The sequence below is a fragment of the Podarcis liolepis genome (genome assembly GCF_965112155.1).
Source record: "Podarcis liolepis genome assembly, chromosome: 4".
Classification (NCBI taxonomy): Eukaryota; Metazoa; Chordata; class Lepidosauria; order Squamata; family Lacertidae; genus Podarcis; species Podarcis liolepis.
The window spans coordinates 88,919,591-89,041,486 of NC_139558.1; the positions used below are offsets into that span (position 1 = coordinate 88,919,591).

A 121,896-nucleotide genomic window follows, 5' to 3' on the forward strand; every position below is an offset into this window, starting at 1 on the left:
TTTAAAAATATATATATATATCTAGAAATGCCAGCAATCAAACCTGAGACATTTTAAATGCAAAACATGTGGTGTGGGTTGGCTCTCCTTTTTGACTAAGGGATACAACCACCACAGCTGATCCTGTGAGCACTCAGTGACTTGTCTAGGACAGGAAGAGGTGCTTGTGGTGTGATTTTTCTGCCTCAGGTGCCAAAATAACTTGATCGGGCTTGGGTACTATCTACTTGGGTGTTTGACTTGGGTGGTGGTGGGGTGGTGCTGGCACCGCTTGCTACCCAGCCTCAGGCAGCAAAATGCCTCAGGCCATCCCTGCACAGTAAACAAACAAACAAACAAACAAACAAACAAACAAACAAACAGGCCAGACAAGTTTCTCTGTCCTTCGCCCTCCTCTTTTTCCTTCTGTGCATGTAATTAATTAACCACAAGTCTCCACCACATTTACTGTGAGGTTCACTAGTATAAACCTCTTTACATTCCTCAATTTTGATCTGCTAATCCCCAATAAATCACCCTTGATTTTCTCAACCAACTCAAGCTAGAGTGAAGATTTATGCCTAAAGGATTTATCATTTCCCACAAGCCTTAATCCTGAATATCTCTCTCTCTCTCTCTCTCTCTCTCTCTCTCTCTCTCTCTCTCTCTGTGTGTGTGTGTGTGTGTGTGTTTTGAAGGAACAGAGAGGGGAGAGAGAGGCCCTGTTCTCTACACATCTTTAAAGGCAATCTGAACTCCCAAATGGAAACAACAACTCTGAACCACAACTTAAGTGTTCTCTGTGACTTCAGCGTTGTCACTTGCTTATGAGTTATTGAGAAGCATTGTTTATAAAAATATTTGTATCCCAGCCTTTCAGCTTCACAAAGGCCCCCCAAGACAGCTAACAAATATCAATTATAATAAAAGGCACAATTGTATTATAGACCCCTGCAGTGATGCTGGTGCCCATTATGACTGGTAGGGCAGAATCCAAGAAGATCACTGGTAGGTGGAGCCACAGCCAATCACAGGCAGACCTTCCCACTGATTGGTGATAAGTAAGAAGGCAGACTGAGATTGGTGGCGTTGTGCCCCTTTGCTTTAATGAACCTGCCTCCACTGGAATCCTGGGAACTGTAGTCAGACCCTCCAAGTGTCTCTGTTTTCCAGGGACGTCCCTGATTTAGAGAAGCCATACCGGTTTTTTATTTGACCCTGGAATGTCCCGATTTTCCTTAGGATGTCCCTATTTTCATTGGAAAAACGTTGGAGGGTATGGAGTTATCCAACCCCCGAGCCGTCTGAAGGCAATCCTGTATAGGGAAGTTTTTTAATGTTTAATGTATTATGTTTTTGTATATGTTGGAAATTACCCAGAGTGGCTAGGGCAACCCAGTAATATGTGTGGGGTATAAATAGTAAAATTTCAGTTATGGAATGGGACGTCCCTATTTTCATCGGAGAAATGTTGGAGGGGATGCTGTAGCATGACACAACAAAGACCTGTCTTATGTTGTTATAACTGAGAAAAGAAGATAGGCAGGTTGCAGAAGGAAGGCGAAGGAACCCACCAAATGAGCTGAAAGGAGGATTGGGGGCCTGTCCACTGATGTGCTGAGCTGCCTGCTGAGAGAGAGAGAACATAGTTTTTAAAAGGGAGCTCTACCCAACTGAGAACAACATAGACACGCTAAATGATTCCAACTCAATGCAACTCAGTCCAGTGCCATCTAGTGACTAAACTACATAATGACACTATCCACGCAAAACCCATCGGGGCCATGAGTGGCGCTACACAAGTGTGCGTGGATGCTCAATGCAAGAGAGCATGGATTTTGATTGGGCCCACAGGGAGAGAGGGAGAAGCAAAGAATGAGCAACAATTTCACTGGTGCAGTCAAACTGAAAATGGCCTCCGATTTCAGCATCAGCATCAGCTATGACTGAGAGCCAGGTCTAAATGCTCTATGTTTCATAATCCTAATGACTCATAGCCCAAGGGGGAAGAACGAGCCTAGACAGTCAAACCTATTGTTCTACACGCAACAAAATAAACAAGGTCATTTTTCAACATGACCATAAAAATGTCAACAAATCGGAATCTGTTTTGCATGTTAAGAAAAGGCAGAGATGTGCAAGTCGTTGGGAACTGGGAGTCCTTTGGATAGAAGGAAAATATTGAGTCATGTTTTACCACCTAAGCTCAGGGAAAAAATGCAGACTTGTTTCTTTGGTGTTTCCCCCCAGTACTATTACCCCACCACACGTATCATGCATTTTAACATGCAAATGGTTGGACAGTCTTAATTTTCATCTTCACAATGACTTCACAATGAACTCTGCTGGTTCCAGGATTTTTGTATGATGGTTCTCAGTTTTTTCCTTTTTTTCTTTTTAAATATTTTTTTATTAGGAATTTAAACAAAACATATTATCTTAAAACTCATCCTCAACCCCCCCATTCCCCCCCCATTTCCCCCCTCCCTCCATAAAACAACCCCCTCCCCCCTGACTTCCCTCAGTTCCAATCTTTGGTTTCTCTATAAATGCTATTCTCTGCATGTTACAAAATTGTATAAATCCTTAATTTATCCGACTGCTTATTATCAATAAAAAGTTTGTGAATGTTTATTCAAAGCCTGCCAAGGAGTCCAGTTCACTTTGTTGCTTATTTAAATACTTTGTAAAAGGTTCCCATTCATCTTTGAAGTCAAAGTTATCCTTGTCCCGTAGTTTATCTGTCAATTTTGCCAGTTCTGCATAGTCCATCAGTTTCTCTTGCCATAGTTCTTTAGTCGGGGTTTCCTCATTCTTCCATCCTTGTGCTATTAAGACTCTCGCCGCCATTGTCACATACATGAAGATATTTTTCAACTTCCAGTTCTCAGTTTTTTCAGCACCTCCTAGCCATCGTTGCTACAACCCACTCACCAAGTTCCTCTAGGCCCAATCTCCAACACCTACCAGAGGGTAGTGGCAAGGTGGCAGAAGTTACTGCTCTTGCTCCTCTCCCTAGTTGCTCACTTGGAGACAGCGGATGAACAGGCAACAACAGCGAGGAGCAACGCTAAGCAGTGGGCCCTTTCCAGGGGGTTGGGCCTTGGCAAGTGCCTAATTCTGGAGCCAGGTCTGATTTGAGGTCAGTCAACAATATGACGTCAGAGATAGGCATCAACATGGTGCCCTTCAGATGGTATTGAACTCCAGCTCCCATCAGTCCAACAGTCCAGAAAAACTCTATGAGGAAAGCTTGCAGAACTTTTTGTGCCCTCCAACATTCCTCAGATGAAAAAAGGGGTGCTGGTCTGGGCTTAAGGTGCAGGTTCTTCTCCCGATGCAGATGCCCAGATCCACCTCCAGCAAAACCACTTTCTCCTGCAAGGTCACCACCTCAGCGCCAGGGAATTCGGGACTCTGTGTTACAAAGTGAGAAGCCATGATGGCTTAAGGGTTTCCGTGGCAGTACCATCATTTTCAGGGCAGTTGGAGACTATGGTGTTTTTCTTCAGAGTTTGCCCGGCAAAACGAATCGAAAATGCTGGGGTTTTTAGAGGACAGCAACAATTAAACCTCTTTTGTCACTCTTAAAACACTTCACCGGTTTTACCCAATGTGATATACCCCACCCCCTAGGAAACCCTGTTTGTATCCGAGGTATGCCGCAGAAATACTAGGGAATCAAAGGGGAAAGAGGTAGATCCAATCCGCCCCGTCCCACTCCTTGTATTTTGTGTTGTTCTTGCCACCAGCCTGCTTGGCTAGTTTATTCCTTCTCGTGCACTTTTTAATTAAAGCCAATTGCTGAACATTCACAAAATACACAATCACTGTTCTGATGAATGCAGAGAGATGTACGGCCCTGTTGGGTTTTTTTTCCTGCACGATGAAAGAAGTTCCACCAAATACTGCAGCGTCTGGTCTCGTTTTTGTTCTTTGCATTTTGATACAGGCCTTTGTAAGGTCAATGACTCTTTTAAAAGTAAGGAAAACATGGATACATGCCCAGCTTATATCCTGCTGACAGCGCAGTTCTCTGAAGCATGTACAGGACATTGCTGAAAAAAAGAAACCAAGTCCTGCAATCTATTATGCTGTATTTAATGGTACATTTGAACCTATAAGCCTGATCCAAACTATATTTAAAAAAATGCTGGATGCAGCAATCATCTTCTTCTACAACATCATAAACTTCATAAGCATAGGTCTGGTGCCTATGCTAATGAAGGCGCTCCCATTTCCTCAAGCTGGCCACAATCTTCAAACCACTTTCTCCTGTGTAACCCCATTCATGTTATTCGGACAGAAGATCAACAAATCTACCATCCCATTGCACAGCTCCAAGTTTATCAAAGTGGTTCCCAACTAGCTGAGTAATGTGGACTCCCTGTTTTTGAAAAGCCAAGCCATGGGCTCCCTACTTTTGAAAATTGTGAAATATCTATGGTAGTTTTTTGAATTATGGTGCTGGAGGAGACTCTTGAGAGTCCCATGGACTGCAAGAAGATCAAACGTATCCATTCTTAAGGAAATCAGCCCTGAGTGCTCACTGGAAGGACAGATCCTGAAGCTGAGGCTCCAGTACTTTGGCCACCTCATGAGAAGAGAAGACTCCCTGGAAAAGACCCTGATGTTGGGAAAGATGGAGGGCACAAGAAGAAGGGGACGACAGAGGACGAGATGGTTGGACAGTGTTCTTGAAGCTACCAGCATGAGTTTGACCAAACTGCGGGAGGCAGTGGAAGACAGGAGTGCCTGGCGTGCTCTGGTCCAGGGGGTCACGAAGAGTCAGACACGACTAAACGACTAAACAACAAGTTTTTTGTTATGTGAATGGTGCCATGGACCCCCTGGGTGGTTTAACGTGGACCCCCTGGGGGTCCGCAGACCACCAGTTGGGAACTACTGTTCTAAGGCAAAGCATGGGGCCCATGTCAAACCTTTGCAATGTTCTTATTCTAAAACAGAACGTGTTTCTAGTCCTTGTGGAAATTAAGGTTTGTTGTTGTTGTTGTTTAGTCGTGTCCGACTCTTTATGACCCCGTGGACCAGAGCACGCCAGGCCCTCCTGTCTTCCACTGCCTCCCGCAGTTTGGTCAAACTCATGCTGGTAGCTTCGAGAACGCTAGTTATCAAAATGCACCGCATTTTTCAGATTGTGCTAATGGTTAGTCAGTGTGATGCTCATGAATTATTATTATTTCTCACTATTCTAATTTGTTCCATTGACGTGGGTGGTGCTGTGGGTTAAACCACAGAGCCTAGGGCTTGCCGATCAGAACGTCGGCGGTTCGAATCCCCGGGACGGGGTGAGCTCCCGTTGCTCAGTCCCTGCTCCTGCCAACCTAGCAGTTCGAAAGCACATCAAAGTGCAAGTAGCTAAATAGGTACTGCTCTGGCGGGAACGTAAAAAGCATTTATGTGAGCTGCTCTGGTTCTCTAGAAGCGGCTTAGTCATGCTGGCCACATGTCCTGGAAGCTGTACGCCGGCTCCCTCGGCCAATAAAGCGAGATGAGCGCCGCAACCCCAGAGTCGTCCACGACTGGACCTAACGGTCAGGGGTCCCTTTACCTTTAAGTTCCAGCCTCCTCTTCACTATTCATAACAATAAATCTGCCCCCAGAGCCACGTGGATGTGACTACCCAGTCCAGAAGCTAAATTAGTACGCAATGTGTGTGTGTGTGTGTGCGCGCGCACACACATCAGTACATCTCATAGCTGCACATCAGTTACACCACATACCCCCAAAAAATCACACCTTTGTTTTTGGTTTAATTCATCCATTGGGCTTAATTAATCCATACATCCACTTCCACTTGGTTCCCTACCTTCCATAATAATACGTTGCAACAGTAAACCTGTAAACAGTAAACAGCAAACCTGCTTCCTTGGATGTTTTTAAGCAAAGGTTGGGTGGCCATCTGTCATGGCTGCTTGAGCTGAGATTCTTGCATTGCAGAGGGTTGGACTAGATGACCCTTGGGTCTCTTCCAACTCTAAGATCGAATGATTAGGACTCACTGTTTCAAGTACTCTTTAACCAGTAAGCACAGCAAGGGGTAAATTTATCAGCTTGAAGGTTACAATCTTATACAGTCATACCTCGGTTTGCAGACGCTTCAGGTTGCACTTTTCGGGTTGTGCACCACGCTGAACCCAGAAGTACCGGAAGTACAGGTTACTTCCGGGTTTCAGCTCTTAACGCATGCGCCGCAACACTAAATCGTGCTTTGTGCATGCGCAGAAGCGCCAAATCACAACCCGCACGTGCGCAGACGCGGCGCTGCAGGTTGCAAACGTGCCTCCCGCACGGACCACGTTTGCAACCCGAGCGTCCACTATACTCACCTAGGAACAAGCCTCATTGAACTCAATGAGACATCTGAGTGAACATATAAGAAACTGGCAACAGCAAATTTCAGGCACTCATGTCCTTTTTATGGCCTTGTTGCCCATTGTGTGTGAGAAAAGGGTGCAGGATTGAAGGGCATTTGGTCTGATCCAGCAGGACTCTTCTTCTGCTCTTATATAAGGTTTGTTGTGGTAATTTATGCAGAAGTGACATTTAATATCGAAGGCATTTTTGTACACAATGCATAGGGTTTCATCCATATAATACCCCGCCCCCTCCCCACCAAAACTCAAGCAAAAAATAAGTGTTATGGCAAAGTGCTTTCATGGATGCGAAGTGCATACTGACAAATAACAGACGATCTCTGAAAACAAGGAATCGGAGTGATGAAATCTTGCATATGGTCTCAACTATTAGATGCCTGTGTTGGGGGGAATGAGAGCCAGGTTTGAGACAGCTGAGAGGCGGAGATCTTGCACAGGCATATGTCCAAAATGGCTTGGATGACAATAATATGTATTTTTTAAAGACACAAATCCCAGCGAAGGGAGTGCTAGGGAAGGACCTGTAAGCACCAAAGGGTTGTCTGCCCCATGTCTAGTTTTTGCCTCTGAACCGTGCAGAATGGAGAAACTTCTCATGTTGTGGAATGTTCCTGCCCCACAACAAACCCACCAGGAAAAGTTTCCCACATGGGGGGGGGGGCAACATATCCAAGAGAAAGATAGGCTAAATGGCTAAATCAGGGTTGAAAACCACCAAATACAACAGGAAATGGGAACAGAAGATATGGTACTGGGTGCGAATCACCAAATACATAGGTAATAAGAAAAGAACTGTGGGATATTATTTTGATATATGTTGACAGCGGAAAGACTCTTGTGTGGACAAAGATGGAAAAACTTATTATGGTTTTAAGGTGCAGGAATGTTGTTGAAGTTATTGGAGACAAAGCTGATGCATGAAAGCTGACTCGCACAGGGATTCTTGTTCCATTTACAGATGTGCATAATGTCAGCTTCTCATACTGGACTCCAGTAAGACACGTCATCATACCGAGGCCAATATTATATCTTGTTACTGGTGCCAAAATCTCTCAACCTGTGTATGGCCATATGTTTTTATATCTATGCAGTTTGTTCCAACTCAGACTCTCTTGGCAATATGCAAATGTATCCCCATGTAATCAGGTAATCAATTAGTTGTTTGAATGCCAGATAATGAATCCAGTGGCAGACCTACATTTTGGGGGCCCTGGAGCCTGAATTGTTATGGGGGGGCCCTTCACAACCAGCAGCAAGGACTGGGTAATCTTCTTCAGTTACGTTGTTCCATGACAGATCACCACATTTTTTAAAAAAAATTAATTAACTACCACAACTCGGGTTTTGATTAGTTGGTTGGCAGCCATGCTTGTAACTCGTTTAAGAGGTATGCCACACAGAAAAAGAGTCAACAATATCTCTTTTGGAAGCCTTATTGATATTCTCCTAGGTCAGCCTGCAAGATCTATCCTGAAAGTGATTTGCAGTCTGTTAAAAGTCAAGGGCAGTTTTACTGCTGACGTTCCCCATCTGCCTAAATTCAAGGAGGATTGCTCAAGTTAATGAGGTCTGATTTATTTATTCACTGTTGCACTGGCAGATTTGCCACGGAGATCTCTCTCTCCCCCCCCCCCCATTTATATTTTTAGCTCTTTGTGCCACTCACTGCTGCCTGGTTATCAGAAGCCTGATCTGTAAAACAAGCCCCTGTTTTGCTAACTGTGAAAAACGAATTTCCAGTAACCCGGCAAAAGGGTTACATTTCCAGCATTGGTGCCGTCAATATAAGCATCCAATCTCAGGCAGTTCTCTCAATGGCTAATCATGCTTTTCTGCAGCCAATATGGTTTTTATAAAACCACAGTTCTTCCTTCAGCTTTGTGTAGAGGAGGCCTAATTGGGAGTTGGGGGGGGGGAGGAATCGTTGCAGGACAGTATGTACATAAATGCAGATAGCCTAATACAGTCATACCTTGGGTTACAGACGCTTCAGGTTGCATTTTTTCGGGTTACGGACCCGCCGAAACCCAGAAGTACTGGATTGAGTTACTTCTGGGTTTCGGGTGTTGCGCATGTGCAGAAGCACTAAATCGCACTTTGCGCATGCGCAGACCCGCTGCTGCAGGCTGCAAACGTGCATCCCACACAGATCACGTTCTCAACCCGAGTGTCCACTGTACCTTTAAAGTTTGTTAAAGTCCCAAACCTACTTTGTAAGACAGGGGTTTTCAACCTTTTTGGGTCAACGGCTCCCTTGACCAACTACATTCTTTCTGTGGTACCCCTGTGGGGTTCAGGAGACCAGTTATGTCACTCCTTGCCTGCAGAGCTGGCAGCCCCTCACCATTTTTCGAACACCCTCCCCTGTGGAGTGTTCCCTCAGCCTCCGCACCCCTCTCCCTTGGGAGTCCTCTGCTGCTCTGGTCTCTGAGCTGCCCCCCTTCCTTAAAGAGAGGTCCCTCCTCACACTGCCCCACAGGGGCCTGGGAAGCACCCCCTCGGCCAGCCATTCACCAGAGGCACCATTCACCTGCGGAGCTTGTAGCCAGGGCTGCTGCAACAAACAGCTGTGCAAGCCTTTGGGAGGCAGAGGAGGGAGGGAAGGAAAGAGGGACCGTGATAAGTATTTTAAAGTCTTAGATATATAATAAATGTTCATAAATGTACCAACCAAGCACGTACATAGATCAGCACAGGAAGACCGACCTGAAACCATTTCTGACTCCCAAACTGACCAAATGTTTTCTCTGTAAGGTCAACGGAAAATGGAAAAGCCTCCCCATTGTCTTTTCCTTCACAAATCCTGTCTTAAGGGTATGTCTGTTTTTGAATAGGGTGAGCCTGTGACCTGGCTCAGGAACTAAGTATTTATCATTACAAAAGACTGGCCAGGCTCCCCAGGGTATCCAATCAGGTGAGCATTAACAGGTAACCTGTCAGGCGAGATGAACAGCGCACTCAGATTTCTGCTGTAGACCACATTTTCTGTGATGTATGTATGATGTATGGAGGGGTGGTCGTGAGCTCCAGGGCAGGGAATTTAAAATGTCTATATAAGGCTTGCGTGCCATTGTTTGAGGTCCTCCTCCTTTTCTGCGTGTGAGGGGAGCATCCTGTTGCAACAGATCAATAAAGATCAGGCTTACTAGCTGCTTTGCTTCTTAGTATTCTCTGTTTGGCCTCTGTTATTTTCTCCTACCAATAGGGAACCTACATAAGGACTCTATATGGGCTCTTGGATACCCCATAAGGGGGAAAGGGCAGATTTTGTTTAGAACAGGACAGAGGCCAGTGTTGCCCACGGCACCCCTGACCATCATTCAAGGCACCTGAGGGTGCCACTGCAAACTGGTTGAAAACCACTGTTGTAAAGCATTAGCCCCACTGAGCTCAAAGGAAAGATGCATAGGATTGCACTGTTTTTTGGTTTGCTTCTTGATGACTAATTGGACAGCAGTTCTGGCCCCAACCTTCCAAAACAAGTTCCCAGTCTTGGCATGTAGCAGAGAAAAACCCCTCTTCTGTTTTCTGCCCTGGCATCAGATTACCATGTGACCGAGAGATTTGCACAGCTCCCTGGAGCTTGCTGGTTGTCTCTTTAGCTTTGATTCTTCCCAGCGATGCCCTGCCTCCACCTTGCACAACAGAGAAAACCGTTGGAACCTCTTTGTGTAGCAGGAAAACCCCAAGGTCATTTCAGTATCTTTGCTCTTAGACCAGACAGCAAACACAAGGCCCCAGAGCGTCAGTGTTGCAATCTGTTGCAAATGGACTAAATTACGCCTCGTTTGCATACCGTTGCCATTGGTGTTATTTCTTTTTCTTTTTCCCCTAGTAGAGAATTCACATTGAGTGTGCACAGAGCATAACAGGCCCGGCTGCAGCTACGGAGAGCCGACTCTCTTCCTAGGGAATTAATTAATGTTTGACTTGAGCTTCAAACAAAGTGAAGCACTCCTTCCTAACGCTTTTGATAACCTGTTGAGATTGCTGAATACTGTTATTAAATTCCTGCTAAACTGGAGTATAATTCATACCAATGCTTGAGGAGTATAGCCAAACAGGCTGGACTCAGTGTAAGGTTTTTGCTTTTGCTTTGCTTTAAAAAAAAGCAGATATCTGATGTCTCAGCTCTGCTTTGAGCATCATATCCTTTGGGACTTTTGAAAAGAAAATGAAACAGAAAAAGGCAGGAGAAATGGACACAGCAATAAATTCTTCTTCTTCTCTTAAAATCCCCTGATTTTAAGGCAGAAAATGTTATTTCCGACACTAGTACACTAGAGATATTATTGTACAACAAGCAGTATTCGCCAAGTTATTTTCTGCTTTGTTTATGTTTCCCCTCCATAAAAGATGCATTGAAATGAATTAGATAGTTCATTATGTCACTTTTGGCAATAGCGGATAGTGAGACAAATCACATAGGTTTTAGCAGAAGCAAAACTGTAGCAGAACGGAAACAAGGCTGCTTGCAATGGGCACGAGATGGAAATTGCTACCTCCTTGATCCTTACCCACTGGTGTTTGTGGAGGACCAGACTACCAAAGCAAACCTAGAGCACCTTCGAGCTAATCCTGGAAAGGGGTGGGTGGGGCTGGGGAAGAAGGTCACCACCCTGTTGGCATCTGTGTCTGACAAAGGGGAAAGCACAGGCAAGTGAATGATAGTTGGATGGAATCATAGGAGCCATTCATGCACACCAAAGGGTTTTTCAATTACACAGGAGGAAGAGTTAGGTGTCGTGGTGGACAGTTTTACAGAGCAGTATCGCTATTGCTCTGTGACAATTGAACGACGCAAGAAATGAACAGCTAGGGTGATGGGTGGCAGACGGTTATATAGATCAATTGTTTGACCTCACCTTGGAATCTGTATTCACAGGCCTTTGGGAAGGACGTAGGAAAGAGGTCTCATCATTTGATGGCTTTCGCCCAAAGGTGTGAACTGGTCTGCACTGAAATACAGTGGTACCTCGGGTTAAGTACTTAATTCGTTCCAGAGGTCCGTTCTTAACCTGAAACTGTTCTTAACCTGAAGCACCAATTTAGCTAATGGGGCCTTCTGCTGCCGCCGTGCTGGAGCACGAATTCTGTTCTTATCCCGAAGCAAAGTTCTTAACCCAAGGTACTCTTTCTGGGTTAACGGAGTCTGTAACCTGAAGCGTATGTAACCTGAAGCGTATGTAACCCAAGGTACCACTGTATATAGTTTACATGTGAAATACGAAGTACATGTGAAAAGGATCTAGGGGTCTTAGTACACCATAAGCTGAACATGAGTCAACAGTGTGGTGCAGCAGCAACAGCAGCAGCAGCAGCAAAACAACAACAACAACTTAATTCAATTCTAGGCTACATCAACAGAAGTCTAGCATCCAGATCAAGGGAATAAATAGGGCTGCCCTATTCTGCCTTGGCCAGACCACACCTGGAATACTGTGTCCAGTTCTGGGTACCACAATTTAATAAGGATATTGACAAGCTGAAACATGTGCAGAGGAGGGAGACCAAGGTGATGAAGGGAACTATTGAAGGAGCTGGGTATGTTCAGCCTGGAAAAGAATAGAAGATATGAGAGCCATCTTCAAATATCTAAAGGGTTGTCGCTGTTGGAAAATTCATGGAACTGTTGCGTGTCACATGTCTGTTTACATTCCAGCACAGTCTGCTGGGAACTTCCATTTGTGAATAGCTTTTATTTTTCTCTGTCTCTCCGAGAAGACAAAGATAGAGAGAGAGAGACGACATGTTTCTTTGTCCTGATTTATGATTAATAAATCCATAGCTGTAGTATGCTTCCACAAGCCTCACACCTATTCTGTATGTGCAGTTCGCTCTGCTGATATAGTGTGTCCTGGCTTTGAAGTCTGGGTCACTGATTTACATTGGAGCAGAGGCCGATGGGTCTTTGCTGCGGGACGGCTGGAAGGAGACGACCCAGCCGGGGCTAGCTAGCTGGCCTTGCAATCCTCTGCATGCCGGCAGTCACATGGAAGATGGTGCAAGTTTGTTTTCTCCTCCAAAGGGTAGGACCTGAACCAATGCCCTGTCTTCGACTATTTATGCTTGGACTGCTGCTTCAAGTCTGGATAGCCTTGCCCTTCCTGTCACCTAGCCTCAGCATAGTGACTCATTACCTGTTGTTGAGCCTGTACCTATTCTCTCCTCGATAAAGATATCTTCCTTGGTCTTAGGTAAATGCCTCTGTTGTCGTGGTCTGAGTGGGAGCCAGGACAAATAAACAGGTTGTCTGGAAGTGACCCATGTCTGCTTTGGCCCCGAGTGGAAGAAACTGTCAGCATTATTGCAGGAAAAGCAGATGATAAACAGCAGCGTTGAAAAATGTTTTTAACGGTCCTCCACCTACTAGGGATGTCAGAGAATACTGGCAGAAATGGAAATTGCCAGTGTTTGCTTATTCATCCCCTCTCAGGAACAAAAATAATTCCAGCACATTCACTCTTGTCGCTGCTGCAAACGACAGAGAACTGATTACGTTTCCTCCCCAATTGCACCGTATTTCCTTTTTGCTGAAATGGACAGGGTGGAACAACGTGATCGCAATGTAACTTACACAATTCATTGCATACGTTACATAATTTCACCCCGGTGTACAGCGAGATGAATAATGTAACTTTTGGTGGAAGACGAACTGCAGCAGAATGGAAACATTGCTGCATGCAACAGGTACAGGGCAGAATGGAAAATGATAGCTTCTTAGACTCCTACCTGAACTGCTTATAGTCATTATCAACGTCTTCATTTGTATTCTGGCTATTTTCCAGACACACCACCATCTTGGTTCGCAAGATACTTACTCTTGGTGATAAAGCTGTAACAGCCACCCTTGTAACTTTATGAGATTTGTCCTTCCTCTCCAGAGCCTCCAAAGCATGTTTGTATTGATTTCCTTTATTCCCTTTCCTTTTTGCATATATTTTGGAAGATAGGAAGCTGCCTTATACCAAGTTGGACCATTTATCATAAGAACATAAGAACTTGCTATTCTCACAGTGGCCAACCAGATGCAGAACTTCTGCACCAGAGCACTCTCCCCTCCCCTGGTTTCTATTCAGAAGCATACTGCCTTCAACCCTGGAGAAACAGCATGGCTGTCATCAGTGGCAGATTAATGGGCATGCACAGGATGCACAGAATTAGGCCTCCACCCTTGCTGCAGCTGAGAAGCCCTCAAACGATTAGTATACATTGCTAAGAGGATGCCTTTGAAACATGGCAACAAAGAATTGCCATTGACGAATTCTAGCACAGTGGTACCTCAGGTTACGAACCTAATTCGTTCCAGAGGTCCGTTCTTAACCTGAAACCGTTCTTAACCTGAGGTACCACTTTAGCTAACCGCCGCCGCACAATTTCTGTTCTCATCCTGAGGTAAAGTTCTTCACCCGAGGTACTACTTCCGTGTTAGCGGAGTCTGTAACCCGAAGTGTATGTAACCGGAGGTACCGCTGTATTCTAGTTGTGTTGTTTCCACTCCTCAGTTCTTCTACACCTCAGTTAAAGTCAGTGGAGCCTGTTAGGGTGGTGGCCACCAGCCAAGTGCACATAAAGGCCTTTATGATAGCTCAGACTCTGAGCTATCATTTTAAAAAAAACAAAAAAAAACCCCACAAGAAAGAAAGTTATAAAGCATTATGTGCAGGCAATCTTCTAAGCCAGCAGTCACCAACATGACACAGGAGAGGCAGGAGTGTAATGCTTCTTCTGACTTTGCAGCCCAGACCACTTTCCAGAGTTGGAAGGGCCTGTTGTCTTCCAGCTCCAATTGGCTATGATGTTCACTTCTCCCCTCCTTTCTGGGGGTAAGGATTTCGCCTGGGCAGTTGTTGTGGGGCAAAACTGGAGAGCTCTGCAAGGAGAGGTTGCTTGCAAACGTGGGTGGATTGGACAAAATTGCATACAAAAATGTATATGGCAGGAAAGATGTGCACTGAGATGCTGACAACTTTTCACGAGGACTCCCCCCCCCCCAATTAAATCACTAACTGATGTGGAAATGTGGCAAACTGAACTTAAGCCTGGAAAAAATGCGAAACTGAGGCTAACCCCAAAATTGCCAGATTTGTCTATCTGAGGGCCTTGCTTCCAAGTAGAACTTCCAAGCAGAACTTATTTTCCAAGTAGGCCTTGCGCATGAGCATGCTGTAAAGCTGTGGAGTGACAATACCACACCGCTAGGCCCCAGAGCTTGCTCATACAGCATTTCATTGCTGCTTCCTATACATTGTGAGCCTAGTCACTGGATTATTTTTCCACGTCTTCTGAAGCCATTCAGTATTGGAAAGATTCCAGATCTGATTAGCCAGAGAAACCTTGGGTCCATCAACTGCAGTTTGTCTTTCTACATCTGTTTTTGGTAGTGCTGTCCGCTTGTTGTGGTGAATAGCATTTTGCTATTCCCCAGCCAGTCAGTTTGCCAGTCCCTAGCAGCTTGCAAAAAGTTTGCTTTGTTTTGTTTTTTGAAAAAGACAACCCCAGTTGGAAGGGTGGATTCCCCCTCCCCAATAATAAAAAAACAATTTTTAACACCCCCCCACACCCATTGTTCATCATCTCCCTTTCTATGATCGCGTTGTTGTTGGTCGTTGCATGTTGCTGCTGATCCTTCAGGTTCTGGCAGATTGGGGCTGGGGGTTTATTTTATGAAAACACCATGCTTTCAAAACACACACACACACACACACACACACACACACACACAGTGTGGCTGAAGGAGAGGAGGGAGGAAGTGAGATGTTAAGGTTGCAGGGATCAAAGGGACAACCAAAGTTGTTAACCTTTTTTTTGTAGGATTGAAGTTGTTGAGCTTTTTTTAGGGTTGAAATTTGAAATTGTTGGGGATTTTACCTCAGGAAATAAACTGCCACAGGCAGTGGTGTAGCGTGGGTTGTCAGCACCCGGGGCAAGGCAAGTAATTTGCGCCCCCTAACCCGTGGATTTGCGCCCCCTAACCCCCAGATGTTGCGCCCGGTGCGGCCGGCCCCCCCTGCACCCCCCACGCTACGCCACTGGCCACAGGGGCTGGATTAAACCGACCAGGGGAAACGGACTTTTGACATGCCTGCCATAGGCACTTCAGGCTTTCCGACTTCCTTGAAAAGAAATGAAGAAGGGGCTGCAGTTCTGCTTCAAGCAGCTGCTTCCTTCTCGTGTGTTTATTTCTCTGCAGGGTCCTGCAGTTTTGCAGCCTTTGGAGGTAATCAGAAAGAGAGATGCATGCACACACATACATGGAGCCTGGAGACACTGGCTAACCAGGTCCAAGGAAAGGTCCTGCTGGGAACATTAAGGGGACTAAGCTAGTTCCACTACTCCATGGACCGCATGCCACTGATCTTGTTGTTTGGTCATTTAGTCGTGTCCGACTCTCCGTGACCCCATGGACCAGAGCACGCCAGGCACTCCTGCCTTCCACTGCCTCCCGCATTTTGGTCAAACTCATGCTGGTAGCTTCGAGAACACTGTCCAACCATCTCGTCCTCTGTCGTCCCCTTCTCCTTGTGCCTTCCATCTTTCCCAACATCAGGGTCTTTTCCAGGGAGTCTTCTCTTCTCATGAGGTGGGTATTGGAGCCTCAGCTTCATGCTCTGTCCTTCCAATGAGCACTCAGGGCTGATTTCCTTCAGAATGGCTAGGTTTGTTCTTCTTGCAGTCCATGGGACTCTCAAGAGTCTCCTCCAGCACCATAATTCAAAAGCATCAATTCTACAGATGTTCAATTAACTTCTCCTGACTCCTTCCTCTCATTTCTTTCTGCTTCTATCTGCAGCATCTTCCACACACAGCCCATCTCCTGCCAGGTCCTTAGGTATATAGCTGTGTTTTGACAGCGGTCATAAAGCTCTTGACGCACCACCACTCGTTTTCTTTATATGGCCAAGCCAGTTCGCAGCACTGAACCAGTTGCAGAAGCAATAAGTACCATGGTCTCTGTAGGATTGCCAACTCGTTGGTTTTAACCCAGCTCAAGTCCTCCTGACCTAGATGGGTTGCCTCCCAAGGGGTTTTATTTTTAGTTCAGGATCTGTGCAAGGCGATGAGGGATTTAAAATAGTGAGTGCCCCTGTGCGTACGTATGCATGCGAGCGCCACAGAGTAACATTCAAAAAACTTCCGATTAATTAACGGCGCAATCCTAGGTGGGTTTATTCAGAAGTAGGGGGAATTTGATGCCGTTCTCACTGAAAGGCAAACCTACCTAAACTGTGGTTTCTGAACCACAATGTGACCCAAAATCTAGCTGCCCTTGGCAATTTGCACTTTGCTGAATTTCGAATTTTGCAGTGCAGCTCTTCTAATGTACAATTATATATATATATGGCCTGTTATTACAAAGGTTGGGTGCCAAGCAGTGACAAAAGCCCATGGGGTCCCAGGGAGACACACAGGGTCTGTGTCCCTTGAGAGAACAGAAGACACGGCAGAGATTGTCGTTCTTTAAGAAATATTCACTTATTTACACCTTCAGTCTGCATTGAGGAAGTCCAGACCGTACGGCATGGTCAGTTCAGGAGGCAGTAGCTTCCCTCACCAAGTTGGATCTCTCCCCCTCTTCCTCCTCCTTCCTCCCAGAAAACCCCTTGCCCTCCCCCAGAGCAGTTACCCTGGCAACCTCCCAAATCCCCAGTCTCTGTTCATACCTGGGGGCAAAAGGGAAGTTCCCTTGTATTGTTAATGGTCTCTATTGTTCTCTTGATAGCCATAGCTTGTAGCTTGGCCAGGTTGGTTTGCAGAAGCCAGCCCAGGAATTCCCTGTCTGGCACAGTTCTGCAGTTTATGTTTCTAATCCCTACTCCAATTAATAAAAATCCTAGCATTTATTCATTGCTAGGGTTTGGGGGGAATTCCCCCCCCCTCAGTCTATAACAATATACTGTGTAAAGTGTGCCTAAAAATGCATATTTCTAGTTACAGGTAGGTAGCTGTGTTGGACTGCTGTAGTCAAAACAAAATGAATAAAATGAAATAAAATGAAATGAAAAAAATTCCTTCCAGTAGCACCTCAGAGACCAACTAAGTTAGTTATTGGTATGAACAGTTATCGAAAGAAGTGTGCATGCACAAGAAAGCTCATACCAATAACTAACTTGTTGTTCTTTAGTCGTTTAGTTGTGTCCGACTCTTCATGACCCCATGGACCAGAGCACGCCAGGCACTCCTGTCTTCCACTGCCTCCCGCAGTTTGGTCAAACTCATGCTGGTAGCTTCTCGTCCTCTGTCATCCCCTTCTCCTTCTGCCCTCCATCTTTCCCAACATCAGGGTCTTTTCCAAGGAGCCTTCTCTTCTCATGAGATGGCCAGTGTCTTGGAGCCTCAGCTTCAGGATCTGTCCTTCCAGTGAGCACTCAGGCCTGATTTCCTTCAGAATGGAGAGGTTTGATCTTCTTGCAGTCCATGGGACTCTCAAGAGTCTCCTTCAGCACCAGAATTCAAAAGCATCAATTCTTTGGCGATCAGCCTTCTTTATGGTCCGGCTCTCACTTCCATACATCATTACTGGATAACTAACTTAGTTGGTCTCTAAGGTGCTACTGGAAGGATTTTTTAAATTTTTTTATTTAATTTTATTTATTTTGTTTTGTTTTAAAAATGCATATGTTAGTGGAAATAACATACCAAATTGCACTGCATATGGGGAAATTGCTTTTCAAAAATGTGTACGCTAGTATATTGGGATGGGTTTTCTGGAGGGCTTTTAACAAGGAAATAAATTGCAAAGTGATTGTGGAAATGTGAAGAACTTAACTCAAGACTGGGGGTGGGGGCAGTGGTGTAGCGTGGGTTGTCAGCACCCGGGGCAAGGCAAGTAATTTGCGCCCCCTAACCCGTGGATTTGCGCCCCCTAACCCTAACCCCCAGATGTTGCACCCGGTATGGCTGCCCCCCCTCTGCACCCCCCACGCTACGCCACTGGGTAGGGGGAAGAAAGCGAAAGAAGTAAAAATTGACAGATTTACTCAGAAGTAAGACTCTCTGTGTTCAGTTATACCTACTCACAGGAAAGTGAGCATAGGGTTGCAGCCTTCAAACATACATATCCCTGGTCCTATTTTCTTATCATTAGTAGCATTTGATAATGATAATGACACCAGTGGCAATTGATGATGACAAAGGTCTCAATGCTACCAGTCAGATATCTTTGACCTGTGAGTCAACCAAATATTTAAAGTGAACTTTGAATCAGATGAGGTGCTGGGTATATTTGCATGACGGATTTTCAGTGATATGTCTGTCACTTCACATTTTTTTTAAATGCATCTGAAAGTGATCACGAGTTTGTCATTTGCTATTTAGCATGTATTTATTCAGGGTTATGCAACTTGTTTTTGTGCCTTGCGGTTGGTTCGCAGAATGGTTCCATGCGACCGTCAGTCATGGTGGAACCAAATGGATCTGCTGCAGGTAGATGTGGAACTTTAACTGATCTGAAAGGCTGGTGTGTTGAGTTCAGTGGAGCTTATCACCATTTAGGATGGCAGCCATAATAGAGTTAGCTCCAGAAGGTCTCAGATTCAACACCCAGCACCCCTAATTAAAAGGAGCATGTTGCAGGAGATGGAAAGTCCTCTGCTGGAGACTCTGGGCAGCTGCTGTCACTCAGAGTATTCAGTACTGGGCTAGCTGGACATATATTTCAAGACAGGGGTAAGGAACTGGCTCTAGCCAGCAGGCCAGATCCTTATGTCTCCACCCTCTGTGGCCAGACTTTGACAGGTGGGCAGGACCACTTACCTGTCCATCAGTGGATATCTAAGTTACAGTTTTATAGGGGCAAGGAGGACCAATCAGGATAAGGACAGTCATCTTCCACCTTCAGAGTGGGGCTTCATGCCCACCCCTCCCTTGCCATCTGTTCTGGGGGTTTCCCTGTCCTCCAGAGCAGAGTTAAGGGGGCACATGGGGCGAGGAGAAGCCTTGCTGCTTAGGTGGAAGGTCCTTGGGCTAATGGACCAACTTCATTAGACACAGCCCTGTGTGTGTTAAGAGATGTGTGGATCTGTCCATTTCCGATTTTTTCAGTTCCTTATTTTTCATCAGAACAGAAGAAGAAGAGGAGGGGGAGGACGAGTTTGGATTTGATATCCTGCTTTATCACTACCCGAAGGAGTCTCAAAGCAGCTAACAATCTCCTTTCCCTTCCTCCCCCACAACAAATAATCTGTGAGGCTGAGAGACTTTAAAGAAGTATGACTAGCCCAAGGTCACCCAGCAGCTGCATGTGGAGGAGCGGGGAAGCAAACCTGGTTCACCAGATTACAAGTCCACCACTCTTAACCACTACACCACACTGGCAGAAGAGCCTGCTAGATCTGGCCAATGGCTCATCTAGACCAGCTTCCTGTTCTCACAGGGGCCAACCAGTTTCCTGTGGGAAGCCCAAAAGCAAGACCTGAGCACAAGACCACTCTCCCCTCCTGCATACCCTCCAACATTCTTCTGATGAAAATTGGGACATCCCATTCCATAATGACAATTTTGCTATTTATACCCGACACATCTTACTGGGTTGCCCCAGCCACTCTGGGCAGCTTCCAACATGTATTAAAACATCAGGGACGTCCCTGGGAAATAGAGATATTTGGAGGGTCTGCTCTGGTGGTTTGCAGGAATTGGTATTCTGAAGCATTACTGCCTCCAACTTTGCAAGTGGAGCAGAGCCATCAGGGATAGTTGCCACTTTTAAGTTCAGTTCACCACATTTCCACACCGGTTTGTCATTTGTTTCTCTGTTAGTTTGTTAATGAATATGAATATTCACCAGCTAATTTATGCTAATATACGCATTTTAAAATAAAATGTTCCCCAATATATGTGTTTTTGTAAAGCACATTTCTCCCTAATATGTACATTTTCCCTAATATAATGCATTTTGTATGTTATTTTCACTAATACCTGCATTTTAGTGTGTGCAAATTTTTGCACACATTACTTGACTGCAGAGCAAAATGCAGAGAAGTGTTAATTTCTTCTTCTTCTTTTTATAAATTATAAAACTTTATTTGCACATTAAGAATTACATATAAGAACACACACAAAAAGGGAAAAAAAAATAAAACAAAACAAAATAATAATTTCGTGGGGGGTGGACTTGTCAAAATCATACATTAATTTGAGAAGTGTTAATTTCTAGAGGTGGTTGTGCTACAATTCACATATTGTTTCGCGAACTGCAAATTAGGCAAGCCTGCCTTTCGAGGCGAATGAGATCCAATTCCTCCCCTGTCGCTGGTGTGCGAGTGCTTGCATTTCAGAGAGGGTGAGTTTTTCATGCGCCTCCTAATGTGAAAGGATTTGTATCCTGAAAGACAGGCTATAAATAACTGCAATCAACAAACAAAGGAACCCGGGAGAGAAATAAGGTGTGTTTGGACTGAACATAACAGGAACAGCTGTTCTAAAAATGTTATGTGCGCCTCGACTAGCTTAGTGACACTTACTCCACGGCGGCTGTGACACAAGCCACGGGACAGTGTTACTGATGGGCAAAGGTGGACTTAAGAGGATATGCAGGCTACCTGGGCCTACAGGACGGGTGTCGATCCCTGGCTGTTAACAGGAGAGATTGGTAACAACAACAACTTTTTATTTATACCCTGCCCATCTGGCTGGGTTTCCCCAGCCACTCTGTACGGCTCCCAATTGAGTGTTAAAAACAATACAGCATTAAATATTTAAAACTTCCCTAAACAGGACTGCCTTCAGATGTCTTTTAAAGATAGGATAGCTGCTTATTTCCTTCACATCTGAAGGGAGGGCGTTCCACAGGGCGGGCGCCACTACCGAGAAGGCCCTCTGTCTGGTTCCCTGTAACCTCACTTTTCACAATGAGGGAACCGCCAGAAAGCCCTCGGCGCTGGTAGAAAGACCCTTCGCTTGCAAGCCCTTTGTGATAAACAAACTATGAGCATTGGCCACAGCTCTGTGGTAGAACATTTGCTTTGCATGCAAAGGTCCAAATTCAGCCCCCAGCATGTCCAGGTGTCAGGGACTGGACTGAGGAGGGTCCCGCTTCCTGCACCTTCCCAAGAAGGGATTTAGAACAGTGGTTTGCAGAAGGTCAGAGTTCAGAGGCTGCAGAGGGGAGAAGCTGGGAAATAGCGGGAGAGCAGCAGGAAGAAGAAGGACCAGGGGAGAGACAGCTAACAGACTCAGTGTCTCTAGAAAGCATTCCTGACCCGCCCCCTGCCCCCTCCCAGGACCAGGCATGCCTTGAATGTGATAGAACAGAAAACTCAAAGGCAGAAAGCACAGGTTAGTCGGCGCAGGGCTGATGTAGAAGAGGAGGGACTGAGCAGTGGACTTTACTCGGAGCCAGTGCCAGATTTACGTATAAGCTAAACAAGCTATAGCTTTGGGGCCCCCTCTCTTGGAGGGCCCCCAAAAAATTAAAGGGGAAAAAACTGGATGTACATTTCCAAAATATAAGATAAAAAACAAATAAAACCTACATACAACAACAGTGTTTTGTGTAATAAAATACATATTTTGTTATAGGCAAATGGCTTTAGATACCCATTAGGTCCATAAATTACCATATATCATATACAGGGGTCAGCAACCTTTTTCAGCCGTTGGCCAGTCCACCATCCCTCAGACCATGCGGTGGGCCGGACTATAATTTGAAGAAAAAAATGAACAAATTCCTATGCCCCACAAATAACCCAGAGATGCATTTTAAATAAAAGGACACATTTTACTCATGTAAAAACACGCTGATTCCCGGACCATCCGCGGGCTGGATTGAGAAGGCAATTGAGCCGCATCCAGCTCGCGGGCCTTAGGTTGCCTACCCCGATTCAACACAAAAAAATAGTGACAATTTGTTGTTGACAATCGACAGCTGGACACATAAAGCGTCCCATTACCTTCAGTAGCTTAGGGAAGGGATCAGCAAACTTTTTCAGGAGGGGGCCAGTGCACTGTCCCTCAGACCTCATCAAACATAAATCCAGCGCTACTCGGAGCAACACCATTATCTAAGAGAGACCACATTCCTTCATCTCTCTCTGTGAATATTGAATAAACTACGTGGTAAGAACTCTTCTTGTTTATCTGCTTCTTCGCATCGCACTGGGGGAGGGATAGGATTCCCTGAAGCCACCAAGGTGTATAATAACCTTGGACATTAGCAGTAGATTTGTTGGGTATCCAATGAAGCTAAATGCTGTAGGATTCAGACACATAAAAGGAGTAAAGGTAAAGGCATCCCTGACCATTAGGTCTAGCTGCGGATGACTCTGGGGTTAGTCATGTGGCCAGCATGACTAAGCCGCTTCTGGCGAACCAGAGCAGTGCACGGAAAAGCCGTTTACCTTCCCGCCGGAGCGGTACCTATTTATCTACTTGCACTTGACGTGCTTTCCAACTGTTAGGTGGGCAGCAGCTGGGACCGAACAACAGGAGGTCACCCTGTCGTGGGGATTCGAACCGCCAACCTTCCGATCGGCAAGCCCTAGGCTCTGTGGTTTAGACCACAGCGCCACCCGCGTCCCTATAAAAGAGAGTACTTATTTACAAATATGTGCTCTCTGAAGCCCACATTCCTAACATGTTCACGCTCCCGTCTCAGTGACGTCTATGCTGGCTTGGTCCTGTCCACAAAATGGAAAATGGCAGGTTCCCCAAATATGTGCTCCACGGGGAGCTGGCTTCAGGCACCAGGCCAACTCTGTGTTACAAATATGTCTGCAGACGAGACACGAAGGCTGGCAACGTCAACCCCGCCGTGTGGAAATCCCTTGCAGAAGATCGCAGTGCCTGGAGACGGACAGTCAAGTTGTGTATCTGTAGCAGCGACCGGAGGAGAAATGGCCGTTGGGAGGAGCACAGAGAGAAGAAATGCCATGGTGCATCTGCAACAGCTCAAACCGGACGCCTTCATCTGCCCCAGCTGCAACAAAACATGTCTCTCCTGTATCGGTCTCTACAGCCACAGCAGGCACTGTAACTCTCCAATGGTTTGACTTCACCCCCAAAGCCATGCTCCTCCGTTGTCTCCTGAGAGAAATATGTTGCCAGCAATGTAGTTAAACTGTGCAACGTGTTCCCACGGGGGCAGTGATGGTCACCCAGCTTTAAAAAAAGATGGGTTATTGGTTTGATCCGGCAGAGGTTTTTTAATGCTCTTAACAGCAAAAATAACCATGACTGAAGGGCAGCAGCTTCGTCAATATTTTTCAAGGGCCTGGGAATAAGATTAATTTGCCAGGAGTTACATCATATGGTTGCTGAGGGTTTGTTTACAGAACAAAAGCATTTAGAAGCAGCAACTGTTCAAAGCTGATGTTCGTAAGTTTCTATATCACTGTGGTCTTGGGAAGGTTGGTATTGCCAGGAAAGCTATCAATATTTATCTTACGAGCACAAACTCATGTGCACATATGCGTGCGCACACACACACACACACACACACACACACACACACACACACACACACAGAGAGACTTGTTCCTTTGACTTCATGCAAATGCTATCAAACAGTGGCTGGAGACATCCTGTCTGTGCAGCAAGTGCAAAGGAAGTGCAGAGATCTCCCCCCCTTCCCCCCTGCTTTGCACTTTGCAAGCAGCTCCGACTTTGCTAGGAAACAGCCTGGGTGAAATCTCAGCAGTTATCTGATTCATTCTCCCTGCTGATTGGTCACTTTCCTTTACCACTGACATCATCTTGTTACCAGGCTAAAAACATCTGAAGCACAACCCTTGATGTTGTCTTCGGTGAGCGGGTTCGGAAAATGACTCTGTCGAGCTGATTGTTTTTGCAGTGGGGGAAAGAAATAGAAAAATTAGACGGTCGCCTAGCAAACAGCTTAGGAAGTTAATTGGCAACCTGCACTTTCTAAAACAGTGGGATGTGTTGTTGTTGTTTTTTAAATGAATATATTAGCTACATTCTTGTTTCAATTGTTAGCAACACCTTAGACCACCATCTGTGGTTATAGCATTGCAACACTTAAACTTAACTCAGGCTGTGTACATTTTAAAGCGCCAAAAAAATATATCAAAAAAATCATGGGAACTGTAGTTGTTAAGGGTACTGGGAATTGTAGCTTTGTGAGAGGTAAACTGCAGCTCCAAGGATTCTTGGGGTGGGGTGCTTTATATATATGGTGTGCTTGCAGAATGAGATAGCTTAGTCGGAAAAGCATGAGACTCTTCATCTTGGGGTTGTGGGTTTGAGCCCCATGTCGGGCAAAACATTCTTGCACTGCAAGGAGTTGGACTGGATGATCCTCATGGTCCCTTCCAACTTTGCAATTTTCTAATGCTACGATTCAAACCTCAGACTTATTTCCATGGTGAAGGGAGCGCGTGAATTATTGCTTCTGAAAAGTACAACCAGTGCTATAGCTGCATGATAGAGATTCGCTTTGAGCTAATTTGCATGATCCAAAAACAGCCCATGCTTGGATTACAGAGATCTTGCCCAACCTCTTAATATTTTCCCTGATACCCCCCTTAGGTACTGTTTTACAGGAGGGATTTTTTTTTAAATCTCCCCTACCTCTTTTCAGTGACCCCCAGTATCCCCACCTCCACCCCAGCCCAAGCCTGAACCTCTTCACCATTTCTTTCTGTGGCTGGATAAGTCTGATCTCTGCAGCTCTGCATTGCTTTGTTTACTTGGGCTGCTGATCCAGAACCACCCATGGTCTGTTTCCAGGCCAGGATCTCTCTTTTGTTAGCTGGCTGCCTGCCTGCTCTCTTTCCCTGTGTACTTGGCTTGGTTGGATAGAACCTCCTGTCAATCAGAGGCTACATTCATGCCGTACATTTGAAGCACCATGATACCAGTCTAAACAATCGTAGCTCCCTCTCCCCTGCAAATAATTCTGGGAGTTGTAGCTCACTAAAAGTACAGAGAGCTGTTGGGAGGTCCCTATTCCTCCTCCCAGAACTACAACTCCCAGAGTGGTTCCTTCTTCACAAGGGAATTCTGGGAATTGTACCTGTGTGGAAGGGACTGGTGTCTCCTAACAACTCACAGCTCAGTTCCATGAGGGAAGCTGTGGCGGTTCGAAGTGGTATTGTAGTGCTTTAACTGGATGGTGTGAATGTGGTTTGCAGTGGCGTAGCGTGGGTTGTCGGCACCCGGGGCAAGGCAAGTAATTTGCGCCCCCTAACCCGTGGATTTGCGCCCCCTAACCCGTGGATTTGCGCCCCCTAACCCTAACCCCCAGATGTTGCGCCCGGTGCGGCCGGCCCCCCCTGCACCCCCCACGCTACGCCACTGGTGGTTTGTTTCCTGCAGCAGTCCAGGAGCCCAGCCATCACAGAGCCTAGGTCAGAGAAGGAGGAACTTCTTTTTCCATCTTGAAAGGTCACATCCATTCTGGACAGGCAGTGATGGGCAGAGACAGGAACAAAAGCAGGCGAAGCAAAGAATGCAAACGTTACCTTTATACAGTGTGCTAGCTCCTTCATGCATTCGTACACCTCTCTCTCTGTTCTCCCTCCCCGGCAACCACTGCCAGAGTCCAAGGACACATTCCAGGAAGGCGTATTTTTTTTATTTAAAAAAATCCACTCAAGGGCATGAAATAGGATTGGCAAGGGGTGTACCCTGAGGATTGGGTGTGTGGCTGATGAGAATATGTTGGCTGGGGAGAGTCCTAGGAACCAGACAGAGAGGCCAGGAAGATTGCGTTTGCCATCTCCCTGGGCCCGAGTTTCCTCTATAGCTGAATGAACTTTCAACCCTAGTGGAATTAACTTTAAAAATGTACCTTACTCGTCTAAGATTCAAAGACTCCGGGCTCCAAGCAAGAGAGGGAGCAGCCGGGGACTGTGGGGAGTCAGTCCCAAATGGCAACAAGGAACTGCACAGAGGAGGGCTGGATTTTGTGTCTTGCAGGTGGGGTTATCCATACGAAGTGTCCCTATTTCCCAAGGATAATCCCAGAATGATGAAAGCCAATCCAGCTTCTGATCTGATCCTGGAATGCCCCTATTCCCCCTTTCAGTTCCACTGCTGCCGAGTTTTCAAAGGGATTTGGGTTTAATGGTTTGGTTTATAAAGAGTGTTTTTCTTATACTCCAAAGGAGGGCAAAGGTGCATTATGTGATAGCAGCAGGATTTGTGCTTCCCTCCAGTGGTGCTTAGTACAAGATTCACATGTGGGATGTTGCAAAGTGGGGTAGATCGTTGTTGTTGTTTAGTCGTTTAGTCGTGTCTGACTCTTCGTGACCCCATGGACCAGAGCACGCCAGGCACTCCTATCTTCCACTGCCTCCTGCAGTTTGATCAAACTCATGCTGGTAGCTTCGAGAACACTGTCCAACCATCTCATCCTCTGCCATCCCCTTCTCTTTGTGCCCTCCATCTTTCCCAACATCAGGGTCTTTTCCAGGGAGTCTTCTCTTCTCATGAGGTGGCCAAAGTATTGGAGCCTCAGCTTCATGATCTGTCCTTTCAGTGAGCACTCAGGGCTGACTTCCTTAAGAATGGATTGGTTTGATCTTCTTGCAGTCCATGGGACTCTCAAGAGTCTCCTCCAGCACCATAATTCAAAAGCATCAATTCTTCGGCGTTCAGCCTTCTTTATGGTCCAGCTCTCACTTCCATACATCACTACTGGGAAAACCATAGCTTTAACTATACGGACCTTTGTTGGCAAGGCGATGTCTTTGCTTTTTTGTTCCCAATTAGGCAAGTACTGCTAGTTTTTGTTATGTGAATGGTGCCGCCATACCTTCCCAACATGTCCCAGCACAAAACTGAGATGCACGGTTTTGGCTGCTGCGATCTCATATGTTTTGGGGTGCTGTGCTCTCGTGCAAAAGCATGGCCCCTCAAAACAGGATGTCCCAGACAGGTGACGGTTATTTGGATCACTTGGGGTCTGTGGCCCCCCCAGCTTGGAACCACTGGTATAGATCTCTAGTCTTAATGGGTCCTGGTAAGGTCTCAGTCCTCTTGCACTCAGGCCTTCTTGTGAGCTTCCTGGAGGTGTCTGGTGAGACCAGGATGGGTGCTTGGCCCGATCCAACAGGCCCTTCTTGTGTTCTCATAATGCATGGATGGTATTGTTCCAACAGGTGACTTCGCAGGGCTTCCTGTATGGTACACGATTCCTCTATGTCCAGGATGAGGAACTTGTAGTCCTTCAAACGTTCTTGGGACTATACCTCTCATCGTCCCTGACCACTGACCATGCTAACTGGTGCTGATGGGAATGGGAGTCCCATAACTCTTGCTTGGAGGGCTCTAAAAAAGCCAATTAAAACTGTGACCTGGGTGAGGCTTTGATTAGACAGGAACCAGGTAGTGAGCAGGATGTGTACACATTCCAGAGGCCCCATGTCTGGTGGAAAAGGGTGGGGACCATTCTGCTGTAGTTTTCAGCGAGGAGCCTTGCTCTGCATTTGGATTTTGTCCTGTGCAGCTAAATCCTTCCTAGCCTTCCTTTACAAGCAAAATAAAATGCAAACAGAAGGTGCTGGGGGAACACTCAAAATAGCGGAGGAATCTGCTAACTTGGCGACATTCCTTTCCGTAATCCTTAACCGACGTTCCCTGCACTCGGACTCCATGCATACCATGTTTTTCAAGCTCATTTGAAGCATATGACATTCCCCACAAAGAATCGTGGGAACTGAAGTCCACCCCCTAACAGAGCTATAATTCCCAGCACCCTTAACAAATTACAGTCTCCATGATTCTTTGGGGGAAGTCATGTGGGGTCTCAGATTCGAGGGCTATTTGCACTGGGCCCTTTGAACAACCTCAGTCTGGACCTGTTCATCTGGGTGTTGGTGGCGCCACAGTCCCAGTAGATGAAAAAGCTGGGAGACAGGAGACCTGGATTTGGTTGTTTGCGGTGCCACTGCTCAACCTTCTGGCCTTTGGCAAATCGCTTTCCCCTCTAATTACCCTACCTGCAAAATGGGGGTGATGTCCTGCATGCTCACTAGTGTCAACAGTGCATGTGACACTGTGCCTTGGCGTGAGAACTGGTGCTTGTCATGACAGGTGTTGAAATACAAATGCACAGACAGCCCGCCCCTCCTTTAAATTGCTTCAAACCACACAATTATCATCCACATCAGGAGTGCAAAAAATCCATGTGACCTAGTCAGGTCCCTTTTTAAAAAAGCTTTTAATAATCTTCTTTTATAATCTTCTTTTCATTTCATTTTGTGTTTTTCCCCATCTCTCTCTACTTCCCTATACTTTTCTCTGCCTTTCTGCCCTTCCTGTTGTGTCATACATTTTTAGACTCAGACAAATGCTCTCCTTTCTTTGCTTTTCTGCAGGTTCACTGGTTTAGGTTTCGTTTTATTTTAGCAGTTTTGAACATTACGATTTTGTGCAGCCTGGAAATTCCAGTTGCTTCACTAAAAACGATTTTTTGAAAGAAAATATTTGACTGTTGTTGTTAGCCATGGCCTACCAATGATAGAAAACCATTTATTAACTAATTAATTAATCATATACAATCCATGTGCTAATCATTCCATGTGAGCTTCCCTCAGTCTGCATATTTTCCTGGCTGAAATGTATCCTTGAATTCCGATAGTGCTTGTTTCCTTCCTGGATGGAGAAGCGTGTCCTTGCTTGTGAGTCTAGAAACCGGGATTCTGTACAAAGGCAAAAATTGCATTCATGGCTCCACCCACTTTTGCCTATGTCTCCGCCTGCCACTGCCATATTGTCCTCAAGAGGTTGCCCAGAAAGGAACTCAACCCTTATTTTTTATTTCTGGCATTGTATCTTTGTAGACGGCTCAGAGACTACTGTAGTTAAGTAGTATATAAATTGTTTAAATAAAATAAATTAGGTTCCCCACCCCTGAGAATCTGGGAGACAGCTGTGCTGCTGAAATAATTCTGCACTTACTAGCAGTGGCGTAGCGTGGGGGGTGCAGGGGGGGCCGGCCGCACCGGGCACAACATCTGGGGGTTAGAGTTAGGGGGCGCAAATCCACGGGTTAGGGGGCGCAAATTACTTGCCTTGCCCCAGGTGCTGACAACCCACGCTACGCCACTGCTTACTAGCACCCCAGCTTCTGGCCTCAGATCTATGGAATTCATATTTAGGTCCCTGTGAGCAGTTTTAGTAGAGCCAATTAGTCTCTAGGCCCAATTCAAAGTGCTGCATTTTGACCTATATAATCTTACGCAGTTTAGGAAGCCAATACTGCCTCTCCCCATATGAAATGACCCAGCCCCTGTGATCAAAATATTGATGGGGTGATGAATATATAGCCAAATGTCTACTTCATCTACTGTCCACACTGGATTTGGTATGCCCTGTTTATGCAAACGAGGCTCTGAACTCCCAGGTACAGCAAGATAACTGCTTTGACTGGGTCTAAGCCACTAAGGGAATGTAGTGCCGTAGTAAAATTGATTGCCCTAAAGCAGGCATGGCCAAACTTGGCCCTCCAGCTGTTTTGGGACTACAACTCCCAGCTTCCATAGCTAACAGAACCAGTGGTCAGGGATGATGGGAACTGTAGTCCGAAAACAGCTGGAAGGCCAGGTTTGGCCATGCCTGTGGCCCATTACAACCCTCAAACAGGCCAGCATGGAATTGTAAGGTCTAATGCCTTCAATGAATGGCACATGGTAAAATACAAGGCCCTCAGTCCCTAGCACTCCTGAGCACAGCAGCTGTTAAAGACCAAGGGGACAGCCACCCATTATATGGGTGGGACGAAGTTGATGTTGAAGAATCATTGCTTCAACACTGGTGATCTTTGCTTCTTCCAGTATAAGCACTGACAACTGGAAAACCCTGGCCTGCGAGTGCTCCAGTTGGAGAACAGCCTTTACCAAAGGTGTCATGGGCTTTGAAGACACTCAAACTCAGGACGCAAGGGAGAAACGTATGAAGAGGAAGGCACACTTGGCAAATCCACACTGTGATCAACTCCCGTCTGGAAACCAATGTCTCCACTGTGGAAGGACGTGTGGATCCAGAATTGGCCTCCACAGTCACTTACGGACTCATTGTTAAAACCGTGTGTATGGAAGACAATCTTACTCGGCTACGAGTGATCACCAAAGAATTTCAATTTATTAGTTGCTTGACACATATGTAGTCTCCAAACAACTTACAAAATTTAAAAGTATAAAGGATGGCATAACATCAGAAAAAGAACAATGCATTAAAACCATACAATTGTGAAACAAAAACAAAACAGCAGCTTAAACACACAATCAACAGACAGTAAAACAATCACCGCCATCTGTGAAATGCCTGGGAGAAGAGATCATTTTCTACTTGGATGTTAATGGTGGTGCCAAGAGGGCCTCACTGGGGAGAGCATTCCACAAGCAAGGAGCCACAACTGAAAAGGCCCTTTCCCAGATAATGGGCAGCTGGCAACTCTAATGCAGGGATCATTCAAAATGCTACCTCCCTCCTGCAGTTTGAATTTGTACAGTCCAGGGAGGACACAGCCACACATGAATCACTTCTCAACAGAGTTCTTGGGCTAGAAAGCCTTACAAGTCCTACTGTTCATAAGAGAGAGAGAGAAAGGGAGAAAGAGGGAGGGAGAGGGAGGGGAGGCAGCCTGGAAGGGCAAAGGTGAGCTGTGGGCAAAATAGAATCATTTATTTTGCAGGAGACTATTTACTGTATATGTCGCAGGCTATGTGCAACATTTAAAAGGAGAAAGGTGGAAATGGGCTTCAGTAATAGGAATCCTTAAAATGGTAAGAAGTAGCTTCTCATTTTCTTCTGAGTTGGAATATCTAACAATGCTCCCCAGATTAGTCTGTATAGTGTGCGTGTTTTTTAATCTTTCCTGTACAACTGTAAAGGAACTGCTCAGCTTCGCAAAAGAGAATGAAACAGAAGTATGGGGCTAGCTGGCTTTGCACATCCGTGCAGAAAAGCCAGCTAAACACATTCCACTTCTGACTAACTCAGCCAATTCTGCATTGGCCTGCTGGAATCCCTCAGTTTCGAGGACTCCTCTGTTTGAAGGGCTATCCACTCCCATGTCCAGTTTAAAGATTTATATTAACCCTAAGAAAGGAGAGCAGAGCTTCCAACATCCAGTGGACCCTCGGGTTACGTTACCTTTGAGTAACGTAACTTTCGGGTTGCGAACGTGGCAAACCCGGAAGTATATACTTCTGGGTTTTGCCGCTCACACATGCGCAGAAGTGCTCAATCATGCCATGCGCGTGCACAGAAGGGTCAGTTACGAAGATTTTGGGATATGGCCGGGCCTCCAGAACGGATCCTGTTCGTAACCGGAGGTACCACTGTATATTAAAACATAATAAAACACCAAACATTAAAAACAACAACCTTTCCCTATACAGGGCTGCTTTCACATGTCCTCTAAAGGTTGGATAGTTACTTATCACCTTGGCTCAAGGGTCACATAACTCCATACCCTCCAACATTTTTTCTTATGAAAATAGGAACATCTTAAGGAAAAGCGGGACATTCTGGGATCAAATCAGAAACTGGGATGGCTTCTGTAAATCAGAGACTGTCCCTTGAAAAGAGGGATACTCACTTGGAGGTTCTGACATGATAGCTTCTATATAGTCTAGTCCAGGGGTCAGCAACCTTTTACAGCAGGGGGCCGGTCCACCGTCCCTCAGACCATGTGGTGGGCCGGACTATATTTTTTGGGGGAAAACAATGAACAAATTCCTATGCCCCACAAATAACCCAGAGATGCATTTGAAATAAAAGCACACATTCTACTCATGTAAAAACAAACTGATTCCCGGACAGTCCATGGGCCGGATTGAGGTGATTGGGCCACATCCGGCCCCCGGGCCTTAGGTTAGGTATGCCTGGTCTAGTCCACTGATGAGGGGCACTGAATTGGCTCTGTGGATAGCCAACATACTTGCAAGCAAATGCCGATGAATTACACTTCCCATTGTTCCTCCCATTGCTAGTTGGAGCTGGTGGGAGCTGAAGCCCAACAATATTGGGAGGGCACCTTGTTGGCCATCCTTGTACTGCAGAACATAAAAATTTGCCTCCGCCTGGCTCTGTGGACTTGAGCTCTGCCTTCGTCCTAATTATATGCTCTGTCTAGCTGTGCATTAGCACAGAGACAAGTAGCCCTGACTCATCGTTTTTTCACCATCCTCGCGACCCGAGGCAAACAGACTTCGCTGCGCACTCTCCAAACAGTCCCAACTTCCCCTTGAGCAAATATCTAATCTTGTCCTGCCTTGCAGCACAGCTGTCTTGTTTCTACATGTGCAAGCAAACTATCCCATCGCTGGGGCTATTAATTAATTGTTATTATTTTTTTGCTGGGGGCAACGGCTGTCTTCCTGGAGGAACACCCCAGCGACAGTCAGCACGTGTTTTGCAGATGTGTGTACAACTTATTTTCCTTCCACCTTGCAAGGTAATTGGCCTTTTGCAGCTGGATGTGGGGTTGATGACAGAGCCTTGAATAGGAAGATGAAACATAAGATTGCCTGATTCTATGAGCCACTATAGAGCCTGCTAGGTAGACTACTTAAGCCCTAGAAGGGTTGTGCTACAGCTGATAGCAGACGACAAAATTTCTCAACCAATGGAAGCAAGGCATGACCCCCTCACCTCGCAAATACCAGAAATTTGGTTTGTTACTAGTAATAAGTGACTAATTATTAATAAATATTATTCATTATTACATTATTAATAAATCTCAAGGAGACTTGGGGTGTCGTGGAGAGGTGAAGGGGGGAATCCTCACCACACACACACACACAGCCAAATTGCCTCCAGTTCTGGTCCCCCGCGAATAATAATACCAGTGACTGCATTACTAATTATCCATTGCACATGATAATGGTGATGCTGTCATGTGCTATGGGGAGGTGAGAGGAACCAACAGCATCCTGGCAGCCTGGGTTGTGTCCAGTTTTAGTTATACTCAGAGTAAACCCATTGAAAGTCAGGGAGGTTATTGGTTTGGTTTTTGTTTTATTGTGTGGGGTCTTTGGATGAAGGGCGGTATACAGATTTAATAAAGAACAGTAATGTCAATCAATTTATAAAAATATTTCTGTACTTCCATATCATAACGTATCATGGCGCTGTACAAAAACAAAACACCGTTCAAACAAGCGATCGTCAAAGTGTCTGGCTGACCAGTTTAAAGAGCTGCAAAGGCCTGTCGCCATAAAAAAAAGAAAAGTTTTTAGGAGCCGTCTAGTGGAGGCCAGTCTCATCCCATCTGCTTCCAATGCCAAAGGTGGGTCCTTGTGTTGAGCTTTTACTCATTGCTTGCTAACCTGCATTGCAGACGGCAGATATGGTGGCAGCACTGGCTCTCCAGTCCCACATTGTTCCTGACATTTTTACGTGTGACATGAAAAAAAGTACTTCAGAGCTATCTGCAGGCCATGTGTGCAAAGGTGTGAACGCAGTTTTAAATTAAGATAGAATGAAGAAGATGAGCATTTCAAAACCATACATGTATCAAATTCTTCCTAGACTTGATGCTTTCCTTACAGCTGGACCTGATCCAGCACGCTGTTTTTATGTTCATTGCTGTTCTAGGGGTAATGAAAAGCAGATAATTAAAAACAACAGGCCAACTGATTTAAATCCACAATAAAGCAGTAACAATGGAATCCTATGTGTGTACTCACTCGTAGGTTTCCGTGTTTCAGTGGGGCTGCAGTCCTACATTCACTTACCCACCGCACTCAGTCAAACACATCCAAACAGTATTATTATTATTATTATTATTATTATTATGTGTTAATTGCTTTCTCTTGAGGAGGGCAACCCAAAATAAACGAACGAAAAACCCCACATAGCTACCTTAAAACCAAGGGGAGAAATAATGCATTTAAAAAATCCCACCCACTTCTAAAAGGTCACATATAGCTAAAGGCAGACCTGGTTATAGAGAAAAGTATTTGCGCCAGGCAAGCCTCCCCAAGGGGAGCATACCACAAACAGGAGCCGCCGCAGAAAAGGCCCATTCTTGCGTTGCCACCCTCTGGACCTCTTGTGGCGTGGGCACACAGAGAAGGGCCACAGACGATGATCGCAGGGTCAGGTTCAGTAGGCATATATAAGGTTGTGCACTGTTGACATAGCATATAGCAAAGCAAGAGGAAGTTATGTGTTTTTAAATACTGGCTTTCCCTTTTCTGCTGGTTTGTGGAGGGTGTTTGCAGAAGAAGAAATGTAAATGTAAAAGCAAATATTAATATTTTGGGGGTCCTGGGTCCAGGCCTCCCATTGGGCAAAAATATTCCAGCACTGCACGGGGTTGGACTAGATGACCCTCGGTGTCCCTTCCAACTCTACCATTCTATCATTCTGCCTCCCTTTCCTGCGCCTTCCAAAGCAGCAGCAGTAAGCACTGAGAGACGGGGGCGTGACCACCTCGTGGGTGCGTTTTCCCCACCTCCAGCCCATGGACATGGCCCGCGTCCCATTGGCCGAGGGAAGCTCCGCCTCGTGCCACCTGGCCCCACCTCCTCCGCCCCCTTATAGGTTGCCGAGAAGCTCCCCTCTTCTCTCCGCCCCGTTTGCGCGACGGCCCCTCCTCCAACTCGGAGACTGCCCGGAGATGGGGAGCGGGAGAACGCTCGGCCGATTGGCTGGCTGTGGCCGGCGCCTGCGATTGGCCAGCCGGGGGTTGCGGGTAGGCGTGGCCGAGGCGCAACGATTGGCCGCGGCCGAGGGGTGTGCGCGCGAGGGAGAGTCGCGGTTGGTGGGCGGGGCGGGGATGGCAGCGGCTGTTCCTGAGCGGCTGAAGCCGAAGCGCTTCCAGGGGGGCGGGAGGGGGAAAGAGGAGGAGGAGGAGGAGGGGAGCGGCGGATGGGGGCGGCGGCCGGAGGCGCTGAGCGCTGAGCGCAGGCAGCCGCTGCAGCCAGTCGCCTCCCTCTGCCCCCGCTGGCTCCGGCAACCATGAACAGGGGCGCCGCTTCTTGCCCTTCGTCCGTCCCCGGCGGCAGCGGCCACGGAGAGTGCCGGAGGGTCTGTAGCAACTGCCGGAAAGTGCTGAGGCAGGTGGGTGTACGTCGACCCCCGTCACGTTCCTCACACAAACACACACATACACCCCTCCGCGCGGGGCTGTGGAACGTTGGGGAGCAGCGCGCGCGGGGAGCGGGCGGTTGGTGCGGGGGGGGGGAGCCCATCGGAGGAGGCGACTTCGCTCGGAGCGCTGCCCGAAGGCGCTCGGAGATGCTGCTCGCCGCTCCCGGATTGCGGACCGTTGGGCTGCTGCGCTCGGGCCACGCCCCCTCGGCCAACTCTTATAAATGGGGGGGGGAGGGAGGCGCGCGCCCCGCTGAGTGGGGGGGGGGCTCTTTCACCTTCGCGTAGGGCTGCTTGTGTATGTATGTGTCAGGGTTATCCCAAAGCATATATAATGAGGCGTTATATGCGTGCAAACACGGTGCGCCTGTGAGGTACATTGGTAGCTCGTGTTCTCCTCAAGAGTAGACCCACTGAAGTCCCATGGGCATGGCTGACTTGGGTCTCCTGGTTTCAGTGGCTCTACTTGTGAGTAGAACTTGGACAGCGAGGGGTTGCCTGCAACTAACTTCTAGGGCCCTCAGAAATGAATGTATCCAGGTTAGCCATATCCATTAATTTCAGTGGGTGTGCTCTGAGGAGGACCTAGCTGGCATACAACCCAATAGCCCTCCTCAGAGTAGACCCACTGAAGTCCCATGGGCATGGCCGACTTGGGTCCCTTGGTTTCAGTGGCTCTACTTGTGAGTAGATAGAACTTGGACAACTGACTGTTCCTGCAACTTCTAGGACCCTCAGAAAGGAATGTATCCAGGTTAGCCATGCCCATTAATTTTGGTGGGTCTGCTCTGAGCAGGACTTAATTTGGATACAACCCTAGCTCTAAGTACATATGTATATATCAAGAGAGCAGTTTGTGTGTTTTCCTATCCAGTAGTAAAGTTGTATAAATAGGTATGATTTGCATGGTACAGCTGGGTAAAAATAATAACCATATCCAGCTGGATGTAGACTTAACTGCAGTCCTAACCGTTTTTTGCTCACAAGTAAGTTGTGCTGGTCCCAGTGGGGCTTGCTCACAGGTAAGTGGGGTTGGGACTGCAGCCTTAAGTTAGCCATGCAGTAGCCCCATTGTAGTGCATGGGACAACTGACAGTCCTGTCACCACATTTACTTGGGACTAAGCCCTGTTGAGCTCAATAGGACTTACTTCTAAGTAGATGTGATGTGGTTAGGCTTGTGCTGTTAATTACGACTAAGAAAAGTCCAATCATTTTTAATGAGGGTAAAGCGTGGCTAAATTAGTCTGGAGCCAGCCCATTATTTTTATATTACAAAGTGTATTGGGCTGGCTGCTTTTAAGTGCTAGCTATATTAAGGTTATTTGGTTGTTTTAAAAAGTTTTAAAACTGTGTTCTTTTGTTTATAATGTAAGGTTGTTTATAATTGCATAGTAAAGTAGGATAATACTGTACATATTATATGTATATATTGTATATTAAAATTGCATAAAATATGCATATTATCATTTTAATACAATGTATGCATAATTTATTATTTGTTCATGTGCTTTTAGTGTGACTTGTTCTTGAAAGGTGCTCAGTGTGGTTACAGTTGGTACTGAACCACTTAAACAAAAGCATAATAATAATAGCAATTGATAAAATTGTATACAGCCTGGCAACATCAAAAAATAGCCGATCATGTTGTCAGTAAAAGAAAAAGGGGTGGTTTGGTGGTGGATTGGTTTCACATACCATCTAAATGAATATAGTGCAATAGGGTGTGTGTCTTTGTGTTTGTGTATAGAATATGGGTGACATCTGATTTATACAATTGCCCATTGAGTTTTTAATGGGTCTCCTCTAAGTATAACAAATACAAATTTGCATGTTTACTTGAAAATAAAGCTTCACTGAGATCAGTAGGCCTTACTTCCAGATAAGAAAGTATAGAATTCCAGCCCTGGGGAATGTTGTCTTCTGTTTGTAATCATTGTACTGAAGAAAAAAAAGGTTCAGTGGGATATGTCAGAAAATATTTACCAGTAAATCTCAGAGCTAACCTAATTGCCTTAATTAGGTTATATATAATATGCCTATATATTTCCATTGCTTAGAAGTAAATGATGTGCTAATGCTAAAAACGCAGGTTAATGACTTGCACATTTCTGACATTTACTGTGGGCAGTCCTCCAAAAATCTTAAGAATTGCTAGTAAATGCTAACATTCACTAAGTCTGACACTTACTGTAATAAGTGTATACTTTTCTTTCTCTGTGTGATCCTGTTAAAACAAGTACCTTTAAACAGTATGGTAAAGATAATCACCTTTAAACAGTGTGATCCTGGGTGGGCAGGGCTGAAAGGAAGGGAACTGAAGGCAGTTCATCTACCTCCTGGGTTCTCCAGTGCCCTGAGAACAGAGGACGGCTCTTGCTCACCTTTGTCCTTTTCTGTTTTTTCTACATCCCCCAAAACCATTCACCTCCCATGGGAAATAAAGAGAATGAAATTCACTGTTGTATGTGTGCTCTGGTTTGGAGGTGTGCCAGGGGAATGGGAAGGCGTTGGATCTTTTGGATCCAAGCACACCCTTGGCATGCCCACCCCCTTTTTTTGCTCTGCTGAGATCAGTTCTGACAACAATAGAGGAAGGGCTGTGGAAGGTTCCATAGCAATGGCGAGGCGGGATCCGACACTGGCTCTCCCTCTCCAAGGTTGAGGAGTTTTCTTTCTGTCCTTATAAAGGGTGCTGCAATGATTCCTATGGCCCCTGGGATATCCTTCCCAGGGTTTCAGTGTCTAGTGAAATCAATTAAGGGGGCTTGACTTTGGCAGGGTTGTGCTCTCTGTACTTGATGTGGTATGTGTCTGTATGAAATTCTTATTTTGCTGTACCTTTGCCTTCTGTATCACTACTTCACTTATCCATTGGAATTTTAAAAATATGTCTTGTCCCTGAAGTCTCAAGACCTTCAAAAGAATAAGAACAAACACTGTCTAAATTCTATATGTGGTTTGTGCACCTTCTTTCCAAAGGTGAGAGGAAGCTAGAATGTGGCTGAAGCTCAGTGGTAGAGCATCTACTTGTCCCAGGTTCAATCCCAGGTGTCTCCAGGTACAGTTAGGAGAGACTCCTGTCTGGAATTCTAGGGAGCCGCTACTGGTCAGTGTTGTCAAAACTGAGCTAGATGGATCTGACGGTCTGACTCAGCAAAAGGCAGCTTCCTACGCCCCCTCCCTTTTCACAGCTCCATGCTGAGCTTCCTCCTGCCACCCAGAAGATGCTCAAAAAAATTCCACTTTAATATCAAGTGCAAGCATGCATGTACTTTAAAGACAAATATTTATATGTAGGTGTTTTCATGTGTTTCTTGTTTCTCTCCTGCTTTTTGCTTAATTTTAATTGAGAGGTCTTCATTTACTTCTAGAAGAAATTCAGGTTTTGGCTGTGGTGTAACTTTGTGGGAGGCTGCAAAACTGATGCGTGACTATTGAGATGATTTCTCCTTGCATTACTGCCCATCAAAATATTTAATGACTAAGCTTATGATGTTGACTGAGGACTGGAGTACATTGAAGGAGTGGGTAATGGTGGTATAGTTGATGGTAAGTTCAGACTGACTGAGTGGTTTATCCTACTGGATATTGTTATCAGCGCCTATGGGATAGTTTGCAGAATAAATATAAATTTTATTTGTGCCGTAGACTTGACAGTCTAACTCAAATTGCTCCCCTCTTTATTTATGACAGCTCTGTCCCTTCTAGTTAAAAAAAAGTGAGGGGGGGGGATCTTGCAATTAAATGACCTAACTTAGTCATACTCGTTTTTTCAGTGGGTCTGCTGGGTGTAAAACTTAGCTATCATAGTCTCCCCCCCCCTTACCATGGAAATAGGATCTTTGCCCCAAGTAATCATTGAGCCAGACTAGAACCCTTTTGGGGGGTTGGGAGATAGATTGTAACTAGACACATATATCAGACAGACACTGAATATGCTTCATCCTGTAAGATTGCAGCCAATACCAATGATGTCACTAAGCAAACCAGGGTTTTCATTGGTTTCAGTGTTGTCAGACTAGAATGCAGAGAATACCCTCCAGCCTTAATGTATGATTGAAGCAGAAGCCTCCTACCTTCTAACTATTTCTCCCTTTTGTATTGATATTGATTCCTGTTGGTTTTGCCTCTGCAACACTAAGCCTCAGTTCTGCATATACGTAATATCTTATTGAAGACATGCTGCAGGAGAGAGAGAAAGAGAGAGAGATGGACTACATCTCATCTTCCTTATCTCCACCCACACCTGACACACATTTTTGCAAGGAGCACTGCCCTCTTCATAACCTTGACTTCAGTGTGTGGGTCTGCTATGAGGGTGAAGAAAGAGAAGGGGAAGGAAACTTTTATCTTTTGAACTGTATCCTCTCTGTATATGTAGAGTATGTCAAAATAAATGCCTCCCAACTCTATATAATCTCCCTGCTCTTTTTTATGCTTACACTTTCTGTAGCAGCTATATCTGTATTGTGTGTCTGATTTTAGATTTTGTCTCCATGACAAATCTCTTATTATTAGATCCCCCTCCCCTTTCTGTATATGAACATCATGTCTGTGTGTGTACTCAGAAAATCTGGCTTTCTTGGAAGCTTATTTGGGGTTCCTCAGTAAAATTACTACAGTAATGCCAAGCAAAATTCTCTAGAAGATATCTTGCCCACATCTCCTGTTGAGTGCTGGGTATGCTTCACTGGCAGGGTTTTTCAAACATGGGATTCCCCTTCTAACTGCTCTATTCCTCCTGCCTTCTACCAGTAGGCATCTCTTTGGTAAGTGAATGAATGGGGGCTCCTTGCACACAGCTACATGCATGCAGTAGACCAACACTGGCATTAGAAGAGGGCATTTCAAGCTTCCTTGTGAATCCAGCCAGCCAGGGTACAAAACAGGAGTGGGAAGAATACCTTTGACTAGAAGCTCCTATGTGCTGCCTGCTTCTCTGCCATATTTAGCAATTTGAGGGCTGCAAGCTAATCCTCTGTTGCTGGGTGTGAAGCATCTTTGGCCCTACTTGCTGCAAGATTACCGGTAGCTCCCTGCCTAGAACTTTGCAGTCCCTTCACCTCAGTGTCTATTTCTCTTCCCTTTTGGGGAGGGAGGACTGTACTATGGCACAGTATGCTTCATACTGGCCAAGTGGGACCCAGCAAGGGGTAGGGGAGAAATTCTGTTTGCATTTTAATGCAAAACTACCTTATTTGTACTTCTCGCACCCCCCAAAATGTGAATCCAAATGAAGCTATCCTTCAAAATGTGCACTTTTCTGAATTTTGCAATTCAGTTCTCCAACCAGATAATGTGCACAAAAGCATGTGCATAAAAATGTATATATTGGTGAAAATAACATAAAATATGTTGAGGTGTATTAGGGAACAAAATTACAAGCAGAAATGTGTATATTAGGAGAAACGTACAATAAAATGCTGACAAATTATTGTGATGACTTTTTTATTAAGGCGGCTTGGTCAGGATTTCATGTAAGGTCCCAGAATACCAAGTGATGTGTGAAGATTTTGAGATGGATATTATTCAGCAGATTAATTGATGCAGTAAGGGCTACTGGATGACAGAAAAAAGTGGTATGTGAAAGATACCATACCCCAATTCTTTGCAGTTTTAAAATTATGTAATAATGTGCTCAAAAGAGAACCAAATCCTGCTGGTCACATAATCTGTTGCTAGAATCATGAATCATTGTCTGTATGTAGGAAGGCTCCCTTGTTAGTGAGAATCTTGATTCCTAGTATGAATTCCTTAAAATGCAGTTTTTTAAAAAATGGTGTATGGATGCTGTTCAGATGTAATAAGTAATATAAACATGGCTGGTTTTGCCTGTATACTTTGCAGAAAGTAATATTTCTAGAGTGAACTCCTACTTTACCTGGGAAGTTGTGTGTTTGGGGTGATGAATGAGTATATTTTCACCCTTGGATCCCTTTTTTAAGGAATAGTTTAACTATTTTGTACTGTTGAGGAGATTTCTGATTTATTGAGATGTGGGTAAGTACCGTATTTTTTGCACCATAACACTCACTTTTTTCCTCCTAGAAAGTAAGGGGAAATGTCTGTGCGTGTTATGGAGGAAATGCCTATGGATGGCATGCCTATGGATTTTCCTCCTCTAAAAACTACGTGCGTGTTATGATCGGGTGCGTGTTATAGAGCGAAAAATACGGTAAATTCCTATGACAACACCTCTCTGATGTTTGATCTCTGTGTCATTTACATTCTGTTTAAAAAGATCAATATTTATAGGCTGCCTTTCAGGTGTTAAACCGCCCCCCCCCCCAGCTACCCACAACATATTAAAAGCATAAAATTCATAATGTGATTATAAACTGTGAAAGCACACAATCCGTAAAACACTAAAACAACTAAAAATATTATAGCAACAGCAATAAACAGTATCAGTATAAAAAAAACAAGTGGCACAGCATAAAGAGTTTTAAAAGAACAACAGCTGTGAAATACAAAACAGCTAAAATAGCAAGTGAAAGCATTTTGCAACAAAAAAGTCTTCAGGCTGTTTTACAAGCCATCAACACAGGGGCCATATGAATATGCCTAGGGAAGGGGTTCTATAAACATGGGACCAGCCTCTGAATCAGTGGTGCAGTTAGCATCCTGAGAATATCGTTCTTTCTTGAGGTGTGGTTCCTAGCCCTCATGGCTGTGAATAAGAGGTTGAAAATAAGCTGACTGTGTTTGGAAAATAAGCCAAGAATTGAATAGAGGCCAATTGGCTACCTGTTACTCCCCCTCCCGCTTTTCTGTGTGTATCCAAACTGAATGATGCCTCCTCCCTTTTCCCTTGCTTCTGCAGTCTTCGTTACCACTGTATGTAGTCAACAACATGTTCCTTTGCCTAAAAGGGGGGGGGGGGAAGTATTTGAAAACCTTCAAAGCCAATGCAATCGGGCAAATTAAGTTAGTTTCCTTTTTTTGATTTGGGGGGGGGGGGAGAGAAATGGAGGCTGACGAATGATTTGGGCGCAGGTCACGCAGAGCTACTTTGCCTTACCCTCTTGTGGCAAAGTTATCCATGCATTTCTTGTCACAGTTTATTTTATTACACAGTTTATTTTATTACATTTTTATCATGCTTTCTACCCCCGAGGGAGATTTGAATTGGCCCTAAATGCATATAAAATTCATAAAAAGGTGAAAAAAGAGTTTAATTTAAATGCCAGAATCTTAGCAGGAGCGTTAATAATGCTAGTCTTTTTGGCATTAAATAATAAAATAATTTAAATGGTTTTCAGAAGGCAGATGAAGACCTTTCTTCATAGAAAAGCTCTTTGAGAAGAAACGTGCCATACCTTAGAAGGCCCTGCTCCCAGTGGATACTGGCCTTACTTCAGATGGAAGTGTTTCCTGGAACAAGACCAAAGTGACTGAAGAATGGGAAGGGGTCAATATGGGGGAAAGCGTTCCCTGAACTAGTTTTAGGCTTAGGCCATTTAGTTTTAAGTGAAAGAGCCAGCAATAGCTAGAAAACATGGTTTTTAAATTTTTTTTCTTAAGACTGTACCTCAGTGAAGATGAGGCTGCCGCTGAAGACAGCAGTTGCATGTTGAATTTCCCACCACCTTCCATAATAACAGCTAATTCAATTCTCCATGTGTGCTGACATCCTTATGAAGAAGTGTGCATTGTCCTTGCCAGTAATGGCAAGTGATTTGGAGGGGGGTGGGTTAAAACACTTTGTAATAATTGGGACACATCACTAGTGGGTTGAAGGGATCTGGTCCTGGCTTGTTAAATGACATTAAACCAGATTTCCCTGGTTCAGTCAGAATGCGGAATAATGCAAACCATAAACTAAACTCCAAAGTGATGTACAAGGAGAGGGGAGGCCTTTTAGATAAGCATTTGACTGCAATGCTTGTTCACCACATCAAAACCTTGGTTTATGGAGCCCCAAGCCGAACCAGACACATCTGCCACTATTTCTAACAATACTAGCTATCCAGCAAGCCACCCTTCAGGAATATTCTGATTGGTTTGCCTCCACTCTGTACATCTGATTAACTGAGTTGCCTCTTGTTTGTCCAGCGCAAATGAATTAAAACTGCTGAGCTGGGCAGATCTTGGCGCAACTAAGGCAAATGTGCTGTGTATGTGTATGTTTGGCAGCCTCTTTCTAATTATATCTTTGTACCAGGATTTTTTCTTGTAAATATGAAGAAAGCATGTAAGTCATTGCGCTCAAATATTTGCACTCTTTGTCCCAAAGCTGTTTTTCTTTTTCTTTTTTTCTTGCTCTGTGGGTCAGGCCAAGTGCCAATCAAAGTTGTTTTTCAAGCCATGAAGTGAAATTGTAGAACAGCTCCGCCCCCCCCTCCCCGCCCTGCTGTCTTCCAAAGAAGGGTTTGGCTTTTGGAGAACTGGTGTGGGGGAGGGCTGGGTAGGATAATACACACTTAAAAAAAAAAAGTTGACTGTCTGTAGGCTTATAAAAATGTGTTTTGTGCTAACAAATGTGTATGTTTGGTACGTGCATTTATTTATCCCTCTCCTCCCCCTCTTCTAAGCTCTTGGATCATATTATACATCATACTTGATGTTTCTTCCTGCTTTCTAATCTGTGAGAAGTTTCATGGATTTGAGAAGCACAGAGCAATACCATTCGATTTAACTGTTGCATTTCTGGGCCAGGTGTTCCTGTTGGGTGAGTTCTCCCCATCACTCTAGAGAAGCCTTGCTCAACCTTGTGTCCCCAGGTGTGGTTGGACTACAACTCCCAGCATCCCTAGCTAGCATGGCCACTGGTCAAGGATGATGGCAGTTGAGAAAGGCTGCTCCAGAGTATTGTGGTTCATATTAGTTCTGCCCCATCCCCAAACATGGGTTTTGCAAGATGGTGGAAATAAGCTGTGAGCCAGGGAAAGTCTTGCATACTAGCTAGATGGTCTTATGAAGGCCCACCCTTATTATAGCCCTGTCCCAAGCTGTAGTTTGGGAAATACAGTGCTGCGTTAATTGGCAGGGTTGTTCTACAGATCACAGAGTTAATGGGAACAAAGTGATCTCAAAACTCCCAAGGCAATATATGTTTTCTAAATAGTGGTGTTACTTTATGTGATCAAACCCGTTCTGGTATATTGTCATTTATTTTTCTGGGCATTTCTAAGTCACGTCCACACCATGTATTAAAGCACATAGCGTTCCCCAAATAATCATGGGAACTGTGGTTTGTTAAGGGTGCTGGGAATTGTAGGCCTGTGGGGATAAACTGCAGTTTCCAGGATTCTTTGGGGAAAGCTGTGACTGTTAAAGGGGTATGAATGCACTTTCATACTGGTTTATAAATGCCACGGTTCCAGATTGAAGACTCCTTGGATGTGGAGTGCTGTGGAGTGTTGAGGCTATTCTTAGCACAGAATTCCCAGAAGCTTCACAAAAGCCATAATTCCTCAGGGATCTTTCTGGGAAGTCTTTTTTTGTGAAATTGGTTCTAAACTGCTTTAAGATGTGAAGTATAGATCTGGTGGTCCTGTTTGTCAGACTTGGCTGGAAGCCCTGAGTATGTTTGCTTAAGAGTAAACCTCATTAAACTCAGTAGGATTGGCTTCTGTGTAAACATGCATAAGGTAGGTTTGCACGTATTGGCCAACTTTAGAGTTGCATAGTGAGAGCTTGCCTTTCATGTTTCATTTCTCAGCTTCCCACTTAAGTAACCTGCAGGCCACATTGGGCTTTCTGAAGTCTTTGCATCTTTGTCACTCCCTAAGCCATCAGTCCAGTCTGGGCTGTCAAGTTTTCTTGAGATGCACTGAAGATCTAGAAAAATCATACATGTATGAATGGGGCAGTAACAGCTAGTGTGAGCATCAGTTGCAGGGAGCGACCGTTTTAGGCACGTCCGATATGTGTGTGACCGTGCTGAACCTGAAAGTGACCCCAAAATGTTACAGAAAGGGGCGGAACGTGGTGTTTGCTGGCATTTTCAATTGTGTTTCAGATATACATGGTACTTTGGAATGTTAAAGGTAAAGGGACCCCCAACCATTAGGTCCAGTCGTGGCCAACTCTGGGGTTGCGGCGCTCATCTCGCTTTATTGGCTGAGGGAGCAGGCATACAGCTTCTGGGTCATGTGGCCAGCATGACTAAGCCGCTTCTGGCGAACCAGAGCAGTGCACGGAAACACTGTTTACCTTCCCACCAGAGTGGTACCTATTTATCTACTTGCACTTTTACGTTCTTTTGAACTGCTAGGTTGGTAGGAGCAGGGACCGAGGAACGGGCGCTCACCCCGTTGCGGGGACTCGAACCGCTGTTTGGAATGTAACCCCGTGTAAATTGGGAGTTGTCTCTACATACAAGTTCCATGCCCTATCCCTGCACATAGAAGGGTTAAAGTCATCTCCCATTGGGTGATGCATTGTGAGTTCAGGTTCCCATGGGGAACTTGATCCCACAGCTGATCCCTGCAGAAAGCAGCTATGTCAGCCGTATGCTTGGGAGCTGAGAAGTGCTGACCACAGGGCTTGCAAAGCACTTTGCACAGTGCTTCCCAAATTCCTGACAACCAGCTGGTTGCCAGGCGTTTGGGAGTTGCTGAGCAAGGCCAGTGCTCAGAGCTTCTGAAGTGCTGGGCGTAGGACTGGCGAACCCCCTTTCTTTGTGGTTCACAATGTTGTCGGGAGTTTGGGAAGCAGTGCTCAAGGGGACTTTGACAGGTAGGTGAGGCATCATGTGATTGATGCGTGGGTTCTCCCACCCACCTGTCAGAGTTGACCCTCAGGAGTGGCCAGAAAGGTTCCTCTTCCCTGATCTGAGGAAATCACACATGCATGAACGGGGTGCTAGCAACTAGTGTGAATATGGCTTGATTCACAACTCACATGCCATTGTAAGCCAAATTATGGTTTATTGGGATCGTGTTGGCAAGTGGCTTCCAGAGAGGTTGCTTTGCTCCTCTGTTTTTACTCAGCATGTCATGGTAGTAAAGAGGACTGGGGAGGAGGTGGCTAAGGGCTTCTCAGCAGGAGTCGGCGTGTTCACACGGTTCCAGGAAGCCAGAATTAGGCCTGGTTCACATGCCACTGTAAGCTAATCAGTTGCAGGGGAGAGTGGCAATCTCCAGAACAGCGAGTCAGGAGTCAAGCTGAAGTTAATCTATGGGGGTTGAGCACTAAGGGCAATTCCCAGCATTGCTGTTGGGAGGGGTGGTAGTGCAAAAGAGGAAGTACCTCAGAGAAGAGGTACTTCATAATACTTGGGTATAGAGTCACTGTTGTGGTCTTTAACAAGTACAGTCGTACCTCCGCTTACGTATCCCCCCGGTTACGTAAACTTCGGGATATGTAAGCAGCAAACCCGAAAGTATATTTCCAGGTTTTTGCTGCATGTGTGCGCGCAGAAGCGGTCTCTCCAATTTTGAAAAGCTCAGGATCTGGCCGTACCTCTGGAACAGATCCTGTTCATAACTGGAGGTACCACTGTAGAAGCTTTACCACTCACCTAGCTTAGCCACATGGGCTAGGATGGGGATTAGGGTTGAATATACAGTGGTACCTCGGGTTACAGACGTTTCAGGTTACAGACACTTCAGGTTACAGAGTCCGCTAACCCAGAAATAGTACCTTGGGTTAAAAACGTTGCTTCAGGATGAGAACAGAAATTGCGCGGCGGCAGCGGGAGGCCCCATTAGCTAAAGTGGTACCTCAGGTTAAGAACAGTTTCAGGTTAAGAACGGACCTCCGGAACAAATTAAGTTCTTAACCCGAGGTACTACTGTATAGATTGTATGTGACTAGGGTTCCTAACTCAAGAGTGCAATACCAAACCAGAGAACGCCTGCAGATAACTTTTTGTGACATTAAAGACCAACCCAAAAAATTATTGCTCGGAAGCAAATCTCACTGAAATATTTAGAAATTCTGAGTAAATATGCTTCAGATTGCTCGGTGCTGTATGTCCTGGTGGTGTTATTGTTCTGAGCTGGGATTTGATGCCAGGTTTCAACAATTGTCTTTTTTGGTGACCCTGAGCAAGTTGCTGTTGCATTTGTTTTCCAACTGCAAAGTATCAGTAATTGTGACCTGCCTCACAGGGTTATTGTGAGCATAAAGGAGGTGATGACATATTTGTACCCACCCAGTGCCTTGGGGATAAGGCATGCTATAAATCTAATTAGTGAAATATGTTTATTTGCTCCAGAAAAGTAGGTTATAGAGAGTGGAACAAAGATGGGGTGACATGCAAGTTCTAATAAACTGGTGTTTTACTCCTGTCCAAAATTACATTAATTTTATTTAGATACTTTATTGCCTTAATATAATTTGTACAGCACCTAGCACACCATCTGTACTGTACTTTAGTAATAGCAACAATAGGAGTGTCTCCACATATAATTTTAGCAGTAGTTTGCTTCTAATTCAGACGATGCTTTGACTTTCCCAGGGACTATTTATGGATTGCTACGCAAATTACTGCTGTTCATGCAAACCATTGGAGGGTTATGATTGCAGGTTGGATTGCAGTGTGCAATGTCTTTTTAGTTACCACATTCCAGGTGACACAATTTGTATAATATGGAAATCCTGTACTAATTATGCAAAGATGTGCTGAATTGGCATCCTGATTTCCATGGTTTCAATATGCAATTCTTCTATAGTTCTGCCAACTTCCAGAAGTAGGGATGGCTGTTTTATACATTACCTGGCTTTGCCTCTGACCATACTCTCTACCAGAAGCCATAGCCCATCCTGGCTGTCTCTAATCATGTGTGTTGGATGCATGTTTTCAGCTGCTGGTTTGTCACATTCACACTTTATGGTTGCATCTGCTGGCATGAGACTTAAGTTTACCCAAGTGTGTACCTTAAGCATGTGTGAACAGGATGAGAGAGAGATGAGATTGTGGAAGGATTTCTTTTTTAATCTTTGTTGCTGCTGGGAAGAGGGGATTCTTGAGGCCTTGCCTGCTCTCCTTTAATGGCACAGCAATGTTTGCTGAAGGTGTTGGTTGGTTCAGTTTTTGCCCCTATTTTTTCTTTACTTTCCAACAGTCCAGAGTCCCCCACCATCCACCCCAGTCTCTTCTTGGGCATTGAGTCTAGCTGAGTATCTCCTCAACAAGCTTTGTTGAAGCAGTAGGGTGGGCTAACAGACTGTTCAGTGTCTGGTGAAAACTGATAGGCTTTTGCAATATTCATAGTGGTGGGAGATCGACACTTGATCTCAATCCCATATAATCTTCTTAGGCACACACCCAAACCTGCCTTGAGCGCAATCTAGGAAAGCTTATTTTCAGTTACCAAGGACCTGGCAATTACAAATACAGTGGTACCTCGGGTTAAGTACTTAATTCGTTCCAGAGATCTGTTCTTAACCTGAAACTGTTCTTAGCCTGAAGCACCACTTTAGCTAATGGGGCCTCCTGCTGCCGCTGCACCGCCGGAGCACAATTTCTGTTCTCATCCTGAAGCAAAGTTCTTAACCCGAGGTAATATTTCTGGGTTAGCAGAGTCTGTAACCTGAATCGTATGTAACCTGAAGCGTATGTAACCCAAGGTACCACTGTACTGCTTAAGTAACATGGTGGGCAGAAACACTGGCATCTCTGTTTTTTCATCACGAGGCCTTTTGAATGGTTGATCAAGAAAGATAAGACATTCCATAAGGATTAACTGATTGAATTTGCCTGTTCAGAGTAGACTGTGTTTAGGATGGGGAATTAAGAATGCTGCCAAATATTTTACTGTTTGGCCACCACCTCTGTCATCAAGGGATTACATGATATACTTTGTTTTAAATGTGCCAGGAATTCAAAGTGCTGCTGAAATCTAATGAAAGCTTAAATAATTAAGTGTTCACCACTAACTTTATTGGTCGTCTTCATGCCGCACACCTGCTAAAACACCGTCTTCATGCCGCACACCTGATAAAACACCTATGGCTTCTTTGACTGGAAAGTTAGTTGTGAAAGCTTCTAAGGTGCTTTTAAAAAAGATATTAAAATAGACCCATGTGCATAGATATATCCTTGAATTGATATGTACATAACATTAACTGATAGGGTTTCAGCGAAACTGAGGAATTTCTGGTTCGAGCAAAATAATGTGTTCTTACTGATAACCCATGGAGTGCTCTGCCAGAAAATATAGTTGTGACCAATGGTGCAAATGCAAGATTTCAGGTCTTCTCAATGTATTTATTGGAAAATTGGCAGCATTTGCATCCTAGCCCTATTAATGCACCTGGGACTGCCCACTTTTTGAGACACGGTCCTAGCAAGATGAACAGCTGATTGGACTCAGTTGGACATTGCTGAAAGCATCAATCTGGTAGAACAACAGCATAGAGAATTACATAGTTGATAGAGTACTGTCTCCAAATAGTGTATTATCCTCATGCCCATAGTGAGCCACTTTGAGACTCAGATATGATGAAAAGTGTGATACAGTCTACCTTTTTAAAATAAAAATTAATGACACTAGGCAGCTGCTATTATAAACTGCTTAGAGGTTTTATTTACAAGTAACCAGTACACAGAAGCCCTTGTATCATTGCTCTCAAGAGGACCATGGGATGCAGTAAAAAAAGAAAAAAGTAATCTGCCGCTTATACAAAGGCATTCTTGACTTCATGGAATATTTGACGGCAGTCAAGTAATAGGCGGTCAATTGACCAGCATCTCAACTCTATGTTATAAATAGATTTGCAGTTTATTTCAGGCCTTCGGTCAGAATCTATATCTAGCATGGCAGAATAAAAAACTGTTTTCAGGTTTCTTGTTTGAAAAGTTTTGAGAAAGTGTACAAGACTTTCTTACCGCTAGGGCCTTAGCTCAGTAGTAGAGTATCCGTTTTGGGTGCAGAAGGTCTCAGGGTCCATTCCAAGCATTTCCAGGTGGGGCTAGGAAAGACCCATTTCTGGAATCTTGAAGAACAGCTGCCAGCTAGCATAAACAGTGTCGAGCGAGATAGATCAATGGTCTGACTTATAAATTATTTATTCTGAGCATGTCTGTTTGGCACAATATGGCCAAGCTGCCATTGTCCCATAAAACCCCTTAACATACCTATAAAGCACTTCTTTTATTTTCTCACTTTCTACTTGATTAAATAAATGAAAACATAATTTAAATATAGTTGATTTAAATCATCCCAACCTTGTTGATTCTCTGCTGAAAATAGTGGCTGGAACAGGATGAGAGAGTAGAATGATCCACCTCATTATATAGATGGGCCATTTCCTGGTTCTCAGGAGTGAAAGAGAGAACTTTGCATAGTTCTCAATGGGGAATTTAGAAACAATTTTAGTTTCTTACTACATTTGTGTCCCACATTTCCTCCAGGAAGTCCAAGGCTGTGTTCATGGCTTTCTTTCCCCCCTTCCTTTTTATCCTCACAACAACCCTGTAAAGTAGGTTAGATTGAGATAGTGAGTGCTCCAAGGTCTCCCAGTGAGTTGATGGCTGTAGTGGGATTTGGACCTGGGTCTCTCCAGTCCAAGTGCAATAGTCTATAACCACTACACCAGGAGATTTGCCCTCTGAGTAAAGAATTCATGCAGCTGGGATTGGGCACAAGTCTGTCCAAAGCCCACCCCCTTAAGTAAAGAAGAAGAAGCAAACTCCAAAACAGCCGTGAGGATAGAGAATGAACATTGAGCACAGAATGACTGGAGAGGAAGGGAAATGAGGGGGTGGATGAAATGAAGTGGCTAGAAACCTGAGCCAGAAGCACTGCGTGCTGCAACATTTTGTTGTCGAGTGATGCTGGTGTCTCTGCATGCTGGATACTGGGGACAGATAACAGAGGAAGGCTTACTGACTTTTAAGCTTCCCAGCAGCATATGGCTGGTCGCTGTTCCAAACAGCATGCTGGATTTGAAGAGCCCGTAGTCGGATCCATCTGGGCTCTTGTTCTTTCTTAAACCTCCCAACAGCCCTGAAAGACAGAAACAGCTGGAAAGGGATCGGATTGGGTTGGGCAGTGTATCTCCACTCCACCCGCCACCAGCTACTAATGGTCTCACCCAGGGCTCATGCTGCCATAATTCATCTTTCTCTCTCTGACCACAGACTGAGGTTCCGGAGCCAAGCAACTTGAGCTGAGCACTGGGAGAGCCAAGTTGAAGGCAGAAGAGGGGGAGACACTGCCGTAATCAATCGGCTCCTCCTTTCCCAGCAAAATCTCTCAAGGTTCCTGAGCAAAACAAGCCCAAGCCCTGTTGTGGTCTGGAGAAGGTGGGTGTGGGTGTCTGCACCATTCACCAGCCGTTCCCAGATTTTGAGTGTCTGGGACATAAGAGATCAGACCATAGAGATCTTCCATGCCTATACCGCCTGGCTGAAGCTAGACAGGTGGGAACACTTTATGGCACCAAGCCTCCTATCTTCTCAGGCTACAATAGCAGAATAACCTCCCAGTTAGCTGTAGCATTACTGCTTCGCTGTGCTTAAACAACAAAAATTATGATTAGCACACCCAGTTAGCGTTAAATGAATATTAAAAGATTAACTATATCATTCTGTCCCTGCCTTTTGCCGCTCCTTTGTCACACCCTGCCCTCTCCATATAGGTGTTACCCATCGGCATCCATGCTAAGTTAAACCCTAATTTCCCAAGGCAGGCCGAGGTATGGGCAGCAGGCCAGGCCTCTGTGCATCCTCCATTTGCTGCTTTGCTGCTGCCTCCTGTGCCAATTCAGCTACTTTGTTAGACTGAAAAGGAGGAGGAATAATCACACTGTCATTGCTAGGCAACTCAGTGTGTGAGCCCACAACCAGGTTTGGTTTAGATGAGGGATGTTGCAGGGTTCTGGAATCGATGCCAAGAATCTGGCAGAAGCATCAACCCACCCAGAGCAGAAACTCAGTGTGCTAGAATCTGGCAAGGCTCTTCAGCACCTTCAGTGTCTTCTCAACCAAAGTAAATCTCTGATGCCTTTGGTTCACTGTAGGGCAGATTATTTAATTGACCCAATGCCGCAATGAAAGCTGCTTACAGGGACACCAAGGCCTAGCAGGTTTTTGGGTGCACTAGAATTGCTATATTTTGGGATCCAACCACATTTACAAAAATGGGACTCCGAATTGCTACCTGGCCATAGAGGTGGCTGTTGTGTTCCATGTTGTGGTTTCTTTTACTGCCATTTTAGGATTATTTGGTCCATGAGGTCCTCTTGTGCTTTACCAATCTTAAATCCACTTTACAGAATGTTTGTACAGCCCCTGAGATACTTGGTTGGTTGTAGTCAACCAATGTTTACTCAGAGTAGACCCATTGACCTAAGTTAGTCATGGCCATTAATTTCAGCGGCTGTGCTCTGAGTAGAAGTTAGTTGAATGCAACCCATTGTCGTATCTGAATGAAGAAAGGTGATCATTATGTGAGAACAAGAACAATATTGCTTTGTACCCAACATGTTGCTTGGATGAAGGAAGAAGGGATAATTTCCTATGTTACACCGAAGCAACACTGAGTTTCTCACAGTGTGTGCACTAAGTAAGGAGCTGGATTCAGTCGTGCTTCTGGGCAGGTGTATATATGCATGGTATGTACTTGAGAAATTACATAGGTCATTTACATAAGAGGGCCTTTTCAGTAGTGGCTCCCTGTCTGTGGAATGCCCTGTCCAATTAGGCCTGCCTGGCATTGGCATTACCGCCTTTTCAGCATCAGACTGAAAATTTCCACCCAGGCACCTGCCTGTTGTTATTATTTTTTTCCTCCTATTTAACAGTCTGCATTTTGTTTCAGTCTGCTGTTCATGGTGATTGTACAGAAAGCTAGGATTGGGATGTTTAGATTGGTGCATGATCTCTCTTTTTTAGTGTTGTATGTAGTATTTTGTGGTTTGGGTTGCCTTGAGACACTTACAGTATAAAGTGATGCATAAGTAAAGTGGCAAAAATGGTAATATTTCTTGCACTCATCCATTGGTTCAGGGCTAGGGAACTTTAGGCCTGGGGCCAAGTGTGGCTCTGCAAGCCGATCTGGCTGTTGGGATTATCCCTGCCCCTCACTGGCCCTGCTTTGTACCCTCCTTGAATGCTTTTGCCTGGCTGGAATCATAGTCCCTTCCAACTCTACAATTCTATGGGTCATCCAGTCCAGCCCCTGCACTGCAGGAAACTTTTGCCCAACGTGGGGCTCGAACCCACAACCCTAAGCTTAAGATTCTCATGCTCTACCAACTGTGTCCTTAATTTCTGACAATGTCACTTGCTTGACAGGAGGAAGAGTGTATGACTGTATTAGAAACTAACCTACAGAACAAAGGTGAAATTTATATTCCTTGTTCCGCCTGCTTTTGCCTCTAAACCCTCCCACCACAAGGGATGTGCTCCTTGTATTGAAAAAAGGTTCCCTACACCTGTTTGATCTGTACACCTGAACCATGTTTGATGTACAGCAAAAAGGTAATGTTTGAGTGGCGCCACTTTCTTCCTTTATTAAAAAACATGGCGGCCTGGTGATTGGATGCACCGTGGTTCAAGGCACCCTGTTTCATTTTGATGCATACCATATCTTTTTCGGTTGCAAACCAGTAAGGAAAGGGTGCATACACAGTCTTTGGGTTTTCTTTATCCAAACAAGCTTTGGAGGGGGGTTGGGCTCTGACTTCTGCTTCTAATTTCCACAGAGGATAGGAGTAAACAACTGCAAAGGGATGCTGTCGTCTGACTTGCTGGGCTGAAAATCTGGCTTTGAGTGGGTGGGTCAACATGTCTTGCCTGGAAGCCTGCCAAGCTGAGCACAGCAGCTCACAACCACCAAGTTCCCTTTTCTTCCATTGCGTGCCTGTAGAATTGAGAAGTCAAAGGAAAGCGGCTATAATGCTTCTAAACTTCCCCATTCTGAAATACCCATGTGTGTATTTTTCTCTCCCCCCTTCTTCTCAGTGCAGCAGAACCTTGTAGCACACCCCCTGCCCTGGGTTGTGTAATGCTTAAATTTTAAGTTACTTACGTTTAAATTTATGACTTACCATTGGATCTGTGCTCAACCCTTGAGGCAGTTTAAAAGTCCAGCAATGATGACATGAAAGTGAATAGAAATGCAATCTGAAGGGCCCCACAGAAATAATAGTACAGAGTTACAGGAAGGAAAAGTCAGCATTCTGTTATTCAACCTAAATTTTTCCTTGAGAAATGAAAATTTGTTAAATTCAACTTCTCTGGGGGGAGAGAGTTGTATTAGGAGCCTGCCACAGAAGACAGAGCTTCATTGGAGACCTGAGCAAGCAAAGGTGGTTCATATGAGAATCGTATTGCACTCAGTAGGACTTAAAACCTGAGTAATAGTCTACAATTTAAGTTCATGTGTCAGGATTTATACATCAAAGTTCTGAAAACTGATGGTTGCAGATGTTCCAGTTAGGGGTTGGGGAGAAATTTGATTTGGTTTGCATTTAAAGGCAAATCTACCTGATTCAAGCTTTCTGAAACAACATGCAAACCAAATCATATCCATCCTTCGAATTTTGCACTTCTCCAGATTTTGCAATGCAATTCTCCAGCCACCTAATGCGTACATAAATGCATAGGGTTCAGTGTGCATAAAAATGCATATATTGGTGGAAATGACATGCAAACATACACTTTATTAGAGAAAAGTGCTTTGCAAAAATGTGTATATTAGGCAAAACTCAAAAAATTGTATGGAGAGAAATTCATACTAAAATGCTGGCAAATAAGGGCTTTTTTACCAAGTTGCAAATTCAGGTGGAAATGTGGAGAGCTGAACTTGCCCAGGGAGAATAATAGCAATCTTAGATAGAGAGATCTTTCTGCAATTTAGGTACACCTGGTAGAACAACCTGGTAATGTTGCCTCTTTGCCTTCTAATTACACTCTGGATGGATGGATGTCTTGAGATCACAAAGGAATCTAATTTTATATCTTAAGCAAACACCAGACAAGTAACTCTGCCAAAAGAAACAAATATGCTTATTGAAAAGTGGCTGTCTTAATTATGTGGATTGTGTAATTGTTAGTTTCTGTTTCTATGGTGATGGTACGGCTTTTTAATGTCTTACCTACCTCAGATTTTCTAAAGCAGATGTTTCTCGCAGGTTTTCAGTGTCCCAGAATGCTGTTGGGGTGTGACACTGGGTGAGTGATCTTTCTGGGGATATAAACTACCATTAGATTCATCAATTGTATTATTTGACTATGCAAAAGACCTAGTCCTATCTGAAGAAATGATAATAACCTCTTGAGAGCAGCAGGTATCACAATTCTTGCAAACTGGGAAGCAGGGGAATTAACATTAGAAGAGTGGATTTTAAGGATCTGGGACATAGTTTATATGGTGAAGTTAACTAATACGTTAGGAGAAAGGGCAGGCAACTAAACAACCTTTTAATTGAAAATTGGAGCATGTTTGTCACATATTGATGCAACAGAATTCAAGAAATTATAGTACCATAAGCATTTTGCAGTCCACTGTAATTGGAGAAAAATGTTATCTCATACTATTATGTTATATTGTATACATCTGATGCGTACAGTAAAAATAATTTTAAAAGCAGTTAACCTCTGTGTAAGCAAATCAGGGTGATCACTCAATAAATAGGTTGTCAGGAGGCCCCTATAGAGAGGTGGTGTTAAATGAGAATGAATTGGCACCTTGTAGAGAAAAAGACTGGCTGCATTCTGTAGCCTACCTCTTTGAATTAGGGTATAGTTTATGGATTAAGGGTTCAGTTCCCAAGCACTGCAACAACATGCTGTTTTATGCTGAGCATGTTGGCAAACCTCTTTTTTTCCACGGTGGTCCAACATTCCCAACCAACAGGACCAAAGAACCACAACAAAGGGCATTGACTAGAAGTTGTGGGTGCCTGGGCATGGGGCATCTTCTGGGAGTCGTAAAGAGGGCACAGAGACTTGGGGCAATGCTGCCAAATGTACTAACCATTTCAAAAACACTTGGTTTCAAACCTTGTGTGGTTAGCATTGCCGATGACACTGCTTAACCACAGGCAAGACCAGCTGCAGGAAGGAGAGAGGTGGGAGGGTGCAATTCTGCAACCTTAACCTAGGCCTAGCTACTTGTGATGTTTGCTTGCATGAATGCTTCCACAAGTGTGGCCTTGGTTATGTTTTTCTCTTAAGCTGGAAGCTGCAGTAAGGAATGCTCGCTGGGTGGATAGAATCACCTATGTCGCTGCCTGTGGGTCATTTTTCTTAGCTGCTTTTTGCCATCTTGGGAAAATGCAATTTTTGAAGAGTTTTTTTTTTTTTTTAAAGTGAAGAGCAGTGTGGTTGGAGAGTTGTAGCCTGTCACCTGTCTGCTTGACCATTGCCCATCTTGGCTGGTGAAATCAAGCTACATGAGAATTGCTAGTTGGGTCCAGAGGGAGATGTTCTGGCCGCCTTGAAGGAGGGAGTAGTGAGGCCTTCTCTGGACCTGTTGATTCAGCCAGCTATAAACCAGTAGTTAATCTTTCTTGGCTTTTTGGTGATACAACATTTCAGCAGCTTGTGGCTGTTCCGCTGAAGGCATTGCTGGGTGGTACAGATTTGTTTAGACCCATTTCATTGCAGCTCCCGGCCTGATTTGGGGGCATCAATGGCTTGGGTCAGCCTAGTGAATGACCTTTGCTGGGAGAGCAACAGGAAAGTGCATCCTTCCTGGTTCTCTTGGACCTTTCGGTACTGTTCAGTAGCATCAGCCAATGTCTGATAGGTCTGTTCCAGAAAGTGGGACTGGTTCAACACAATGACTCTTAATCCTGAGAAGTACCACAAAGTTCTGTGTTTCTATGAAACCACTGGGAGAGGTCATTGGGAGATTTGGACATGGGCGTTGCCAGTATACTGATGAAATAAAGTCTTCTTCTCAACATTAGATCTTGGTGTGTTCACATGGACCGGGTGAGGGCTAATCATAATAAGCAGATGTGCTCTTGGTGAACAGTCCATCAATACAAGGGACTGGATTGTTGCCTCTGAGGGAATATGGCCCTCAGGCTTAAAAAAAAAAAAAAGCTCCCCATCTCTCGTATAAAGCCATCACTGTTTTATCCCTATTATTGGGGATAGAGTACAGTTCTTGAGTTTCAGTTTGCTCATACTTAAGTTTCATGTTTTTTCTGTATTTGTTACTCTTGAAAGAATTAGGATGGTGATCCTGCTACTGGTGGACTTGTGCCATCAGACATCAAGGAAGCAAAGAGAAGAGGGAGCTATTTTCACTGCAAGCACTCAAGACTTGTCTCGTACTCTTTAATACTGTTTTAATTAAAATGCTTGAAAATGGCAAGTAGAGAAACATTGCATGTTATGAACTTGGCCCTTGAGGTAAGGCTGAAGATAGGTTCATGTCCTAGAGTCACTCAACCAGTCCATACACCTTGTGTTAATATAGCTAATGAAGAAAATTAGTGCAAAAAAATAATAATTCTTGAGGGGCTCTCCCTTTTTTAAAGCAAAGCAGGAAGAAAAGTTTAAACACTTCATTGGTGCAAAGAGAACAGCACTGCCATTCTCTCTATGTGACTATTTTTACAGCAAAGATGTTCTGTTAAATACCGGTACATTTGTTTTTAAAATGCTTTCAATTCATTATTTTTCGCTGTTTCTATTGATAACTCTAATTGGAGGTTCTTAAGCAGAGGTTGGATGGCCATCAGCCTCGGATTCTTTAGTTGAGATTCCTGCATTGCAGGGGCTTGGACGAGATGACCCTTGGGGTCCCTTCAGACTCTATGATTCTATGAAGCTTGGAGGCTTTGCTACAAAGAAAGAGAGCCAGTGTGGTGTAGTGGTTAAGAGCAGTGGACTCGTAATCTGGTGAACCGGGTTTGATTCCCCGCTCTTCCACACGCAACTGCTGGGTGACCTTGGGCAAGTCACACTTCTCTGAAGTCTCTCAGCCTCACTCACCTCACAGAGTGTTTGTTGTGGGGGAAGAAGGCAAAGGAGATTGTTGGCCGCTTTGAAAGGCGGGATATCAAGTCCAAACTCTTCTTCTTCTTCTACTACTACTACTACTACAATCAAGCGGAATATATGTTTTGTTAAACAGAGAAATAAATTCAGCAAAGGTGGAGCATCAGTTCATACCCCCAGCCCATTTTGAGGGGACAAATTAGGTTCTCTGTTAATATGAAGGGATGGCTAGTGGGAGAGCATCATCAACTATGAGTGGTACTTCATAATGGCATCAAGGGAGGAATGGTAGTAATTGAGGTTCAAATGTAACTGCTGCGTATTTATAACCCCCCCACCCACTCCCAAATGCCTCTCACCATTTCACCACTGATAGAAGATAGAAGTTCCATTTTGGCTCAGCCCTACCTTCTGAGACAACCGCTCCACACGATGCTCTTCATACACTCTGTGACAAACCAGGTGCTGTTGTGTTTGTTGTGAAATGGTCCTTAATTACGGTTCAGAAAATATAATTGGGGTATTTTTCAGTGGAATACCTGGCTAGTTTATCTTTTGGATTTGACATCAGTTTTAGCAGAAGGTGCGGAAAGCAAAGAGAGCTATTGTAGCAAAGCTGAAACGATCTGTTGCCGTTTATAGGGGATTATATGGATTATGTCGTCTTTATGATCTTTTCCGTTGAGTTTTACTGCTACGATTGTTTTGTTTTTGTTTACTTTTTGTTGCTAGCTGCTGTTGGATTTTCTTTAAGGATCCATGTGGTAGGTTACACATTTTGAGTGCAAATTTCACATTTTTAAAATTAGAACTATTCCATTCATTGCACAGCAACAAGCCAAGGGTTGCAGCTGTGTGTGTGTGTGTGTGTGTGTGTGTGTGTGTGTGTGTGAGAGAGAGAGAGAGAGAGAGAGAGAGAGAGAGAGAGAGTCTGCAGTGAGATGTAATAAATCTTGGCTCTCTGATGAGTGCACCTGTATGATGATGCACGTTTTCAGTGTGTATGTCATGCTTGCATGACATATTCTAGATCTTTGCTTGTTCAATGTTGAGACGTAATTCCATCTCCCTTTCCTGTATTGAAGGCAGGGGAGGCATTGGAATCCTACCTTTTTGAATGAGACATGGCATGTTTGCACATAATGAAGGGCCCAATTACTGTTTACTTAAAAATGAATATATGTTTGTTTGTTTGTTTGTTTGTTTGTTTGTTTGTTTGTGGCTTTCACTAACCCACCTAACTTAAGTGCCGTGGCCCCAACTGGTGTTTCAGAATAGAAATTGGCTTTACACAGGAAGCAGCAAATGGGTACAGTTTTGCCCTTTCATCAGCAGCCAGTTAGACAGTTTGCAGCAGAGAATGTGACGGCGTTTCCTTGCTCCGTAAAAGTTAGCTCTGCAGCTGTGGCTATGGGGAAACTGGTTTTCCTTGGGGTGGGGAATACTGGCCAGCATCCAAAACGCAGGCAGTCTTCAGATGTGGCTATAACATGTGTTCTTACTCTTGACACTGGCTTGAAAACAAGAAGCCGTTTGTCTCGAACAGCATTTTGGATCTCTGGTATCTTTTTGATTAAAAGCCGAGAAACGAAAAAGTAGACTTATAATATAGGACTAAAGAAACGGCAATGAGAGGATCCTTTTTCAGAGGAGACTTGTAGGAGTTGTTTATCAAATGCTGTGATCAGCTTTCTCAGCGCCATTTCACACATGGTTTTCCCAGGAAGTGTGCACTTCACAAATTTAATAGAGTTGTACCTCGTTTTGCAACCGGGATCTGTTCCGGAGCCCCAGCTGCTAGCCGAAAAGGACGCAGGGCAAAGCGCCGCGTCTGCACACGCGCGCGGAGCAGTTTGCGCTTCTGTGCATGTGTGAGTGGCAAACCTGGAAGTAACCCATTCCAGTACTTCCAGGTTTGCCGTGGACGTTTGCCGGAATGGACGCTAGACGAGGCGGACGTTCGCAGAGGTATTACTGTAAACAAACAAAACTCTCTCTCCAGGGAGAAGCAGCAAACTGGGGCTTCCTGATAGGCTGCTCAAGTTTAGAAACACATGTTTGTAACAATTCCGTTTTACATTTTTAGGTGTGTATTTTAGGTGTACGCCTGAAATATTTAAAGATGAGGAGTGTTTAAATCTAGGGAAGGGCATTTCTCACCCGGGTGACCTTCCAGGTCCCGGAGGGGTTGAGGCCAGAGCCAAAAGCGATGGAGCAATTTTTGTTGTTGTTGTTGTTGTTTAATCGTTTAGTCATGTCCGACTCTTCGTGACCCCATGGACCAGAGCACGCCAGGCACCTCTGTCTTCGGAGCAATTTTACCTTTGTGCAAAGACTAACTTTCTACCCATGCACATACTTTATCCTCCATGTAGGCAAGCAAAGAGTCACTATCAGAGTTCAAGGACACATTCCAGCCAGGAAAGAACACTTGAGCAGGATTCAGGGCAGAGTTGCTGTGGGCCAAGGTGAGAGAGCTAAGTGAGAAGATAGTGAGGCCTTTGGGCTTCAGGTTCCCTGTCCGTAGTCTTACCGTTTGGCTGCCAAAGTGATTTGTTGCAAGTAGGGGAGAGATGTGCAACTTGTACCCCCATCCTAAGCATGTTTCCTTGAAAATCCCTTTAATTTCAATGAGGTTTTTCCCAGGTAAGCTTGTTTGGGGTGCAGCCTTAGGATGGGGCTCCTTTGAAACAAAAACCAAGACTACTGAGGCCATGGTTTGGAGTTGAAGCCTGGCCCATTGTCCTGCTGAATATTTATGCCATTGTTCTGATGAATATGTCTCCCTCCAAGCTGATTTTGACACCCCCTTTCGCCGCCCCCTGGGAAAAAGATACACGTGCTGGTCTTCTGCATCACACTGCTGCTTCTGTGATTATGTACATTACTCTAGAGAGAGAAATTAAGCATTACAAAAGAATTCTGAAAGTACCTGCAATGTGAAACTCAGCCCTTCCTGTGACAACTAAGCCAGGTTTCTGCTGGCAGAGACAAAATAGGCTGAGTGTGTTGGGAGAGTTCTTAAATGTCCGTGCTCTAAAATCAACTTCCAAGATACTGAGCAGTCTACACTCTTAAAACTTTTTGTATCTGTTTCCTGGAGAGCTGCGTAAGCATTCTGTGCAGTGTTGGTAGTTGCTGAAACAGCTTTTAAATAATGAGTCTTCTGAGTTGATCCAGAAGCGCTTGACTATGGCTATCATACAGCATAACTCTTTCTCTTCGCAGTGCTCCTGTTGCATCAGTTTTGTACTGTTTTTTTGGCTAGAAATGCCTACAAATAAGGCTCTGGTAATTCTGAGCAATGTGTTGGGTTGGTTGGGTGGGTATGGAGCCAGCACCTTATCAGATCTTTTGAGCTGTCCCGTTGGAAACTGTGCAATAGGACAGAAGTGTCCTGGGTTTTCTTTCAAATAACCAGATCACGAAGGTAGGTTGCGCCCAAGAGCCTAAACATACTACATTTTTTTATTGGTGTTCTTCTAGTCCTTTTCACAGCTTCTTCCAAAGAATTGTAGGAATTCTGGTTGATGACTTTGTTTTGATGGGGAAGAATGATTTTCTAAAGCTCTCCTCACATTAAAATCAACTCCCTGCACATAGAAAGATGACACATCAAAGAGAGGTGGTAGCCCATCTTCCATGCTCTGCTAGTTTTCAGCTTGCAAGGAGATTTTTTTTTTTAATGTGGAGAAGCATTAACATGGTGTCATGACTTAAAGACTTTTGCTGCATCTGTAGTTGCAGCCATGCCGAAGGATTGAGCCCCCTATCTAGACCTCCTTCCTCACTTTTATTCACTCTTGTCTTCGTTTTGCTTTTTCATACCCTCCAATATTTCTCCAATGGAAACAAGGACGTCCCATTCCATAATGATAATTTTACTATTTATACCCCACACACCTTACTGGGTTGCCCCAGCCACTCTGGGCAGCTTCCAACATATATAAGAACATAATAAAATATTAAACATTAAAAAAACCTTTCCTATACAGGATTGCCTTCAGACAGCTCAGGGGGTGGATAAGTCCATATCCTCCAACATTTCTCTAATGAAAATATGGACGCCATAAGGAAAAGTAGGACATTCTGGGATCAAATCAGAAACCAGGATGTATTCTCTAAATCGGGGATTTCCCTGGAAAATAGTGACACTTAGAGGGTCTGCTTTTTGATTGTGCTGACGAAATCCAGAGTGAAAGTGAGTTACAGGATACCTTGGAAGAGCTGCATGAATGAGCCCTAATGGAGAGAATGTAATATATTTGGAAATAAGTTCCCAATGACTGCTCCGATTCTAGAGGGAAGATTGGCTGGTTGGGGATGTCTTGCCTTTTTAAAAATAGCTTGCAGGGTGAGTAGATCTGGCACAATGTCGAGATTCGCATTCAATCTGTACTCTGTTATAAAAAGCAAGAATTCTGAACTTTGACCCACTTTTTTTTTTTTAAAGATCCTCATGTGTTGGCTGCCCTCTAGCCAGCCTTGTACAACTTGGCATGGATCTCAGTCTGTGGTGCTCAGGACTCGCACTGAGAAAAATATTGACTATTGAGTGACTTGCTCTTCTGTGTAGAGAACCTTAAGGACACAAGAAACACCCACCCCATTTCCTGGTGTAGTTAATTTAAAAGCTATAAAGATGGTATTCTTCCAGCTGCTTTATTACATAGGAAATGCCAAACCAAGAGGCGGCAAATGGTGTGATGGGTTACCTTGCATTCTGTGGCTTAGTAGTTGGAGAGACTTGTTGCCAGCAAGGGGAGCTTGCCTAGAGGCTAGGATGCATGTTTCTTCCTTGGCTAATGTTAAATGCTTACGATGACAGTCGTACCTTGGAAGTCGAATGGAATCTGTTCCAGAAGTCTGTTCGACTTCCAAAAAGTTTGAAAACCAAAGTACGGCTTCTGATTGGCTGCAGGAAGCTCCTGCAGCCAATTGGAAGCCGCGCCAGACGTTCAGCTTCCAATTCGAAATCTGTTCGAAATCCGGAACACTCACTTCCAGGTTTTGATTGTTTGGGAGCCGATTTGTTCGGGAGCCAATTCGTTCGAGATCCAAGGTATGACTGTACTGGCCCTTTCTGTGGTTTCTAGAACTGAAGGGCATTGTCTTTTAATTGACCCAGAGTACATATAAAACCTCTCCAAGACGTTTATTTGGTGCTGTTTCAATGCACACTTGGTACCTCACATTTGAACTCAGAACCCCCTGTCTTCCCACCTATCCACAGGTGCAGATTGGAGGTCAATTCATGGTTTGGCTGTAAGGAAATGAGATACCTGCACCCATGCATGGCTCTTGCACAAGTGTAGTTCTGCAGCTTTCCTGAAAAATCAGGATTCCCTTTCATCTCACACATTGGCCTTGTTTGCACATAACACATAAAGTCATGGCTTACAAATAAAGGTTTGATTTAATCATCCAAACCTTCCCTAGTGTCTTAACCATAGTTTAACGACAAATAAACCATGCTCGTGAATCAAGCATTACATGCAAGCTCAGCTCTTGTTGACCTAGATTTGAAGCATTAGTAAAACCATATAAGAGCAAAGGAGTTTGTTAGAATTGAGTAAATGCTACTGCTTATGCATTCTGCAGTGAAGCGAAGCAATCTTCTTTTTAAGGTGTTTACTTCCATGTTGCTGCATTTGGCACCTTAATCTCTCTCTTTGAAAATAGTTGAAATGATGTGCTGGTTAGATTTAAAACTTTGAGGCTCTGAAAGAACATAAAGCAGATTTTTGTTTTCAGCTCAACTAATAAAAGAGTCTTGCTATGAGCAAGGTGATTAGAAATTAAGAGAAACCGATGTCATGCTTTCCTTTTCTAAATGCACAAGCACTGTTTCATAGTTGGAAATAACCTAGCAATTTCCTACATGTTATTGAAGGATTACCGTATTTACTCGAATCTAATGCTCGCCTTTTTTGGCCACATTATGTTGTGAAAATCAAGGTGTGCATTAGATCTGATGGCACATTTACATTCAGCAGCAAATACTTTTTTTGGTTTCAAGGGTCTGAAAACTGAGGTGCATGCTAGATTCGATGGTGCATTAGACTCAAGTAAACACGGCATTTGAAGCCGTTTTGGCTCAGAATAAGTTGGATGCCTTACAGACTGCTTTCACAATCAAAAACGCTGATTCCTATAGAAATTTACAGTTCATCAATGAAAGTATGGTATGAGTTGCAGGTCAGGTTTCTGTTTCAGTTGTTAAATGATTTCTCCCTGCTGAGCTCTCTCTCTCCCTCTCCCTCTCCCTCTTCCTCCTAACACCCTGTGCAGAATATCATCTCCCACACCCACCAAGCTCTGCCAAATTCAAACTTGGACAGGCAAAACAACCTTCCAACATGATTGAATTCACGGAGGCTAAAGGAAAAATGCTCCTTCTAGTCTATCATTTATTTTTATTATTTGAAAAAAGCTATTTTTCAAATGCCTTCAGGGTGCCTAACGGAACATTTCACAATTTAAAAAGGAAACAAAAATAGGAATTACCCATGGATTGCAAGATAAAGTCTAGATTTGGCTCACAAATATTTTTACTTCGGTTGTTTACCAATGCAGTTTAGCACTTCTAGGCGCCCCCCCCAACCCAAACCTGATGTATAAAATATTTTCACATGCTTAGAAATGTGTGCATGTACAGAACTGCAGCAGTAAAACAGTTTGGGGTCATAGAAAGAGGGCCTCTAAAATGTCATTTCTAGCGCACAGCAGACAAGGATTGCATCACTGGAGGTCGTCAACTCCCATCCCTATTTATAGTGTTGCTTTTAAATTAACCCAGAATGAACAACCAAATAGTTCTGGGTCTGGAGAACCGATCTATAAATAACTTCTTCCTTTTTTAAAAGAGCAACTTCTCTTGTAAGTTGAGTCACCTACCCAGGGATTCTCCCAACATACAGAGGAAAATGCAGAATTGGGGACACTTCTTGTGTCCTTGGGTGAATCACTGAGCTTTATACATATTGAGGGGGACAGAATTCTGGGCTGTGCCGCTTCAGACTAGAGATGGACACGAGGGTTGCATTTCTGAATGCTCATAAAGTAGCACACCAGGGAAAGAGCCTCCTTGCTCTTTGAGTTGCCAGTTCAGAGCATGCAGCAAACTTTTATGTTACAGAAAGAATTCAGTAGGTCTCTGGTCCCCTGCAGTCTAACGTGCAGGGAAGCATCCCAGAAGGTGCAACCCAAAATCTTGTCAGTTGAGTCCATGGGTAGGCAAACTAAGGCCCGGGGACCGGATCCAGCCCAATCGCCTTCTCAATCCGGCCCACGGACGGTCCGGGAATCAGCGTGTTTTTACAGGAGTAGAATGTGTCCTTTTATTTAAAATGCATCTCTGGGTTATTTGTGGGGCATAGGAATTTGTTCACCCCCCCCCCAAAAAAAAGTAGTCTGTCCCCTCACAAGACCTGAGGGACAGTAGACCAGCCCCCTGCTGAAAAAGTTTGCTGACCCTAGGTTTAGTCCATACAATGTCTAGAACTGTTCTCTGTCTCTCCCTTCTTACTTTAGCAGAGTGATGCCAGTAAGTAGGTGCACTGCAATACCCCAAAGGTAATGAGAGACTGGGCATACAGGAGGAGACTATCTTACAGCTCCTCCTCATTATGGTTTCATTCCTGGAAGCGTGGGCAACCCTAGTGTGGGAGTTGAAGTAGCCTCCTGTTGCTCCTTAAGGTATTTGAGCGTGGCAGGGAGAAGATCTATCTGCCAGTGTGGTGCCAGTAGTGAAAGTATTGGACCCGAACCAGTGAAACCTCAGCCACCAAGCTCACCCAGGTAGCCTTGGGCCCATCTCTTGGTCTAACCCTGGGTTTCCCAAACAGGGGTCTCCATCTGTTTTTGGACGACAAATTCCCATCATCCCTGACCACACTGGTCCTGCTAAGCTAGGGATGGTGGGAGCTGTTGTCCACAAACAGCTAGAGACCCAAGTTTGGGAAACCCTGGTCTAAGCTCACCTCACAGGTGTGGTATTGTAGATAAAATGGGGTGGGAAAGAACCATGTGCACTGCCTTGAACTCTGAGGAAAGGTGAGGTGTGTATGTACAGTAATCCCACAATTTATGCAGATTTAACTTGTGCACATCAGCTTGCATGCATTCAGCTTTATGTGTTGGCAAAAAAAAAAAAAAAATTAAAATTGAAAGGGGGCTGAAAGGGGGTGGGCATTCGGGGGGGGGGGAGACATTTGTATTCCCACTTGCCAGTGTGTTTTGACTATTTTGGCTTCAGATGCGACCCCCAAAATGTAACCCGTGCGTAAATTGCGGGCTAACTGTATTAAAATAAACTGCTAGGAGCCACAGGTACATCACTTCCCTGATTGTCTTTAAAAGCATAAAAAAAGCATCTGGGTGGATGGATGTTAAATGAATCAGCAGTTCAGATTGATCTTTACTCCAAAGAAACGTGGCACATCATGGCTGGAGCATTCTCAAGCAAAGGCTATCAAAGCAGATGGTGATTATTGAAGTAAAATAATTGCAGGAGAGCTTCATTTGGGGGGAAAACAGATAAAGCAAAAAGAGGTTGGGTGTTACGGGAGCTAAACTGGGAATAATTTGCAAACATGCTTGGATTTGTTGACTGTAATAATCAGTCTGAAGGGATTGACTAGTTTTTTTAAGTTTATAGAACTGAAGATTCTTGGGACAAAGTCCTCCGCCTGAACTTATGCATAGCTTGGATGACACACAGTCCTTTTGGCAAACAGTACAGTCACGTTTCAGAGTTTCTTCTCTTGAGTGGTGCGGTATGAAATTTTAATGCTGAATTGTCTCACTGAGATTGTGGAAGTTTCCACAGCAAGAAAAGATTTCTTTTTCTGTTGCAACCAGAGATCTCTCCGTTTCAAGCTGCTGAACAGAGGCAATAAAACAGCAGAAGTCAACAAAATAAACTTGACTGTATTCTTTGCTATTGCTCCCGAGCTGTGTATTACTATATAGGCTGGCTTGCAAATGCCTCTATTGTGCCAAGGTGGTTTGTGCGTGGAGAAAAGTCCTGATTACTGCAAGGACTCTTAGAGGCGGGTGCAGTTTATATCCACCTCTGCCCCAAGCTGGCATTGCTCTGCTGGATTCTACTCTGTGAGAGCTGGGGCGCTTGTGTCAGGAATGGATAGTAAGGTGCAATAGGGTTTTGGGGTTCTGGTTCTTGTCCAGCACTATCCGAAAGGGCAGCAGTTGACTTTTCCCCATGTAAGCAAATGGCAATCCTTCATTTATGTGGCAGGAAGGAAAGGGATGCATTTAGCACACTTGGAATGAGGACCAAACCTGTTCTCTGGCCCTAGTAAACCCCAGCCAATGAGAGTCAAGCACTCCCCCCTCCCCAAAAGCTTTATCAATGGTTTTCGTTGGACACCCTATAGCATGGTAGAGAGTTGCAAACTGCCTTTTAGATTATTTCAAGTGGGACCAGAAGCAAATTTCTGAAGTGTGGAATGCTTCTGTGTAGGGAGCCATCCAGCTATGTCTTCTTTCAGGGTATTTCATTCAATTCTTCCACCCCCTGATTTTCCTCTCCTTTCTCCCCCCCCAAAAGCCATTTAATGTGCTCAGACCTCATTCATCTGTTTTGGACTCTTCCCCCACTTTTCTGTTATAATTTTCGGTACTTCTGCAAGCTTAGAGTTCCTCCACGCCTGCTGAAATCTCCTTTGTGTGTGAATGATGCCATTTGGACTACACAAAGATCCGTGCTCAGAGCTCGCTATGCCATATCTATGATTACCTTGCTTGAAACCATTGGTTCTTCAGAATATTCCTCCCAAATGTTCCTCTTTTATTGCACCTCTTGGTTGTCCCTATTTTTCCGCTCCTTTGACATCTTTTCTGCCTCTTTGTTTTTTGTTTATGAAACCATGTTGGGAATAGTGATCCCGCAGCCTGGAGTCACATGCCCAGTGGTGGCGCCGTCGTAGCCCGTCTGCTTTGGTTATGTAGTGATGCCATGAAATCAATTCAAAGTTGAAGGCCGTGTTTCCTGAAGTCCCTCTGAATGGGTGGCTGCCTTTGCCCATGTGTGCAGTGTCCTGGAAAAAAATATATGTAAAGGAGGGTGCTTTTTGTTAGGGAGGGAGTTTGTGGTGCGTACCCAATATCAGTTTCTCCTCAGTTTTTAAAGGAAGAAAGGCAGCAGTAAAGACAAAAACACCACAATGTTTAAATGTCACAAGTTAATGCACTCAGTACTCCATGTCGGGCTGGTGGGTGGGAAGGTAAAAATGATTTCTGGACTTGAGTCTGGCAGTATCAGGCCTTCTTATAACTTTGGTTGACACATGGATTCAGCTGGCCAGGAGAAGACTCATCAATGCCAGGAATTACATTTTGAAAGTGGATGAATGTGCTACAGAAAGCATAGCCAAAAGGCAGATGGCTCTAATCCACCATATACAGTGGTGCCCCGCAAGACGAAATTAATTCGTTCCGCAATTTTTGTCGTCTAGCGAATTTTTCGTCTTGCGAAGCACGAAATCCCATAGGAATGCATTGAAAATCAATTAATGCGTTCCTATGGTCAAAAAAAGTCCAAACAAAGCCAAATTTGGTACAACAACAGTTTATTAACTGCTCTTTAAAGTCACACATACTGTAAAGAGCAGTTCAAAAATTGAAGGGAAAATAAATAAACTTTATAAACATGACAGAAATACATTTAAAAATCAACAAAGTACAGTATACAGACATTTTCTAAGACTCTGGGGGAGCACTTGAAGAAGGCTCCTCTTCCACTCTTTGCTTCTTGGTCAAGAACCTGTCCATTGTCTGCTGCTTCATCCGCCTTTTCAGCAGCTCCCTGAAATACGACATGACCCTCGTATCATAAAAGTTCCCAGCGTCATGTGCCACGTGCTTCTCATGGTGGTGTAGATCTGCAAAAGTCTGCACCTCCTTCCACCTCTGGCAAATGTCCCTCAGTCTTTCGGAGGACAGCCGTTCCCCAGTTGCTTCCTCCTCTTCCAGTGAGGCCTGCTCCAGCGCAGCCTCTGCCTGCAGTTCGACCAGCTCCTGGATGGTCAGCTCGTCGTCGTGCCCCTCTACCAGCTCGCAGACGTCCTCCTCCGTGACCTCCAGGCCCATGGTCCTCCCCAAGGCAACAATGTCCTGCACCACTGTTGACTCTGGTGCATCAGAGTCACTTGGTGCCACACAGTCCGGCCACAGGTTGCGCCAAGCGCAATTCAAATTTCTCTGGCTGATCCCTTTCCAGGCCGTGTTGACCATCTTCAAGCAGGTGGCAATGTCGAAGTGGTCCTTCCAGAATTCCCGCAGGGTGATGGTGGTGCAGTCAGTCACCTCGAAGCATCGCCTGAAAAGCTCCTTGGTGTAGAGTTTTTTGAAATTGGCGATGACCTGCTGATCCATCGGCTGGAGCAGTGGCGTGGTGTTAGGCGGCAGGAACATGATGTTGATGAAGCTGAACTCCTCCAACAAGTCCACCTCAAGGCCTTTGGGATGGGCAGGAGCATTGTCCATCAGAAGCAAAGCCTTCAGCGGCAGGTCGTTGTCCAGCAGGTACTGCTTGACAGCAGGGCCAAAAGCAAGATTGACCCAGTCCACAAACAGCACACGTGTGACCCAAGCCTTGCTGTTGGATCGCCACATGACACTCAGCCGCTCCTTGTCGATCTTGTGTCTCTTGAAGGCCCGTGGGTTCTCCGAGTGGTACACCAGCAGGGGCTTGATCTTCAGGTCGCCGCTGGCGTTGGCACAGAAGAGCAGGGTCAGACGGTCCTTCATGGGCTTGTGGCCAGGCAGCCTGGACTCCTCCTGAGTGATGAAAGTCCTTTTGGGCATCCTCTTCCAAAACAGCCCGGTCTCGTCGCAGTTGAAGACCTGCTGCGGAACGTAGCCCTCCGTCTTCACAAGCTCCAGGAACTCCGCTGCAAAGTCTTCAGCCGCAGGAACATCAGAACTGGCAGCCTCTCCATGCCTGACCACGCTGTGGATGCCAGATCTCGTCTTGAACCGGTCAAACCAACCTCTGCTAGCCTTGAAGACTTCTGGCTCGGCTGAGGTTCCTGGCTGATCCCGGATGAGGTCAGCATGCAAGGCCTTGGCCTTCTCACAAATGACGGCCTCAGACACTGTGTCCCCTGCACGCTGCTTCTCTTCTATCCAGATGAGCAGCAACTTCTCGACCTCCTCCAGGACAGCTGGGCGGTTCCTCACGATCCTGGTGACTCCCTTGGCTGCATCAGTCGCCATGATCTTCTCCCTCATCTTCAGGATGGTCCCGATGGTCGATGGGTTCCTGCCGTACTCCCTGGCGATGTCCGTCACACGCATTCCGCCGTCGTGCTTCCGAATGATGTCCTTCTTCATCTCCAGCGTCACCTTCTCCTTCTTCCTCTCGCCGGCCACCGCAGGAGCAGTCTTCTTGGGTCCCATGGCAGCACAGGTCCTACCTTCGTAAACTAAGAAACAGGAAAAAAAATCAGTGATGTGCTTCAAACCCAAAAAATACAAAAGCACCCAGCCACCCACCACACAGAAATTAAAACCCAGAACCAAGGCCTTGAATCCCAAGCACCCCAACCCCAAATCCAAAATCCCAAAAACCCCCAAAAAAGTTTTAAAAGTTGAGCTTACCAAATGGATGAAAGAGAAGTTCTGGAAAAGCTTCAGCAATCAACCACCGAAGTCCTCAGGAACCTCAAATGGCTGTAAAAAAAGTTTAGGAAAAGCTTCAAAAATCACCAATGTCTTCAAAAACCTCAACTGCTCCCACAGACACGCACCAACCCACCCATAACACAGAAATTGCAAACCCCTCCTCAACTGCTCCCCCAGCCCCTCCCCTACTGCTGCAAACCCCTCCTCAACTGCTCCCCCAGCCCCTCCCCTACTGCTGCAAACCCCTCCCCAACTGCTTCCCCACCCAGACAAAAAAAAATTCAAAAAATAACAACAAAATTTCAAAAAAAAACAGCCATGCCTAGTGGTCACAGAAAATCATAAAAATTCCCAAAAAACCCCCACATGGTCCCAGATTTCTGCAGAAACCTCCCCCACTGTTCCCCCAGCCAGCCAGCACTCAGAAATTCAAACTCAGAAAAAAAATTTCAAAAAAAAACAGCCATGCCTAGTGGTCACAGAAAATCATAAAAATTCCCAAAAAACCCCCACATGGTCCCAGATTTCTGCAGAAACCTCCCCCACTGTTCCCCCAGCCAGCCAGCACTCAGAAATTCAAACTCAGAAAAAAAATTTCAAAAAAAAACAGCCATGCCTAGTGGTCACAGAAAATCATAAAAATTCCCAAAAAACCCCCACATGGTCCCAGATTTCTGCAGAAACCTCCCCCACTGTTCCCCCAGCCAGCCAGCACTCAGAAATTCAAACTCAGAAAAAAAATTTCAAAAAAAAACAGCCATGCCCAATGGTCACAGAAAATCATAAAAATTCCCAAAAAACCCCCACATGGTCCCAGATTTCTGCAGAAACCTCCCCCACTGTTCCCCTAGCCAGCCAGCACTCAGAAATTCAAACTCAGAAAAAAAAATTTGAAAAAAAACAGCCATGCCCAATGGTCACAGAAAATCATAAAAATTCCCAAAAAACCCCCACATGGTCCCAGATTTCTGCAGAAACCTCCCCCACTGTTCCCCTAGCCAGCCAGCACTCAGAAATTCAAACTCAGAAAAAAAAATTTGAAAAAAAACAGCCATGCCCAATGGTCACAGAAAATCATAAAAATTCCCAAAAAACCCCCACATGGTCCCAGATTTCTGCAGAAACCTCCCCCACTGTTCCCCTAGCCAGCCAGCACTCAGAAATTCAAACTCAGAAAAAAAAATTTGAAAAAAAACAGCCATGCCCAATGGTCACAGAAAATCATAAAAATTCCCAAAAAACCCCCACATGGTCCCAGATTTCTGCAGAAACCTCCCCCACTGTTCCCCTAGCCAGCCAGCACTCAGAAATTCAAACTCAGAAAAAAAAATTTGAAAAAAAACAGCCATGCCCAATGGTCACAGAAAATCATAAAAATTCCCAAAAAACCCCCACATGGTCACAGATTTCTGCAGAAACCTCCCCCACTGTTCCCCTAGCCAGCCAGCACTCAGAAATTCAAACTCAGAAAAATTTTCAAAAAAAAACAGCCATGCCCAATGGTCACAGAAAATCATAAAAAATCCCAAAAAAAACCCACAAGCCCCCAGATTTCTGCAGAAACCTCCCCCACTGTTCCCCTAGCCAGCCAGCACTCAGAAATTCAAACTCAGAAAAATTTTCAAAAATAAGCAACCTGGCACAATGGTCACAGAAAATCATAAAAATTCCCCAAAAAGGCCCACAAGCCCCCAGATTATCGCAAACCCCTTCCCAACACCAAGTCCTTGAATCCCAAACACCCCAACCCAAAATCCAAAACCCCCCCAAAAAGTTTTAAAAGTTTAACTTACCAAATGGATGAAAGAGAAGTTCTGGAAAAGTTCTGGAAAAGTTTTGGAAAATCTTCAAAAGTGAGCAAAGTCTGATAAAAGGCTACCAAACCACGTGCTAACAGTTGCTCCTCGAAGCCAAGTCGCAACTGCAGCTGCTCAAGCTAAGCACCCTTGGTTTTAACGGTTTTTACACAAAGGAAACAATGTCGCGAGACGTTTTCGTTTTGCGAAGCAAGCCCATAGGGGAATTCGTCTTGCGAGGCAAATCGCGGACAAAAAAACCTTTCGTCTAGCGAGTTTTTTGTCTTGCGAGGCATTCGTCTTGCGGGGCACTACTGTACACGCAAACGTTGGAAGAATTGTTCTTAATTATGCACATTATAACTTTCAAATTAACTTCAGCTTATATGTTTCCAGTGCAGTTCTTTTGAGCAAGACAGCCTGCCTATGTCTGCTAAAGAGCCAGCATAGTTTGGTACAGTGGTTTGAAACTTCTTGGGCCAGGGGACAAATTTGGAATTTTTAAAGAATTGTGTGGGCACCAGTCACAAAATGGCTGCCCCAAGATGGCGTGGCTTGACACAAAATGGCTGCTGTGAGGGTGTGGTTGACACAGAATTGGGAGTACTAGTATTCCTATATAGCAAAGCATCAACTGATTGGGAGACCAGGGAGGGTTTAAATCCCTGCTTGGTCATGAAGTTCATGGGGCAATTTTCAGTCATTCACTCTCTTTCAGCCTAACCTACCTCATAGGACAGGCATGGCCAAACTTGGCCCTCCCTAGCTAACAGGGCCAGTGGTCAGGGACGATGGGAATTGTAGTCCAAAACAGCTGGGGGACCAAGTTTGGCCATGCCTGTCATAGGAGATAGTGGGGACGGGGGGAACTATGAATGCCAGCTTGAGCTGCCTGGAAGATATAGTTGGCATGCGTCTATCTCGAGAGACAATGAAGTGCGTCTCTGGGGGTGAAGTAAAACCACTGTGTTAGCAGCACCGAAGTGACCTCCCCAGGGCATAAGCTTGGGTAGCGTGAACAGTCCTGAGACCTACAGGTATACAGTGGTACCTTGGTTTAAGAACAGCTTAGTTTATGAACAACTTGGATTAAGAACGCTGCAAACCTGGAAGTAGGTGTTTTGGTTTGTGAACTTTGCCTTGGAATAAGAAGATGTTTCGCTTCCTGTTGAGTGTGTTCCATTTGTAAATTGAGTCCCCCGCTGCTATGGTAAAGCACGCCTTGGTTTAAGAACGGACTTCCGGAACAGATTAAGTTTGTAAACCAAGGTACCACTGAAAAGGCAGTGTAAAAATGTAATTAATAATAATAACAACTTGTTTCTGTCAAAATGTTTAAAAAATTACCCTGAACTTCTCACCATTCTCATTAATGATTATTATTCACACGTTTTATGCATCATCTCATTTGGCCCATAGGCTGTCTCTCTGCCCTTGAAGGGTGTTTCAAGATGGGCAGCTTCCTGTGCTTTTATTTCAACAACATGGAAAAGCAAAAAAAATATGGATATTACTTTGGCCCTGCAATTGTGGTCTATGGAACAGATTGGCAAGGGCGGGGAGGGCGGGAGTTGCAGCTTCATTCACGCTAAAGGGGTTGGGGGTAGCCTGGGGCACCGATCCACCTTCCTCCCACACTGCTGTGCGGATGACCCTTACCCAGACAGGAATGCCAGATCCCTGTGGTTAAAATAATAATGACTTGAATGGGACACGAAGGGCCCATTTTCTTCTAGGTTAAATGTGGATGTTTATGATGATCTCTGGAGCATTTGTGCAGATACATTTGCACGTATCTGAAATAGCTTTCTCGAGCAATAGCTTGTTTAGTGCTGCCATCTAATGAGCTCCCTTCAACCGACTTGCCTGCAGAATGGCTGATTCTCTTCTGTGCTGCCTGCCCAGCAGTCCTCTGTTTCTTGCCTAAACCTGCCTGAAGGCAATGTCGTTCTAAGGTTCTGAAATGCCACGTGCCTTGTAGAAAAGCATCCCAACCAAGTTTGTGGTTCTGTTTCTGCCAAGGTGCCGTTCGCCTTCGGCTTGCATAAAGGCAGGGAGACCTAGAGTCTTATACATTATTTATTTAAAAACAGGATGGCACAAGGACTCTAAGGGATCATACCTTGGCTCCTCCCCCCCCCTTTTCATAAAATGCCTTGGGATATTATATTGTGCACAGCACAGTCTTCCTCAGGGAAGAAGTCTGTATAAGGCAGGGTTTGCCGAATATGCCCCTTAAGAATAATAGAATTGTAGAGTTGGAAAGCATCCAGGACAGATTGACAGAGTACTGGTCACTATCACAGTCCCTTGGTGCCAGCCCTATAGTGGGGAGGGACTAATGGCTGTGGCAAACGGGATGTCCTAATAGCCCACTGGGGTGGGGCTGGACTACCATCTTCCATGCGCTCCTCATGTGCCTCCGCCTCCCATAAAACTAGTTCGAAGTCCTTTGCAGACTAGTAAGGCACCAGGTTAATCATCTGATTTCTCAGTCCACCCCCCCCCATACAGTCGTACCTTGTTTTGTGACCGGGATCCATTCCAGAGCCCCGGATGCTAGACGAAAATGATGCACAACAACGCACCACTCTGCACATGCACGCAGAGCAGTAAACCAGGAAGTAACTCGCTCTGGTACTTCCAGGTTTGCCGCGAATGTTTGCCGAAATGGACGCTCGACGAGGCGGACTCAAAACGAGGTACCACTGTACTTACTGTCCATTAGGTTACTTAGACCAGCGTTTCCCAAACTTGAGTCACCAGGTGTTTTTTGGACTACAATTCCCATCATCCCTGAACACTGGTCCTGCTAGCTGGGGATGATGGGAGTTGCAGTCCAAAAACAGCTGGAGACCCAAGTTTGGGAATCCCTGACTTAGACCATTAGCTGAATAAGTGTTGGCATTTCATGCAGCAGAAAGCTGCAGTTCCTACAGCTCTATGATGTTTTCCCACTATTTCATTCAGCTCTCTAAATAATAAACACTCTCAAAAGGCTGCATTTCATTAGCGGGGGGGGGGGGGGATATTCCTACCTCTTTTCCCCAACCACGACTCGTAAATGTACCTAATTCATAGGAACTGCACCAATTCATATTTTCCTGGAACAATAGCAATCAGAGAATGGCTCAAGCCCAGAGAATGTATCTGGAGTTGTCTGATGTAGTTCCATCTCTGAAGATATGCAGGTCTGAGCCTGGCTAGTACCTGAGCAGGAGACTGTCTGGAGGAAAAGTGGGATTTAAAAGGAAATACTTTAAACACACACAGCACTTAGTAGCCAAGCACCTATTTTTTGATCAAGTCAATAATTTCACTGGAAGGTCACTTCTAAGAAGTAGGGCTTTGAGGGACTGCTGTCCTGCCTCTAAACTGACCCTTATCGATGCAAAGTTGGGAACTGGAGGATGGAGGAAATAAGGTAGCACTCATTTAGAGGCTAAATTTTGCACATAGGTTGTCAGTTGCTGCTAACCCCAAACATGGATGAAAGCTGCACCTCCGAAAGTAAACTTCCGCCTGAGGTTGAAATTTTATTTTCACATGTGTTATGTTCCAATCCCTTCTCAAGGGCACATAGACAATGTTTCAATTAAACCAAGCCTCAGATATACAATATTATTGCATGGCACGCCTTCTTTTTCAAAACCTGACAAGTCGCAAAAAAAGAAAAGAAAAAGCCCTTATTGTTTTGACCCAGGCTTGAAATCTTGTTCCAGAGAGTATCTTGGAGCTCAACAGAAATCCCCACCTCCAACCACATGTCTTCAGTTTCTGACTACTGGCTCCTCTTCTCCTTTACAGAGTGGAGGTTGCGAGGGGGAGATTTTCAGTGGAGAAGTGGAACCGTGAGAGAGAAGGATATGTCATGGACACAGAATCATAGAATCTTAAGAGTTGGATGGGATCCGAGGGTCATCTAGTCCAGCCCCCTTACATTGCAAGAATGTCAACAAAAGCATCCATGGCAGACGGGCCATCCAGCCTCTGCTTAAAAACCTCCAAGGAAGGAGAGCCCACAACCTCTCAAGGGAGAAGTGTTTTTGTTTTGTTTTAAAAGTAGATTTGCTGTGCTACAGCAGCAAAGCATTATTATAAAAAAAATAACCATTAAGAAATTATATACCACCCTTCTTCAAAAGGCCACCTCTTTTTTTTTTTACAGCATAGCAACATAAACCACCTAATGCAAATACATAGCATAATCTTCATTAAATACAAAAAGCATAATATAATTATATAAACACGGTTCATAATAATTAGCAATGTATAATAATGCATAATGTCGAAAGAATACTTAATAGTACATAATAAGCATCAGGGTCAATTTTTTCACCCTGTCAACTTTCTTTGGAGGGGAATTGGTGGTGTTTAATAAATAAGTCAGCCCAGCAGCAAACCCTAGAACTCTTCCCCCCTACAAACACAAGAGCCTAATAACATCGGAGGTTATTATCTGCTCATCTCAGGTACAACTAATTCACTTTAATTGCCCAGATCTAAGTTTCTTGTGTGCACTTGAATCCCTCCCACAAAATACTGGCAGTCTGAGGTTGATGCCAGGATCATGTGGAGGCAGCGGAACACAACGCGAGGTCCCCAGCTCTTGGAAACCCGTGAAGGGTTAAGAAGAACGACAGAGTTAATTCCCTGCGTTGTGAGATGAGGAGACATCTACTTGCACAGCCAGGGCAGCGTATTACTCAACGTGTTAATTAAATTAAATCAGAACTTGTTTTGAATTGAGTGGGAAAGTATCAGGCGAAGAGAACTCGAGCCATTCCTGGCTCAGTTGTTGCAAAAAGAGGCTATATAAACGGGTGGCCAGCCTACAGCTTGCTGTTTTCCCAGGCAGCAAGCATTTGGTTGTGCTTTTCTGTATGTTTCCTCGTCCAAAATCTTCACCACTTGGGAAACAATTTGCATTAGTTCTTCATACGTTTCTGCCTTTTCTGTCCAAGAAGCTTGACATAGCGTGTGTGTGTGTGTTTTAACTTGGCAGGGCTTCACTTCCTTCTCTGCCCTCCCCCCTTCTTTTTGGAACTTGCTACAATATAGTTTTCTGATAACTTTCCAAGAACTGCAGCGTTGTTAATGACTTTTGGAGCCCTTAAACAAATTGCTTATGTGTGTAGAATGTGCTTCTCTGCCCATATGTGAAAAAACAAAACCCCTTTGGGTTCTTTTGTCCAGTCTTACAGCAGGCTTGCAGATGGCTTGGTCACCTGTGGCGAGTAGGATTGCTTTCAGGCAGGGGTGCATAACATATTGTTTTGCAGAACTACTGAGTTAGGCGAAATTGCGTACAAATAACTGTTAGGGGAAATTTGCACTAAAATGTTGATGAATTTTCATGGGGGCTTTTTTTTTAAAAAAAGCTGCAAGCAGATATAGAAATACAGTGGTACCTCGGATTACATACGCTTCAGGTTACATACGCTTCAGGTTACAGACTCCGCTAACCCAGAAATAGTACCTCGGGTTAAGAACTTTGCTTCAGGATGAGAACAGAAATCGTGCTCCGGCAGTGCGGCAGCAGCAGGAGGCCCCAGTAGCTAAAGTGGTGCTTCAGGTTAAGAACAGACCTCCGGAACAAATTAAGTATTTAACTCGAGGTACCACTGTACAGTTAAGTCGATTTAAGATTTGGAAAAAATGAGAAACTGAAATAAAGCTAAATGGACGGATTCACCCATCCCTAATTTACACAGAATAGTTTTGTATTAATGGCATACGATTATCACATCTCTGTGTAAATTGCATTGGAGTAAACATTTTCCTAACAAAAAAAAAGCGTATAAAAACAGATATTTAAAAGTGAGTGGCTTCTTGCTGGGATCATTGTTTTGACCATGCTGCAAGCTACATAGTGGGGAGCTTGCTTGGCAAGCTGGACTGGTTTCCAGCATCCTAGGAATTCACAGTCTAGCTGTTGCTGCTCCTCTGGGTATTTTCCAAGCTCTGCCCTCTTCTAGCACCACCCATTCTATTCAGTATGTCATACCTGATGATTTGAGGTAGTGCTATTTGAAATTGATGTGCTATGGATGTTCTCAGAGGTACTGCATGGTAGATGAATCTTTGCCCCACAACAGGAAGAGGGGCCAGGTCATACAGGTCAGAATCATAGAATCTTGGAAGGGATCCAAGGGTCATCTAGTCCAGCCCCCTGCAAGGCAGGAATCTCCATGACAGATGACCATCCAACCTCTGCTTTAAAACCTCCAAGGAAGGAGAGTCCACAACCTCCCAAGGGAGACCGTTCCAATGTTAAAAGCTCTTACCGTCAGAAAGTTTTTCCATAGGTTTAGTTAGAATCTCCTTTCTTGTGGCTTAAAGCCATTGGTTCGAGTCCTACCTTCTAGAGCAGGAGAAAAGAAGCTTGCTCCATCTTCCATGTGACAGCCCTTGAGATATTTGAAGACGGCTGTGGATGGCGTGTGGGTTAAACCACAGAGCCTAGGACTTGCCGATCAGAGGGTCGGCGGTTCGAATCCCTGTGACGGGGTGAGCTCCCATTGCTCGGTCCCTGCTCCTGCCAACCTAGCAGTTCAAAAGCACGACAAAGTGCAAGTAGATAAATAGGTACCACTCTGGCGGGAAGGTAAAACAGCGTTTCCGTGCGCTTCTCTGGTTCGCCAGAAGCGGCTTAGTCATGCTGGCCACATGACCTGGAAGCTGTACGCCGGCTCCCTCGGCCAATAAAGCGAGATGAGCACCACAACCCCAGAGTCTGTCACAGCTGGAGCTAATGGTCAGGGGTCCCTTTACCTTTATCATACCTTCTCTCAGTCTCCTCTTTTCCAGGCTAAACCTACCCAGCTCCTTCAACCGTTCCTCATAAGGCTTGGCTTCTAGAAGTGTTCCATCTCTTCATACAGAATTCAGTGAAGACACAACCTTGCCCATTTTGCCTGGGAAGGGCTGTAGCATCTGCTTTGCATGCATAGGGTCCCAGGTTTGATCCCTGGCGCCTCCAAACAGGGCAGGAAATGTCCCCTGCCTGAAACCCTAGAGAGAGTTACTGCCAGTCAGTGGAGACAGTACTGAGCTAGATGAACCAATGGTCTGACTCAATATAGGGCAGGCTTTCTAGGCCTAATATTTTGAAAGCATGGTAATTTTTGCATCTGCTATTTCTTCTGCAGGAAAAGAAAATCAGAGTGTCTCTGCCTTTGACAAGAGGACCAAGTGCCTTTATACCAGAAAAGGAAGTAAGTTTATTTCCCGCACCTTAAATGTGCAATAATGATGACGGGACAGATTCCTGTTGAATGATGTTCCCCCCTGCACCCTATGTTTCTTCCTGAGTGTCTAAACAGCTTTGACCCCAGGTTTATATTAGGCAGGTGACCGCTTGGCTTAAATTTCTTGGATGAGAATTCCAGAAGGGAAACTCACCTAGGAAACTCGCCTGTTCAGCTCAGTCACATGACCTGGCAACCTGGCATAGAACTCTGATTTAAAGGCTTGTTTTCCCTCTGCCAGGCTTAGGCAGAGCAGTAGCCCCTGTCCCTGCCACTGAACGGGGCTAGGATCTGGTGTAAACATACACTTACACCTGCGTTCTTCATGCCAGCCTCTTGGGCATGCAAGTATACATTCCGTTGTGTGTTTCTGAATAATAATAATAATAATAATAATAATAATAATAATAATACCACCTTTATTGTCAATGTACAATCTGTGTACAATGAAATTAACCGAGCCTCCCTCCCCCCCCAACACTCAATCTCACTGCACTCACAACACACCAACCCCAAAAGTCAGTTACACTATATTATTTTCCATTCAGCAGCTTAACAGCCCACGGATAGAAACTGTTTTTTAGCCTGTTAGTACGACTGATTATAGTACAGTATAGAGGTAAGTATCATCTCTAGCTAGCTTGTTTTGCTTATGTTCCCTGTAGGTTATCCAAGCCAACAGTCTGAATGAACGCATGCACCTGCTTGTGGAAGAATATTCTACATCGGGCCGCCTAGACAACATCACCCAGGTCATGAGTTTACACACTCAATACCTGGAGTCTTTCCTTCGCAGCCAGTTCTATATGTTGCGTATGGACGGGCCTCTTCCTTTGCCCTACCGGCACTACATTGCAATCATGGTATGTACTCAGAAACTCTACTTCTTATTGTTTCCTTCCCGGTTGTAGTTGACATTTGTATCCTTTCCAGCGCTTCTGCAAATCAAACCAACATTTATTTGTTTCACTTTGTGAGGGTTTAAAAAGAAAAGAAAAAGGGTGAGATCTCACAAGTCTGGCATTTTTAAGAGCTTTAAATTTCAGCAGCTGGGCTTGAGGCAGGATCGAGCCTGGCTTCAGAAGAAAGGCACCAATCCCAGAGTATTAAGGGATTTATACCAGAGCTTGCATCCCAAGGTGATTGACATGCAGCCATAAATGAAATTGCTTCCCTACGATCAATTACATGGACTATGTGCCGGATACTATTATAAAATACATATTTCACACAAAGGAACACTCAGTGCTGCATTCTGAATAAGTTTTATGGATTAGGTTATTCAGTAAATAAATTTTATTTATTTACAGAATAAATTTATAAATTCTCAGCAGTGATCTGCTTCCCTTGGAACCTCAGGCCCAAGGCAGAATGTGGTTCCCCAGGCCTCTCTATCTGGCTGTTTGACCTCTCCTCAGAGCACTCCCCTCACTGGCCTTGCTTTCCACACCAGGTGTCTTTGTGTTCTTGCCTGGCTGGAATATGCTATGGCTCAGTAAGGATCTGAACTTCAATATCTCCAGTCCAGGCCCAGCAGTTGAGCCACCACACACCACCTGCTCCTCTTTAAATTTCCATTTAAAATAAATAAAATGCAAAGCATAGTCCTTAAATTGCCACATCCTGCAAGTAGTCAAAATATATTACTTAGCATTCATATGTTCAAAGTGTTTCACATATATTAGTCTGTCAACAACAAATCTATGAAGTCCTGCAAAATGAATCAATATTCTTATCCCCATAGTGTAGATGGGAGGACTGAGGCTCAAAGCTGGTGGCTTTCCCAAGGCCACGTTTTCAATTCACAGCAAGATTTGGCTGGAAGTGTCTTGGCTGCTCTGCTAGGGCATACTTGCAGACGTTCAGTATGCACATTTATCGCTTGCTTGGTTTTAAAAATCATGCTTTTCAAAACAGGTTTCTTGCTCTATCATCTGCCTTTCTGTTAGAGAAAACGAACTGGAATTTCTTGCACATGTGTTTAATGCGTGGTTCTCCGCCTTTATGACAATGCATTTTTCTCTCTTGTGCCTGCGCTCTCCTCCTTTCCTCAAGGAGAGTAGGCAGGTTTCGATCAGCTCACTTTCATCTTTGTTTCCGACTCCAGGCTGCTGCCAGGCACCAGTGTTCCTACCTTATAAACATGCATGTGGATGAGTTCCTGAAGACTGGAGGGATCCCAGAATGGCTGAATGGCTTGGAATACGTTCCACAAAGACTGAAAAACCTGAATGAAATCAATAAGCTTCTTGCACATCGACCCTGGCTAGTTTCAAAAGAGCACATTCAGGTATTTACTACAAATGAGAAACGCTCCAGTATTTGCATATGTGTAAATTACTACAGTGTCTATGTGTGCGTTGTTGTTTTTTAAAAGGAATAAGATCTGGGAAGGAGGGAATCTCATTTGAACGTCTTCTTTTTTAACCTGATGAACTTGGCTTGGGTTTGTTTGCTTGAGTTCCTTGGAGCCAATTTCTTTGTAGGGACTTTCTTCTGCAGTGGGCCTGCCTAGGAATCCTATTTAAGCTTTTTTCAGAAGAGTGGTGTAATGGCTAAGTCATTTTTGCTCAAGCAATAACAGGGGGAGAGAGAGAAGACAGTGGTTTTTTAAAAAGAGCATCCAGGATACAGAAACGGCCACTTACAATCCTGGTTAAAGGCACAAGAGCCCATAGGAGCATAGGAAAGTGCCTTAGGCCAGTATATACCTTGGTATATCTAGCTCAGTAATGCCTGCACTGGCTGGCAATGGCTCTGCAAGGTGTCAGGTAGGGGACATTCCCAGTCCTACATGGATTTGGTACAGATTGACCTTGGGATAATGTGTATACAAAGCAGATGCTCTGTCACTGCCCTTCCCATCTGTTGCCCAGAAAAAGGCAAGGGTTGGAAAAGGATGGTAGAGCCTAAATAGTGCTTACTTGTGACTTTTTAAAAAATGTATTTTATTTGTACTTTTCAGATATATACATTTCACTGATTTTACAATATCGTCTGCATATCCAAATTAACTTAACATACTCATTTATCTTCTTTATATATATATATACCCTTATGTAGCTGCAGGTTATTACAACAATCATGCCAGTGTTTCTATTTGTTTACAATATATATGTAAATATTCCATAAGCCATCTCTATTCTTTTATAAAAAGTTGGTTATCTTTATTTCTTATTCTTCTGGTAAGTTTCGCCATTTCTGGGTATTCCATAAGTTTTTGTATCCGTTCTTCCTTCGCTGGGACTTCTTCTTCTTTCCAGTTTGGGGCAAGTAACATTACCGCTGTAGTCGCATACATGAATAAATTTCTATACAATTTAGGTAGTTCTATCCCTATAATTCCCAAGAGAAAGGCTTCTGGGTTTTTTTTTACAAACGTTATTTTTGACATCCTTTTCATTTCATTGTATAACATTTCCCAGTAACCCTTAACCTTCCTACAAGACCACCACATACGATAAAAATAACCTTCTTTCTCTTTACATTTCCAACACTCATTTGATTTGGTTTTATACATTTTTGCAAGTTTACTTGGTGTTAGATGCCATCGATATATCATTTTCATATAATTTTCTCTTAAACGGTAGCATGCTGTACATTTTATATCCCTTGTGACTTGGCAGCCTTCTGGCATCGTTTGATACTGAATGCTCCCAACTTACCCCTCTCAAAATGGAAACTTGGAAGAGACCAGATAACTGTTGCCTTCCTGCCACTGGAATATTCCGTCTCCTTCCTGTGTCTGCATCTAACATATATGCATATGTCTTCCTTTTTTCATTCATTTCAGAAACTTGTCAAGACAGGGGAAAATAATTGGTCTCTTCCGGAACTGGTGCATGCTGTGGTCCTCTTGGCGCACTACCATGCCTTGGCAAGCTTTGTCTTTGGTAGTGGCATCAATCCAGAGAGAGATCTCGATACCTCGAACGGCTACAGGCTCATATCAGTTAACAATTTCTGTGTCTGCGACCTTGCCAATGACAACAACATCGAAAACGCATCCCTCATAAGTAACAACTTTGGGGTTAGTCTTGCCAGATTTCTTTTCTTTAATTCCCATTTTGCTTGTCCCACTTTTTCTTCTTTTTTTTGAAGGGGCTTGCAGGGTGGAGAGGAGGTGTGTTTCCTGCTTGTGGTTGAGAGATCAGCTTTTTCCTGTGTTTGTCAGGGCTGGGGAATAGGGAGCTGAAACGCAAACCCCAGAAGAATTGGGATCCGAGTTGGGTGGGGTTTTGTGGGCAGATCCAAAAGAGAGGTCAGTTGAGAGGCAAGCTAGCTCTGCAGGACAGAATCGAGATGTCCGTTTCAGGGGAGGGGAAGCAACACCGGACTGCAAACGCAGCACTAACATGAAATATATTTCTCTTTCGCAAATCTTAAGTGTGCAAACTCTCACCAGAACACCACTTTGTTACTGCTTGTCTATGGCCATAATAAACTGATTGAACACTACTTCGCTCCTCCCTCCCAGCCCCATTTCCCCATACCTTAGTGTCTTCATTGGAACCAGCAAAATGACAGGCAGTCTTGAAAAGAGCCTTATTCTGTTGCCCAGGCAGTGTCTGAGGTTGCATCTGAAAGCACTTAATAGCCATGTGAGGTCAGGAGGAATCAGTGGGTTGCTGGGAGGAGCAGACCCATGCCAGAACATGGGAGGATCATGTTTCTCCTTTCTTCTCTGTTGCTCAGTTCTTCTCCTCCCAACATCTGGATGATCATAAACATTTTCACCCTCATCCTTAGGATGACCAAATTCTCCTCTGCTACCGTTTTTATTCCAAGTGACAACAGTCTAGTTCCATCCTGTTCCAACCAGAGCCTGACCCTTTTGTATAGCCCTAAACAGCAAACCTTTCTAGAGGAAGGAGCTACAAAGAGCTCTTGGGTTCTTCCAGATGACTAAAAATTGCCTTTTCTAAGATGGCTTTCGCATTCCTTACCAAGGATTCTGCTGGCCATATAAATCATGCAATTATGTTTATGAAACGTCAGTAGGCAGAGGTAACAAATGGTTTTCATGATGTAATAGTGACTTACTTATGAAATGAAAAGTGGCTTTCTCAAATGATGTGTCACAACTTCTTTGGGATACAAAAAAGGGATCAGATATCATTGACTGGCTTAGAGTAAAGTGATACAGGTAGATTGGAGGCAAAAGTGACAGTGTGCGGACTCTTAGGGGCTGAACTGGCAAATGCACAGCAGCATATTGGATTGGAATTTGCAAAGAAGAGCCTGGCACAAAAGAACTAAAGGAACGGGCTGGGTATGGTCAGAGCTTGTGGGTTCTGCAGCTGCAAACACAGAAAGTGATTCTAGACCCAAAAACAAGCTTCCGGAGGTTCTCTGCTTTCATTTTAAAACAGAACGGAAGTTCCTTTCTCTTAACTGCTTTTACAATACACTTAAACATCTGTGGGCAATGCCTGCTGAAATTCCGTTAGCCAGAGGAGTGGCTGGATCAGATTGGTAGGATTCTTTAATGAGCCCCAGGAACGTTTGCATGATTTGGGCAGTGCATAAAACTTGCTTGGCGCAATTTTAAATCTGTTAGTGCATGCAGTGCACAGACCTGAACGTTTCCCCAAAAATGTTGAGTATGGAACTGGGGGCCGGAGAGGGAATGATCTGTATTCGATCCTGAAGGATGTGATGTGTTTATAGATCTCAGATTCTTTAAGTGAGCTGGAGGCCCTGATGGACAGAATGAAAAGGCTGCAGGAGGAGAAGGAGGACGAGGAGGCCTCTCAGGAGGAAATGGATACTCGCTTTGAAAAGGAAAAGACTGAGAGCCTCCTGGTTGTCACTGAAGGTACTGCTCCTTTTCGTTTTAGTTGCTTTCGTTTAATCCAGTTTTCAGAGGTTTTGCTGAAGAGCAAAGAACACACACAACCAAGTTAAATAAAAACAGATGGAAAGGAAAACAAGAATTCCACTTTCTGATGTTTGATTGGAGCCAAGTTATACATGCAGAGGAATCCATTTTCTCTGGAATAAAGCTATACACTAGGTCAGAGGCTGCCTGTTTCATAGTATCATAGAATTGTAGCGTTGGAAGGGACCCCATGGATTATCTAGTAGTCCAACCCCCTGCAATGTCCAATGTGGGGCTTGAACCCACCAACCTGAGATTGTAAGAGTCTCATGCTCTACCAACAGAGCTATGATTGCTCCCCTGTTTAAGAACAACAACTTGCCCATAGAAAAGTAGCTTGACAGCCTCTAGCTTAGCCTTCTTTCTGACATGTTACTGTTAAAAAACGAAATAAACTTGTGGAGAGTTTTGGAACATTCTTCAGCCTGATTAACCACCTGTGGCTGAAGCAACACAATATCTAGAAGGCTAATCCACAGGGCCTTCTTCTGTAGGTAAATAATCCTTAGGAAAGAGGTTTATTTGGGACCTTGAGAAGATTTCGGAATGGCCTTTACACACTTGACATGAATAACTGAACCATCTTTGCTGACATGTATGCCTGTTTTAACAGCATTAATATTTGCTTTGGATTCCCCAAGAGCTTATAGGCATATGTGCATATAGAAAATACCCTTTTCTTACTGCATTCATGCTATAAATATTTAGAGAAAGAGAACTTGTCAGAGCTGCAGGCAAAATGCCCATAATTGTTCAGATGTTAGTGTCTGAAGTAGAATGGTGGTTTTGACATCTGGTTCAGGTGGAGTTGACATTTATTAGCAGAACATTTGCTGGGTGGAGAGTTTGGCCTTGAATTTAACACCTTAGAGCACTTTCTCCATCACACTTCTGTGCTGTTTGAGTCCCGTGTTTCCAGGTGAGTCCCAGTTCAACCCAACACGGGGCCAGTTGAGTGATGCATTAAAATGCTGTAGCCATAGAGGAAGGTGGCAATCTTGGGGAAACCAAAAAGGTTGGCAGGCAACTGTTGAAGACCAAAATGGCACATCAGCTCCAGAAAATCTTATGTTGGAGCCAATCCAGGCACACATGATGCTTGAAGAGTTAACTTAAAGATAACGCAAAAGATTTTAGATTTTGAAAGTGACTGGTGGCTAACACAGCCTAAGAAGCTCAGTTAGAAAGTGGTCCGTTTTTTATTTTGTGAACTAAAAATTTCCTTGTGCCTCTTAGAATGGAAGAGTTCAAAAGCAAGCAAGGAACTTTAAGGTGGAAATTATTTCATCCCTGACAGTCAGCGTCTAATAGCCTAGTCATTAAAAGAAGCAGAAGCAGGCATGGACCTCCTTTCTGCATTAGTTCAAAACAGATTGCAGGAACCAGGAAACAAAGGATAAGCCCAGGCTCAATAGCTCATTCCCCCCCAACTGCACTGAGGACCTATTTGGATGCTTGCCAAGCTGATTTCTTCCCACACAGATTTATGTTTTGATTGGCTAATGAGCCAGAAGGGAGGATAAAGGCAGCCTTGTGATTCTTGGATCAACTGACCCCCCCCCCCCCAGGTAGTGATTTTTCTAGCAGTAGACACAGGAGACTTTCCCCACCCAGGCTCATTAGGGCTCCTGAAAGTGAGCCAAGCTGGACCATCAAGGTCAACTGCAGTAACTTTGCAGCAGTCAGCTCTCCGGAAGTGTGATTAATGCGCTCAAGCCGCTTGGCAGACAGGAGGCGACGAGGTGGAGGTCATCTCTGGATGGGAGCAATTGGCCTTCCTTAGTACTGGTGTTGCTGAAGTTCTTCCATGGTGCTTGGTTACATAGCCATAAATCAACTTGCTGAACCCTTCCGCTCTAGCCAAATGGCTCTAATTTAAAGGGTTGGGTCGACTGGATTTCTTTTTTCAGTGCATCTGATATCCCACAGTACATGACGCCAGGGTGGTTCATGATTGTCCCTTACTGATTCAACCGGGCTAACAATGATTACTGCCAGACATGCTGTGGCATCTCTTGTCATGTGTGTGGCTGGCAATCTTGAATTGGCGTCATGAGCAAGGACCTCTGTCCTTCTACAGGGGCTTCCCCCCTTCTTAAAGTGAGCCCCAGGGCTTAGGCGAACACCCCACTATGATACTCACTGTGATTTGAGGCTTATGTGTGTATATGCCTGTTCAAGTAGCCTCTGTTTAGCTGGTCCCTATCCACCCCTTTTCTGGACTTAGGTCTGTTTTATTAATTAAATGTATTAAGATTAAGATTAAGGATTAGACTTAGACACTGTGACTCGCTCAAAGTCACCCAGTGAGCTTCATACCTGAGTGAGGATTTGAACCCTGATCTCCGAGGTCCTTTCTAATCATCGAGGAGCAGGGCTTCCTTGCCCAGGCGTTGTGTGCATAAGGTCTTATTCAACTCTAAGGTTCTGTGTGCAGTGTGGGAGAGCACAAGACCCCCAAGCCTTGGTCCCATACCGTTGCATGTATATATTGCACAGTGTTCCGAAGTATAATATTTATGATCACCTGGTTCTTAAATTTGACTCCTCTGTTAGAGCTATTTTAAAACAATGTCTCTTAGAATAATAGAATTCTAGAGTTGGAAGGGACCTCGAGGGTCATCTAGTCCAACCCCTGCAATTCAGGAATTTTGCCCACAGCCATCCCTGGGTGGGCTAGAACCACCAGCCTTCGGGTTGGTAGCCAGACAAACTGGCCCATTGCACCACAGGAGGGCTCTTCCATTCTTGATTACTTTGAACATCTCCAGTCTGTTTCCTATCGGCTCCTTGCATTGCCTCAGGGTTAGTTAGTTAGTTAGTTAGTTAGTTAGTTATTAATCTCACTCCTCAGATGTCTCAACACGATGTACAAAATGCAATGAAAATGCCAAAAAAAAGAGAGAAAGTTTAAAACAACATAGCACAATAGGTAGGTTTAAAAGCAATACAAAGTAGACACTCGTGGCAGAAGCCACCTACCTGGGAAAACTTGTTGGAACAAAAATGTCTTTGATTGTTTCCAGAAGATGCAGCAAGTGGGTGTCTATCGTGGTTCTACAGAAATGTTATTGCTCACAACAGGGACAGCCACACTATCCAATTCTGGTCCTATTCATAGTAGACCCATTGACATTAACGCACATAAGTTAGTCATATTAATTTCAACGAGTGAGTAGGACTAGCATTGGATTCAGCCCCAGTGGCGTAGCGTGGGGGGTGCAGGGGGGGCCGGCCGCACCGGGTGCAACATCTGGGTGTTAGGGATAGGGGGTGCAAATCCACGGGTTAGGGGGCGCAAATCCACGGGTTAGGGGGCGCAAATTACTTGCCTTGCCCCGGGTGCTGACAACCCACGCTACGCCACTGTTCAGCCCTCAGCCTCTATTATGTGTATTCAGTGGGGAACAAATCTTCAGCGGTCTCTGTTGTTGTTGTTTTGCCTGGCACTGACCTTTAAAAGGTCAAGCGGCTAACCCAAATCAGAGCCATTGCTTTACTTCCGTATGTAGAAATAGTGCCAGGAAGAATAAAATGGAATGCCACTCCAGAGAATACTTCCCATTAAGCACCTTATTTTTTATTTTTAATCGACAAGATTTATATACTGCTTAATTGACAAAAGAAACTTCTAAGTGGTTTACACCTTGGAGGAGGAATGAGAAGAGTACACTTAATTGGCTTCAATATTTTCCTTTGCCAGCATTTGACGATGAAATAGTTTCCACAGCCGACGTTTCGCGCTACGTTGAAGATCCTGGCTTTGGGTACAAAGACTTTGCCAGGCGGGGTGAGGAGCATCTTCCAACTTTCCGAGCCCAGGTGCGTTTAACATGGTGTAGCTTACGTTTGTAACCCTCTGAAAAACCAGGTGGCTTATTGCATGAGGTCAGAATGCAGAGTTTCCAGATAGCACACTCACTACGCAGTGGCTCAGGTCTAGAGCTAAGTGAATTTAAGGAAGTTTGTGGGACTTCTTCCCACCTGCAGCCATGCATGTCCCCCCAAAAGCCTCAGGGGCATGGGGACATTCGTTGAACAATGTGGAATGGGGCATGGGGGGCTGCTGAGGGAGTGGAGAATTCACCCCATATTAGGCAGATACCCACCCAGTTTGGTGCCACCCACGATCTGATTGAGTTCAGTTAAATAAATATCACCTTGGAAGCTTCAGAAGTCCCTGGCTGTCTTGCGATGCCTTGTTAACGGTGCAATCTGACTTGGAAAAACATAAGAGCCTTTCCCCAAACTACCCTGATTTGATTTGTAATTCAAGGTACACTCAAAGCCAGTGCACACCCCTATTATCCACGTGGGTTTACTGTTCACTCTTAATATTCCTGTCAGTTACCACAGCTGAAAAGTCATTTTCCAAAATTAAGCTGCTCAAAACTTCCACGCAATGGTCGGTGCAACTTAAAGTTGATTCGAGACAGGCTTTCATGACTCGCTGTTCTTTCAGTAGAGAATAAGCAAGTACATCAGTTGGATATTCCCAAAAATCACGACAAGTTTGCTCATCTCAGAGCAAGAAAGAGGTTTTACATTTGAATTCAAAAGTTATTGATTTTTTTAAAATAACAACAATAAATTGATTTTCATATTTTAATATAACTTCATTGTGTCAATTATTATTACATATAAATTTGCACTTACAGTTTATATACATTCTAATGATACACGGTTCCTACTTAATTCAATTTCTTCTCTTGATAATGCTTCACCTTAAATCAGAAGTATGCATTTGGATACAGGTGCATAATCAGACTAAATTGGGACCCCCTTGCCCTGTGCATTTCACACAAGGGCACACAACAAATTGTTACCTCCACTGTTTTGCTTCAGCAGTAGAACGGCATCGTGTGTCTTCAAAACCATTCTGCAGTACTGCTCAAACATGCCATGTACAAATTGGTAGTCTGTGCTTTTTTGCAGGACTATACCTGGGAAAACCATGGATTCTCCCTTGTGAACAGGCTTTATTCCGACATTGGGCATCTCCTGGATGAGAAGTTCCGAATGGTCTATAGCCTCACGTACAACACTATGGCCACACATGAAGATGTTGACACAACCATGTTAAGAAGAGCTTTATTTAATTATGTTCACTGTATGTTTGGAATCAGGTATGTCACCAACTGATCTGGCTAAATAAGTGCACTTCTGGAGGTATTCTGTAATTGGGGTGCTGCTTCAGGTTCAGAATGCAGCTATGCCTTATATTAAAGAGGCTTGTATGTCCTTGGTTTCAGGAATGAAGTTGAGGGCTAGGATTGGACCATTGGTTGCATTTTGCTTAGCGCAGGCCTAAGCATTCACAATAGGGACGCGGGTGGCGCTGTGGGTAAAACCTCAGTGCCTAGGATTTGCTGATCATATGGTCGGCGGTTCAAATCCCCGTGGCGGGGTGAGCTCCCGTCGTTCGGTCCCAGCTCCTGCCCATCTAGCAGTTCAAAAGCACCCCTAAGTGCAAGTAGATAAATAGGTACCGCTTTATAGCGGGAAGGTAAACTGCGTTTCCGTGTGCTGCACTGGTGCTGGCTCGCCAGAGCAGCTTCGTCACGCTGGCCACATGACCCAGAAGTGTCTTCGGACAGCGCTGGCTCCCGGCCTCTTAAGTGAGATGAGCGCACAACCCTAGAGTCGGACATGACTGGCCCGTATGGGCAGGGGTACCTTTACCTTTTAAGCATTCACAATAGCATGTTTCAAGTGGAAGGGAGAAAGAGTGGATAAAAGGGTAAAATCATTTGTCTTCCCTCCACCCTGTAAGGTGTTTGCAGTATTTATCAGCATAAATATGGGGACAACATGGGTGATGTTGGGGTGGACGAAGTATTCTTAAACCAAGCAGAACAGTAAATTTAGACACACTCGTGCAGCATGTGTTCTGGAATCAAAGACCCTCGAGTGATTTCTCTAGGGTGCATATAAAAATCTGTTAACCAGTTATTTGGAAATTAATTGAACAGTAATCCTCTGAGTTCCCCTTAGCTGTTCAAAATGACTTCCAGGAAGCCAAAGGGCTGTGCAGTCCATTTCCACCATAGAAATGTGTGTGTGTTCAGGATGGGAGTCATGGTTGTCATCACCTGAAGCCCGTCAAATGTACAGTGTGAATTGGGCCCCAAGAATCTACAAGGGTGTAAATTATATTCAAATCAATTTAGCGCATTATTCTTTGTGGCCTCTGTGCAGTTCCAAACGTGGGTTCTGCCGGCTACTGGAAGAGCTGTACAGGTCAGCCACCCTTCCTTTTGCAAATCTAGTTGAACAATACCAGCCTGGCTTTAGGAGACTTATCATCTGATCTTCAGGCAGATTTACCCCAGCATATGCTTTTTAAAAACAATTGTGCAGTAGAAAGGTGCTCTTTTTAAGATGTGCATTCTCAGAAAAGAGAGATTCAGGCCGGCTTAATCTTGCTTAGGTATGATGACTACGATTATGGAGAAGTTAATCAGTTACTTGAACGGAGCCTGAAGGTTTACATTAAGACAGTGACCTGCTACCCAGAGCGAACTACCAAGCGCATGTACGATAGCTACTGGCGCCAGTTCAAGCACTCGGAGAAGGTGAGTGTCTCATTGATGGATGCATGAACCAGTGTCTATGTGTAAACAGGGGAAATGGCATTGTTAAGAAGGGAAGCTTCCATATCCATAAATCCGAAGTTCATATTTCATTAATGTGAAGTTCTGCACTGCACAGCCACCAAGAGTGAAACTTTGGGGTTGCCACATCACACCACTATGAAACACCCTGGAAAAATGAACACACTGGATTCTGCTGAATGCTGACACACACACACACACACACACACACACACACTGCATGACAAGGTAGTACAAAAGATCGTCTCTGCAATGGCTTGTTCACATGTGCAGGTCACTGCTGGATGCTGCAGTCTGACGAGTGGCAAACCCATTTATCACAATCTCAACTCGGGAATGATAAAGCTGAAAGAAATATAAATGCCCTTTGGTCGACCTCATGGTGAGCTACGGCATTTATGTATTTTTAGAAGATGCCATCATCATTTTTTTGTTTGAATCTTTCCTCCAGGTCCACGTGAACCTTCTCCTGATGGAAGCGCGCATGCAGGCGGAACTCCTTTACGCCCTCCGTGCCATTACGCGCCACTTGACCTGAACCGCCGTTGCAAGCGTGTGAAGAAAGCTTCCAAACAGATGTGCAGAAACACCTGCCTGTGGTTGTAGCATCAGGTTATTGGATTCTCTAGTGTCAAAAGCTGAAGCCGCCTTCCTCGCGGTGGTTAACGTGCAATGATCTATATATTTCCCCCCCCTGTTTTCTTGATGCTTAACATTACTAACGATAGCAAAAATAGCACTGAGGAACACTACTTCTTAAGTTGTTTCCAGTTGGAGTATTGGTCACAAACCCTAAAACGGTTTGTTATATTTGATTCTTTTGCTATTTCTTCTCACGCTCGGAAGAAAAACACTTGTTGGTGCATCTTCCGAGCTTCTGTTCCTACCCACTTTTTCCTGCAAATGGAATCCAGAGCGAAGGATTTTATTTTATTTTCTCCTTTTAGTTCTTTCTAGAATATTAATGCAGCTTTCCTGAATCCAGTATGTGCTGTGTTTAAACTGAAGTGCTCAACTGGCTTATTCTTAGAGATTTCCTAGAATTTTAGTACTTTGGCAGTAGTTTGGAGGCTGTGTGAAAGCTGATGCAACTATTGTCTGCCTTTTTTTTTTAATGTGAAAAGAACTGCTGCCAATCCTGCAGCGTGCTACTGAGACACAGCATTCAAATGCTTTTTTTTCTGAACGAAGAGGGTTTTCTACCATATCCATTTCAACTGTACATAATCAGTTCAGGGATTGCATTCTTCTGTGTTGCCTACAATTGCTCTTTCTGCTGACCCTAATGATGCTTGAATGGTACTTACTGCCCAGCCAGCAAGCCAGTTTAACTTGGGATATCTGAACTTGTAGAAGTTTGACTTTAAGAGTTTTTTTAAAAAAAGTTTTGAAATCCAGGTTCGTCCTTAACTGGTTCATTGATCTGGTGGTAATGTGATGCGTGCAGATCCAGCACACGCACGCACACATGCTGTCCGATCAAAGAAACAAAAGAGCAATCTGCAAGAGCACATTCTCTTAAAACTGTAAAGAGCTGCCTTGTGCTGAATCAGGCCACTGGTCTGACTGTTCTGGTCCTCCAAAGTTGAGGGGAGAAGTCTCTCCCAGCCCTCTTACCTGAGATGGTTTTAACTGGAGATGGCAGGGATTGAGCCCAGGACCTTTCGCATGCAGAGCATGTGTTAGTCGCTTAGCTAGATTTCCCCCTCCCCTGAAAGCTTTGCTTGTACGACACTGTCTTTTACTGAGTCAGACTTGTCTGTTCTGACCAGCAGTGATTCCTTGAGGTCTTGGGTCACAATCGTCCCTAACCTTTAACTCAAAGTGTCGGAGACCGCACCTGGGACCCTTCTACAAACAAAGAATGTGCTTTGCCCCTGAGTTGCAGTCTCGTTTTGCTCCACTGTCATCCCCCCCCCCACTTCTTAATTATATCAGTGTTCAGCTTAAGCTTTGGGGAAATCGATTCCCGTCAAATATTTTTCAGAACGCTCTGCAATATTTTCAAGCTAAGAATCATGTTTCTATACGTTGACGTGAGTGAACAAAGGAAGTGCAATATATAGCAGAAGAGCGAGCCTTTCCTTAACCAAGTCGCTGCTGAAATGTCCCGCTCAACATGACCGCGGTGGAAAATGGCTTCTCCTTCCCAAACTTGGGTAGTGTTTGCTGCAAACAATCGGCTCCTACTCGAGCACCAAAGCGTTGGTTTAATCGGATGTCCCCGAGCCCTTCTACACCTTCCTTTTAGCAGGGGAGACCCCATGCAAGCTCCATAGAAGTGAATGGAGGAGGTGCCAGAGGAGTGCCGGGCCGATTGGCTTGTGCCCATGGGCAGATGTCATTGTTGGGAAAGAGAATTGAGCAGCCAAGAGAGTCCTGCCCTTGCATTGCTTGACTACACTGATTCCTTATTCCCTTCAGGGCACAAATGTCTTGGTTTTTAGAGCTTTACCTTCTTGCATTAATGATCCAGTGAAGTGCCTAAAGAGAGGCCAGAAAGACAAGACATGATAGAGACTTTCACGTGACTGGCTTGCTTCAGGAAAAGCTAGTCTCAACTGAGTTCCCTTGAAATCAACACTGCTTAGGCCCAGCGGGGCTTGGAGACCACCCCTTTGTGTCCCACTGCCAGTTATCTGGGATCCAGGAAAGGAACCTTAATTTGCCCTCAAGCCTTTTGGGTAGTCGATAAAGCGATTTAAGCCCCAGTCTTTTCCTCTCTTTTGATTTTTACAAGACTCAGTTGTGACTAACTTTTGCTGAATTGAGATTGATGTCAGATTTTGTGTCCCCCTGAATATTTATTTTTACCTGCTTTTATACACATTGGAAATGAATGAGATGGACCTTCATTCCAGTAGGCTGTAGAAAGCAATATAGAATAAGCTTGTACATTGAAGACTTCTGCAGTGATTTCTTTCATGAGAGCAATTTTGGAAAAGTAAAAAAAGAGGGGGTAGAGGAACTAAAGTTTGGATGTGGTTATTTTGTTGGGTTTATTTTAAATTTTTTTAAAAAAATTACTTGATCTTTCTCTCTCTTAACGGCTGTGATGTTGTGTGATTGTCCTGCAACACACACACCCCTTGGCTGCTGAAAAAATTGTTTGTTGCTTTGAAGAGACGTAACCTTCTGCGCTTGGAATTGCCAGGGCTGTTTTGACATGGAAACTCTCCCAGACGATATTGACACTACAGATTCGTATTGGCTGCATGTGTTGCTCCTCCTAAAGAAGTCTGGGAATTGCAGTTTGGGAATAGTGCTGAGGGCTTTCTCTTAAAAGACACCCCCAAACACACACTTCCCAAACCAGTTCAGCTTCCCAGGAAACCGTTGAAACCTGTTGGAGTCAGTAGTGTGTCTATATGTCCTTGGAAGGAAATGCCTACAGTGATGACAAGTTACTGAATGAGCGATGCATTGCTGCTGAGGATGAATGGTAGCTCACTGCTCTGTCTGTGCATGTGAGAAACCGGGAGGGGTGTGTGTGTGTTTTAAAAAGCCGAATCAAAATCCAGCTAAAGTTAAGCGTTTTGAAGGATGGCGTTGGATTTAACAAGAGCATCCAGCCATTTGCACCTGCGGTCTGCAATGGGGATGGGTTGTGCAAACGCTGCCTGCAGCTTACCTTTATGGGTTGTGTTTGGCATGGCACCATTGCAGAAGCTGGAATTGCGCTGCCCTGACCCCTGTCCTGTCCAAAGCCAGGTTTATTTCAGTGGAAGAGTTTGAGGGCTCCGTTGGAGACTCCCTGGGACTTTTAAGACGCTTAACCCTGACTGGATTTGAACTGCAGCAAGGTGCTGACAGGTCTCCACCAAACACCTCCCTGGTGATTGTGGGAGGGGGAAGGAGCAACTTCTGCCAGGGGAACTTCTGCCCCTTTCTTTCTTTCTTTCGTTTACCCTTTGCTGTTGTTCCAGGCACTTGTTTGCATGTTGCAGAGAAAAGCCAGGCAGGGCGTGGATGCAGGGAAATCGGCTGGGGAAGGACTGAGCCCTCTGGCCCCACAGCTCTTCAGATATAACATCTGTCTTCACATTTAGAGGTAGAGACATAAACAGACTTTGTATGTAACTGTAAGAGCTTAAACGTTTTCTTCAGAGCAGTCGTGGCTTTTCTTCTTAACAGGGAGGCTGGTGTTCCAATTGCAGAAGCATTAGTGCCTTTTCTTCTAGATTTTTTTATTGTTCGAACTGAATAGTCATCTCAGTGAGAGGCAATTAGATTTTAAATCAATAAGACTGTTGGTTTCTTTCTCTCTCTCTCTCTCTCTCTCTCTCTCTCTCTCTCTCTCCCTTCTGTGAAATATATATAAAGTGAATCCATTAACAGGAGCGTAAACTTGATTTCACATGATTTCAGACCTACATGTGGTATCCAAGGTTGGGACCTGTTGTTTTGAAAACCAGTTTGTGTTTTTTCCTTAGAAATAGAATGGCAAACTTGAATGTTAACAAAATGTTTCAAGGTGATGATGTTTGATTCAGAGTAGACATTTTATGTGGTCATGATCTGGTGCATAGCTTTATATACTCAAATGTGATGGGGTTGTGTGTGTGTGTGTGTGTGTGTGTGTATGTGTGTGTATGTGTGTGTGTGTTTTTAAATGCTGACATTCAGAGTAGGCATCCAAGTGAATATGATTGTACTTCTTTGCTTGACGTATACCCCTTAAGCTCACAGATGTGCCAAATTAGAAAATGTGCAAAATCTATTTTTTTATAAAATAGCACATGTGAATGAATCGTCAAACTTCATGGATGTCAAAAATGTATATCATTCTTTTGCAGTGTAGGCATAGTTGGGGGTTTGTTTTTCGTTTTTGTTTTGCTTCTTCTAGTATGGCTTTGGATTATGTGTCAGCAACTGGCACCCTTGGGCCAAAATCTGCCCTAGTTGTCAACCAAGGGGCAAAAGAGTGTCATAAGCTGCAGCCATAGGTAGCAGCAGGACTTGGTGGCAAGGGAGTCCCCCAGCAGGCTCTGTGGATTATATGGCAGGATATAAATCCCCAAAGTGGGAGGTGGGACTCAGGCTGCCACTTAGTGCATAAAAAGGCCCCTCAAGTGCTTGTTTATTCCCTCTGCTATTTTTGTTGTGATTGCAAAAATAAAATATGGCTGCTTCAAGAACTTGTCAAGACCTCTCCCCACCCCTCCTTTTTTAGGTGGGGGGGAAACTGCATCAAATTTATTTGGGGTGGGAGACAGAAGGGCTCACAGGTGGAATTGCACATACTCGGTAGAGAGAGAGAAGTTTCAGACATGAGCCTGCAAGTGCAGATGCAGGAAATAGGTATGTGTGGGGAAACTCCAGATTCTAGCTCCAGTAAAGAAATAAACAAAAAATAAATAAATCAAGGCATATTGGTCAGGGGCAGGGGATCAGGTCATTACTGCCCAGCTCCAGGTTATGTTTACTCTGAAGCAAGTCCCACAGTGTTCAGATGCCCTAATCAATTCACAGAACTGACTTGTTTAAATAGTTTGGCGTTTGGTGTGCTTCTGATCTGCAGCAGCTGCCAGGCTCAAAAGCAAATGGACTGTTATGTGATTTGATGTTAACCAAACAGGTTTCTAGGTTCCCTGCGTATTCAGCCTCCCCTCTGCAAGCACAGGCACACATAGCATGGTTGCTACTTGAAATTTTGCCCAAGTCTGATTTGAGGGTCCGATCGGTCATTAGAACTGCTCCCCCATCCCACCTTTGTTTGCCCCACACAGGGGTACAGCTGTTCATCTGTGTCTTAATGTTGTTGGAAGGCGGTTGAATGATACCTTTCTTGGCTACTAGTGCCAATCCACTCTTTTCAACTGAGTCTGCTTCAATCGGTGCCACTGTGTGAATAGGATGCTGGACTAGATGGGCATTGGACTGGTGCATCAGGGCTCTTGGTACACTGCCCAGCTAGTGTGTGAAATCCCTTAAACCATGATGGGGTACACACTTAACACTCCCCTAACATTGAGGAAGGCGTGTACAAACCTCCTGGCCAGATTTTTCAAATGAGTATGGTACGTTGCATCGTCGTCGTCTTTGGCGATCGTTCACAGCCGATTAAGATTGCCTCGGGTATCATACTATTGGAAATTTGCTTGCTTAAACTGGCCTTCCAGAACTGGCCCATCTTAGTTAAGAGGGTGAAATTCAAACTAGCTTTGAACCTTCTTGCCCCTCAAAAAGAACCATTCAGGTTTTTTATATCCCTTGCTGACATTTTAAAAGAGTGCTTCTTTTTTTAGTAAGTGAAGGGTTCTTTGCACAAATAAAACAGAAAAGTGGGCCTGCATTATAAAAGGAGCATAGAGTCCCATCATACAAAGGCAGATTTCAACACAAACATTTGCTGAACGGCATGGACCATTTTTAATGGAGATTTCTGTCAGAATGCTGTTGCTTGAGTTGGGAAGTTGGATCTGCGGTATTTTGGGCTCTGCTTTCTACAGCGCCAAATAAATTTTAAAAGTTTCGCATTTCCCCCACAAACCTCTTCTAGATTTGTATGCTCTCAAGTCTATCCTTCGAAAGGTGGAACATGGTCAAAAGGTGCACATCTTATGAGACGGGAATAATAGAAATCAGAATTGGCATGTGAGGTTCCTGCACAACTGTAAGGATTTCCCACCTCTGTGGAGTGTACATTTTCCTCTGTAATTGGAGTGGCAGGACTAAATGAAGAGGGTGCCAGACTCCTGCCACAGATGTTTGTTACAAAGCAAGGAAAGCCACAAGTGGATGTGGGGGTTTTTTGTATGCTTGTTTTAGGCACAAGCTCCACAACCCTTAAGGCGCTTCCAGGCAGCCTGTTTGTTGAGCACTCATCCAGATTTGTCTGCAGAGAGATCAGATGATGTGTACTGTTTGTTGAGCCTTCATTCTGATTTCCAGAGTGAGGCCTTCATTTTCTTAAATAACAACCCTCTGTATAAATTTGGTCACAAATGGGGATCTTCAACCTGTGGGTCCCCAGATGTTGAACTACAACTCCCATCACCCCTAGCTAGCAAGACCAGAGCTCAGGGATGATGGGAGTTGTAGTCCAACAACATCTGGGGACCCAGAGGTTGAGAACCACTGTTCCAGAGGAAGGCATATGTACTTATCTAAAATCCTTTTTAGTTCTTGTATTCTGCTGTTATTCTGCTTTTTATTCTGCTCCCAGCAGCCCCCCATCCAAAGGAATGACCAGCTCCACATCTGCTTAGCTGCAGCAGTTCAGTAGCTTCCCATGGCCCAGGCAACATCCAGGAGCCCTTGCCTTTTAAATTATTGTGGACCTTGGGAAATAAATGAATAAAACTTGCAGAGGCAGTAGAAACCTCAGCTATATCAGTATTCTGCTCCATGCTATTTTGTCTCCCCTTCTTTCCCCTTAATTCTCGCTTCTGAGCTCACAGTAGAAAGGAGCTCCCTGTTTAAAGAGGTACACAATTTAACTGAGCGTACAGTAGGCTGAGATACCAAAGCTATGGGCTGAGCAGCCAACCATACAAGGGTAGGATCCAGCCCCCAAAGCACCTTTTTCTGCCCCCTCTCTCTTGGTAGCCCTATCAAATACATTCTGATCAATTTGGTGGTCAGATGTTTCTCCGTAGTTTCGCTTAGACGGCAGCGAAGCAATTGAATGTCCACCTAGCATTCTGCATAGATTCTCTTGGACTTGTTGCTTGCACATTCCATCTGCAGCCTGAATGACCATCTCGGCACACATGAGCCATTTTTAAATATTTTGTTCAGCTTGGTCATCCACGGGGTGGCAGTGGTACTGAGTGTTCTGGCTCCCAGTGAATGCCTGCAGACTATGGTGACCCATAAGCTGGCCACCCCCTGGTTTACATAATCCTTTAGTCCATGCATGGGGTTCTCTAGGGTAAAAACCAAAATGGTACCTGAACAAATGCAGGGTAGCCAAGCAAACTGACCTTTTTTTCTTTTCTTAGTTTGAAGTCCTATATGTAGCATGTTGTGAACGTCTTACCTGGTCTCTGCAAAATAATCAGTATTGATGTTGCTTTAATTCTTTCGGCTTCTTCTTTTTTTTTTACACCCCCACCCTCCTTTTAAACGTAGTGTCTTTCTAGAAGCTGTGATAGGCCTTTGTGGTCCTTGACTTTGTTACTGTAACTTCTTTTTTTTAATAAAAAAAAAAGTTTGTGAAATGTAGGGCTAACCCGAGTTGGATGGTCCAGTCCTCCAAGGTTGCCCATTTTCAGTTTGTTCGTTCTACATTATGGCTGTACGTAGAATAAGCTTATCAATGATGCAATTTAGGATTCGCACAGCTTTTTTCTTTTTTTAACGTCCACGTGTATGCATTTTGTACGTGTGTATTGCGGGAGTGGGGAGAGAAAGGTGATGTGTTTTATATAGGCTTAAGCTTTTTTGGTTTATTTCTTTTCCCTTTTGTAAAGTAACTGACTTGGTAAAATCCATAGCCGCTTAGGACTGTCCATGCTGAACAGACCTTGCTGTAGAGGCAAGATCACGTTCTTTGTAAGTTTCAAATAGTGACCACCACCACCACCCCATGCCTGGGGAAACGAGCTCATTTTGCACCACGCGAGGGGAAAGGTTGTTTCAAAACTAAGTGAGTACAGTGCTAGCTCTTGAGTGGATGTGTTAAGGGGGAATGCAAAAGTCTTAGTGAATGGAGGCGATGGCCTCCCATGATCACCCAGGAAGAACCACCATAAAGGTCTAGACAGGCCAAGAAGGCAGTCCTAACTAAGGCTGAACTCCATAAGAAGACGCCAGGCCCATTTCCCTTGCCATAAGGGATGCAGTTAGCCAAAGACTATCTAGGGAGGGAAAAGGAGTAGGTCAGAAACTCCAAGCAATGGACCCAACATGTTTGTGAGAGCTTTCCTTGTGCAGAGAAGCTGACTAAAACAAATACACTCTTTCCTTAAGAGTGTATGCAACTCATTCAGCTGATGGTTGCCTCGCCAAGCGGCTATTGGTTGCCTACCAATGGCTGTGCCATCTTGGCAACAAGGAGTTTAATGGCACTGAAGGGTGGTGGGTTGAGAAGAGGCTAACAGCTTATCTTTACTACAGCATATATGTCTAGGAGAACTCTTGTTATCTCAGGACAAGTGCAGGATAAAGCTCCTCTGGAGCAACAAAGCATTTCCTACACCCCAGAAATATTTAAGTCCAGGAATAGCTGGAGCACTTGGGTGAACCCTAGATGCTGCCCATCCTAAAAGCACCACACCCTCGGGGTGCAAAGTCATACGCAACATGGGAGTAATCCCCACTGAGCTCACTGGGGGCTTAGCTATGAGTAGACAGGTATAGAGTTGCACTGCACGTGTGTCTCTTGCTGCAGTTGTGTCAATTTAGGACTTCTTGCAAACAGAACCAAGAGTTCAGCTGGCATTTTCCTGACATCCGTGGTTATTGGACAAGCCTATCCAACTGGATCTGTTTGTGTGACTCTTTTTCTTTCTGTTAAGCTTTTAGTTAACGCAACTTGAATTGTATCTGAACAGATGCGGAAGGAACTTTTTAGCGAGCTGAGACAAAAAGAAAAAAAACACACCATATTTTTCAATAAAGGAATTTGTGTGTGCATATTATTAACCTGTTAACAGCAATTCATAAAATCTGCACTTTTTATGAGGTTTTGAAAAATTCTATTTATAGGTACGGAACAATGGGGTTTGTTTAAAAACTGTATAGCGTTTATACTTGCTGAAATTTCTTTCATTGTTATCGGTAGGAATTTTATTGGTTCAATAAAAACTGGCGAGAAACCCCAGCCCTGTAATGTGGCGTGCCTTTCTTTCTTCAGTTCAGTGGCTCTCTTGGAAGGTGCTTTTGAAATTAATTTTATATATGGATTTGAGAACCGTCGCGCTGGATCAGAACAAAGGTCCATATAGTCATGAGAACACGAGAAAAGCCTCGCAGGATCAGCCCTAAAGGCCCATCTAACACACCATCCTATTCTCGAAGTGGTCAACCAGATAGGAAGCCCGCAAGCAGGCCATGACTGCCAAAGAATTGCTCCCATGAATGGTTTATCAGAGGCATGCAGCCCCCCCAAAGTGAAAGTAGAACGTAGCCATCATGACTCGCAGCTACTGCTAGCCTTATCCCCCATGAATTTGTCTAGTCCTCTTTTAAAGCCATCCAAATTGGTGGCCATCATCACTACCTCTGGTCCGGAGCAAATTCCATAGGTTTTATTATGTACGGTGTGAAGTAGTACTTTCTTTTGTCCTGAATTTTCCAACATTCAGCTTCGATAGATGTTCACAGGTTCTAGCTTTAGGAGTGTGTCTAATTTTACATATAAACATTCAGTATTAAAATCCAGCTTTCCCGTCTCCAAGCAGGAAGCCAGTTGTGTGACATGAGAGGCTCACAGGCAAGGTGTGGTGCAAGAGAGCCATCTACCCTTCCCCCCAAAAAAAACATTTGTGAATTAAAGGTAAACTGCCTCTAATCATGGAGGTTTTGTGCGGCTTGTGCCATTAATAAGGCACATCTTCCATGGGTCTTATCGTTCTTTTAAAAGATTCTGGCCACCATCACGTATTGTGGTAACGAGTTTGTGTAAATCCCATGCACCTGCTGTGTAGAAGTACACCTTTTGTCCTCAAACTTATCTCCAGACAGCTTAATTAGAACGTAATTAAAATCTGTAGCTTTCCAGAATGATCTTCCTAATGTTTCAACTTCTTGCTGTTACACACTTAAAAAAAACAACAAAATACACAGCTAACTTGATGTGTTTTGTTTTGCCTTGCCTGTGCCTTTCAAAGGGAGGGATTCCACATTTTACTCCATGAGGTGTGATTAAAAATCCTTAACTTCGCCTGGATCATACCCATTATTCCCAGGAACGGCAGTCGCCCCAAACCAAGGACTCAAACCAGCCAGTTAAGATTGTTGCCTGTTTAACCTGATCTGAACACAGGGGGGCACTAAATGCTGCAAATACACTTCTTCCTGGCGTTGCTTGTACCAGATAATTATTTGTCTGCAATTTAGCAGCTTAAACATGGAGGCATGACCTGATGCAGAATCTGACAGTTCATAAAAGCACTCACAGGATTTTCTCTTCCTCTCCCTGACCCCCAATTGGGTCCACTTATTTTGCAAACTAGAAGAAGTTTCCCTAGTGGCTAACTCTTTTTGTGGACAAATTAGGGAAAGGTGGGTCCTATTTGTGGTTGTCAGCCATGCCACCTTTTAAGACTGAGATGGGGAAACTGTGGCTTTCCAGTTGAACTCCTGCTCCCAGGTGCTCCAGCCAGTGTGGCCAATGGGCATGGGTGATGGAAGTTGCTTTTGGGCTATAGGTTCTTATGCACAGAACTGCCACCTTTCTTCTGCCGACACCGTAGTATGTGGCAAGGGATAAATTAAATAATAAAGATTGCTGTGAGAAGCCTCACTCTATAGAGGTAGTGAAAATACTATTTATTCACTTAGGTGGTGTTTCTATACCACTCTCCATGTGAAACGTCTTGAGAGTGGCAAACAAAATCAGAAATAAAGGTTAGCAATAAATACATGAAACCAAAAATCCAATGTAAAACAGCAGCAGAGATCAAAGCAGAGAACCAGATTAAAACTCTGTGACTTCAAAAGGCTGGGCAAATAGGAAGATCCTCTCCAGGAACACGGAAGATCTATGGGTTGGTGCCCTGCCAGTCGCCATGGGGAAAGCATTCCTGAGCTGAGAAGCTTCATGGAGGGGGAAAGTGGTCCTTAAGCTAAACTTGTCTCAAGCCTTTTAAAGGCTTTTTAAAGATTAAAATTGGCCAGGAGCCTCATGGCTAGTTCTTAAAACGAAAACAAAAAAACTTGTAAGGTGCTCCCTACATCTAGCCACAGATAAGAAGTCTAGCTGCCTCATTTTTCACTAAAACGGCCTAAACTCTTCTAGGGCAGAGCCATGTCCAATGTGTTACAACAATCCAATTCAGAAGTTAATCTAAGCACAGGTTTGAAACCCAGACCTGCCTTAGAAGCAAAAGCCAGTAAGCCTCACTCTGAAAAGAACAGAGCATAGAATAGATACTGCACTACGGCCACATTCATACCATTTAAATAGTTGTGACTTGCCTCAGAGAATTCTGGGAGGAGCAGTTAAACGTGCTGAAAGTTCTTAGGAGACCTGTAGTTCCCCTCCCGGAGCTACAATTCCCAGTTTTCCACGAAGAGGGATTGATAATTGTAGCTCGGGGAGGAAGGAAGGCTGAACAATTCTAGGCACCCTTAACAAACTGCTCCCAGAATCCTTTGAGGCAACCCATTACTGTTTCAAGAGGTATTGTAGTGCCTTAAATGGATTGTGTGAATGTGTGCACAGCGCTTGCAAGATTCAAGGTGCATCACATACAGTATGCCTTTACCTTACACATCTTCCTGTCAGCATAATTATTTTCCATATTGTGGATGGAGGGGCTTGAGGTTGCCTAGTTTAGTTCATCGCAGAGATGAAATTCAACCGGGAACTTCCCAGTCCATTACTCTGTTTCTTAAACAGATATTCTACACCAGTATTGACCAGGTTCAACTAACCAACGACACTAGCAGAACCTCACACAAGGGCTTCCACTAGTGCAACAGGGATTCCTCCCTTCCCCCCTGAAATTGGCTTGAGGGGGTTGGAAGAACCCCAAAACAGCACACAAGGGGAGGGGAGATTGCTCCATCAGCGCTAGATTGAATTCCTCCCTGTAGGAACTCATTCTTCTACCTTCAAGGGACAGCAGCAGATGACCTGCCAGCTGAAATGCTTTATGTGAGTCATTTTGGACTCACAGCTATCCATGGAGGTGCAGGGGTCAATTCTGTGTCCAGGGCAGCTGTCTACCAGCTCCATCTGGTACACAGGCTGAGATCCTACCTGTCTGTGGACTATCTCACCAGAGTGGTGCATGCTCTAGTTATCTCCTGCTTGGACTACTGCAATGTGCTCTACGTGGGGCTACCTTTGAAGGTGACCCAGAAACTGCAACTACAGTGGTGCCTCGCAAGACGAAAATAATTCGTTACGCGAGTCTTTTCGTCTTGCGATGTTTTTCGTCTTGCGAAGCACGGTCCGTCGCAACTGTGCCTCTTCAAGCGGCTTTTTAAAAAAAGCGCAAGACGTTTTCGTCTTGTGAAGCAAGCCCATAGGGAAATTCGTCTAGCGAAGCAATGCAAAACCGAAAAACCCTTTCGTCTAGCGAGTTTTTCGTCTTGCGAGGCATTCGTCTTGCGCGGCACCACTGTAATCCAGAATGCGGCAGCTAGACTGGTGACTGGGAGTGGTCACCAAGACCATATAACGCCGGTCCTAAAAGACCTACATTGGCTCCCAGTACGTTTCCGAGCACAATTCAAAGTACTGCTGCTGACCTTTAAAGCCCTAAACGGCCTCAGCCTGGTATACCTGAAGGAGCATCTCCACCCTCATCATTCAGCCCAGACACTGAGGTCAACGCTGAGGGCCTTCTGGCGGTTCCCTCACTGCAAGAAGTGAGGTTACAGGGAACCAGGCAGAGGGCCTTCTCAGTAGTGGTGCCCACCCTGTGGAACGCTCTCCCATCAGATGTCAAGGAAATAAACAACTATCTGACTTTTAGAAGACATCTGAAGGTATCCCTGTTTAGGGAAGTTTTTAATGTTTGATGTTTTATTGTATTTTTAATATTTTGTTGGAAGCCGCCTAGAGTGGCCAGGGAAACCCAGCCAGATGGGCAGGGTATAACTATTATTATTATTTGCCAGAGGAGTGGGGGGAAGGAGGAAGTAGTGCAAAAAAGTGCAAAAATAATTCTTACAATGAGTCAGAGCACTGGCCAGCCAAATGCTGTATCCTTTGCTTGACAGACGCTCAACTGGGGTCTCAGATAGGGGTCTTTTCCAGCCTAGTTCTCTATTTTAACTGGAGGTGTCAAAGATTGAATGTGGGACCCTCAACATGCCAAGGATTCTCTCTTATCATTGAGTTAAAGCCTAAACCAAAAAGGGAAATTTTGAAAGCGACTCTCCTCTCCATGGATAATTCTTGACTTGGGAAAATGATTTCTTCAAAATCTCTAAAAACCCCTTGCCCCCAGTAAGGTTCTCTGCTTATGCTGCAAACTTACTACAAAGAGAAGTATTTTGGCAGGTTCAGTCACTGCAGAGGATTCTGTATCCACCATTTTCATATATTCTAGTAGAGAGGATGAAGGTTTCTCTCCTGTTCAGAACTTTTCCTGGTTCTCAAAAGACTTGACATGAGACGGAAAGGTCAACCAGCCACCCAAAGTGCAACATTTTACAATAAGTGAACATTTAATTTTGCCATAAAATGCCCCTTCGAGAGCGGAAGGGGGCATGAAGCTCACCCATGTTACCAGAACATCGGTTCATTACTGTTAATGTCATCACAAATAAATACTTTATAGGAACAGCAGGAGATTAGCAACATATCGGAAAGTATTGCTTTGGGTTTCTTTCCCCAGAGTTCTTCATAGCCATTCGCTTTCTCACACCGCTTTTCAGGCATCGTAAATCTTAGGAAGGAACCTTTTGGCTAAATGCGAAACAATGTAATTTAGGCCCGTCACAATGCTTGTCGTGGCATCAATTGCCAGTAAGAATAATCCACCAATACCTGAGGCGATATCTCGGAGGACTGTAGGGATGGCACCCAGGACGTAGAAAGGGAAGGACACGATGTCTAGTATCACGCTCACAGGGATGCAGAGAATCTTGTATGTAACCATCAGGACGCTGTAGATGTTTTTGGCAATGCCGTTCAGGATGTTGACGCCCACGCGAGCCACGTCAACAAAGACATTCAGCAGCGCTGTGGCAATTCCTTTGATGAAGGTGAACACCCCTCCGACGATTGTCTGGATGAGGCGCCACAGGAGAGAGAAGGTGTATTTCACAATATGGACAACCAGGTAGACGACCAATTTCAGCAGTTTGAAGATAGGTGTAACGATGAAATAAAATAACTTCTTCAGAAAGCCGCTCTCCTCCTTTGGCTGTGTGCCGGCGTGCTGGCCTGTGGTGGACTTCTTCGCTTGTGGCACCGGTTCCTTAGCTCGGACGTGTTTCACAGCATGGTGGACCTCCTCCAGTTTCTTGGGGTCGTGTCTGTCTTGGCCGCAGTGGTTCTTAAACAGTTGAGCTCCTGCGTGGAGCTTCTTCTCAAGGGCTTCCACAGTGAGGTCTTCCAGGCGATTCTCAGCAGTTGCCTGCTTAATAAATCCCAAAGACCAGGTCTTGGAGCCATCATCGCAGCAGGCGGCCAGCCAGAGAGACTCAGGGACAGAGACTTTGTCCTTCACTTTCAGGGTGGAAGGAATTGCCCCGGAAACAAGATAGAGTCCCTTTCCATTGTCACAGTGTGGAGCCAAGGCCTGGCTTACCAGGCTCTCAATCTCCCAGTGCCATATCTCATGGAGAGGCGGGGTCAATGGCACCGCATTGGTCAGTGTGTAGGTGGCTATCTCGTGGTCGCCCTTATGAAGAGAACTAGGGTTTAGTTGCCCCCTCTCATAGCCAGAGTCCACGTAGTCCGCTGTGAGGGCCTGCTTAGACCCCAAGTTGTCCACTGAACCTGTGACCTCAACTTCCAGCATCATTCCTTCCAGGCCATTTTCAGGATCATCGATCTAAAATGCGAACAAGAGAAATAACTGGATTTTAGAACAAAGGTCACTAAATTTCTTGGGCCCTATGTGCAATTTCTTGGACAATCCAGATTCTAGAAATCTTAAGACTGTCTAATTTCAAAATTTACATTTTGTTTCAAGCCTTTAAACAAGAACAACAAAAGTTTATGATTTAAAACTTGCCAGCCATTTCTCTAATTCAGCACAAAACCATACACAGGGCTTCAGCTGGAGTTCAGTGTTTGTGGTATTTCTGAAGTCTTGAATTTTAAATTTATTTTAAAAACCGTCAAAACCTGACATTGAAAAATTTGCAATTCATGCAATGTAACTTTATGGTTCAAAAACTTTTTCATCACCATACAAGGTTCCATAAATCTCAATATTGGATCAGGGGTGTAGCCAGGGGGGCAGTGGGCAGCTGCCCCCCATCAAGTAAATAAATAAAAATACTTAGCTGACAAACGTGTCACAGATAGCTCAGTTCTACTCCCCCTACATAAATCCTGGCTACGTCCATGCCCTGGATTGCATTCAACTAATTGCTACTCAGAGTAGACCCACTGAAATTAATGTATGTTTACTTCAGTGGGTTTACTCTGAGTAGGACTAGCATTAGCTCCAACCCATCATATTTAAAAGACACACTGGTAATTACTGCTGTATCCAAGTTACAGAGATACACTTAACTTTTGTACACAACATTTATTAATAAAACCTCTATGTTGATACAGTCAACAGTATCCCCAGTAACGCTGCTACCTTTTAATATGAGACCTATTCCTCACTTTTCCTTCAGGGCTTCCTGGCCCTTTGCATCTCTATTCCTAGATTCTCCTGCAAAGCCACACCTCTTGCAAGGTTGTTACAATAACAAAGTTATTACAATTCCAGCCAAACTGGCAGTTCTCCCTTCCCTTACAAAAGCTGATCTACGAACATCCTGACAACCTCATTTCATTGAGCAGTTGGAATATCCATAAGCAGCATTCCATGCCAACTTGGCCAATCAGTGCCTTTGCCACAAACAATGTAGAATTTTGAACAGGTGGACACACCTCTTGCATTACACAGCTTTTTGCCAGGTTCAGATTATTACATAGGTTGAGGACACATTTCTCCTGAGTCACATAAAGGAATGTGCCTGTTCCAGAGGTCTCTAGTAACAGAGTGACCACTAGAATGACCTTTTCCAAATGACACTGTAAATAGCTTGATCTGTGTATGATGCAGAGATTACATCAGAACCAGCTTTTGGAACTACTCAATTACGCATACAAATGAATGGAATGTCAGGGAGTCAATGTGAATCATGGCCAATCGGCCTCCATCCTTAGAGCCATTCCTGGAATGTGCATCATCTAGCCTTGTACTTCATAGCTCACCTGGTACCCAGAGGCAATCAGAGATTCCATACAGGTGAGTGAGTGGTTTGGTAGAGGAAGTATGGGTCCATCTCTTGCCCTCTCTCTCATTTGCTAGTCCACCTGGCTTCCATGCAAGCCTTGAAGGTAGAAGAGCCCTTCCCTCTGTGGCCACCATGGAAGCCAAACTGGCTGGCAGAGGAGAGACAAATCATTCCACCCATCCCACCAGTTTGGTTGGTAGAAGTCAATTTTCTTTTTTTTAACTGCCCTGCAAGTAGCCCGAATTCTCATGAGGACTATGGAGGAGGGGACTTCCTTCTGTTACAACCAAAGATGCAAACTAGTAGCTTCTTAGTTGGCTGGTAAAAAGAAGAAGCAGGCTAGTAACGTCTGTGGGCTTATTTGCAAGGCTGTCATAGTCCTTCTGATGCTACTGTGTAATTTCTAAGCAGACAAGGACTGGGGCTCCAGCCATCCTGCAAGCAATAGTCTCTCCACCTTGTCCTTAACTCCAGATCTTCGGCTGGCTGGCTGGGAGTCGTTGAGTCTCTAGGATGAGGATGGGGTGCGGTAACGTCTGACCTTCCAGATGCTACCGACTTCAAATTCCATCACCCCGGCCATTGCCCATGCTGGCTGGGGCTGATGGGTTGTTGGTGGCCACTGGGATATCTTGTAGTGAATTCTGTAGTTTAACTATGTGCTCTGCAAAAGAGGCACCTCCTTTTGCCTGTCCTCCTGAACCCCCAATACTCAACTTCATTGAGTATCAACCATCTCTCTATCTGCTTCATCCACTCCTCCAGTCTCTTACTGCTTTACGTATTCCAGGAGAGCGCATGGCTGTTCCTTGTCTCCAGTGCTGATTCCTAGCCCAAAAACCAAGCCCTGTCTGCTGCTAATCAGGTTAGCTCCTCTTATATATAACAGGCGGAAGCATCCCCCTGCGCTGTGTTGCCTGCAATTACAGAAGCATCTGGACAATGTTCTTCCCTTCTTCTCTTCCTAATGAGGGAGCAGGAGCTGTTTATGCTGTGAAGGATGGCTCCCGATTGCTGCAGTTGCTTAACAACTGGTTAGCTGTGCTGCGGTTGCCTAGCAACCACCCGGTCCTCACCCACATCCCTCCTCTCTTTCTCCAGCTCCTGTAAAGAGGACGACACTAAGCTTGATAATGATGGGTACCAGCTTGCTGCAAGGGGAGAATGCTTCTCAGCACCCAGACCACCACCGCCCATGCAAAAGCACGCACAGCCCCACCAGCCATGGCTACTAGCCCAAACAGGAGTTGGATGAGCCTCTTCTGTTTTACTAATTACATTTATATCACACTTGTTTTCCCATCAATGAGCCCTGTGGTTCCCAAGTGGGCACTCATCCAGGCCTTGACTAGATCTAGACCTCCTTCGCTTCAGCAAAGAGGGGGCCTCATGTGCCTTTCAGACACAGCCTGCGGCTACTTGTCAAAATTGGAGGGAGGGGAACCTGGGAAGACCACACTACCATTATTTTAGGCTCCATGTGCACTAAACATTTAAAGCAGCGTCATACCACTTTAAGTAGTCACTGGTTCCCTCAAAGGATCATGGGAAGTGCAGTTTATTAAGAGTGCCGAGAGTTTTCGGGAAACACCTATTCCCTGCACAGAGCTACGATAGCCAGAGCGGTTTAACAATCAAGCTCTCCTTCCCAGGGAACTCTGGGAATTGTAGCTCTGTGAGGGAAATAGGGGTCTCTTGGAGGGGGCTACATTTGGCCCTGAATATTACTATTGGAACAGAAGCGTAGGGTAGAAATTATCTTAAGAAAGAGACACGCATTCTTGCTGCCAAAATGGAATCCAATGGAATCTTGCCGCCAAAATGGAATCCTTGGGTACCACCATTTTCTCCCACTGTATTGGGAGGGGAGGGGCTGTGTACCTGTGTCCACTGTTTGCTAGTTTTATACTCATTCACTTTTATCAGCCAAACAACATCCTGCGATCATTCTCAAATTGCAGCCTATGTATTAGGTTTTGGATAAGTGATCCAAAGTTTTCTTCATGTAACTAAATACTTGGAACAAGGAAAATGGGACAGCAACTGCTATTTACTACTGATACTGTATATTGCTGCCAACTTTATCTCAGCCCCCTGCCCAACTCAGTCAGAAACGCAGGTAGGTGTTCTTCCCTCTTTAGAGATGTGAAGCTGAGGGAAAACGGTTATTGATCTGCAGCCAAACACTGAGGTCAGAGGTTTAACCAGAGTCTTTTCTCCAAATCTAGTGCTTTGTCCACTGGGACACTTGGAAAGCGACGTCACCAAAATCAGCCTTCCCCAACCTGTTGCTCTCCTGGTTTTCAGACTACAATTCCTGTCAGCCCCTGCCAACACACTGGGGCTGATGGGAGTTGCAGTCCCAGATACCTAGAGGGCAACTGGTTAGGGAAGACTAACCAAAATCATAGTTTGGAGCCACTGTGCTTCACCAGAGATTGTTGGAGGGGGTGAAATGGGTTAAGCAGCTGGAGAAAGAGAATCTCCTGGTCAGTCAGAGGGGAATGGGAAGTTAGGTGCTGAAGAGTAGGAGGAAATTCAATGTCCCTTATTAGAATATGTAGAGGAATATTTAGGATTCCAAAAGGAAGAGGCAATGTACTGAGAGGCTGGGACTAGGGAGGAGTTGACAAAACACAGAACTAACCCCTCTCAACCCAAGCTGAATTCCTGCAGCTTAAATAGCTGCATGCATGGCTGACATTCCACACGTTAAGCCTTTCCCCCATCACATCATCCTGACACAGGGAAAAACTTTACCTGCTGAACCCATGCCTGCTGGTGCTGAAAGAGCCTGAGAGAGAGAAAAAGTGGCCCAGTCATGCATAGGCACAGACTAGAGTGATAGGGGAAGAAAGGTAAGAACATGACATGAGCCTGGTTCAAACCAAATTTCCTTCCAGCTCCATATTCTGTTTCCGGTTCTGTCCGCGGAGGCAGAAGCACCCAGGAAGGCCACAAATAAGGCATGAGGTCCTGAACGCCACTCCCTCTCAATTCGTTCCTAGCACCTGATATTCTCAGGTAGCTGCCATTCTGCAGAGAGGCTCAGCTTAGCTTATCCTCTATGAAACAGCCTAATACAGTGGTACCTTGGGTTAAAGATGCTTCAGATTACAGACTCCGCTAACCCAGAAATAGTACCTCAGGTTAAGAACTTTACCTCAGGACAGGGGCGCGGACTTATAAAAAATATTGGGGGGGCCCGGGAAAGCTCATGAATAATAAATAAGCTCATGAATATGCAGATAAAGTGGCGCCGCCTCCTCGTGAGCGAATAGGGGAGAGCGTGCTGCGCCTATTAATCAGCTCCGAAGGAAATTGGGTGGAGCTTTTGCTCGGGAGGGAGGGCAGGAGGCATGCAGCCCGACCCTGTGCATTTTGGGCTGGGGGAGGGGCGGCGGTGGCGCTCTGCTGGAGGGGAGCCCGAGATTATTGGGGGGGCGGAGCCCCCCAAACGAATTTTTGAGGGGGCTCGGGCCCCCTCAGGCCCCATGGAGTCGGCGCCTATGCCTCAGGATGACAACAGAAATCAGGAGACGGTAGCAGGAAGCCCCATTAGCTAAAGTGGTACCTCAGGTTAAGAACAGTTTCAGGTTAAGAACGGACCTCCAGAACGAATTAAGTTCTTAACCACTGTACATAACACACACAGAGCTAAGCTATTGCCCACGACCCTGGATAAAAACATTCTTTAGCAACAATGTGTGTACACATGGATGTGGGTAGCTAAACAGGAGCATAAGCAAGGACATCTTATCTTGTGCCACTGCTGTTGCGCTAGCAGATGTTGCCCTTTTGTCTGCAGCTTCCTGCCCTTTTCGTCTTGAACACACGGCTATTAAAAATTTATGTCCATTACTCTCGCTGGTATTTAGAAAGGCTATTTGGTATTTCAAGGGCTGGGGTAGAGCATGTGCTTTGCCCCCTTGCCTGTAATCTGATGCGGGTCCCCAGCAATTAAAGCCTCTGCAATCTCACAGAGCAGATGTCCTGACTATGTCACTCGCCCCAGCTCTGGGGCTCCCTCTGCACCCGGCATTGTCATGCAGTTCCTCAGGTAGAACAGGTCCAGAACACATCCCATGGCACTCCTTCATATCCTCCCTGATCAGATCAGACCAGTACCAGGCAGCTAGGGGTGGGATCTGATGCACTTTGTGTTTAAATGCAAACTTATCTAAATTTGCACTTTTCAGAATAATGCACGGACCAAGAAAGCACAGCAGACCTCCAAATTTCACGTTTCCCCAAATTTGCTGTGCAGTTCTCTAGTCTAGGTAAGCAATGAGAGGCACACATAAAGGTAAAATGTGCATATAAACACATGAAAATATACCCCCAAAAATGTTATATTAGGGGAAATGGCTTTGCAATTTTTTAATTTCCATTTATTTATTTCATAAAATGTATACACTGCTTGATTGCGGAAAACCTCAAAGCGGCTTGCAAAAGAGGAAACCACTAGTAAAGTTTTACAACCGTACCTTAAAACGTATAGAATTTAAAATACTAAATACTAAAATGACAAACTGAGATTGGCACATTCGCCCATCCCTAGCCACATCACCATGACGGCAACAGCATCACAAATGACTGGCGACACTTTTCAGTGTGGGCAAGTCTTCTCAACTTAGAATGTGAATGCCCGAGTGCAAAGCCTCACTCAGGCCTGTTTCAGACATGCCTATGTTTCCTTGCACTTAATTGTTCCACACTTGGAGCCAGTTCCCACCCTACCCTCAAATGCTCCACTGTCCGCTGAATGTGTGATCTGCCTCCACTAAGAAGCACCAGCTTTCAGGGGAGAGTACAAAAGCACCGTCCACAGCTTTTAGACATGCAAGCCACCCATCTGACACTGCAGTTATCAAGCGATGGGGGTTGTATGCATGTACCAGGCCACTGCCATCCAGTTTGACAGGCAGTTTGCAGAAATCTGCTCTCTCCCAGCCTGAAGCAGAAAATGCAAAAGAAAGCGAGTTCGGGAACTGAAGAAAAGAGCAACCAGTCTCTTCTGCAAACACACCCTCCCCGCAACCTTGGGTTTCAGCTGTGCCCTGCACCACAGCCAACGTTTCTTATTTCAAAATACTGTATTGTTTTCTGGCAACCTCGCCAGACACACCTTCCCCCCTGGGCTAGCTGGCTGAAAGCTCTCTGCACATTCCTCTACCACTCCCCGAAGGACTGAGGAAGTGGAGAATGCCTCTTAAGAACATGAGAAGAACCCTGCTGGTTCAGGTCAAAAGCCCATCGAGTCCAGCATGCTGTTCTCACAGTGGCCAACCTGATGTCTGTGGGAATCTCCCAAGGAGAACCCGGGTACAACAAAAGTCTTTCCTACCTGGGACTGCCAGCAACTGGTTTCAAAGACATGCCACCTCTGACAGTGTAGAAAGAACACAGCCATATAGTAACTGTTGATGGCCTAATTCTCCATTATCTAATCCAGGGTTTCCCTAGCTGTATGGGGACTACAATTCCCATCATCCCTCACCAACATTCCTGCTAGCTAGGGACGATGGGAGTTGTAGTCCAAAAAAACACAGCTGGAGACCGAGGTTTGGGAAACCCCGATCTAATCCTTTTTTCCCAAGCCATCCAATTTTGTGGCGATTGCTGCCTCCTGCGAGAGAAAACGCCACCGTTCAACAGCGCACTGCATGGAGCAGCATTTTCTCGCCCCTGTCCCGAATCTTCCAACAGAGTCAGTTTTGCTGGATGCCCCCAAGTTTTAGGGAGGAGAAACTTCTCCCTGCCCAGTTGTGCTGCACCAGCTCCAAGCTAAGAAGCCTCTTAGGAGGGAAGATAATTGGCTCACAGCTGACAACCCTAAGAGAGCCAGGCTGACAGTGACATCAGTGGGGGAGAAAGGCTCTGTGGCTGGCATGCCAGTTTTGTATCTCTGGGGTTTTCTTCCTCAAGGTCCCAAGAGGAAAGCAGTATCTGCCTCTGAATGTTGCTGATGCTTCCCTTTACAGCTCCTAAGATTAGAGTGGTAACAAGCCCTTCTCCCCCCCTTGGGGCTAGCAGGAAGTGCCTTGTGCATGTCCCTGCAGCTGAAAGGGCGATCCTTGCAGAGCATCAGCTGGCACAGGCGCACGCTTAAAAGCATCGCTGCCAAACAGGCTAATGGCCTCCGCAGACAATGCCCCTCTTGAAGCCTCTGCAGACGGCTCTGTTGCCGATGAGCAAGGGGGCCATGACAATGGGATGCGTTTGTGTGCAAAGAATAGCTGACGACCGCCCACCCCTCTTGCCTTTTTCCTTCCCTATTCATTTTTGGAGTCAAGCCTCTGTCTGTTTGGAGAAGACTATTTGTGTACCGCAGGGGTCAGGGCAGAGGTTGGCACCATTCTTGGCTCCCTCGGGAGACAGCCTCCGACTCCTTCCTGTGGGAACCACAGTCATGGCCAGAGGTCCTCCAAGAAATCAGCGACGACAGACGCTCCTTCCCAGAAGGACAAACTGCGCACACCCCTATTTTGTCCTCAAAAGGGATATTGGGAAAGGCTCAGAAGAGGGCAACCAAAACAGTCAAGGGGTTGGAGCAGCTCCCCAATGAGGAAGGCCACAGTATTTTTAGTTTTGGGGGGGGGGAGCCAAGTAAAGTGGCGAAGGCATGACGGATGGGGTTGGGGAGAAAGTCGGTGGATCTCTGTCATAACACTAAAACTCGGGGCCATTCAATGAAGACGAATGTTGGAAGATTCAGGAGAGACAAAAGAAAGCAGTTTCTTCATGCAACATAGAGTTAAAACTAGCGGATTTGCTCCCGCAAGGTGTTGCGACGGCCACCAAGCTGCTATCTGGAGATTCCAAGGATTGGACCTGGGACTTTATGCATGCAAAGCGTGATTCTCTACCCCTAAGCTATGAGCCTTCCTCCTGTTTTCCTGCATCCAATGGTTTTCTCAAGGCACAGGAAGTCTTGACAACTACCCATGTGCATCCTTCTCAGCAAGCATGCCCAAGTCGCTGCAGTGCACGCTGCAAAAACAGCCCCACCCATCTCAGTGGCTTGTGTGGTTTTAACCTCTCCTCCACTGAGCCTGGGAACAGGCAACAGCAGCGAGCACAGCTCTGGAGAGGCAGCTAGGAATGTAAGGCTGGCTCTGCGCCACAGACGGCCTGTGGTTCCGCCTACTTTCTCCCAGGTGCGCCAGGTGTCTCTGTCACCTGTTGGCCCCTTGCTGCAGATTGGCTACTCGAACTTTAGGGCACTTGTCTCCGTCCGCAGTACAGTAGCACCTCGGCTTACGTAACGTAACCTTTGGGTTGCGAAAGCGGCAAACCCAGGAGTGTTTCGCCGTGCGCGCATGTGCAGAAGTGCTCTACCATGCGCAGAAGTGGTCCTTCCGGTTGCAGAAACCTCGGGATCCGACCAGAGCTCTAGAACGGATCCTGTCCGCAACCGGAGGTACCACTGTATACATTTAAAGCAATTTTACACCACTTTAAGCAACCATAAAAAAAGGTAAAGGACCCCTGACGGTTAAGTCCAGTTGCGAATGACTCTGGGGTTGCGGCACTCATCTCACTTTACTGGCCGAGGGAGCCGACGTTTGTCCGCAGACAGTTTTTCCAGGTCATGTGGCCAGCATGACTAAGCCACTTCTCGTAAAACCAGAGCAGCATATGGAAACACTGCTTACCTTCCCGCCGGGGTGGTACCTATTTATCTACTTGCACTTTTTGGGGTGCTTTTGAACTGCTAGGTTGGCAGGAGCAGGGACCGAGCAACGGGAGCTCACCCCGTCGTGGGGATTCGAACCGCCAACCTTCTGATCAGCAAGCCCAAGGCTCAGTGGTTTACACCACAGCGCCACCCGTGTCCCCTTAAGCAACCATAGCTTCCCCCAAAGAATGACTGCAGGTGTCACTGAACCACAACTCCCACCATCCCCTGATTAATGGCCATGCTGGCTGCTGGGGATGATGGGAGTTGTAGTCTAACAACTTCTTGGAGGGGCTCCCACCTCTGGTTTAGCCAAGAGTGCCGAGGTTTCTTCTGCCTGTAGACATGACCCAAAAGGAGGAAACTGAGCTGAACTATTATTTCCCTCCAGCATAGATGTGCAGCCGTGTGACAATGCCTCTATTTTTCGATAGTTCTTTGTTGCCTGCCATACAGGTGTTGCAGGTGCAGGAGTCTTGCTGGATGAGGAAAGAAATGTTGGCAACCCTGCCAGATGTGAGGGGAAGGTGGAGATCATCCCTGACAACCCTCACCTGGTTTCTTGGATTTTTCTTAATTATACATATCGGGGAGAAATAAGCTGTGTTCACCCAGGTGTGTTATGGGACTATGACTTCTGGACCACTGCTCTTGCTGCTTGGGGCAGATGGGAGTTGTAGTCCAACAACATCTGGAAGGCCAAAGGTCCCCCACATCTGGTTTTGTGTGTGTGTGTGTGTGTGTGTGTGTATGTGCATGATGAAGCCAATGTTCTGTTCCTCCTGCCTGCTAAGAGACTCTATCAGTACACTTTCTAATTTCCTTCCTGAGGTAGTTACAGTGGTACCTCGGGTTAAGTACTTAATTCGTTCCGGAGGTCCGTACTTAACCTGAAACTATTCTTAACCTGAAGCACCACTTTAGATAATGGGGCCTCCTGCTGCTGCTGCGCCGCCGGAGCACGATTTCTGTTCTCATCCTGAAGCAAAGTTCTTAACCTGAAGCACTATTTCTGGGTTATTGGAGTCTGTAACCTGAAGCGTATATAACCCGAGGCACCACTGTACTTCCCAAAGGGAGGAAATGCAACATCATAATTAAAAAGAAGGCACAAGTTTGCATCTGCCAATTTACATGAACAGGTGCAAATTTAGAAGCAATTGCTTCAGATTAAACAGAAATTGGCATTGCTCCACAGTGAGGAAGACTGACCTGTGTGCAGCTGCTCAATCTGCTCTCTAGGTGCTCATGGCTGACGGGCAACTTTGCGGCCTTTTCTAGGCAGCCTACACCCCATAGATACGAAGTTCATATGCCACCACCCCTGGCAAAGAACCCTGAGAACTGTAGCTTACTCCTCACAGAGCTATACCTCCTAGTACGCCAATTCCCTGGATTCTCTGCAGCCTTGTTCTCCCTTCTTGGGGCTCTTTATCCTTAAGCCAGGATTGGACCCAACAGCCTTTCAAACTGAAAACTGTCATCTGTAAAAGTAGGCGCTATAGCTCCCAAGCTTTTGCAGCGGGGTGTTTTTTTTAATTCCCCTTCCTTGGGGAATCCCCAAAGCTGCTCTTTCCCATTCACCCACCTGGCCCAAGTATGGCTTTGCCAGTCTCAGCCTAGATTTCCCTGACAGAGCTATGATCCCCAGAGCGGTTTAACAATCAATCCCTCTTCTCAGCTCCGTGAGAGGAATAGGGGCCTCCTGGCAACTCTCAACATCCGAGGGCCTTCTGGAGGTTCCCTCATTGCGAGAGGCAAAGCTACAGGGAACCAGACAGAGGGCCTTCTTGGTAGTGGCGCCCGCCCTGTGGAACGCCCTCCCATCAGATGTCAAAGCGATAAATAACTACCTGACATTTAGAAGACATCTTAAGGCAGCCCTGTTCAGGGAAGTTTTTAATCTGTGATATTTTACTGTATTTTTGGTTTCTATGGAAGCCGCCCAGAGTGGCTGGGGAAACCCAGCCAGATGGGTGGGGTACAAATAATAAATTATTATTATTATCATTATCCCCAAGTGCACATTCGAGAGGCCCCTACATGGGTGTAACACGGGTGCATGCCTTGGCAAGTTGCACGATCGATCACTGTCAGAAGCATGGGTCCACTTTAAGATGTAAGAGAGTGCCAGCATGAACAATGAACTGGGAGCCCTGGGTTCAAATCCCCGCTCATGATACTCAATGGGTGGCTTTTGGGTGACACTGCCTCTCAACCCAACCAAACTCTCAGGGTTCTTGAGAGTATAAAATGGGATTGCCATGAATATGTGCTAAATGCGGAGAGGGACAACGAAAAAGACACCACCCCATGTGACAATCCTCCCCCTGACATCATTGTGCTCTGAATCTCGCAGCACAAAGTAATGTGCTTTCGGATATGCTCTCAATGCGCAAGGGGAGGAGGAGGAGAACCTTACTGCTGTTGGAATTGGCAGTCGGAGTAGACAGGTGGGGGAGAAAGAAGAGACGAGCCGTCACTCCAGAATGCAGCAAACACTTCCATCAGAAAGATAACACAGGTAAAAAAAAAAAAAGCCAGGATTGGTTATAGCTCCCTGTCTGGTCTCCAAGGTGCCCTAGAATACGGAAGAAGGCTCCGAGATCACATTTGAAGCTATATCTTCCACACACAAACCCAGCACAACGGTGTCGCAGTAGAAGTCTGGAGTCTCAGCCAGCAGAATAATCAAAAGGGAGGAGGCTGGCTTGCTGGCTAACCACATTTTGAAGTAATGGTCGTTGCCTTCTGAAGTGCGAAGGAGGGGAGCTCTCCAAGGCCATTAAATGCCTAACCTCCAATGACCTAAGTGCCCCTGCTGGGTCATCCCCTCCTGCATCCTCCTTCCCACAGTGGCAAAGAGCAAAGCAGGGAGGCAACAGCCAATCCTCTCTCATGTCCAGCAGCATCCTCTCCTGCTTACAGGCTTGCCGCAGGCACCTGTCAAGACCAGGGCACTGGACCAGGCAGGCCACGGGCCTCATCCAAGTACCAGGCTCTGTTCTGATGCCTAATCCCTTCCTTCGAAGACGAAAAAAGCCATCTCCTCTCGTGGCAGCGAGTTCCAAAGCCCATAGCTTTCCTTAAGTAACAACGATGGCGGCAAACAGTTTCACAGCAAGCTGCCCTGACCTGGTGCTTTGCAAAATCCACTCCCCCTGCCCCCCCACTTAATCTATTTATTAAATTTGTATACTGCCCTATACCTGTAGATCTCAGGGCAGTTCACAACATAATATCGCAGAACAAAAAGAAAAAAGAAAACTGGCCAGCTTACACTGTTTCTATAATCTATTTTAACTGTTTTGAAATATGAATTTTAGATTGTAACCCAGCCTTGGAACTGCTGGAGAAGGACAGATATTGTGTGTTGTGTGTGTATATATATATATATATATATAATAAATAAAATGTGTGTATCGGCCTTCATCCAAAGATCACTGGGTGATTCACAACATATTGACAGAAATCATCATCATCATCATCATCATCATCAGTAATACCACCCGCCACTTCCCTCCTCACCTGCGGCTCCACCAGCCATCTCTCTTCCCCGCTCTGGCCGCCTCCCGTGTACAGAAAAGCCGCGTAAAGGGGGATCCTGTCCCGCGTGCTGTAGAGGGTGGCGAAGCGCGGCTCTTGGTTGTATTTCTGGCAGATCTTCACGTGCTGATCCCCGGACTGCCCCGGGAGCCCCTCGGGGGGTGTCCGCTGGTAGAAGAAGCCGTCGCAGTCTCCGAAGCTCGCGGCTTCTTCGCCTCCCTTCGCGGCCACCACCTCGCCCTGCGCCCAGCCGGCCAAGGCCAGCGCCACGGCCGCCAGCAGAGGCAGCGAGGTCCGCATCTTCACTGCGCAGCAACGAGGATTGCCTAAAGTTTCTTCCCGGGCGAGGAGAGGATGCGATCCGCTTGGCTCTTCTTGGCAGCGGAGGGGAAAGGGCGAGACCAGACGCTGCTGCGACAGAGGCGCGCGGGTGTGTGAGTGAGTGTGTGTGCGCGCCTGGGCGCGCGGCGCAGCCTTTAAAGGAGGGAAGTGAAACCCGAAACCGCAGGCAGGCGCGAGGAGGCTTTCCGCGCGCAGCGCCAACACGTGGTGACACACGCCGCAAAAGCGAAAATGGGCGCTCTGCACGCGCTCAGAGGCATGCAGGCCGCCGATCGGGAAGAGGGAGGGAGGAAGGGGAGGGGAGGAAGAAAGATCCCGAGTTATTGCCTTCCCTTACGTCACCAGATCAGCGCCAGGCTATCTTCCTCTCTTTTTTTGGCTCCGGGCCACGGCTGGTGTCAGGCGGAGGGAGAGGAAGAGAGAGGATGGGCGGAGAGAGGACCGCATTGCAGTGGGGATCCTCAGCAGCACGCCTTTCGGGTGGCTCGGGCAGAATCGCCTCCCCGCGCGCCCATGCAGCACCCTGCCAGCCCGGCCTGCCACCCACTTAGGAGGAAAAGGAGACGAGGCTGCAGCGGGTCAGTGGCTCCGGCTAAGCCGATCATGGCGCGCTTGCGACGCCCTTCTCCAGCCAGCGGGTCACAGGGAAGGGTTTTTACGCAGCAGCAGCAGCGCGCGGGTTTTGCGCGCTGGTTTTGCCCACCCCCTCCATCAAAGTCAAGGTGGCCCAAGGCTGGAGAAGGTGCTTTGGCACCCGAGGCAGGAAAATCCCACAGCCAGGAGCCCTTGTCCAGGTTATAAAAGTGCAATGATTATAATAAAATAAATAAGTAGCAGTTTGCTGCTCTTGCATGAAACCT

At 45.2% G+C, this 121,896-nt stretch overlaps 2 protein-coding genes across 2 annotated transcripts; one reads left to right on the forward strand and one right to left on the reverse strand.

The window, feature by feature from the left end:
• Nucleotides 1-35,044: 35,044 nt before the first annotated feature.
• SESN3 (sestrin 3) lies at nucleotides 35,045-102,202 on the forward strand. The gene is made up of 10 exons (XM_083499759.1): nucleotides 35,045-35,354; nucleotides 79,840-79,905; nucleotides 80,604-80,801; nucleotides 82,046-82,228; nucleotides 83,732-83,968; nucleotides 85,609-85,756; nucleotides 89,523-89,641; nucleotides 90,755-90,945; nucleotides 92,250-92,394; nucleotides 92,885-102,202. The coding sequence occupies exons 1-10, from the start codon at nucleotides 35,253-35,255 to the stop codon at nucleotides 92,969-92,971; spliced, it is 1,476 nt and encodes a 491-aa protein (XP_083355885.1). The 5' UTR covers nucleotides 35,045-35,252; the 3' UTR covers nucleotides 92,972-102,202.
• Nucleotides 102,203-103,857: 1,655 nt separating this feature from the next.
• Nucleotides 103,858-121,660, reverse strand: ENDOD1 (endonuclease domain containing 1). The gene is made up of 3 exons (XM_083499767.1): nucleotides 120,677-121,660; nucleotides 105,673-108,059; nucleotides 103,858-105,418 (listed from the first exon to the last, which is right to left on the reverse strand). The coding sequence occupies exons 1-2, from the start codon at nucleotides 120,992-120,994 to the stop codon at nucleotides 106,932-106,934; spliced, it is 1,446 nt and encodes a 481-aa protein (XP_083355893.1). The 5' UTR covers nucleotides 120,995-121,660; the 3' UTR covers nucleotides 103,858-105,418; nucleotides 105,673-106,931.
• Between the last annotated feature and the right edge of the window lie 236 nt (nucleotides 121,661-121,896).

What these genes read in the sequence shown, in the direction of transcription:
- SESN3 (XM_083499759.1), top strand. Translation starts at nt 35,253, where the DNA reads ATGAACAGGGGCGCCGCTTCTTGCCCTTCGTCCGTCCCCGGCGGCAGC. An exon ending in CCTTTATACCAGAAAAGGAA is followed by an intron (nt 79,906 to 80,603) that starts GTAAGTTTATTT and finishes TGTTCCCTGTAG; the next exon opens with GTTATCCAAGCCAACAGTCT. An exon ending in CCTCCTGGTTGTCACTGAAG is followed by an intron (nt 85,757 to 89,522) that starts GTACTGCTCCTT and finishes TTCCTTTGCCAG; the next exon opens with CATTTGACGATGAAATAGTT.
- ENDOD1 (XM_083499767.1), bottom strand. Translation starts at nt 120,994, where the DNA reads ATGCGGACCTCGCTGCCTCTGCTGGCGGCCGTGGCGCTGGCCTTGGCC. An exon ending in GATGGCTGGTGGAGCCGCAG is followed by an intron (nt 108,060 to 120,676) that starts GTGAGGAGGGAA and finishes TTCGCATTTTAG; the next exon opens with ATCGATGATCCTGAAAATGG.